General features: G+C 44.1%; 3 protein-coding genes, 1 non-coding gene and 1 pseudogene across 5 annotated transcripts; 4 read left to right on the top strand and 1 right to left on the bottom strand.

The window, feature by feature from the left end:
• Positions 1-7,294: 7,294 nt before the first annotated feature.
• LOC148138334 (putative G protein-coupled receptor 139) lies at positions 7,295-51,176 on the top strand. 2 transcript variants are annotated; one of them, XM_087981569.1, is made up of 3 exons: positions 7,295-7,392; positions 42,343-42,455; positions 50,272-51,176. In XM_087981569.1, the coding sequence occupies exons 2-3, from the start codon at positions 42,386-42,388 to the stop codon at positions 51,174-51,176; spliced, it is 975 nt and encodes a 324-aa protein (XP_087837695.1). In that variant the 5' UTR covers positions 7,295-7,392; positions 42,343-42,385. The 2 variants fall into 2 exon arrangements, 1 of the variants encoding a protein (XP_087837695.1); XR_015753925.1 differs by lacking the exon at positions 50,272-51,176 and adding an exon at positions 46,109-46,294 and having other exon boundaries at positions 7,371-7,392.
• LOC122545582 (U1 spliceosomal RNA) lies at positions 7,480-7,643 on the top strand. The gene has a single exon (XR_006310563.2). It is a non-coding gene; the product is annotated as a U1 spliceosomal RNA (small nuclear RNA).
• A 15,501-nt stretch (positions 51,177-66,677) lies between the features above and the next one.
• LOC148138335 (putative G protein-coupled receptor 139) lies at positions 66,678-70,576 on the top strand. The gene is made up of 2 exons (XM_087981634.1): positions 66,678-66,747; positions 69,621-70,576. The coding sequence occupies exons 1-2, from the start codon at positions 66,678-66,680 to the stop codon at positions 70,574-70,576; spliced, it is 1,026 nt and encodes a 341-aa protein (XP_087837760.1).
• Positions 70,577-92,028: 21,452 nt separating this feature from the next.
• Positions 92,029-94,540, bottom strand: LOC148138336 (putative G protein-coupled receptor 139). Its single transcript, XM_087981636.1, has 2 exons — positions 94,474-94,540; positions 92,029-92,930 (listed from the first exon to the last, which is right to left on the bottom strand). Exons 1-2 carry the CDS (start codon positions 94,538-94,540, stop codon positions 92,029-92,031), a joined length of 969 nt encoding a protein of 322 aa, XP_087837762.1.
• A 26,918-nt stretch (positions 94,541-121,458) lies between these two features.
• On the top strand, positions 121,459-124,850 carry LOC148138337 (putative G protein-coupled receptor 139; annotated as a pseudogene).
• The last annotated feature ends 19,329 nt before the right edge of the window (positions 124,851-144,179 follow it).

Here is a 144,179-nt window from a genome sequence, read left to right on the forward strand (position 1 = left end):
GGGTGGGAGAGAGGAAGGGAGGGAAAGGAGGAGGGAGAGGGGAGGGGAGGGAGAGGGGGAGGGGAAGGGAGGGGGAGGGGAAGGGAGGGGTAGAGGGAGGGAGCGGGAAGGGAGAGGGATGGAGAGGGAGAGGGAGGGGGTGGGAGAGGGAGTGGAGGGAGAGGGGGAGGGAGATGGGGAGGGGGAGGGAGAGGAGAGAAGAGGGGAGAGGGGGAGGGAGAGGGGAGAGGGGAGGGGAGGGAGAGGGTAGGGAGAGGGGAGGGGAGTATGAGGGGAGGGAGAGAGGAGGGAGAGGGAAGGGGAGGGAGAGGAGTGGTGAGGGAGAGGGAGAGGGGAGGGGAGGAGGGGGAGTGCGAGGGAGTGGTGCGGGGAGGGAGAGGGAGAGGGGGGAGAGGGAGAGGAGAGGGAGGAGAGGGGGAGGGGAGGGAGAGGGGGAGGGAGGGAGGGGGAGAGGGAGGAGAGGGGAGGAGAGGGGAAGGGATGGAGAGGGAGAGGGGAGGAGAGGGGAGGGTGGGGAGAGGAGAGGGAGAGGGGGGAGAGGGAGAGAGGAGGAGATGGAATGGGAAGAGGGGAATGGGAGGGATAGGGAGAGAGGGGGAGAGGGAGAGGGGGAGGGTAGCGAGGGGGAGAGTGGGAGAGAGGGAGAGGGAGGAGGAGGGAGACGAAGAGGAGGGAGTGGGGGAGGAGATAGGTCGAGGAGGGAGTGGGAGTGGGGGAGGAGAGGGGAGAGAGAGAGAGGGGGAGAGGGAGTGGGGAGAGGGGATGGAGAGGGAGAGGAGGGGAGAGGGAGCGGGCAGGGAAGGGAGAGGGTGGGGGGAAGGAGAGGGAGAGAGGGAGGGGAGGGAGAGAAGAGGGAGAGGGGAGGGGAGGGGGAGTGAGAGGGAGGGACAGGGGAGGGTGAGGGGAGTGAGAGGGGAAGGGAGGAGTGGGGAGGGGAGGGAGAGGGAGTGGGAGAGGGGATGGAGGGGAGAGGGAGAGGGAGGGTGGGGGAGGTGAGGGAGAGGGAAGGGGAGGGAGAGGGAGAGAGGGAGTTGGAGGGAGAGGGGAGGGAGAGGAGCGGGGAGGGAGAGGGGAGGGGTGGGAGTTGAGGGGAGGGTGGGAGAGAGAGGAGAGTGAGAGAGGGGAAGGGAGCGAGAGGGAGAGGGGAGGGGAGAGGGGGAGTGAGAGGGAGAGGAGTGGAGAGGGAGAGGGGTGGAGAGGGATCTCGAGAGGGGAGGGAGAGGGAGACGGGAGATGGGAGGGGGAGGTAGAGGGATGGGAGAGGGGAGGGAGAGGGGGAGAGGGAGAGGGAGAGGGGAGTTGGAGGGGGAGGGATGGGAAGGAGAGGGAAGAGGAGGGGAGGGGAGGGAGAGAGGGCGAGGAGAGGGACAGGGGAGGGGTGGGTGTGGGAGGTAGAGGGAGAGGGAGAGGGGAGGGAGAGGGAGAGGGAGAGGGAGAGGGAGAGGGAAGATGGGGGAGGTGAGGGAGAGGGGAGGGGTGGGAGAGAGGAAGGGAGGAAAGGAGGAGGGAGAGGGGAGGGGAGGGAGAGGGGGAGGAGAAGGGAGGGGGTAGAGGGAGGAGCGGGAAGGAGAGGGATGGAGAGGGAGAGGGAGTGGGTGAGAGGGGAGTGAGGGAGAGGGGGAGGGAGATGGGGAGGAGGGAGGGGAGGGAGAGGGAGAGAAGAGGGAAAGGGGGAGGGAGAGGGAGAGGGAGGGGAGGGAGAGGGAGGAGAGGGGAGGGGAGTATGAGGGGAGGGAGAGAGGAGGGAGAGGGGAGGGAGAGGGAGTGGTGGAGGAGAGGGAGAGAGGGGAGAGGGGAGGGAGGGGGAGTGCGAGGGAGTGTGGAGGGAGGGAGAGGGAGAGGGGTAGAGGGAGAGGGAGAGGGGAGGAGAGGGGGAGGGGAGGGAGAGGGGGAGGGGAGGGAGGGGGAGAGGGGAGGAGAGGGGAGGAGAGGGGAAGGGGATGGAGAGGGAGAGGGGGAGGAGAGGGGGAGGGGAGGGAGAGGGGGAGGGGAGGGGAGGGAGAGGGGGAGGGGAGGGAGGGGAAGAGGGGAGGAGAGGGGAGGAGAGGGGAAGGGGATGAGAGGGAGAGGGGAGCGGAGGGAGAGGGGGAGGAAGAGGGGAGGGGAGGGAGAGGGGAGGGGAAGAGGGGAGGAGAGGGAGAAGGGGAGGGGAGGGAGAGGGGGAGGAAGAGGGGAGGGGAGGGAGAGGGGAGGAGAGGGAGAAGGGGAGGGAGAGTGGAGGGAGAGGGAAGGGCGGGTGTGGGGAGGGGAGGAGAGGAAGAGGGGAGGGAGTGGGGAGGGGAGGGAGAGGGGAAGGAGGGAGTGGGGAGAGGAGGGAGAGGAGTGGGAGAGGGGATGGAGGGGAGAGGGAGAGGGAGGGTGGGGGAGGTGAGGAAGAGGGAAGGGGAGGAGAGGGAGAGGGAGTTGGATGGGGAGGGGATGGAGAGGAGAGGGGAGGGAGAGGGGAGGGGAGGGAGAGGGGTGGGGAGGGGGAGGGAGAGGGCGGAGAGGGAGAGAGAGAGAGGGAGAGGGAGGGAGAGTGAGAGAGGGGAAGGGAGCTGAGAGGGAGAGGGGAGGGGAGAGGGGGAGTGAGAGGGAGAGGGATCTCAAGAGGGGAGGGAGAGGAGACGGAGATGGGAGGGGGGGGAGAGGGAGAGGGGATGGGGGAGGGAGAGGGACGGAGGGGAGAGGGAGAGGGAGGGGAGAGGGAGAGGGAGAGAGGGAGAGGGAGGGGGGAGGGGAGGGAAGGGAGAGGGGAGGGGAGTGAGAGGGAGAGGGATAGGGGAGAGGGGGGGGAGAGGGATAGGGGAGGGGAGGGGAGGGGAGGGAGAGAGGTGGGAGAGGGGAGGAGAGGGAGAGAGGGGGAGGGAGAGGGAGAAGGGGAGGGAGAGGGGAGTTGGAGGGAGAGGGGGAGAGGGAAGGGAGGGAGAGCGGAGCTGGAGGGAGAGGGAGGGGGAGGGAGAGGAAGGGGAGGGAGATGGGAGGGGAGGGCGAGGGGAGGAGAGGGAGGAAGAGGGAGAGGGGAGAGGGAGGGTGAGGGGAGGGAGAGGGAGGGGAGGGGAAGGGTAGGGAGAGAGGGAGGGAGAGGTGGAGGGGAGGGGGAGAGTGAGAGGGAAGGGAGATGGGAAGGGAGGGAGAGGGGAAGGGAGGGAGAGGGGTGTGAGAGGGGAGGGGAGGGAGAGGGAGAGGGGAGGGGGAGGGAGAGGGGGAGGGGAGGGGAGGGAGAGGGAGAGGGAGGGAGACCAGAGGGAGAGGGGAGGGGCGGGAGTGGGAGGTAGAGTGGGAGGGAGAGGGAGAGGGGAGGGAGAGGGAGAGGGGACAGGATGAGGGGGAGGGTAGAGGGGGAGGGGACGGGGAGGGGGAAGGGTGGGGTGGGGGGAAGGGTTGGGGGGTGCGGGGAGGGAGAGGGCAGGAGAGGGAGAGGGAGGGAAAGGGAGAGGGGAGTGGAGGGAGAGGGGAGGGGGAGGGAGAGGGGAGAGGGAAAGGAGAGGGAGAGGGGAAGAGGGAGAGGGGTAGGGGAGGGAGAGGGGAGGGATGGGAGAGAGAGGGAGAAGGGAAGGAATGGAGAGGGAGAACAGGAAGGAGGTGGGAGGGAGGGGGCAGGGAGAGGGGAGGGGATGGAGTGGAGAGGGAGAGGGGAGGGAGAGGGAGAGGAAAAGGGAAGGGAGAGGGAGAGGGAGAGGGGAGGGACAGGGGAGGGGAGGGAGAGGGGAGGGAGAGGGGGAGGCGAGGGGGAGGTGAGGGGGAGGGAGAGGGGAGGGGGAGGGAGAGGGGACGGGAGGGAGAGGGGGGGGAGAGGGGGAGAGAAAGGGGAGGGGGAGGGGGAGGGAGATGGAAAGGGGAAGAGGGAGAGGGGAGGCGAGGGAGAGAGGGGGAGAGGGAGATAGAGGGTGAGGGGAGGGAGAGAGGGAGGGAGAAAGGGGGAGGGCGAAGGGGAAGCAGGGGGGAGGAGGGGGGAGGAGGGGGGGAGGAGGGGGAGGAGGAGAGGGGGAGGAGGAGGAAGGGGGAGGGGAGGAGGGGGGAGGAGAAGAGGGGGAGGAGGGAGGAGGAGGGAGCGAGAGTAGGAGGCGTTGGGACGATCTGGGAGGGACGTGTCATCGTCTGCCACCGTGTCCCTTTTTAAAGAGATTTTGGGATTCTGAAAGCAACATTGGCCAATCGTACGGCCTGCTGGGAAAAAAACTGGATAACTGAAGCTGGACCAGGGCCAGACCAACAGGGACGCAGACACCTGTTACCCTGACGCAGACCTGTTACCCTGACGCAGACCTGTTACCCTGATCGATGATATGGGACAGGTTTTAATAGGACAGTGGGAACTGCGGTACAAAGGCAGGAAGTTTGCAGGAAGTTTGCAGACAGATATACAGGCCATTCAACGTGATGGATAGGATTGGATAGGTGTTGACAGGACAATGCTGCAAGGTTTCGGGTGGGACAGTGGATCTGAGTTTCAGTCGAACTGCTATCGAGACGGTTCAGCTCCCAGGGTCCGCTCAGTCAACAGGCAAGTTACAATATCAGACACTGTCCTTTGTAACAGTCTTCCCGAGATAGAATGTCAATTAACATCAAGTTATTAACTTATGCTAATTGCATTCTCACACCAAACCGTTGCTGCTCAACAGTATTCGGAGGTAGAGAAAGTGAGGGCTGCAGATGCTGGAGATCGGAGCTGAAAATGCGTTGCTGGAAAAGCGCAGCAGGTCAGGCAGCATCCAAGGAGCAGGAGAAGGGCTCCTGAAGAAGGGCTCATGCCCGAAGCGTCGATTCTCCTGCTCCCTGGATGCTGCCCGACCTGCTGCGCTTTTCCAGCAACGCATCTTCAGCTCTCGGAGGCGACCCAGATAGCCAGTTAAAAGCCCAGCGCTTCAGGGAACATCTCCGGGACACCCGCACCAATCAGCCACACCGCCTCCGTGGCCCCAACATTTCAACTCCCACCTCCCACTCTGCCGAGGACATGGAGGTCCTGGGCCTCCTTCACCGCCGCTCCCTCACCACCAGACGCCCGGAGGAAGAACACCTCATCTTCCGCCTCGGAACACTTCAACCCCAGGGCATCAATGTGGACTTCAACAGCTTCCTCATTTCCCCTTCCCCCAGCTCACCCTAGTTCCAAACTTCCAGCTCAGCACTGTCCCCATGACCTGTCCTACCTGCCTATCTCCTTTTCCACCTATCCACTCCACCCTCTCCTCCCTGACCTATCACCTTCATCCCCTCCCCCACTCACCTATTGTACTCTATGCTACTCTCTCCCCACCCCCACCCTCCTCTAGCTTATCTCTCCACCCTTCAGGCTCACTGCCTTTATTCCTGATGATGGGCGTTTTGCCCGAAACGTCGATTTCGCTGCTCCTCGAATGCTGCCTGAACTGCTGTGCTCTTCCAGCACCACTAATCCAATATCCGACACTGTCTATTGTAACAGTCATCCCGAGGGTAGAAAGTCAATTAACATCAAGTTCATAATTTATGCAAAGTACATTCTTACATCAAACAGTTGCTGCCCAACAGCACTCGGAGGTGACCCAGATAACCAGTTAAAAGCTCAGTCCTGATGAAGGGTCAGACCCGAAACATTGACTTCTCCACCCCCTGATACTGCCTGGCTTGCTGTATTCTTCCAGAGTTAAGTAAAGCAACTCAGATCAGAGGGGTCCCTCACGCACTCCAGAGAGAACATCAGCACCAAGGGTCAGAAACTTTGGGAGCAGACAGGACAGCCTGATCTTCAGTTTGTCCCGCTATAATCGGGGTCGTATTAACCTCTTTATCTGAAAATGCAATCTTGCACAAAGAAGAGATGCCTTTTCTTGATTAGAGTAAAACTCTGATGTTTATTAGTCTCTTTGATATGCTGCTGTACCCTGTGTTTGTGATAAAACATATATATGTAAAGACATTTTAATGATTAAAGTATAAATTGTAAAATTAAAAATCATCTAGTGGGCGGCACGGTGGCACAGTGGTTAGCGCTGCTGCCTCACAGCGCCAGAGACCGGGGTTCACTTCCCGCCTCAGGCGACTGACTGTGTGGAGTTTGCACATTCTCCCCGTGTCTGCGTGGGTTTCCTCCGGGTGCTCCAGTTTCCTCCTACAGTCCAAAAATGTGCAGGTCAGGTGAATTGGCCACGCTAAATTGCCTGTAGTGTTAGGTGTAGGGGTAAATGTAGGGGAATGGGTCTGGGTGGGTGCGCTTCGGCGGGTCAGTGTGGACTTGTTGGGCCGAAGGGCCTGTTTCCACACTGTAAGTAATCTAATCTAATCTAATCTTGCGCTCTCAAAGCCAGAGGGCACAGGCATTACCGAACTGTAAAGTTGCTCTGGAAATTAGAAGGACACGCAGGGTTTATAGAGGTGCTATATGGGAGTAGCACGCTGGCTCAGTGGTTAGCACTGCTGCCTCACAGCGCCAGGAACCCAGGTTCGATTCCAGCCTCAGGGGACTGTGTGAAGTTTGCACATTCCCCCCCCCCCCCGTGTCTGCGTGGGTTTCCTCCGGGTGCTCCGGTTTCCTCCCAGTCCAAAGATGTGTAGGTCAGGTGAATTGGCCAATGCTAAAATTGCCTGTAGCGTTAGGTGCATTAGTCAGAGGGGAAATGGTTCTGGGTGGATGACTCTTCCAAGGGTCTGTGTGGACTTGTTGGGCTGAAGGGCCTGTTTCCACACTTAGGGGATCTAATCTTGTACGTCAACCATCAGAACCAGGTGTCATGGTTAAACACGTTTCATTATTAGTATAAATAAGCAAGTAAATCGAAGACAGATGCAAATAATATTGACATTTGAATCACAGGCGAGTGTTTTTCGAAATAACAGAGGGTGTTGAAAACGTGGATTGTGCATCCAGAGAAGGTGGTGCCCTCAGTTTAACGTGACAGCCAAACAATGTTGAGAAATATTTCCTTGAGCCTGGGATCCTTAACCTTAACCGTGAGATCTCCCTGAAGGAATTGATCTGCATCTGGTGCAACACAGAGGGTGGGAGATTGCAATGCTGCTGTTTCACACGAAGGAGATTTGTCCAATTTGTAGGGATTAGGGGAAAGAAAGTGATTTCAAAATATCGTTCAAGTTTGACCAGCAAAGTTTAAAAATAGCTTTTACTGGCGTTGCCCTCCCCACTGTGGACAGTGTCTGGGAGCAGAGAGCTACAAGTGTCTGGGACATCACTGGGGCTTTATTCCTGGTGCAGCCTGAAGGGGGCGGGGCGGGGAAGGGGGCGGGGCGGGGAAGGGGGCGGGGCGGCTGGGGGGCGGAGCGTCTCCCTTTTCTGGAAGAAATGCAAATTAGCGCTGCCTCGCCCCGGCGAGGGCAGTATTCAGTGGAAAACATGGGCCTTTCGGGATGTTCTTTGATCCGGGTGAGGAATGGCGCTGTTTCTGCAGAACAGGGAACCTGAGGCAGGTGAGCGTTCGATTTTCGAAAACGCAGTCAGTCCGAGCGTAAGGGGTAGGGGCGGTTGTTGGGTTTGAGCGAGTGAGAGTATTGAGCATACTTACCTGGCAGGGGAGATACCATGATCACCAAGGTGGTTCTCCCAGGACGAGGCTATCCCATTGCACTTCGGGTGTGCTGACGCCTGCGATGTCCCCAAATGCGGGATACTCGACTGCAAAATTTGTGGTAGTGGGGGACTGCGTTCGCGCTCTCCCCTGGTCTACAAACAAAAGTCAGATGATCCTATAGGGGGCGCTCGCTTGCGGTTCCTTGTCCTTCTCTGTTATGCTGCACGTCGTATTTTATCCTCCCATTAGCTGCAGTCACCCGGGCCATCTATAGAGGTCAAAGTACTGGGCAACGGGGGGAAAAAGAACACACGCCAATGCCCACCCGCACCCTGATGGCCACCTTTGTGTGTGGCTGCATCAAGCTGTGCGTGGATCCCCGGGTACGCAAACACCCAAGATTACATTACAGCGTGGAAACAGGCCCTTCGGCCCAACAAGTCCACACCGCCCCGCCGAAGCGCAACCCACCCATACCCCTACATTTACCCCTACTACGGGAAATTTAGCATGGCCAATTCACCTGATCTGCACATCTTTGGACTGTGGGAGGAAACCGGAGCACCCGGAGTAAACCCACGCAGACACGGGGAGAACGTGCAAACTCCACACAGTCAGTCGCCTGAGGCGGGAATTGAACCCGGGTCTCTGGCGCTGTGAGGCAGCAGTGCTAACCACCGTGCCACCGTGCCGTCCACGAAGGTGTTGCGAAGGATGGGCCTGGCCTCGCTGCCGCGGAACGCTCCGAGCGGTCGGACCGTTCCGTACCACCTGTCCTTCGCGGAGAAGTTGATGAAGAAAAACACCTTTGACCACAAGTCCATCAGGAAGTGGTCAGCACCGTGAGACCCTTCGGGAAATGGAGAGGGCGGGTCCTATCGAGCGGTTCCCTGAGCAGACTGTCAAAGCCATTTGGCAGAATGCCTCATCGCCAGAACTTTCCAACAAGCACCAAGACATGGCTTGGCTGGTGGTGAGAAGGGCTCTGTCTATGAGATCCTTTATGCACGCCCGGACTCTCAGCCGCACAACACGCTGCCCTCGAAGCGGCTGCGGGGGGGACGAGACTGTCACACACCTCCTTCTGGAATGTGCCTACGCAGAGGAAGTCTGGAGAGGAATGCAGTGGTGTTTGTCGAGGTTCGTCCCGAGCAGCGCCGTGACGCGGGACTCCGTGCTCTACGGCCTGTTCCCCGGGACACACACCGAGACGAATATCAACTGTGCCTGGAGGATTATCAACTCGGTGAAGGACGCTCTCTGGGTGGTCCGAAACCTGTTGATCTTCCAGCTGAAGGAGTTGACCCCGACTGAGTGCTGCAGACTGGCACATTCCAAGGTCCAGGACTACGTGTTGAGGGACGCGCTGAAGCCAAGGCGCAGTGGGGAAAGACCACCGTGTAAAGTCTGCCTGCCTAAAGAAGAACAGGGGGCCCATGCAGTCATTTGGGCCCTGCTGACGCCTCAGCTAAATATATGGGCATATGATTGAAAAAAGTACAGACCTGTACATACAAATGATAAATTCTGATCACTGTATGTGAATGTTTGCATATGTATAGCATGAGCTGAAAATGCGTTGCTGGAAAAGCGCAGCAGGTCAGGCAGCATCCAAGGAACAGGAGAATCGACGTTTCGGGCATAAGCCCTTCTTCAGGAATGAGGAAAGTGTGTCCAGCAGGCTAAGATAAAAGGTAGGGAGGAGGGACTTGGGGGAGGGACGTTGGAAATGCGATAGGTGGAAGGAGGTCAAGGTAAGGGTGGGGGTGGGGGCGGAGAGGTTAGGAAGGCGGTGCTGAGTTTGAGGGATTTGACTGAGACAAGGTGGGGGGAGGGGAAATGAGGAAACTGGAGAAATCCGAGTTCATCCCTTGTGGTTGGAGGGTTCCCAGGCAGAAGATGAGGCGCTCTTCCTCCAACCGTCGTGTTGCCATGGTCTGGCGATGGAGGAGTCCAAGGACCTGCATGTCCTTGGTGGAGTGGGAGGGGGAGTTAAACTGTTGGGCTACAGGGTGGTTAGGTTGGTTGGTCTGGGTATCCCAGAGGTGCTCTCTGAAAGTAGGCAACCCGACTCCCCAATATAGATGAGGCCACATCGGGTGCAGCGGATGCAGTAAATGATGTGTGTGGAGGTGTAGATGAATTTGTGGCGGATATGGAAGTGTCCCTTGTGGCCTTGGAGGGAAGTAAGGGGGGAGGTGTGGGCGCAAGTTTTGCATTTCTTGCAGTTGCAGGAGAAGGTGCTGGGAGTGGAGGTTGGGTTGGTGGGGAGTGTGGACCTGACGAGGGAGTCACGGAGGGAGTGGTCTTTTCGGAATGCTGATAGGGGAGGAGAGGGAAATATATCCCTGGTGGTGGGGTCCGTTTGGAGGTGGCGGAAATGACGGCGGATGATACGTTGTACATGGAGGTTGGTGGGGTGGTAGGTGAGGACCAGCGGGGTTCTGTCCTGGTGGCAGTTGGAGGGGCGGGGCTCAAGGGCGGAGGAGTCCGAAGTGGAAGAGATGTGGTGGAGGCCATAGTCTGGCGGGAAATTGTGGTCCTTGAAGAAGGAGGCCATCTGGGTTGTACGGTTTTGGAACTGGTCCTCCTGGGAGCAGATGCGGCGGAGACGAAGGAATTGGGAATATGGGATGGCGTTTTTACAGGGGGCAGGGTGGGAGGAGGTGTCGTCTAGGTCGCTGTGGGAGTCGGTCGGTTTATAGTAAATGTCCGTGTCGATTCGGTCACCCGAGATAGAAATGGAAAGGTCTAGGAAGGGGAGGGAGGAGTCTGAGACGGTCCAGGTGAATTTGAGGTCGGGGTGGAAGGTGTTGGTAAAGTGGATGAACTGTTCAACCTCCTCATGGGAGCACGAGGCAGCACCATCAAATTATTTTATGAATAAAGTATATTTTTGAAGTATGTCATCTTCAAAGAGCTGTCTCCATTTCCTATCTCTGCGAGCATCAATAAATGGAAATGGCTTTTGACACATTGCCCCCTCTCCCTTGCTGAAAGTATTCCTGACACAAATCAGTCAGGCAGACATCTTAGATTTGTCCACAGCCACCATTTTATATCAGCACAGCGATGACGTTGAGTTTCTAAATAAGGAAAAGTACGAGAGACTGGCAACATCAATACAGTTTGAAAATATTTAACATTGAACATGCACACAGAATCACACACACAGAATCACACACGAACAGACCTACACCGACACACAGAATCACACACACAGAGATACAGACACCTTCCAGGAGCTGTCTCCATTTCCTATCTTGCAAAGGAATTCATGTTATGATGATGCATTCATGCAGGACAGTAAACAGCTTTTGAGACTTTCCCCATTGTGACAGAAATTCAGCCCCAATCTGAAACTTGGAGATATGTAACAGGCCAGAAATGTACCAGCAGCTGTCTGTGTTCCTGCTCCCAATGTAACATCTGACCATTTAGTTTATCTTGTCTTCGTTCTAATATCCAACAAGGATCACTTCACAGATCCAATAACACATCCCCAGGAGTGAGGGACAGATTGGAATCTAATCAAGGGGTTCAGGGTTTATATACAGCATATTAGATACCTAGGAATGAGGGACAGACTGGAATCTAATTAAGGGGTTCGGGGTGGTTTACAGACAGAATAACAGATATCCGGGAGTGAGTCACAAAATCGTGGAGTCATGCAGTCATAGAGATGTACAGCACAGAAACAGACCCTTTGTTCCACCCCGTCCAGATATCCTAACCTATTCTAGTCTCTTTGGCCCATATCCCTCCAAACCTTCCCATTCATAAAGCCATCTACCTGCATTTTAAATGTTGCAATTGTACCAGCCTCCACCACTTCCTGTGACAGCTCATTCCATTCATGTGCCACCCTCTGTGTGAACAAGTTGCCCCTTAGGTCTCTTTCATATCTTCCCCCTCTCACCCTAAACCTATGCCCTCTAGTTCTGGACTCCCCCACCCCAGGGAAAAGACTTTGTCTATTTATCCTATCCATGCCCGTCATGATTTTATAAACCTCGATAAGGTCACCCCTCAGACTCTGATGCTCCAGGGAAAACAGCCCCAGCCTATTCAGCCTCTCCCTGTCGCTCAAATTCTCTAATCCGGACAAACTCCTTATAAATCTTTTCTGATCCCTTTCAAGTTTCACAGCATCATTCCGATAGGAAGGAGACCAGAATTGCACGCCATATTCCAACAGTGGCCTAACCAATGTCCTGTCCAGCCGCAACATGACCTCTCAATGCCTATACTCAAAACATTGACCAATAAATGAAAGCATACCAAACGCTGCCTTCATTATCTTATCCACCTGCCCCTCTACTCTCACGGTTCTACAAACCTGCTCTTCAAAGTCTCTTTGGTCAGCAATTCTCCCTCGGACCTGACCATTAAGTGCATAAGTCCTGCTAAAAGTTGCTTTCCCAATATGCAGCCCCTCGCCTTTATCTAAATTAAACTCCACCAAGTGGAATAGAATTGAAGGTTTTGGGGTGTTTTTGAAACATGCAAGTCACACATACATGGAAGTGAGTTACATATTGGAAACTAATGAAGAGGGTTTTAGGTGATTCATATAAATCCGACAGTGGGGAAACAAGCCCTTCGGCCTAACCAGACCACACTGACCCTCAAAGGAATAACCCATTCAGACCCATTTCCCCACATTTACCCCTGACTAATGCACCTCACCTACACATCCCTGGAACACTTTGGGCAATTTTAACAGGGTTTGGATTGGATGGTTAATATATAGAATAACAGCTACCCAGGAGTGTGATACAGACTGGAATCTAATCAAAGGATTGAGGTGGCAAATGTACAGAGTGCCTTAAAAATGGAAGTCAGTTACAGATTGTAATTTTATCAAGGGGATTCGGGATGATTATGTGTAGAATAACAGATACCCAGGAGTGAGCTGCAGACTGCATTCAAGTTGAGGGGATTGGGTGATGTATAGACAGAGCAACGGGATACAAGAGGAGAGAAAGCAGATGAGAAAGTACCCACCATGGACCAACTCAACAATGAGATGAGCCAGACAGGATTCAACTGCTGTATGTGGAGGTTTCCATGTGTTCTGAAAGACGGGAGAGAAACAGGCAGATACCCACACTTTCTATGATGTTGCAGTCAATTATCTGAAGGACAGGGAATCCCTAAGCAGAGACGCAGAGTTATACTCAGTTTAAACTCTCTCCATCTCACACACACCCACACATAGAAACTGAATATAATGTGGAGAGATTTCCATGTGCAGCACAGATTTCCAAACTAACTCAGTGACAGACAAAAATGACCGTTCTCTGCCCAGTCCCCACTTCCAGACCCAGGGAGGTTTTGTCCCTGACCCAGGGCAGGTTTCTGACTGGATATTATTCCATTGCAACATGAAGGTACTGAGTGTAACAGTTTGCTATATCCCGTCATGTCATCTACTTTGCTGACAGTGTTTTGTGAATTATATTGAAAACATTGGCAGGTGCAAGAGAATATTCTGGAAGGTGATTTGCAATAAGAATAGAAAAAGCTGAAAGTTTCTGTGTAAAATGATGAGAAATTCTGAAACAGTATTGTTCAGAGGCTACAGCTGATCATGTACGTAAACATCTGAAAGTTAACCTGATGGTAGTGCCAGCAGATAGGAGGACCCGTGATACATTGATCATTATTGAGATTAGATTGTGTTGGGAACATGAGCTTAACATGACAGGAAGTGGAATCTAATCGAGGGGTTCAGGGTGGTTTATATACAGATTAACAGATACCCCGGAGTGAGTTACAGACTGGAATCTAATCGAGGTGTTCAGGGTGGGTTATATACAGAATAACATAACCTGGAGTGTGTTACAGCCTGGAGTCTAATCGCGGGGTTCAGGGTGGCTTATATACAGAATATCATATAGCCAGGAATGAGTTAAGGCCTGGAATCTAATGGAAGGATTCAAAATGGTTTATACCCCGGAGTGAGTTACACACTAGAATCTAATCGAGGGGTTCAGGGTGGTTTATATACAGAATAACAGATGCCCCGGAGTGAGTTATAGCCTGGAATCTAATCGAGGGTTTCTGGGTGGTTTATATACAGAATAACAGACAGCCCAGAGTGAGTTACAGACTGGAATCTAATCGAGGTTTTCAGGGTGGTTAATATTCAGAATAACAGATAGCCCGGGGTGTGTTACATCCTGGAATCTAACCAACAGGTTCAGGGTGGTTTCAAATCTTGTCACACCTTAAACGTAATGCAGTCACAAACTACACGACTTTACTGACTCCCCACGGTCCCAGTTTGAGGACTATCCTCATCTGTTTTTCCTCTTTCACTGAAGATATTAATATCCCTTTTATAATGCACGGTCATTCTGGTTACAGTGCTGCCTATCTCTCACTGTCTCATTTATCTTCAATCCTGTTTGAAGACACTGAAACCAACAGACACACATCGTTCTAGAAAGAGCTTTGTTTCATTGCAGGTGAATTATTTTCTTTTATTTGTAGACAACACACATATTGAACCCACAGAAGGTCAGTGTGGGATTTGAGAAACCCTTGAATTTGGGATGAGGCCTAGCCAGGCAGGATTCTGATCCAACGCTGCAACTATACAATTCAGTGGCTGAGCTATTTCAGGTTTTGTATATTATGTTTCTCTCATATATTAGGAGCTTGGAAAGTAAGACAGACCGTACTGGGATGTCACATTGTCTCTCCACATTCACTGTAAACAGGTTCTGGGATATGCATTTTAATCACCTTCAAAGACCTGTCTCCATTCCCTATCTCTGCGAGCATCAATGAATGGAAATGGCTTTTGACACATTGCCCCCTCTCTCTTGCTGAAAGTATTCCTGACACAAATCAGTCAGGCAGACATCTTAGATTTGTCCACAGCCACCATTTTATATCAGCACAGCGATGATGTTGAGTTTATAAATAAGGAAAAGTAAGAGAGACTGACAACATCAATACAGTTTGAAAATATTTAACATTGAACACGCACTCAGAATCACATACGAACAGACATGCACAGTGTTAGAAACGAAAATCGCTTCTCAATAATCGCTCTAGACAAATTCAGGAAAACAAAGTTTTATTAACAAGTCAAGTCTGCAGAGTCGGGCACCCTTAAAGAAAAGGCGCGCTGAGGCTTACAAAGTCTCCATTATATACAGCACAAGTCCCTCCTTTCCTTGGCTCCAACAAGCCATGAGGTTCACATTCTTAAAAACATCATTATTTTTATCACAAAGTCTGCAACAAAAGGCTCCAGAGTCTCCAAAGTTTGTTGTTTTTCTCACCCTGTAGTCTTATCAGTCAAAGGCTTTAATCTGAAACAGATGTCTCAAGTCGTCCTCCCATCCTGGAGTCTTAGAAGCCAAGGACTCATCCTTCTCTGCTGTGTGAATGGCTTCATTAATCAAGAGCCTGCTTGTTTTTACTATCGCTCACAAATTGTCAGCATTCTGCACAATTTAAACTACTCTACTTTTGAGTATATAAAATGGTTGTTAGAAAAGAAACAAAGGTTTTGTCTTTTATTATAGATCAGTCTGTGGTCCAGGCACATCTTAAAGTTTAAACCGAAATTACCTCTCACAATTCCACCCTTTTCTTTCTTTAAGATGTGCCTGACCAAGATAAGCCCCCCCCCCCCTTCCCTCAAGGGCCCGGGAAATCCTTGGTCTTTCGCAGCAACATCACTTTAAGTTCCCGTGTCCCATGTTGTGGAACCACCACTGCCTGGAGTCGGGAAATATTTTTCTGAATTAAAAACTGAATACAGGGAGTTAGGCAGGGTAATACGAGAAGAAGAATCATGCCGCCCCCAACCACCAGCAACGCCGTGCGCCACCAGCTACCACCTAGGAGACCATCCCACCATCCGATGCCACTAAGAGGACGCCAAGATTGTACTGGCACATGGGCCAATCTCCGAATTTCATCGGAAATTTTCAAAACCGCTTTACCATTATCGTCAATTTCTAGACAGCAGTTTGTCAGGTTAAATTTCCCGCACACACCCCCCTCCGAGGCCAACAGATAATCCAAGGCAAGTCGGTTTTGATATATAGCAGCCCTCATCTGATCCTGCTGCTGAGCCAACAGCTCTAGGGCCAGGGAAGTCCGGTTAGTAATGACCTCTACGACTGCTTGGAGCCTGATAATTCGATTTAGCATATAGATAGGAGTGCGATATCCCCATGATCCGTCCTGTGCCCAAGTAGCCGGCCCATAGTATTCAATAATCCGGGCCGGTGGCCACTCATCCCCCCAATCACCGACTTGGATATCCCTTGGTGACCTACGCAGGGAGTCAAAGAGTTTAACTCCCAAATCATCGCCTTCCTCCCGGGGTAATAGGAAGAACGCAGGTCGTATTAGACCCAGGAAGCATACCCCAGCCCATCCCATGGGCAGTTTGGAGTATGCCTGATTACCGCATATCCAAAATAGGCCATCTGGAGCAGGCTCTCCCTGCCTCACAACGTCATCCCACAACTCCTTTACCCCAGGGACGCCCTCATAAGGACCAGGACCACTGCAATTCCAGTATTCGGATTGTTGGCCCCGTGGCAGAGTCTGGACAGGATTATTCCAGCATTGATTCCCCTGACAACCACCACTCCACACTCTTTTCATGCCATCGGAAGGGTCAGCACTGAGCTCGTAAGAGGAGGAATCAGAACGTAACCGAATGCAATTTTGATGATCTCGGTTTGCAATGTACCAAGCAATATTCTCAGGCCACCATACTCGCGTGGTTGCATCCAATATATTCTGACAGGGGCTAATCCCTACCTTCACGGTCCCCTTGCCTTCAATACAGAACTGGCCCTCAGGGCTGTTTGTCAGTCTCCACCCCTGGCTTTTTCTGTCGTTGTCATGAGTCCAAGTGGTTTGCAGCAATTCCCCTATGTCTAAGCTTTGACCAGTCCACGGCCATTGTTCCGAAATATGCGGCCCCCCACAGACCCAGCAATTGCTAACATTTAAAACAGTGGCTATTCTAGAGGTGAGATCAATAAACAGGTTTTGTGTAACATCAGGGAGTTCAATCTGTCCTTCTACCTCTTCGTATACAGATGGCACTTTAGGGAGCACGACCGTTCCCTGACGGTCTTGCTCTTTCCCCAACCCCCGATCAGGGATCTGTATCTTGGTCTCCTTGACTCTGTCAACCTGCTCCCTGAGCAACACGGAGGATAGGTCCCACCTCCCAGTTTTGCTAATACACACCCAGCGGTCATTTATAGGGCATCCATGGATTTTTCCACCGTATCCTTTATTATATACCTGATAATAGGGTCTCCCATCCTCCCAACATTCATGGCGTGCAGTCACATCGTAACACCTATCGTCCACATAGGAATGGGACACAAATGATCCCGAATAGATTCGAATCCCAAGTCTGACTGTAGTTCGACATTTGTCACATCTCCCCTCACCCTCCCCCACATACAGGAGTAAACTGATCAATATCCCCACCAATACAGTCCAAGTAGAGTTCATTATTGCTGTCTTTTCAGTTTTACCAACAACGGCTTGTCCCCTTGCTCGCATGTCCAGGTGCTTTCTTCTTCAGGCGGAACGGGCCCCTTTATCCTTGATGCGTGGACCCACCCTTTTTCTTTCGTTCGAACAGCTGCCTCAGTTGTTAACAGAACCAGGAACGGTCCTTCCCACCGCGGCTGGAGCTTTTCGGCCTTCCAGGTCTTAACAAGTATCCAATCTCCGGGCTCCACCTTATGCAGGAGGAAGTCGAGCGTCGGAGTCTGAGCCAGGAGACCTTTCCTTCGGAGTTCTGCAAAAGAACGGGATAAGGCTAGTAAATAGGTTCGGATAAATACATCCCCCCCTTGTAGAGTGGGACATCCATCAACCTTACTCCAATACGGTAATCCGAAGAGCATTTCATAGGGGGAAACCCCGACATCTCGGCGAGGTGCCGTACATATCCTCATTAGGGCAATGGGCAGGCACTTTGGCCAGGGTAACTTAGTTTCTAACATCAGCTTAGTCAATTGGGTCTTGAGCATGCCATTCATTCTCTCAACTCGACCCGAACTCTGAGGATGCCAGGGTGTGTGGAATTTCCATTGGATACCCAGGGCATTACAGATCAAATGGTGTAGCTTAGAAATAAAATGTGTCCCGCAGTCTGAGTCGATAGATTCCATTATGCCATATCTCGGGATTATGTTCTCTAACAACAGTCGGGCCACGGTTGGTGCATCGTCTTTGGCGGTTGGGAAAGCCTCTACCCAGTGAGTGAAATGGTCTACTATTACTAGCAGGTATTTCCATCCCTGTACTGGGGGTAATTCTGTTAAGTCGACTTGGATCCTCTGAAATGGCCTAATCGCGAGGGGCTGACCACCGGCTGGCATAGAACGCATGGCCTTCTGATTAATACGCCGGCAAGTGGGGCATCTGACTACCTCTTGTTGGGCTAATGTGTATATCCCCCTGCATACATAGTCTCTCAGGATTGTATCACACATGGCTTGCACCCCCCAGTGGGTCTGATGGTGTAATCGGTGCAGAATACCCCGGGTGATCTGTTTGTTCAGTACTTGTCTCCCATCAGGAACCGTCCACTTCCCGTTAGTATCTAGCCGGGCACCCAATTGATCCATTTTATCCATCTCCCCCTGGTTGAAGACGGGTTGTTTAGCGAGGCCCTCCCTCAACGGTATTAACGTTAACAATTGGATGGATTTTTCGACCGCTGCCCGCTTGGCTTCCTCGTCTGCCAGCCGGTTTCCCACCGCTTCCGGTGTCGACCCCTTCTGGTGACCGGGTACATGGACTACTGCAAGTTCCGTAGGTAACGCCAGGGCTTCCAACGTTAGGCTGATCATTTGTTCGTGAGCTAATTCCTTTCCCCGGGAAGTTATCAATCCTCGCTCTTTCCAGATTTTCCCGAAAGTATGAACGACTCCGTATGCATACTTTGAGTCAGTATCTTTGGTTCCCACTTTCCCTTCCAACAACTTCAGGGCCCTCTGGAGGGCGTACAACTCACAGGATTGGGCTGACCACTTCCCGGGCAGTCGTCCGCACTCAATCGCCCGTTTCGTTGCACCATCTATGACAGCATAGCCACTGTATCATACTCCACTGATGCACCGGGAGGACCCGTCGATATACAGTTCCTGTCCCTCACCCAGCGGGGCTTCTTGCAGGTCCTCTCGGCTCTTGGTCTGCAAGTCCACAAATTCCACACAATCATGCTCCTGTTCCCCGTCTGCAGGACGTCCGTACAGAAACTGGGCTGGGTTGCAACTGAGATCTTTTGCAAAATTGAGATCGTTCCCGGTCATCAAAATCGTCTCATACTTCAGGATGCGAGAGTCTGTTAACCAGCGGTGAGCCTTTTGAGCCAGTATGGTACTAACCGAATGTGGGGAGTATACTGTGATCTTCCTCCAAAGGTAAGTTTTCGGGCCTCTTCTACTAACATTGCCGTAGCTGCCACTGCCTGGATACAGGTCGGCCATCCACGTGACACAGGGTCTAACATTTTTGACAAAAATGCAACCGGCTGACGTTTCCCTGCCCGCAGCTGAGTAAGCACACCCTGGGCAATTCCGCCGGCGCTATTGACATATAACTGGAACGGTTCCTTCAGGGTGGGTAAAGCCAATACCGGAGCTCGAATCAGTTTATTTTTAATAATATTAAATCGCTGCTCCTCCTCATCTGACCAGTCCACCTTTTGTCCTTCTTGTCCCAGTTTGTCGTACAAAAATTTTACTAAAGTGGTGTAACTTTCAATCCATATCCGGCAATACCCTACTAGTCCCAGGAATTGTCTGACTTCGTTCTTCGTCCTGGGTATTGGCATACCCGTAATTCCTGATATTCGTTCTGGCGTGATACGGCGGTGCCCCTTACTGACTTGATGGCCCAGATATCTTACTTCTCGCTCCACAAACTGGAGTTTTGTCCTGGAGACGCGTAGACCCTGTTTCCCCAGGAAGTTCAGCAGGGCAACGGTGTCTGCTCGTACCTCCTCTTCTCTTGGTCCTGAGAATAAGAGATCATCGACAAATTGGAGCAATTGATTCTCCGCGTTACACCGAAATCCTCCCAAGAACTGCTCCAGTATTTGTCCAAACAAATTGGGTGACTCCGTGAATCCCTGCGGCAAGACCGTCCATCTTAACTGTCGCTTTCGTCCTGTGAAGGGATTCTCCCATTCAAAGGCAAAAAGGTTCCGACTTTCTTCGTCAAGGGGGCAACTCCAGAAAGCATCCTTCAGATCTATTACGCTGAACCATTCATGTTCGGGGGGAATTTTACTCATTAACGTGTAGGGATTGGGTACCACCGGGTATCTAGCCTGGACTACTTCATTCAACCCCCGCAGGTCTTGCACCAGCCTATATGTCCCGTCCGGCTTCCTCACAGGGAGTATTGGAGTATTGAAAGGGGACATGCATTCCTCCAGTAGTCCATCTGTGATTAATCTTTCTAGCACAGGTTGTAACCCCTCCCGTCCTTCCATAGCAATCGGGTATTGTTTCCTTCTTACCGGGCCTCTTCCTGGTAACATGGTGATTTGGAGAGGTTTGATGTTTAGACCCCCTCTGTTCCCCTCTCGGTACCAAACTTCCGGGTCTATTTGTTGATCATCTTCTTCGGTGAGGGCGAACAACCTTACCACCATTTCCCCGTTATTTGGTACCGTTCCGATCCCTAGTTTGACCTGCAAGTCTCTTCCTAACAAATTAAACCCCGCCGATGGCAGTAGAAGGAGGTCTCGTTTAGTAGTTCTGTTTTCATACCCAATTTCCACGTCCTCCACCACTGGGACTTGTAATGTCTGTCCTCCAATTCCAGATACCCCCATAACTTTTCCTCCTGCTCGGGTGCCGGGGGGTATTTGGATTATACTTGATCTTTCGGCTCCCGAGTCCACCATAAATGTGTTCTCCGATCCTTGGGGCCCTACTTTCAAGTTTAACAGGGCTTCCTGTCGATAGTCCTTTTGCCCCAAGGGTAGGAACCCCCGACCTCCCTAATCTTCCTCCATCAGGGCGTACGACCTCACCTCCCGCTTGTAGCAGGAGCACTCCCGTTTAAAATGTCCCTCTTCATTACAATAGTAACATCTGAGTGTCCTCTTCGTTTCCCTGTCGCGGTCCCGCGTTCCTCCACTCTTCCTTTGTTCCGGCCATGGTTCTCTTTTCCTCTGCTCTTGCCACGACTCTCCCCTTTCCTGTTTCTGCCACGGCTCTCCCTTTTCCTTTCTTCCAGCTGTCATTTGTTGCACCGTTTGCATCATTATCTTTGTCGCCTTCCTTTGCTTCTCATCGTCCCTTCTCACAAACACCTTTTGCGCCTCCCGTAGTAGTTCACTTAAAGATTCACTATCCCAATCATCCATTTTCTCTAACTTCTTTCGTATGTCCGGCCAGGCTTTTGATACAAACTCTACCCGTATGAGTTGTTGCCCCACGTCTGTCTCAGGGTCCACCCCAGCAAACTGCTGCAAATTCTTCCTAATCCTGTCTAGGAAGTCCGTAGGGGTTTCCTCCGGGTTTTGATGATTACCAAAGGCCTTGGTAAAACTGTGCCCCTTCGGGGCTGCGTGTCTTATTCCTTTTATCCAATATTCCCGCATGTCTCTCATGTTGCGCCGTCCTCCCTCCGTGTTCTTATCCCACTCGGGGTCGGTGAGGGGAAACTTCTGCTCCCCTCCTTCTCCCCCCTCTCTCTCCCAGACCAAGAGCGCAGCTTGTCGTATCATCTGACGCTCCTGGCTAGAGAACAATGTTTTCATGATGGAACACATCTCTTCCCACGTGTAAGTATTCGGACCCAGGAACTGATCCAATTGTTCAGCAAGTCCCATGGGGTCCTCTAGTAGACCCTTCACCTCCCTCCTGAAATTCCGTACTTCAGTACTCGTCAAGGGAACGTTCACATATCCCGTCCTTCCCTCCTCGCCCCCCATGGGCACTTCCCGGAGTGGATTCATTCTTGCAATCGAGACAGGGTTTTGACTGTGACCCTTTCCAGCTTGAGATCTGGTCTGTACCCCTGAGGTAGTTTGTGATTCCTCCCCATTTTCTTCCCCTTCCCCTGAATCGTCGTCACCCGAAGGAACATTTTGTGGGGCAGACGGGGTCACGTAGGGCGGCGGTAAGTTATCTAAAGGGTCCCATTCTTTCTGCCCTTTCGAGTCTTTATTAGTTACCTGCATTTGGCAAGATATCGTAACCGGCAGCCAACAAAGGGCATAATCACTTTCTTCCAGATTAACATCAGGTTTTGAATTGACATATAAAATGAGGGCTTGCCGGACCCAGTCTTCGTCAGTACCGAATCTAGGCCACCACACTGAGTCGCCCTGAATAGGTTTCTGGGACCACTTTTGACAGTATTTTACCATCTTCCTTTTAGATTTTCCCTTTCTTCCAGCCTGATCCCAATTAGTTAGCATTCTCCCTAACGGACTATCGTCAGGTACCCCGGGGTATGTGTCATTGTCCCTGTTTAAGCCTACCTTTCCCTTAATCGCCTTAGATCCCTTATTTCCCATTTCCGAGGACTTCGTATTTTTCCCGTGATAATCTATCACAATGTAGCCAATTCCCGGACCTTCAGTCCCGTGATCGCCCAGGTTCCTTTGCAGGCACCCCCGGTCTTTGGATTCCTGTGTCCTACGTCTCTGTGACACAAATCACAGGCACCCCGTAGGTACACGTTCCTCCTCAAACACGGTCTCTGCAAAATCCCTCACAGACGAGCCCCGGTCTCTAGATTCCTGAGTCCCACGTCTCTGTAGAAAAAAATCCACAGGCACCCCGTAGGTCCCCAGTCCTCCGGAAACACGGTCCCCGCAAGTTTTTTCTTACCTGGGTTCGGTGCACCGAAATTACTCGATCGTTAACCGTCCCCACTGCCTCGGGTACACCCCTCCTTTGTTTTCCTGAGCCTCCCGGATATCACTCGCTCAAGCCGCGCGGGGCGACAAGCAAGGAATCAGGGACTGCCGAACTCGGCAGGGTGCACCTTCTCCGATATCCTTCCTCAACTCCCCTTGCGGCCGGAGTGTTGATCCCGGATGACGAGCCCCCAAGTTGTTAGAAACGAAAATCGCTTCTCAATAATCGCTCTAGACAAATTCAGGAAAACAAAGTTTTATTAACAAGTCAAGTCTGCAGAGTTGGACACCCTTGAAGAAAAGGCGCGCTGAGGCTTACAAAGTCTCCCATTATATACAGTACAAGTCCCTCCTCTCCTTGGCTCTAACAAGCCATGAGGTTCACATTCTTAAAAACATCATTATTCTTATCACAAAGTCTGCAACAAATGGCTCCAGAGTCTCTAAAGTTGTTGTTTTTCTCACCCTGTAGTCTTATCAGTCAAATACTTTAATCTGTAACAGATGTCTCTCGAGTCGTTCCCCTATCCTGGAGTCTTGTCAGTCAAGGACTCATCCTTCCCGCCTGTGTTATTGGTTTCATCAATCAAGGGCCTGTATGTTTTTACTCTGCTCACAAATTGTCAGCATTCTGCACAATTTAAACTATTCTACTTTTGAGTATATAAAATGTTCTAGAAAAGAAACAAAAGTTTTGTCTTTTATTATAGACCAGTCCGTGGTCCAGGCACATCTTAAAGTTTAAACCGAAATTACCTCTCATAGTGGCTTATATACAGAATATCATATAGCCAGGAATGAGTTAAGGCCTGGAATCTAATGGAAGGATTCAGGATGGTTTATACCCCAAAGTGAGTTACACACTAGAATCTAATCGAGGGGTTCAGGGTGGTTTATATACAGAATAACAGATGCCCCGGCATGAGTTACAGCCTGGAATCTCATCGAGGGTGTTTTGGGTGGTTTATATACAGAATAACAGATACCCCAAAGTGAGTTACAGCCTGGAATCGAATCGAGGGGTTCAGGGTTGTTACTGTACAGAATGACAGATAACCCGGAGTGAGTTATAGCCTGGAATCTAATGGAGGGACATGTGAAGCTTTTTATATGGAATAACCTGTAACTGGGAGGGAGTCACAAAGTGGACTATAGATCAGGGTGGTTTCAAATCTTGTCACACCTTAAATGTAATGCAGTCACAAACTACACGACTTTACTGACTCCCCATGGTCCCAGTTTGAGGACTATCCTCATCTGTTTTCCCCTTTCACTGAAGATATTAATATACCTTTTATAATGCACTGCCATTCTGGTTACAGCGCTGCCTATCTCTCACTGTCTCATTTATCTTCAATCCTGTTTGAAGACACTGAAACCAACAGACACACAAAGTTCTAGAAAGAGTTTTGTTTCATTGCAGGTGCATTATATTCTTTTATTTGTAGACAACACACATATTGAACCCACAGAAGGTCAGTGTGGGATTTGAGAAACCCTTCAATTTGGGATGAGGCCTAGCCAGGCAGGATTCTGATCCAACGCTGCTAATCTACAATTAGCTATTTCAGGTTTTGTATATTATGTTTCTCTCATATATTAGGAGCTTGGAAAGTACGTCAGACCTTACTGGGATGTCACATTGTCTCTCCACATTCACTGCAAACAGATTCTGGGATTTGCATTTTAATCACCTTCAAAGAGCTGTCTCCATTCCCTATCTCTGCGAGCATCAATGAATGGAAATGGCTTTTGACACATTGCCCCCTCTCCCTTGCTGAAAGTGTTCCTGACACAAATCAGTCAGGCAGACATCTTAGATTTGTCCTCAGCCACCATTTTATATCAGCACAGCGATGACGTTGAGTTTATAAATAAGGAAAAGTAAGAGAGACTGACAACATCAATACAGTTTGAAAATATTTAACATTGACCACGCACTCAGAATCACATACGAACAGACATGCACAGACACACAGAATCACACACACAGAGATACAGACACCTTCCAGAAGCTGTCTCCATTTCCTATCTTGCAAGGGAATTCATGTTATGATGATGCATTCATGCAGGACAGTAAACAGCTTTTGAGATTTTCCCCATTGTGACAGTAATTCAGCCCCAATCTGAAACTTGGAGATATGTAACAGAACAGAAATGAAACAGCAGCTTTCTGTGTTCCTGCTCCCAATGTAACACTTGACCGTTTAGTTTATCTTGTCTTCAGTCTAACATCCAGGAGAAAGTGAGGACTGCAGATGCTGGAGATCAGAGCTGAAAATATGTTGCTGGAAAAGCACAGCAGGTCAGGCAGCATCCAAGGAGCAGGACAATCGACTTTTCAGGCATGAGCCCTTCTTCAGTCTAACATCCAACAAGGATCACTTCACAGATCCAAAAACAGATCCCCAGGAATGAGGGACAGACTGAATCTAATTAAGGGGTTCGGGGTGGTTTACATACAGAATAACAGATATCCGGGAGTGAGTCACAAAATCGCGGACTCATACAGTCATAGAGATGTACAGCACGGAAACAGACCCTTTGTTCCACCCCGTCCATGCTGACCAGATATCCTAACCTATTCTAGTCTCTTTGGCCCATATCCCTCCGAACCTTCCCATTCATAAACCCATCTACCTACATTTAAAAGTTGCATTTGTACCAGCCTCCACCACTTCCTTTGACAGCTCATTCCATTCATGTACCACCCTCTGTGTGAACAAGTTGCCCCTTAGGTCTCTTTCATATCTTTCCCCTCTCACCCTAAACCTATGCCCTCTAGTTCTGGACTCCCCCACCCCAAGGAAAAGACTTTGTTTATTTATCCTATCCATGCCCCTCATGATTTTATAAACCTCGATAAGGTCACCCCTCAGCCTCTGATGCTCCAGGGAAAACAGCCCCAACCTATTCAGCCTCTCCCTGTAGCTCAAATTCTCAAATCCGGACAAACTCCTTATAAATCTTTTCTGATCCCATTCAAGTTTCACAGCATCATTCCGATAGGAAGGAGACCAGAATTGCACGCCATATTCCAACAGTGGCCTAACCAATGTCATGTCCAGCCGCAACATGACCTCTCAATGCCTATACTCAAAACTCTGACCAATAAAGGAAAGCATACCAAACGCTGCCTTCATTCTCTTATCCACCTGCCACTCTACTTTCAAGGAGCTACGAACCTGCACTTCAAAGTCCCTTTGGTCAGCAACTTTCCCTCGGACCTGACCATTAAGTGCATAAGTCCTGCTAACAGTTGCTTCCCCAAAATGCAGCCCCTCGCTTTTATCTAAATTAAACTCCACCAAGTGGAATAGAATTGAAGGTTTTGGGGTGTTTTTGAAACATGCTAGTCACACATACATGGAAGTGAGTTACATATTGGAATCTAATCAAGAGGGTTCCGGGTGATTCATATAAATCCGACAGTGGGGAAACAAGCCCTTCGGCCTAACCAGACCACACTGACCCTCAAAGGAATAACCCATTCAGACCCATGTCCCCACATTTACCCTTGACCAATGCACCTCACCTACACATCCCTGGAACACTTTGGGCAATTTTAACAGGGTTTGGATTGGAAGTTTAATATATAGAATAACAGCTACCCAGGAGTGTGATACAGACTGGAATCTAATCAAAGGATTGAGGTGGCAAATGTACAGAGTGCCTTAAAAATGGAAGTCAGTTACAGATTGGAATTTTATCAAGGGGATTCGGAATGATTATGTGTAGAATAACAGATACCCAGGAGTGAGCTGCAGACTGCAGTCAAATTGAGGGGATTGGACGATTTGAGTCAGAGAGTCATAGAGATGTACAGCACAGAAACAGACCCTTCGGTCCAAACCGTCCATGCGTACCAGCGATCCCAACCCAATCTAGTGCCACCTGCCAGCACCCAGCCCATATCCCTCCAAACCCTTCCTATTCATATACCCATCCAAATGCCTTTTAAATGTTGCAGTTGTACCAGCCTCCACCACATCCTCTGGCCGCTCATTCCATTCATGTACCACCCTCCTTGAAAAACTTGACCCATAGGTCTCTTTTATCTCTTTCCCCTCTCACCCTAAGCCGATGCCGTATAGTTCTGGACTCCTCGACCCCAGGGAAAAGACTTTGTCTATTTACCCTATCCATGCCCCTCATAATTTTGTAAACCTGTATAAGGTCACCCCGAGCCTATGACGCTACAGGGAAAACAGTCCCAGCCTGTTCAGCCTCTCCCTGTAGCTCAAATCCTCTAACACTGCCAACATCCTTCTAAATCTTTTCTGAACCCTTTCAAGTTTCACAACATCTTTCCGATAGGAAGGAGACCAGAATTGCACACAATATTCCAACAGTGGCCTAACCAATGTCCTGTCCAGCCGCAAAATGACCTCCCAACTCAATGCTCTGACCAGTAAAGGAAAGCATATCAAACACCTTCTTCACTATCCTATCTACCTGCGACTCCACTTTCAAGGAGCTATGAACCTGCACTCCAAGGTCTCTTTGTTCAGCAACACTCCCTAGGACCTTACCATTAAGTGTATAAGTCCCGCTAAAATTTGCTTTCCCAAAATGCAGCAACTCGCATTTATCTGAATTAAACTCCATCTGCCGCTTCTCAGCCCATTGGCCCATCTGGTCCAGATCCTGTTGTAATCTGAGGTAATCCTCTTGTCTGTCCACTACACCTCTAATTTTCATGTCATCTGCAAACTTACTAACTGTACCTCTTATGCTCGCATCCAAATCATTTATGTAAATGACAAAATGTAGTGGGCCCAGCACCGATCCTTGTGGCACTCCACTGGTCACTGGCCTCCAGGCTGAAAAACAACCCTCCACCACCACCCGCTGTTTTCTAGCCAGTTTGAGCCAGTTCTGTATCCAAATGGCTAGTTCTCCCTGTATTCCATGAGATCTAACCTTGGTAATCAGTCTTCCATGGGGAACCCTGTCGAACGCCTTACTGAAGTCCATATAGATCACATCTACTGCTCTGCCCTCATCAATCTTCTTTGTTACTTCTTCAAAAAACTCAATTAATCAAGTATGTGAGACATGATTTCCCACGCACAAAGCCTTGTTGGCTATCCCGAATCAGAGCTCAAAATGTGTTGCTGGAAAAGCGCAGCAGGTCAGGCAGCATCCAAGGAGCAGGAGAATTGATGTTTCAGGCATGAGCCCTTCTTCAGGAATGTGAGAAGGGCTCATGCCTGAAACGTCGATTCTCCTGATCCTTGGATGCTGCCTGACCTGCTGCGCTTTTCCAGCAATGAATTTTCAGCTCTGATCTCCAGCATCTGCAGTCCTCACTTTCTCCTATCCCGAATCAATCCTTGCCTTTCCAAATACATGTACATCCTGTCCCTCAGGATTCCCTCCAACAACTTGCCCACCACTGAGGTCAGGCTCACCGGTCTATAGTTCCCTGGCTTGTCTTTATCGCCCTTAAACAATAGCACCACGTTTGCCAACCTCCAGTCTTCCGGCACCACACCTGTGACTATCGATGATACAAATATCTCAGCAAGAGGCCCAGCAATCACTTCTCTAGCTTCCCACAGAGTTCTTGGGTACACCTGATCAGGTCCTGGGGATTTATCCACCTTCAACCGTTTCAAGACATCCAGCACTTCCTCCTCTGTAATCTGGACATTTTGCAAGATGTCACCATCTATTTCCCTACAGTATATGTCTTCCATATCCTTTTCCACGGTAAATACTGATGCAAAATATTCATTTAGTATCTCCCCCATTTTCTGTAGCTCCACACGAAGGCTGCCTTGCTGCTCTTTGAGGGGCCCTATTCTCTCCCTAGTTACCCTTTTATCCTTAATATATTTGTAAAAGCCCTTTGGATTCTCCTAAATTCCATTTGCCAAAGCTATCTCATGTCCCCGTTTTGCCCTCCTGATTTCCCTCTTAAGCATACTCCTACTTTCTTTATACGCTTCTAAGGATTCACTCGATCTACCCTGTCTATACCTGACATATGCTTCCTTCTTTTTCTTAACCAAACCCTCAGTTTCTTCACTCAGCCAGCATTCTCTAAACCCAACAGCCTTCCCTTCCACCCTGACAGTAATATGCTTTCTTTGGATTCTTGTTATCGCATTCCTGAAGGCTTCCAATTTTCCAGCCGTCCCTTTACCTGCGAAAATCTGCCTCCAATCAGCTTTTGAAAGATGTGTTGACTAGTCAAGGTACTTCTCCCAGTTGTGAAAAATTCAAAATGAGAGGGCCAATGCTAACGGAGAGAGAGAGGAAAGATTTAAAGTGGTACTAAGGAGCAAACCTCTTCATGCAGAGAGCAGTGAGCGTATGGAATGAACTAGCAGAGGATGTGCTGTTGGTAGCTATAATTAGGATTGTTAAAAAGACAGCTGACTGTTTGCATCAATAGGAAGTGTGTAGAGAGCTATAACTAAGAAGGAAACAGAGGATTACTAAGAAGGAAATACGCAGAGAACAAATGAGGTACGAAGGTAAACTGGCCATTAATATAAAGGAGGATAGTAAAGGCTTTTTTAGGTATGTGAAAGGAAAAGGTTAAGACTAAAATTGGGCCCTTGAAGACAGAAACAGGGGAATATATTACAGGGGAAGAAATGGCAGAAGAATTGAATCGGTACTTCAGATCTGTGCTCACTGGGGAAGACACAAGCAATCTCCCTGAGGTAACAGTGGCTGAAGGACCTGAACTGAAGGGAATTTATATTTGCCAGGATTTGGTGTTGGAGAGACTGTTCGGTCTGAAGGCTGATAAGTCCCCGGGGCCTGATGGTCTACATCCCAGGGTACTGAAGGAGGTGGCTCGAGAAATCGTGGATGCGTTGGTGATAATTTTCCAGAGTTCGATAGATTCAGGATCATTTCCTGCAGATTGGAGGGTGGCTAATGTTGTCCCACATTTTAAGGAAGGAGGGAGAGAGAAAGCAGGGAATTATAGACCAGTTAGTCTGACCTCAGTGGTGGGAAAGATGCTGGAGTCAATTATAAAGGGTGAAATTACGACACATCTGGATAGCAGTAACAGGATAGGTCAGAGTCAGCATGGATTTATGAAGGGGAAATCATGCTTGACTAATCTTCTGGAATTTTTTGAGGATGTAACTCTGAAGATGGACAAGAGAGATGCAGTGGATGGAGTGTACCTGGACTTTCAGAAAGCCTTTGATAAAGTCCCACGTAGGAGGTTAGTGAGCAAAATTAGGGCGCACGTTATTGGGGGCAAAATACTGACTTGGATTGAAAATTGGTTGGCTGACAGGAAACAAAGAGTAGTGATAAATGGCTCCCTTTCGGAATGGCAGGTGGAGACCATTGCGGTACTGCAGGGATCAGTGCTAGGACCGCAGCTTTTTACATTATACATTAATGATATAGATGATGGTATTAAAAGTAATATTAGCAAATTTGCTGATGATACAAAGCTGGGTGGCAGGGTGAAATGTGAGGAGGACGTTAGGAGATTACAGGGTGACCTGGATAGGTTAGGTGAGTGGACAGATGCATGGCAAATGCAGTTTAATGTGGATAAATGTATGGTTATCCAATTTGGTGGCAAGAACAGGAAGGCAGATTACTACCTAAATGGGGTCAAGTTAGGTAAAGGGGCAGTACAGAGATATCTGGGTGTTCTTGTACACCAGTCAATGAAGGTAAGCATGCAGGTACAGCAGGTAGTGAAGAAGGCTAATAGCATGCTGGCCTTCATAACAAGAGGGATTGAGTATAAGAGCAAAGAGGTTCTTCTGCAGCTGTACAGGGCCTTGGTGAGTCCGCACCTGGAATATTGTATACAATTTTGGTCTCCAAATTTGAGGACAGACATTCTGGCTATTGAGGGAGTGCAGCATAGGTTCATGAGGTCAATTCCCGGAATGGCTGGAGTATCTTACGTTGAAAGATTGGAGTGACTGGGCTTGTATACGCTTGAGTTTAGAAGACTGAGAGGGGATCTGTTTGAGACATATAAGATTATTAAAGGATTGGACACTCTGGAGGCAGGAAGCATGATTCCGCTGAAGGGTGAGTCCCGAACCAGAGGACACAGCTTAAAAATACGGGGTCGACCATTTAGGACAGAGATGAGGAGAAACTGCTTCACCCAGAGAGTGGTGGCTGTGTGGAATTCTCTGCCCCAGAGGGCAGTGGAGGCCCAGTCTCTAGATTCATTTAAGAAAGTGTTGGATAGAGCTCTCAAGGATAGTGGAATCAAGGGTTATGGGGATAAGGCAGGAACAGGATACTGATTGAGGATGATTATCCATGATCATAATGAATGGTGGTGCTGGCTTGAAGGGCAGAATGGCCTACTCCTGCATCTATTGTCTATTGTCCATTGTCTATTGTCTCTGAACCAAATGCTGTCAAGTGAGACTATAACAGTTGATGTTTGGTCTGCACGGACGGGTTGAGGCGAAGTGTCTGTTTCTGTTCTGCGTGACTCAAGGTCAGTTCAAGAATATGATAGCAGCAGCAAAGAAGCTGTTCTTGAATCTGATGGCACGTATGCACAAGCTTTTGCATCTTCTACCCAACAGAAAAAGTTGGAAAAGGGGAGGGAGGAGACTTTGTTATGTGGCTTTTGGAAATATATTGCCATTCCTTCACTGTCATTAGGTCAAAACTGTAGAAATACCACCTCATTGCATTTTTAACACATCTACTGCACATGAGATGCTGTGGTTCAAGAAGGAAACATCACATTCTCAAGCACAACTATGGATCGGCAATAAATGTTGGTCCAGTCAGCGATGCCCACGTTCCACGAAATAATATATAAAAAAAAAGACTCTTGCAACTAATGAATGAATCATTTGATGAGTTACAAACACACATTTCCCGGAAAGAAAGATAAGTTGGTCGAAAGGATATTGGCAATCAGATAAATATCTTGTATGCGTCACGTGGTGGGAAATAGTTCCAATTGGTACCTGGAGAAGGAAATGTCAGTGTTAGTCTGAAGACCACTTGCAGATGAAAAGACAAGAGATTGGAAACCAGAAAGTGAGGAGTGGAGATGCTGGAAAGTCAGAGTCAAATGTGGCACTGGAAAAACTCAGCAGGTCAGCCAGCATGCGAGGAGCAGAAGAGTCGACGTTTTGGGGATAAACACTTCCTCAGTCCTTCATTCCTTTTATTGGTATCAGTAATTTAATTGGAGGTTGGTTCCGAATTTTACAGATGATGTGGTTCCCTTGACAGACTTGTTGTTAAAAAAAATGAAACAGCATTTGAATGACAAATTTCCAAGTGCCTCTGACAACTGGACCTCTGACAACATTATATAGCTGTCGTTCACAGGTTGATTTCTATTAACTCACTTAAATTTATAACTGGTGGCTATCATGTTGGCTTTGGTGAATTATTATGACAGTAGGACAAGAGGGGGAATGAATAGCTGGATGTCAAGTGAGACTATATCAGTTTATGTTTGGTCTGCACGGACGAGTTGAGGCGAAGTGTCTGTTTCTGTTCTGCGTGTCTCAAGGTCACTTCAAGAATATGATAGCAGCAGCTCTGGGGCAGAGCATTCAGGAAAACTGAAGGGGTGCCATCCGAAGTTGAACGTTGGGAGAAAGGATGCTTTGGGTTTCATAATCGCTGCTCAACGTTGTGTTACCATCTCAGCACCTCGGCAAGCAGCACCACTTGTATGGATCTTAACCTTTCTAGCTTCTTAGAGAGGTTTCACATTACAAATCAGGGATTCTTCCATTATTTTACAAATCCAACCGTGCAATTTGAATTTCATTCAGAAACAAGAAATGAAAATATCACAGTGAATCTTTATCAACAACAAACATAGAAGAAATGGAATATCAATCTCAGAAAGGGCCTCTTGGTAACACGATTGCAATAATGATCACCTAAAGGTGATAAGAACCGTGATAACCTATTGTAGTTACATACACAAGTGAGTTTTGCATTGGTCACATGGTCACAGGCGGGTTAAAGTGGACTTGTTCTTGACTGATGCTCAAAGTTGATCAAATCAGCTGATGGGAGGTGGGCACGTGTCCAAGCAAGCTAATAAAATGCGAAGGCCAGTCGGCCAAGTTCGTTATCTTGATCAAACGATGCCAAGCAGATTTCTGCCAGATGGATGCTGTCAAACAGGAGGGGAGATGGTCATGGGTACTGTAAGCAAGACCCTCTGTGCAACTTGTACAATGGAGCAGCATGTTGTGCAGCAAAAGCATCATACGGAAATGTAGGAGCTCAAGAACTGCTGGGTGTGAGATAATGAGGATTTAAATCTGGATTTATGGTGTTGGAAGGAGCAACTATTTAATGCATGCTGCTACAAACTAAAAAATGGCTTCCTAATGCAACTAACATAAAATAGCATAACAAAGTGATTTCTAGGAGCAATGGCATCTAACTTTGCTGAAAAGTGCATTCTTGAACTAATTGAAATAGATTAGCAAACAATGCCCTGTTCATAGTATGAATTAACTAAGGAAGATATGACATTATTAAAGTATCCTAACTGACCTTGGAAACCAGGTGTCCCGGAGTTAAACAAGTGCAAAACAAGTCAATTCCCAGGAAATGCCATTGGCTTAATTTTATGCCTATTTGCCATACCATTTCATTTTATAGGACGGATTTTGCAATTAGGGCTGTTCGGTTTGTTAAGAGACCTATAAAAGTTGTCTGTGTTTTAAGATTGTATGCAGCCTTTCCAGAGAGCACAGAGGTGCTTAACCCATGCATTGCTGGATAGCCTATGTCGGGCGTCATAACAAATTGCTAAAACTTGTTAAAACAGACTAAGCTGCTTCTGCTTATTTGACCAATCGCGGAACCGAAAGGCCCCTCTTGGGCGTCCAGATTTACAACCGTGGACGTATTATGATAACCTCCGTCATTTCAAACTTGGGATTCCCGGAAATAAGTGTCTGTGGGTGTTAAAACTCTCAAGGGCTTTCAAATGAAAGGAAAAAAATTACAGAGGCAGAGAACAATGTCACAGCAGTTTATTTTTACATTATTACTAAATAGTACCATGACCATGATTTCTACTGTTACACTTACTTTGTTTTGCCCTTTAATGACACGTTGATAAGGAACTAATCTGACAAGGTGATAATCGGAATGTTGCAGGAGCCAATATTCCTCACGTTCACCATCCTGACCTGCACGTCGTGCCCCCACATTCATTCCAACAAAATCTCAACTCCATTACAACTTAAGTGTTGTTGAACTGCTCCTCACTTGGGGTCACGTAGAAATTTGAAACCCAGGGTGGAAACGCTGTGACACAGTCGGCTCACTTTCAGACGTGCAGTGTTTTCATTCATTGTGTAAATTATGCCATTGGAGATTTCAGCGAATGCTTGATTTGGTGCCTGAACGTGGACTGGGTTGCTGTGTAAATTCATGAGTTTGTTCAGAAACTCAACCCCCTCAAGCCATGTTTCTAAATTCTTCAAATATTATTTCGGAATTCGTGTAGTCTAGTCCTCGAATGATATACTTGAAGACAACCAAAAGAATGATCCATCACAGAAGTGTCAATCTGGGTTATATTTCAGTGGGTCACTGACTGAATACAAGTCTAAACAATACGTACTTTCAATCTAACCATCAGAGAAGGAGACAGACTGACGTTAGGTCTGATAGAAGGCAGGGTGAAGACTGGCGGTAGGTATGACAATGTGAGAGAGAGAGAGAGCACCGTTGCTAACAAAAATGTTGGGGGATCACTTTCAACTCAAGACAACAGCGAGGGAAACAAAGAAAGAGACTGGGATTTTTATTCCTCACGTTTTAATTCATTCATTCAAATTTCTGTCTCGGAGAAAGTGCAGGTAGACCTCATCAAACACACACACACACATAAAAACACACAAAGATACAGGGGCCCACCACGCACACAGAAACGTAAACACAGATGAACAGCGAGACAGAGAGAGAGAAACGCACACAGACACATATATGGTATATGTTCCTATTCTAATATCAGTGAATATGAGAAAAAGAATCACATTAATTGAATAAGGATTTCGTTAGTGTAATCTATGTTCTTTCTGAGACTTGAATCCTGGACTCTCAGGTTAAAAATAATGAGACTGAAGACTGAATTAGCAAAAACTAAGACACTATTTGCTATTGAGATTGAATTACATCCGAAAGATGAAATTCAGGTGTTGAACCGAGAAAAGAACACTAAATCAAATTGGAAATGTCTCGCTAAACATTTTGAAGAATTAATCAAAAGGAGGTGATGGAAGAAGAATGACAAGAGAGCAAATAAAGTGACAAAATGTGCAATGTGCAAACTTTAGACATTTTTAATTTGCTGTGACTTGAAAAACATATTGTCCTTCTTCGACCATCAACCTGCACATGTCCACCCCAAACTCAAGCTGCTGCCATCACCATGTGAGCATTTTCTCGCCAGTCAGATGCTGCCGTTTGAAAGACACAACTGGAGACCACACTTCTGAGTAATTCAGAAAGGAAAGCAAAGTTAGATCATGGTGAAGTGTGGCGCTGGAAAAGCACAGCATGTCAGGGAGCATTCGAGGAGCAGGAAAGTCAACGTTTTGGGCATAAGCCCTTCACCCTGAGGAATGGTTTACGCTTACAGCATCAGAACTCCTGATTTTCGTTCGTGCTATTGGTGGTTAGGTGCTGGGCGGGCCTATTGGGATCATGGACTTGCTTCTTTGTCAACGTGCATTGTGCATGCATGTTGGACTTACCTCCTTTGATAATCTCCAAGACCTTCCTGAAAATCCTCTGGGTAATTAGTTGCGATTGTATCCTGCCAGCTATATTCTAACAGCAAAATTCTGAGCCAATCAAGGTGAATTTTTATCAATTGCGCCCCATCCAACTTGGGCCCGAGCCTTTTGCTAAAATCAGTGGTAACTGAAACAGCTGCTTAATCATATGAAACCATCACTGAAGTTGGACCCTTAGTCTGAAAAGGTTACCCAGTGTTGGTTGTCAGTCGAATCGAGGTCTTAAACAAACTTAATTTGGAGTTCAGAGGGCAGTTTCTTAAAGACAAACACTTCAATCAATGATATGGCTGCACCAGCACTATACTGCATTAGAGATGGAAATGTGTTGCTGGAAAAGCGCAGCAGGTCAGGCAGCATCTAGGGAACAGGAGAATCGACGTTTCGGGCATTAGCACTTCTTCAGGAAGGGCTAATGCCTATACTGCATTAGAGCTGGGTGACCATTTCAACAGGTACTTACTTTGGTCAGTTCTGGATTGTGAGCTGCAAAGCAATTGAATTGTTGCAAGCCAGGTGTAGGTGGGCTTCCCGGAGTGTGCACCCTCCTGGATACCGCCCTATGAGTTCTCTTACTCAATTCAGGCCCAGTGGGACACTTCTTTTCTGACACTTCTAATTCCAGCAGCAGCTACGTTGTCTTTCCCACCCAGGCCCTGAAGGAAACGTGAACCGCTTGGCAAAGACTTGATTTTGCTTTCGAGTTTTGCTGTGGGCTGATTTGGAGATCCTCTGTCCACGATATGTCCTGAGTGAAGCTGTGTAATTGCCTCCACTCAAATGGTATTCCCCAGCGCAGTTGTTCTTGCGAGGGTGTCTATGTGCATCGACATATCCTGAAAATCCTATGCTCCACTTGCTGCATTTCCAGATGACATAGCCAATTGAAGTGCCTGTTTGAAGTTCGGTGTGGCTTCAGTGAGTAAATGTTTTTGCAAGGTTATTTAATTAATCCCAGTGCCATAGATGCCACTATCCCATCTCCAAATGATCCTTCATTTACACCTGAAAAGCATTTGATATTGTTCCAGCTTCTTCAGACTAAGCTTTCAATGAAGAGAACTCTGACACTCCCATTTATTTTTTTTCTTTTTTCTTTTTTGCTTCTCTTTTTTTTCTTTTTTTTAATTTTATTAACCCCCACACTACCACCTAAGAGCGGTAGTGCTTATTTTTTTCCCCAGCACCCATGGTGTGTGTGTGTGCAGGTGTGAGACACAGTGAAAGACACAAAGTGAACACATTTTTATTCAATTTCCACCACCAGGAAGATAGGAAAACACCCGAGTGGCCAGTGACAAACACTGCCCTTCACATCAAAGGGCAGTGCTGTGTGATCAAAAACAGCGAAGGGGAAGGTAGGGACTAAATCAAAATAGAGTTGGAGGGAGAAATGATGCACTCCACTCCCTGCGGCGCCCACCTCTCCCTGAACAACTCCAGGGTGTTGGTCGACACCGCGTGCTCCTTCTCCAAGGACACCCGGGCCCTAACGTAACCGCGGAAGAGGGGCAGGCAACACTCCCATTTATATTAGTCGGCCGGGACACCCTGATTGGATCAGGTTAACAGCTCCAAACACAGAAGTCATTTTATGAAATTGACCTCGTTCACCTTATTATAAGCACAACACCAACTACATTCTAGTTGGCGTCTAACCCCTCCTCACTTGGCTCTCTACATGCCTGCCACATTAGCATCCAAGCCACCTTGCACCCCTACTAACCTGGTGTCTCACTTCATTCCCCCTTGGTCAAATTACTCATCCAGCCCTAACAAATTGTCCTTTCTGCATGTCACAAAGATGGTTCTGTTTTTCCAAAATCTGGTCCTTTTTCCGAGGATACTGTGTCCTGTTTTTTTTTCCAGAGGGGTCGTAAATGCTACCAGTGCCGATTAAGTTGATTTGGTACAGAGATTAAAGCGTATTGAGAGGCTTTTTTTATACGTAACCAGATAAGAATTCAGGACAAGGTGGTCATGTTCTAGAAGTTACCTGTATAAGGAAAGAGTAGTGGTCAGCTCTCTAGCAGAGCAGTTCCGTTCAGTCCAGAACTAGTTAGGAGTTCAACAGTGAGCTGTGTGGAAGATCTCTCTCTCTTTCTGCCCTTCTAAATTCAACCTGTAAGCATCTGCTCCATTTTCCTTCCTGAGATTTAACGGGCTTTGCCTATTGGGACTGTTGTGTATACTCAGAACAGCATAATTAAGTCTAGTTTGGATAGATGGAGTTCAGTGTGGGTTCTATATTCTGTTCTTTTATTTTATTGTATAATTTTGTGAATAGATTATTTTGTCTGTTTGAAAACCTGGTAGTCAACTTAGCTCGCTTACTCTGTGTAAATCCCACTGTACACATACTGAAACAAATTGCAAAGTTATGATCTGGGTTGCCTGCCGAAGATATTTTTGAGTGGTCTGGCCTAGTCCATAACAGATTGGGGCTCTTTGTGGGATTTTAAACAGCAAGTGGTAGGTGCTGGTGTCTTTACTTCGGGTGTTGGGTTGGTTGGGTAGACAAAACTTGGAATAGTAATGGCTCTTTCTGTCGCCAAAAGCTTTCTGGAAGAGGATGTGGTGATTTGGAAGTTTCATAAAAGGTAAACAAGACCAAGCTGCAGGAATTAGCAGACGAGCTAGAATTGGACCTGCCTGCTTCCGTGAGGAAAGGAGAGGTCATTACAGCAGGAGCTCTGTAGTTAAACTTGCTGGAGAAACCATCAGAATCAATAGAGATGGCAAGAATTCAATTGCAAATGAAGCAGCCTGAGTTAGAGGCGAGAATAAAAGGAAAGGATAGCAGAAATTGAATAGTTTGAGTTGCAATTAACTGAAGAGGAGAGGGAAAACGAGAGAGCAGAGAAAGAAAAAGGAAAGAGCTTTTGAACTTCAAAAACTGACGATTAAAAAGGAAAGAAATTTTAAAAGGCAGGAGATAAAGGCTGAAGGTCATGTGGAAAAGCAGACATTTAAAATGGCAAGGGTCGCAGCTGAAGTGGCTGACCCATAAAACTCGGTTTGGCTTCCAGAATCAATGTCAGTCCCTGAGGGAGATAAATTTGGGCAAAGAGACATCCTCATGTGGAAAGGGAAAAGTAGATCTCAGCGAAGATCATAAGGATAACTTGCCCCAGGGTAAAAAAGAAACCATTGAGGGGGACAAAGAAGTTCATTTTGTAGTAAAGTGAGCCACATGAAATCACAGTGTTGTTGGGCTAGGTGTGGAGAAATCAGACAAGCCTGGAAGTTTTGCTGGACTCGTAACAAAAAGCACAAGGGAAATTATACAACTTCCTCGGAGTGTACAAGATGATCAGAGGTTAATTAAGGAGGAAGTGCTAGATTTGCTTCAAAAATATACATGCAAGGGTCACATAGGCCAGAAGTAGTATGTAAAGAGGTTACAATATTAAGGGACACAGGATCCTATCAGTCTGTAATGCTGAAGGATGAGAAGATATGCACTCCTGAGGGACTATTGCCAGTACAGGCACTTGTAACAGGAATTCATGGGGAGACAAACAAGTGCTCAACTATGTAAAGTGAGGCAAGAGAGTCCAGAGGAGAGTGGAAATTTTGTACCGAACAAACTCTCAGCTGCAGGAATACAATTTGTCCTTGCAAATGATATAGCTGAGAGAGCGTAAGCGTGCTGCCTCATCTACTTGAAAAGCCAGTGGAGACACAGGCAACTGAAGAAATTAAGAATGTTTTTTCCAGAAATATTCCCGGATTGTGTGATCACAAGATCACAGGAGCACAAGTTGAAGCAGCAGAGATCACAAGGCATAGAAAAGGAAGCTGACATAGCTTTATCCAATACGTTTTTTTTAATCAGGTAAGTGGCACAGAGCAGGAGCAAATAGATAAACATGCAAGTATCTTTAGCTCTGCTAAACTGATTGAATTACAGCAGAAAGATGAGAACTTAAAACACTTGTATCAAAAGGCATTTAGAGAGAAGGAGAGTGAATGCATGCCTGTGTGTCTTTACTAAACAAATGATGTCTTTCTAAGGAAATAATAACCAATACACTTACAAGCCGATGAGAAATGAGCAGGGATTCATCAAATTGTTTTGCCCATAGGGTATAGAAAGGCAATGATGCGAGTGGCATATGAGTGACCACTTGGAGGTCATTTGGAGGTGAGGAAAACTCAGGTAAAAATACAAAGGCATTTTTTTATGGCCTGGACGATACTAGGATGTCGTTGAATTTGCCAGACGTGTCTTACATGTTGGCTAATCAGAAAATCGCAGGCAGTAATAAAGCCTGCACCTTTAATACATATTCCAGCATTTGAGGAACCTTTCACAAGAGACTTGAATGATTGCGTAGGTCCCCTACCTCAAACAAAAAGTGGGAATATGTATTTATCACAATAATGGATGAGTAGTCTAGAGTTCCAGAGGCAACACCACAGCTAAAATGTTTGGAGAAGAATTTCTTTATTTTGTTTATTGGATACGGACTATCAATTGAGATCCAGTCAGATATAGGATTAAACTGCACATCCAAACTATTGAAGGATGTTATGGAAAACTTGGGAATAAAGTAATTCAAATCTATTGCGTACCATCTGGAATCGCAGGGAGTGCTTGTGAGATGGCATCAAAGATTAAAGACCATGTTGCCGGCTTACCGTCAGGGTCATACAGATGATTGGGATAAGGGGGCTCCGTTTGTGTTTTATGCAGTTAGGGATACTTCGAATGAATCGACCAAATTGAGTCCATTTGAATTAAATTTTGGGCATGAACTAAGAAGACCGTTAAAATTGATTAAGGAGAAATGAAGAAGTCAGAATTCAGAGACCACCCATTTGGACTATGTGTCAAACTTTAGAGAACGATTAAATAGAGCTGGAAAGCTGGCGAGACAGCATTTAAAGTATCACAGCGTACAATGAAACAGGAAGTGCATAAGAAATCACGATATGGCAATTGGGGACAAGGTATTTGTGTTATTTACATTTATAGGTGACCCTTTAAAAGCAAGGTTTAATGGACCTTATCGAATTGAAAGGAAACTGAGTGAGGTGACCTACTTGATAAGGACTCCAAACAGGAAGAAATCTCACGAGAGCGTATCATGAGAATATGCTCAAAAGGCATTTTCATAGGGAAGGAAGGCAAGAGGAGAAGGTGTTAATGATTACAGCAAAGAAGGAAGAAGCAAGTTCAGAGGATTCTGAACTGGACATTCCTCAAATCAGATTAGACAATGAAGAAGTCGTCAAAAGTTGCGGTAAATTATTGAGTTACCTTCCACAAGAAAATCGAAATGACCTGAAAAAGTTATTACTATCACATGGGGAGATCTGTGGAAATAAACTGGGACGTACTAACTTAATTGTGAATGATGTAGATATAGGAGATGCAATTACAATGAACAATATTCTTGTGGGCATAACCGTCCAAAGTTGGCACAGGTTCAGAAGGGGATTGCATGCTCCAAGATGGCATATTCAAAATAGGATACAGTGACTAGAACTCACCCTTAGTCATGGTGACAACGATGTTACCAACGATTAGGTGTGGACTATTGCAAACTCAACACCATGACAAAGAATGAAGCACATCCAATTCCACAGTCGGAAGACTGTGTCGAAAAAGTGGGACAAGCAACTTATAATTCTAAGTTTGACTTGCTCAGAGGCTACTGGCAAGTATCTCTGTCAGAAAGAGCAAATGAGATTTTGGCTTCCGTAACGCCAAATGGACAATATCAAATCATTCGGTGCGTAAAACGTTCCGGCCACATTTAAGAGACTGACTAATAAGGTAATTGCTTCATTTGGTACAGAGATTAAAGGGTATTGCGAGGTCATTTTGTTTATACGTAAACAGATGGGACTTCAGGCCAACGTTGTCATATTATGGAAGTTACCTGTACAATGAAAGGGGAGAGGTCAGCTCTCGACCTGAGCAGTTCAGTTCAGGCAAGAACTAGTTAGGAGTTCAACAATGAGCTGTGTAGAAATTCTGTCTCGCTTTCTGCCCTTCAAACTTCAACCTGGAAGCATCTGCTCCATTTTTTGTTTAACTGGGTTTGCTTATTGGGAATGTTGTGTGTTTTTGGAACAGCATAATTAAGTCTGGTTGAGATAGATTAAGTTCTGGAGGGGCTCTATATTCTGGTCCTTGTGTTTCATTGTGTATTTTGGTGATTTTTTTTTTGTCTGTTTTAAAACCTGTAAGTCAACCTAGCTAGCTTACTCCGTGTAATTCTCACTGTACACGTACTGAAGCAAATTGAAAAGTTATGGTCTGGATTGCCTGCTGAATAACGCTTTGAGTGTTCTGCCTTCGTCCATAACAATTATAAGACAGTTCGAGCCAGGAAGCAGCTGTCAGGATGGAAATATCGTGCCGCATTTCTGAGGGTGCTCTGAATGGAATCTCCTTCCAGAAATACAGAGCTCCCTTCTTTGATCAGAGACAACGGGGCTCAAGTGGCTATCTGTGTGAGATGCCTGCTCACGGAAAATCTCTCCATTATTTTGTTGATGTAAGAAGCAACAATGAACCTACACCTCAGTATGTTATACAATAGCTTTATTACAAACAGTAGCCCATTGTTCAACTATTTGAAAATATTTGAAAAGTCGTCTTTTACCTTTTAACGTTACTTCTTTATTTTTTGACTTCATACTAAGAAGGATTGTAATGTTTAACTCTTAACTTTGTTTCTTTACTTTTCTATTATTGGCCCAATGTTTTGCTGAAGAAGGGCCTGAAGAAGGGCCTGTGCCCGAAACGTCGAATCTCCTGTTCCCTGGATGCTGCCTGACCTGCTGTGCTGTTCCAGCAATAAAGTTTCAACTTTGATCTCCAGCATCTGCAGACCTCACTTTCTCCTCAATGTTTTGCACCAAGGTTCCTTAATACCTAAGATGGTGCTGGAAATGGCGAGATTGCACAATTTTCACTGCACTCATGCACTTCTTTCCTTGAGTACACGTGACAATACAACTTAGTCCTACTTCTCGGGAAATTAATGGCATTTCTGTCATCAACACAGATCCTGTTGCGCTGTAACCCTCAGAGGAAAGTGCTTTATTTGATGCTTGTTTAGATTACTATGACTAATGTAATTAGTGATTCAAACAGATTTCGGGCCTCACAGGAAGTTTGGCTGCCAAATAAAATGAGGTTATCTTGACAATGTTATTGTATTTCGGCGGACAGAATCATTGTCTCTACAGCAACAAATGGACCAGCGTGGAACAGAATGAAATATTCAGCAATCTTACAAATAGCAAGAATCTACTACCCGATACTTGCAACTATTGGAATTATTGGTAAGTGATCAAATCCACTAATATTTGTGTTCAACGTGTTTAACTCTCCTCCCCATTCTTTTATGAAATTTGACACACTTTCCCCACTTTTGCTGACTTCCAAGTTACGCATTCCTCATGATTTCACCAATAGTGTTGATCTCCATGTGCTGAAGCTGTTTTATTTAAGAACGTTTCACAGAATAATTCGTGCAATACTGAGGAGGCTGAGTCACCATTTAATCCCCATTACCGAATTACACTTGAGAAGATGGTGGTGAGGGGCCTCCTCAAACAAGTGAAGACCAGTTGTTGGAAGAGCACCCACATTGAGTCATGCAGCACAGAAACTGATCCTGACGTCCACACTTGCCCGCCTGTGGCCCACGTCCTGCTAAAGTGTTCCTCTTCAAGGAACTGTTCAGATATCTTTCAATTTATCCATAAAACTGAAGGAAGGGCCATGTCTTTCCGTGATAGGAAAGGGTGAGTGGCTTGAAACGAAGTTGCTAGTGTTGCCATTCCCATACATCTGCTGCTTCGAGACAGTTGTGGTTGTGAGGTTCAGAGGGGGCTGCCCGAGGAGCCTTGGTCAGCTTCTGCAATTCATCTTGCAGATGGCACCCACTGCTTTCTCTGAACGATAGTGGAGGGTCAGACTGAAGCTTTCTGGATATGGATGACAATCAAGCCGGCTGATATTTCCTGGAAAAAAAAGGCAAACTACTGCAGAGTATCTTCAGTAAACAAAGGAAATGTTAGATAAACCCGAAAGAGTTGGCGGTTTCTGTGTAGAGTTAGGAGGTGAGTCTTTGGCTGCGGAATTCCTAGCCTCGGATATACTGTTATGGAAACAATCCTGATGTGGCTAATCCAGCGCAATGTTGGATCAATGGCAATCCTCAGGATGTTGATAATGGTGGTTCACGTGATGGTAGTGTCTCTGAATATCAAAGGGGGATGGTTAGAACCTTTTTTGTTGGAGATAGTAATTGCCTGACACTTGGGTGGATCAAATGTTAATTGTTACTTTTACAGAGATCATGAGACTATGAAGTAGAGGAGCAAAGCTAACCCATTTGGCCCAACGAATCCTCTAGGCCAATCGATCATGGCTGAAGGGTTTCTGAACCCCATTCGTATGCCTCCTCTCTGCCACCTTTGATTCCCTTACTCATCAAGAAACGATCGCTGTCTTAAATGCACACAGTGACGGGCCCCGCAGCCTTTCTATGACAATGAGTTCCACACTTTCTGGCTGAAGACATTCTCACATCTCAGCTCTTCAAAGTTTCCCTTCCCCCTAACACTGTGTCCTCGGATTCGAGTCTCCCCTCCGAGAAACATCTTCTCCACGTCCTCTCTATCCGTGTCTCGGTGTTCTGCGGGTTTCGGACTTCCCCCGACTCCACCGAGTACAGATACATTGTCCTCAACTCCTCCTGATATAACAAATTATTCTTCTCCAGGATCATTTTTGTGAAATTCCTCTGAAACCCCTTTAAGACCAAGACATCCTTCCTTAGACGACATGTTCCAAAATTACTCATTATGCCTTGAGTGAGTTGTAAATGTCGCCTAATGAGAATATGAAAATAATGAGTACATGGAACTTTCACTTTTATTGTGTATATGAGCTCGTTACCTTTTCACATAGTTCACTATGATTTCACTGTTTTGTGATTATTGCAATAATTTTCCAGTGATTGTTACTTATGAAATATATTCCCCAATTGCTGGTGATTACATGGTCCTGAATTCAAGCTTATGTTTGACTGATTGTTTTCAAAGGCCAGTTATTGGAGGAAGATGTAATATTACATCCAACATTATCAAACGCATCAATGCAAAATAACCTCAATTTAGAACCATCAGGTTAGTCCCACCATGTTCGCCTCATATAATTATTGATGCCACTGTATTTGTCCGTTATGAGCTTGAATAAATATTTCCTCAGTATGATGCCTGTGACTAATTAATATGTACTACGATAATCTGACTGTTACAATTTAATCTGGTTGAGTTGCATTGCCTCCACAGTAAATTGCTAGCAACATTCAGCTCTCCTGTCTCGATGCTCTGAGTCCCAACCTGTGGACCACTACAAGTCCCACCTGCTTCACAGATGTGTCATGACATCTCTTAAGAGGTTGATTCGAAAAACATATGGTTGCGTTTAATTACCTGGTGTTGTCATTAAAGCCAAGTCAGATCATGTGTGGTTTTGCAGGACATGTTCAGATTTTTCTTCCAAACAAAATGTTGAGTTAAATCTGGTATTTTTTCCCGGAAGTGCACATCACGTTTATTTGTGTAATTTAATGTTGTAAAATTGTGAAACAAAGAGGATTGATGAGGGCAAAGCGGTAGATATGATCTGTATAGACTTCATTAAGACGTTCGACAAGGTTCCTCACGGGAGACTGGTTAGAACGTTATATCTCATAGAATACAGGGAGAACTAGCCATTTGGACACAGAACTGGCTCAAAGGTAGAAGCCAGAGGGTGGTGATGGAGGGTTGCTTTTCAGACTGGAGGTCTGTGACCAGTGGAGTGCCGCAAGAATCGGTGCTGGGCCCTCTACTTTTCCTAATTTGGACAAATGATTTGGATGTGACCAGAAGAGGTACAGTTAGTAAGTTTGCAGAAGACACCAACATTTGAGTTGTGTGGACAGCGAAGAAGGTTATCTCACATTACAACGTATCTTGCTCAGATGGGTCAAAGGGATGAGAAGTGGCAGATGGCGTTTAATTTAGATAAATGCGAGGTGCTGCATTTTGGGAAATCAAATCTTAGCAGGACTTTTGCACTTAATGGTAAGGTCCTGGGGAGTGTTGTTGAACAAAGAGATCTTAGAGTGCAGGTTCATAGCTCCTTGAAAGTGGAGTCGCAGGTGGATAGGATGGTGAAGAAGGATTTTGCCATGCTTTCCTTTATCGGTCAGTGTATTGATTACAGGAGTTGGAAGGTCATGCTGCAGCATTGGTTAGGCCACTGTTGGAATATTGCATGCATTCTGTTCTCCTTCCTATCGGTAAAATGTTGTGAAACTTGAAAGGGTTCAGTCAAGATTTGCAAAGATGCTGCCAGGGTTGGATGATTTGAGCTTTCGGGAGAGGTTGAATAGGCTGGGGGCTGTTTTCCCTGGAGCGTTGGAGGCAGAGGGGTGATCTTATGAGGTTTATAAAATCATGAGGGGCATGGATGGGATAAATAGACAAAGCCTTTTCCCTGGGGTGGGGGAGTCCAGAACTAGAGGACACAGCTTGTGGGTGAGAAAGGAAAGATATAAAAGAGACCTAAGGGGAAACATCTTCACGCAGAGAGTAGCACGTGTATGGAATGAGCTGCCAGAGGATGTGGTAGAGTCCCCCACATTTTTAACGTTTAAATGTCATCTGGATGTGTATATGAATAGGAAGTGTTTGGATGGATGTGAGCCGAGTGCTGACAAGAGAGGCTAGATTGGCTTGGGATATCTGGTCAGCATGGACAGGTTGGACCGAAGGCTCTGTTTCCATGCTGTACAACTCTCTGACTCGATGACTCTGAATGGATATTTTGCTCTACAGGTGGACCAACAAGATAACATATTTTGTGAGAATGATATTTGTTTTCCATTAATTCTGCCATTTCAGCACTTTCATACTCTCTGAATTTTCTTCCACAGAACAGTTCATATAATCATAGAATGACAACAGTGTGGAAGCAAGCCATCGAGTCCATCGAGTTCATATAAACATCCAGCACAGACCCATCCGTCTCCACGATCCGTATAACTTTGCACTTTCTATGCCTCATCGATATGGGCTGCACATCCCTGAACATGTGGACAATTTGGCATGGCCAATGCACACTAACCTACAAATCATTTGACCGTGGGAGGAAAATGCTCTCTGCTCAGTCATGTATCTGCCGAGATAAATCTTAAATGTTGCTATAGTTCCCTCTCCAAAATCCCCACTGGCAATGCATTCTCGGCACCTACCACTGTCTGCGTGAAGAACGTTCCATATATATCTCTGCTGCTTTTTCTCTCTCACTTTAAACTTGTGACCCCTAGTAATTGAATCCTCCACTCTGGGAAAACGTTTCATACTATCCACCCTGCCGAAACCTCTCATGATTTCGCAGAACTCAATCAGGTCCCCCCCCCCCCAACTTCTTTCTTTCCAATGAACATCCTTCTAATCTACTCATCATCTCCTCAAATCTAGCACCATCCATGACAGACAACATTCCATTGAACCTTCGCTGCACCCTCTCCAAAGCATCCGCATCCTTTTGGTAACGAGGTGACCAGAACTGTGGCCAGTATTCCAAATGTGGCCGAACAAAAGTCTTATAAAACTGAAACATGGCCTGCAAAGTCAATATCCCGTCCAAAGAAGAATACCACGCCGTTCACCAGAAAGTCCTCCCTACATCAACGCTTCTATTTCTGAATATGGTTCTGAATACTTTCTTCTTGGGGTTCTGCACTCAGCTGTTTGCAAGCAGATTTGTTTTTACAATTCAAAGTTCAAACATGGCTGTATGTTAATTTTGATGATTGAAGTATTCAACAAACTTTTTTTTCTGATTCCCTGGAAGTCTTTCCTCCCATACGTTGATCTACTCTCAAGCTTGAATTCTCACACTGTCATTATCGTTACAAACCCATGGTAACTGAAGGATCTTGATTTGGAATAACAGCATGCTACATCGAAGCAGAAATAGGCTATCCTCAAGCCAGCTGGCTGTTCTATGAAATCAGGGCTAACCTGTTATTTTGTGCTGGTTCCACATATCACTTAACTACATGAAATTTCAAAAATCTAACTACCTCTTCTTCAAGTAATTTCAGCGAGCTAACTTCCAGAATTTTCAGTGTTTAGAATTCCAGGCAGTCACTAATCTCAGAGAAGCAATTCAGTTTTAGCATGCCCAGTAAGTTTGAGAGTGACATCAACTTCCGTGGTGAAGTAGACAGTAAAAACGTTTTCTAAAATTACAAGGGGACCTTGAACAATTGGGCCAACAGGCCGAGGAGTGGCAGATGGAATTTAATTGAGATAAACATGAAGCATTGCACTTTTTTTTTTACAAGGGCAGGACTTATATAGTAATGGAGGTTTCCCGGGACTGAATGTCAAACAGAGAGGCCTCATGGTTCAGGTGCACAGTTAATTCAAAGATTTGTCGCAGGTAGACAGTTGGAAAATAAGGCATTTGGCTTCCTTGCCTTGTAGCTCACATCAATGCATGTCAGAGTTGGATTGTCATGTTGCATTTGTACTGGCCGTTTGTGAGGCTAGTTTTGGAATATTGTTTAAAATCATGCGGGGCATAGATAAGAAGAATAGCCAAGCTATTTTCCTTATGGTCGGGGAGTCCAGGATTAGAGATCATAATTTGAAAGGAAAAGGAGAAATCTTTCGGAGGGGCCTGAGGAGCAACGTCCACAGACAGAATGCCCTTCGTATATGTAGTGAACTGCAACAGGAAGTGCTGGATGCAGGTGCAGTTAAACTTAGAATGTATTTGCACAGGTGAAGGAACAGGACAGCTTTAGAGGGGTATGGGTCATGCACAGGCAAGTGGGACCAAATTAGTTTTGGGAAACTGGTTGGCAGGGACAAGTTGGACTGAAGTGTATGTTTCCGTGATGCATGATTTTATGATTGATTGAAAACACGCATCAAATTTAAGATGAGTCGCATCAGAGAAACGTTTAATAAACACTATCTATTGCTTCATGGAGTTGTGTTTCATTAAAGGAAACAGACCTCTATAAATAAGAGCCAACGTACATTCCCAGTATTCAACTTATTTATCGCTGAAGCTTACTTTTTAGATGAAATCTTAGAGTAACTTAAACCGATCTACACTTTAATTGGAAACCACCACTTTGGCCCCTGGAGGTGGCAGCCTTAAATAGTAATGAGGAACCCATGTGCTAGCGGGATTATTGAATTGCATTTGCAGAAGTAGAATATTGGAATGTGGTTTAATAAAGCACGCATTATAAAGCTGCAACGTAGCGATAAGGGTGACTGGGAAATATCACAAGATCATGGAATACTAGCAGTCATCTATAAAGACTATCCATCACTGACCATCTAGTCACATTGTGAATTGGATTGGGAGCGTATGTAAGTAATTAATAACATGATTGTTCTGTAATTGCTAAAGGTGGGACAAAATGGCGGCACGGTGGCCCAGTGGTTAGCACTGCTGCCTCACAGCGCCTGAGATCCGGGTTCAATTCCCGCCTCAGGCGACTGACTGTGTGGAGTTTGCACATTCTCCCCCGTGTCTGCGTGGGTTTCCTCCGGGTGGTTCGGTTTCCTCCCACAGTCCAAAGATGTGCAGGTCAGGTGAATTGGCCATGCTAAATTGCCCGTAGTATTAGGTAAGGGGGTAAATGTAGGGGCATGGGTGGGTTGCACTTCGGCGGATCGGTGTGGACTTGTTGGGCCGAAGGGTCTGTTTCCACGCTGTAATGTAATCTAAAAATCTAATCTAAAAATAAATGCGCAAAGGTTTATATCTTTCCTTTGTTCAGTGAAGAAGCTTCTGAACCTTCAGATGTTTCTACGCATTTGTTTGACATCAATTATCTCTTTGAAGGTAGAAGTGGAATCCGGGGATCAAGTGACTTCTTTTGTCATTCCACCCAAAAGCATTTGTTTCACACCAAAAAAATCTTTTCAATGCAAGTTATCTTAAAATGAACTTACATATTCAAACTGAAATCTGGATTCATATTACGTCATTTCTTTCATTCATACGTGGGACATGAGCATGATTGGCTGGGCCGGCATTTTTTGCCTGTCTCTCATTGCAATTGAGAGGGTGGTGTTGAGATTCCTTCTTGAAACGCCGCAGTCCACCTGCTGTGAGTTGACCAGAATGCTTCAAGAGAAGGAATTCCTGGATATTCACCCAGCGACTGTGAAGTAACAGCGATATATTCCTAAGTCAGGATGGTGAGTGGCTTGGAGGGAAATTTGCAGGGGATGTTGTTTCCTTGTTTGGCTACTGTCCTTCTGGGTGGGAGTCTTTGTAGATACGGAAGATGCTGTTAGTGACATTTTGCAGTGAATCCTATCGATAGCACACAATGCACCGAATATGTGTTATTGGGTGGAGGAAGTGGATGATTTTGTGGATGTAGTGTCAGTCAGGCAGGCTGCAAACACACCTTCCAAATACTGGATTATTTTTCTGACAAAGGACCACATCTACTAAATTCAATAATGATTCTCACATGCTCCTATACATCCTCATCCCCCTGGCTCTTTCGCACTCCATTTGCAGCTCCTGCAGATTTGTGATAAGCATAAGGGAGAAAGCATGGACGCTAGTAAGTGACAGGGCCAGTCCAGTAACCTAAACCTCATATTGGACCATTTGATTTCCCCTTCCAAACAAAAATTATCCTAGCAGTTCACGTGCTCAGTTTCTGCCTGGGTGAATTGATGTAAAATACCTTGTCCTTATTCCCACTTTAATTTGTTTTGCTTTTCTCCATGTTACCAGTTTGATAAGCGTGGAAAAGGTTATTAAACGTTTGTTGAAACTGTCAGCATCACATACTTGCATTAAAATATTGCATTCATTATAATTTTCATTCCTCGCTGATTGATTTAGTCTTTGTCCATTGGTTAAAAGCTCATCTTTCTTCCCTCCTGGAGTTTGCTTGAATCCATAATTCCATTGTATTTTTTCACCATGAATGGTATAATATGAACCTGAGTCAACTGGTTTGATTTAGATGACCAGTTAACCTATTGTTTTTGCTATGACTATAATCATGCGGAGGTGCATCTCTCTTTATTTTTCTTACAGTTAACGTAGTGGCAATTGTGATTCTGAATCGAGGCAGGTGTGGACTCTCTCGGTGCATCACTCGCTATTTGTTAGCAATGTCAACAGCAGATCTACTTCTCGTCATCCTTAATGTCTTACTGAACCGAATTAACAATCTTTATTTCCCAGTTACTTTCTTATCCATTACTCCAGTGTGCGCTGTGAGAGTTGTTCTATTCCTCGCAGCACTGGACTGTTCAGTTTGGTTCACAGTTGCTTTCACATGTGATCGGTTTGTAGCAATTTGTTGCCAGAAACTCAGATCAAGATACTGCAATAAGAGAACTGCATTTGTGGTCATAATAACTGTGAGCGTGGTGAGCTGTTTGCGCTCAATTACTTGGTACTTTGTATTTATTCCTTCGTTTGTTATTGACAATATACCATGGTTTTGTATCGCAATACCAAGCTATTACACATCATTATTTTGGAAAGTGTATGAATGGGTTGACAGTATAATTACGCCGTTGCTTCCAATCGTACTGATTTTGATATTCAATGCTCTGACTGTCAGACATATTATAATATCCAACCGCATCCGCTGTCGCCTTCAGATCCAGGGAAATGGACAGAATAATACTGACTCAGAGGTGGTAAACCGGAGAAAATCCATCATCTTGCTCTTTGCATTGTCTGCTAATTTTATAGCGTTGTGGATGACCTATGTCATACGTGCTCTAATATGGCAAGAAACAAACTATAATTATGAAGACAAGACTTCAAATGACCCAATATTTACCTTTCAAGAAATTGGATTCATGCTCCGGCTTCTGAATTCGTGCACCAACACCTGTATTTACGCTCTAACACAAACAAAATTCAGGAAGGAGTTAGTCAATGGCATAAAATACCCGTTTATTCGAAATGTTAAGCTATGCAAATAAGCATACTGGTCTGACCTCTATTTGAAGACATACTTCTAGTCAAAAATCAGGATCTCCTTTTTGAAAGAGCTTTTGGAAAATCTCTGGTTTCACTAGCTGAAAAGAAATTCATGTCCTAAGAATTTGAAAGAACATTTCCAGTTCCTTAACTTGTAAATAATTCACCCGATGGAAAAGATATGAATTGAAATTAGCATAATTTCTCAAGTAAATTGTGCCTTTCTAAAGCATGTTGCTGCTCAAACGGCCGTGTCATTGCTTTTGTGCTTTATGTTAACACCCTTCCTAATTTCTATAATTTTGAATTTTCTGATTAATAAGTTTCTGTTCTTCTGCTGAAAGGGCAGTGGCAGCCTCATGTGAATATGTTTACTGACCAAATACAAAGATTAAATGTAAAATCTTCCCAACTGCTGTCGCTGAGGAATCTGACATGACAACAGCTGTGACCAAAATACACAACGTTCAGAAGTATTTTCCACAATACACAGTCTCTGGCATTGCTTCATAAAAAAAAACCACTTGAGTGGTCGTTCATGTTGTTGTACACCATATCCCACAATCCATTCTTGAATCTGCCTCATTGTCAACACATCTGAAACTTCTTCCTTGGGTGTGCCTTGCATGCTCCTTTTCAGCTGTTATAGAATACCATTTGAGTTTTCAGCTCCTATATGTAGTTGTGAGTCGTGCGCATTAAATGCGAGGCACATTGGATAATGACCTACTTCACCATGTCAGAACAGTTTCCCGAACATTGAAACTGGACACCAAAAATCACCGTGAAAGAAATTCTGTGGACTGACACTAATGATGAAGAACATTCTTGACCACTGTGAACGAAATATTTAACCAGCCAGGATTTGCAGAGGTCAATGGAGACAAAATGCGCGATCTGCTTTGATCAAACGATGAGCCCATGGTAAACACGGCGACTTACACCCTACGTCTTTGAAATAAACCCTTTGTTGACCGAAATGGAAATGAGCGTCAAGTGGTTGCGTTAGCATTGTGAGCAACGTTGGGCCCCATACCTCGGGAAATATGTATTGGCCCTGGAGCGGGTCCAGAGGAGGTTCACGAGAATGATCCCAGGAGTGAAAAGGCTGAACAAATGAGGAACGTTTGATGACTCTGGAACCATACTCGGTGGACTCGAGAAAGATGGTGGAGGTGGTGGGAGTGGGTGGGGGGGTCTGACTGAAGCATTCAGAATACCGAACAGTCAGTATGGAGTGGATGTTGGGGAGATGTTTCCATTGTCAGAGAGATGACAACCTGAGGGCACAGCCTGAGCTGAATGGGAAGACATTTTAGAACGGATATAAGGATAAACTACATCAGACAAACAGTGGTAATTGTGTGGAATTTATCACCACAGAAGGCGGTGGAGACCACGTTATCGAGTATATTTAAAACAGAAGTGAATAATTTTGTGATTGCCAAGGGGATCAAAAGATGGGAAATAGTGGGAAAATGGGTTAGAAAAACCTGTCAATGATGAGTGAATGATGGAGCGGACTCGATGGACGAATGACCAAATTTCTGCTCCTATCACTCAGGGTATTCTGGTTTTAAGTAATTCCTCTCAAATAAGGAATGCATGACGCTTCATGGGAACATTGCATAGATGGTCTATAACACAATAAGGCAATAATAACTGAGGCTGTCCGTGTCCTCGAACCGATCCCACAATTCAATAGGATCATGTCGGGTCTGACAGCTCATGCATCCACTTTCCTACAGATTCCCAAAAGACTAAATTCCTCGACTGATCAAAAATGTGTTTCTCTCAGCCTTAAACATCCAAGAGGACCCCATGCAGCTTTGTTCCCCTGCAATAGGGAGTTATAGAGTTATAGAGTCATACAGATGTACAGCACAGAAACAGACCCTTCGGCCCAACCCATCCATGCCGACCAGATATCCCAACCCAATCTAGTCTCACCTGCCAGCACCCGGCCCATATCCCTCCAAACCCTTCCCATTCATATACCCATCCAAATGCCTCTTAAATGTTGCAATTATACCAGCCTCCACCAATTCCTCTGACAGCTCATTCCATACACGTACCACCCTCTGTGTGAAAAAGTTGCCCCTTAGGTCCTTTTTATATCTTTCCCCTCTCAACCTAAACCTATGCCCTCTTGCTCTGTACTCCCCGACCCCAGGGAAAAGATTTTGCCTATTTACCCTATCCTTGCCCCTCATAATTTTGTAAACCTCTATAAGGTCACCCCTCAGCCTCCGACCCTCCAGGGAAAACCACCCCAGCCTGTTCAGCCTCTCCCTGTAGCTCAGATCCTCCAACCCTGGCAACATCCTTGTAAATCTTTTCTGAACCATTTCAAGTTTAACAACATCTTTGCAATAGGTTGCATCCTTTCATATATTTTGAAACCTTTTATATCCTTTCACAACATTGATAGGGAAGAAATCCCTCCTCTTCCCAATCTTCTATTCATTTTCCTTAACCAGCTTGGCTGCTGGGGTACAACTCCAATAGCACCCAAGAAGATTAACACATTCCAAGACAAAGCAGCTCCCGCTTGATTGGCACCACACCCAGAAACATCTATTCCCTCCACCACTGAAGCTCAGGAGCAGCGGTGTGTTCCATTTTCAAGATGCACTACAGAAATTCGCTAAAGCTCCTCAGACAGCATTCCCAAACGCACGACCACTTCCATCTAAAAGGATAATCGCAGCAGGCACTTGGGAGCACGACCCCTTGCGAGTTCCCCTCCAAGTCACTCACCACCCTGAATTGGAAATCTGTCGTTGTCCCTTCAGTGCCGCTGAGTCAAAACCCTGGAAGTCCTTCCCTAAGCACATTGCTGGTCAGTCTGCAAGCATGTGGACAAGAAGACAGCTCACCACCACCTTCTCAAGCGGCAACTAGGAACGGTGCAACGACTGCTGGACCAACCTGCATTGTTGCACAAAGGAAATAAACTGATCTGTTAAGTTGTACTCACGAAATCGATTAAGAAGAATTTGTCGATTCAGTTACCTGCCTTGGGGCATCTGGCAGGCTCAATTTGCCAACACGTAAGTGATTGTTTTCTTTCATTCCATCTCAGGTTCCTAATCAACTCTAATCCATAACAACATCATGGATTCATTTTACACTGAAATCACTGCACAGAACCCGGTATCCCACCACAAAGTTACCCTTTATTTAAATGTACATCATTACATGGGCTCTGACCAACCAGGTCAAAGCCTGTCCCCAGAGTGATGAGACTGGTTATTTATGTATTTTCATTTTCTTTTCTGTAATTATTTTATTAATACTGCGCACTACCACTACACAGCAATAGTGCTTACAGTTCGCCCACGTCACCTGGCTGTGTGTCTGTCTGCACTGACTGTGTACAAAAGACGACATTTTTCGTGATATTTCTTGTATATTTCCACTGCCACGAAAAACGCCCATATGGTCAGTGAACTCTTAACAAGCAAAGCTTGGTCATGGCAACGCTTACGCGAGAAAAGTAGGTGAAGGTGAAGGGTGGGGATTAAATCAAAATGGGGTCGGAGGAGGAAATGAAACATTTCACCTTCCGTGGTGCCCACCTCCCGCCAAAGGCATTGAGTGTATTTTGTGGAAACTGCGTACTACATCTGCAAGGACACCCGGGATCAAGCAGAAATGCAGAAGAGAGGCAGGCAGTCAGCACAGAGTCTATGCCACAGACGATCTCCTATTTATATTTGTCAGCTTGGGCTCATTGATTGGCTCAAGTGACAATGCCTATCAAGGATCTCATACTCCATGAGATCCAAATGTCCTTCATTCTGATCAGTACTTGACAAATTAATTCCAACATTGGAATAATCTAGGGTGTAGGTTTGCTCGCTGAGCTGTAGGTTTGATATCCAGACGTTTCATTACCTGGCTAGGTAACATCATCAGTGGCCACCTCCAAGTGTTGTCTCCTGCTTTCTATATATATCTTTATCCTGGATGGGGTTCCTGGGGTTTGTGGTGATATCACTTCCTGTTCGTTTTCTGAGAGGTTGATAGATGGCATCTAGATCTATGTTTTTGTTTATGGCGATGTGGTTGGAGTGCCAGGCCTCTAGGAATTCTCTGGCATGCCTTTGCTTAGCCCGTACCAGGATAGATGTGTTGTCCCAGTCGAAATGGTGGCTTTTTAAATCCGGGTGTAGGGCTACGAGGGAGAGAGGGTCGTGTCGTTTTGTGGCTAGCTGGTGTTCGTGTATCTAACCACCTTACCATACATCAAATAAGTTTCAGAAATGACAGCCAGACTACTAAAACCCCTCGGAATCCTAGTAGCACACAAACCCACCAACACTCGCAAACAAAAACTAACAAACTTAAATGACCCAGTACATCCCATGGACAAAACCAACGTCATCTACAAAATTCTATGCAAGGACTGCCACAAACCCTACTTAGGGCAAACAGGAAGAAAGTTAGCCACCAGGATACACGAACACCAGCTAGCCACAAAAAGACATGACCCTCTCTCCCTCGTAGCCCTACACAAGGATACAAAAGCCACCATTTCGACTGGGACAACACATCTATCCTGGGACAGGCTAAGCAAAGACATGCCAGAGAATTCCTAGAGGCCTGGCACTCCAACCACAACGCCATAAACAAACACATGGATCTAGATACCATCTATCAACCCCTCAGAAAACGAACAGGAAATTACATCACCACAAACCCCAGGAACCCCATCCAAGAGAAAGATACAAACAGAAAGCAGGAGACAACAGCTTCGCTTCACTTGGAGGTAGCCACTGATGATGTTACCGAGCCAGGTAATGAAACATCTGGGTATCAAACCTACAGCTCAGCGAGCAAACCTACATCCTAAACCTCAACTTGAGCTACAAACCTTCACAAACCTTGCATTTGAATAATCTGCAATACGCATGAACATTGAGCCCCTGAAAGGCCCGGCATCATCAATGTGTAAACGAGACCAGTGTTTAACTTTGGTTGAGTCAATCGCTCTTGCTCCCAATAATGAAATGCCGTTCTCTTCAGTGTGGGATTAGATTAGGTTAGATTAGATTACTGATTGGGTATTTATCAACTGTGAGAAGCCATTTTTTGTATGTTTAAAATCCACATGAAGGCAAAACGTCGAACCAGACTTTACAAACAGTAGGACCGGAGCAGTTCATTCTGTAAACTGGATTTGTTTGATGATTTCTTTACTTTACAACCTCCTGATGTTGACCTCTGCTTTGTCTGTAAGGGAAATAGCATTAGGCTGGTGTTACAGAACCGTGGAATTGCCTCCTGGGCAACGTGCAAGGTGACCTTTGTTCCCTTGATAATCCCTCGACCTTGTTCAAAGATTTCCGGGTATTTCATTAGGACTTCACTCAGGCAACCATTTACAAATCAAAAAAAATGTGGAGCCAATCAAAGTGATTCGTTCTCAAGCAATTCCGTCCCCATCAGCCTTGGGCCTGAGTCTTTCACCACAGTCACTGGTAACTGAACGAGTTGATTCTCATGCAAGTTTGAATCCGAAATTTGCCCTTAATCTGTAAAAGTACCCTGGCATAGATTCTCAGTGTAGCCAAGGTCTCACACACAACTAAGGGTTGGAGGTCAGTGCGCATTTTGTTAAAGACTGTCTCTGTGTCACTGACAAAGCCGATCTGGTATAAACCTCAATTAAAACGGAGTGACCATTTAACCAGATGCTTATTTTGTGTGATTTTGATTTGGATGTTCCAAAGCACATTATTTGTTCCAAGTCAAATGTAGCTGGGCTTTCCAGCGCGGCAATCTCCTGGGTACCGCCCTATGAATTTTCTAACTTAATACAGGCCCGGGTGGGAGTATTTTGCTGTCTCAAGTCAGCAGACTGGATGCAATTACTGTGGCTTGCCTGCCCTTGATACTGAAGAAAATGTGACCTGTTTGGCCGAGGTTTGATTTTGCATTGGGATTTTTCTCTGGTCTGACCTGGACTCCCACTGTTCAGGATCTCTCCTCAGTGATGCTATGCAATTGCCTTCACTAAACTGGTGTTCCCCAAATGAAATTGGCCAGCCGTAAGTGTCCAATTCCATCGATATACCCTGCAAACCATGCACTCCACTTGACACATTTCGGAAGGCAAAGCTAAGTAAAGTGTTTGTTTGAAGTGCAAATGGACTTCAGCTGGTAGGCGATTTTGCATGGTTAGATCATTATTCCCATTATTGGCTCGATTGACATAACTCCACAGAGGCCGGTATCCCATCACCAAATAACCCTTTATTTACACCTGCATAGTAAGTGACACTGATCCAGCACCCCGAGAGCCATCTTTCAGAGAGAACAGATCCCCTGACTCTCCTGTTTAGATACGTCTGGCAGGCCTTCCTGATTGGACTAGCTTAACAGCCCCAGTTGAGGAACTCATATTCTTTAAAGTCCACCTTACAATCGCTACACCACCCCTATCCCAGTTGGTATTCTAACCATTCCCAGGTTGGTGCCCTACAAGCCTGGCACCATGACCGCTTTGCCCTCTGCTAATCTGGGGTCCCATGTCATTTTACATCGTGAACTTAACTATTACAATATTGTCAAATCGCACTTTCTTCATGTGTTACAAGACAGCTCTCGCCAGGAATCACCAGTCAGCGTGGAAGTCAGGTTCCACGTTCCTGAGGGTAGCCTGAACGGAATCTCCATACAGAAATGCAGAGCTCCGTTCTTTCATCAGAAAGAAAAGGTCCAGAGTGGCAATCTGTGTGAGAATCCCACTCACTGGAAAACTTGACCCAGTATTTTATTGATTTTAAAGGCATTAATGAAGGGAAAATCTGCATCTCAGTATGGCACAGAATACCTTTATTGCAAACGGGAACGCATTCTCCTGTCGATCATAAATTTAAAAAAAAACTCGTCTTTTAATTTTACTTCGTTTCCACTTTATACTAAGAAGGATTGTAATGTTTCTTTACTTTTCTATTCTGTACCTAAGGCTTTGTACCGACGTGACTTTATGCATAACGTGACGCTGGGAGTGCTGATATTTTGAACTTTCACTGTAGCCATATACTCACGTACAGAAGGATATGAGAACACGTGACAGCAAAAACAAATATTAATTCGCCAGAAATTAGTGTCATTTCCTTCTTCAAAATACATTCTGTGGCGCCATAACACTCAGAGAAAAGGAGTCAATTTGCTGCTTGTTCAGATTACTGCAATCTGCGCAATTCGTGAATACACCGATCCTGACTGGGTCGGCTGGGGTTAAATAAGTTGCCCTTCTTAGCATTTAAATTTAAGTTTTTCTCCTTTAACAATTTAATCCGCATGAAAAATCTCTAAAACATTTTGGTCAATCTGTCAGAATGACATACTTGCATTAACATATTTCATTCATTATAGCTTTTGTTCCTTATTTCTCTATTAACTCATTTACTCTGTCTATGGGTTCAAAGCATGTCGTTATTTGATTCTTTTTTGTTTGAGGCAATAATACAGTTGCAATTTTTCACGTGTACAGTGTAATTGAGTTGATATATTTATGTGAAGAAATTGATTTGATTTAACAGACTTATGAACATTTTCTTTTTGTTTGTGTTCTGGTCATGAAGAAACAAAAAAAAATATTTTTCTTACAGTTAACTTCGTGGGAATTGGGGACTCTCTACATGCACCACTCGCTAGTTGTTGACAAAGACTACAGCAGATCTATTTACCGTCACTTAATTTCGTACTGGACCGAATTAAGAATCTTTATTTCCCAGGTAATTTCTTATTCATCACTCCTGCGTGTGCCTTGAGCGTTGCTCTCCACCTTGCAACAGTTTGGTTCACAGTTGCTTTTACATTTGATCGGTTTTCAGCAATGTGTTGCCAAAAGCTAAGAGCAAGATATTGCAATAAGAACATTGCATTTGTGGTCATAGTAATGTGAGTGTGGTGAGCTGTTTGCACTCAATTGCTTGGTATTTTGTGTTTACTCCTTCATTTGTTATTGACAATGTGCCATTCTTTTGTGTCACAATATCAGACCATTGCACACCAGTATTTTGGAAAGTCTATGTGTGGATTGACTCCATAATTACGTCGTTACTTCCAATCATATTGATTTTATATTGAATGCTCTGACTGTCAGGCATATTAAAAAAAGCCAACCCGCATCCACTGCCGTCTTCAGATCAATGGAAATAGGCAGAATAATACTGATCCAAAGGTGGGAAATCGGAGAAAATCAACCATTTTGCTCTTTGCATTATAGAACATAGAACATTACAGCTTCGGCCCTCTATGTTGCGTCGCCCTGTCATACTAATCTGAAGCCCATTCCCCTACACTATTCCATGTACATCCATACGGCGGTCCAATGATGACTTAAATGCACTTAAAGTTGGGGAATCCAATACCCATGCAGGCAAAGCATTCCATACCCTTACTACTCTCTGAGTAAAGAAACTACCTCTGGCATCTGTCTTATACCTATCACCCCTCAATTTAAAGTTGTGTCCCCTCGTGCTCGCCGTCACCAGACTTGGAAAAAGGCTCTCCCTGTCCACCCTATCTAACCCTCTGATTATCTTATATGTCTCGATGAAGTCACTTCTCAATCTTCTTCTCTCTAACGAGAACAGCCTCAAGGCCCTCAGCCTTTCCTCGTAAGACATTCCTTCCATATCAGGCAACATCCTAGTAAATCTCCTCTGCATCCTTTCCAAAGCTTCCACATCTTTCTTATAATGCGGTGACAAGAACTGTACACAATACTCCAAGTGTGGCCATACCAGAGCTTTGTACAGCTGCAGCATAACCTCCTGGTTCCGGAACTCAATCCCTCTATTAATAAAGGCCAAAACACTGTATGCCTTCTTAACAACCCTGTCAATCAGGGTGGCAACTTTCAGGGATCTGTGTACATGGACACCGAGATCTCTCTGCTCATATGCACTCCCAAGAATCTTACCATTAGCCCAGTACTTTGATTCCAATGACTCCATCCAAAGTGTATCACCTCACACTTGTCCACATTGAACTCCATTTGCCACCTCTCAGCCCAGCTCTGCATCCTATCTATGTCTCTCTGCAACCTACTACATCCTTCGTCACTATCCACAACTCCACCGACCTTAGTGTCATCCGCAAAATAACTAACCCACCCTTCTAAGCCCTCATCCAGGTCATTTATAAAAATGACGAACAGCAGTGGACCCAAAAGCCAACCCTTGCGGTACGCCGCTAGTAACTGGACACCAAGATGAACATGTTCCATCAACTACAACCCTCTGTTGTCTTTCAGCAAGCCAATTACTGTTCCAAACTGCTATGTTTCCCACAATCCCATTCCTCCGCATTTTGTATAATAGCCTACTGTGGGGACATTGTCTGATAATTTTAGACTATTTTGGATTACATGTGGCATACACGCCTTAAAATGCAAAGAAATAAACTACAATTATGAGGACAAGACTTTTAATCATCCAATATTTGTCTTTCACAGAAGTTGGATTCGTGCTACGCCTTCTGATTTCCTACACCACCACAAACAAAATTCAGAAAATACACAATATTCCAAGTGCGGCCGCAGCGGAGTTTTGGACAGGTGCAGCATGACCTCGTGGCTCCGAAACACAATCCCTCTACCAATAAAAGCTAATGTGCCATATGCCTTCCTGACAACACTATCAACCTTGGTGGCAACTTTTAGGGATCTATGTACATGGGCACCAAGATGAGTCTGCTCATTTATGCTGACAAGAATCTTAACATTAACCCAGTACTCTTTTTTTGCTGATGCTCCACCTAGAGTTAATAAACTCACACATTTCTGATTAAACACCTTTTTCCACCTCTCAGCTCAGCTCTGCAGCTTATCGATGTCCCTCTGTAACCTACCAACATCCTTCAGCACTATCCACAACTCCATCGACCTTAATGTCCTCCGCAAATTTACTAAATCATTCTTCTATGTCATCATCCAGTTCATTTATGAAAATAGCACACAGCAGTGACGCCAAAACAGATCCTTGCGGTAAACCACGTGCAACTGAACTCCAGGATGAACGTTTCCCATCAACCATCACTGTCCGCCTTCTTTCAGCTAGCCAATTATTGATCCAAACCGTGAAATCACCCTCAATCCCGTCCCTCTGTATTTTCTGCAAAAGCCTGCCATGTGGAACCTTTAGAAATGCCTTACTGAAATCCATTTACACCACATCAACCTCTTTACCCTCATCCACCTGATTGGTCACCTTCTCAAAGAACTCAATAAAGTCTGTGAGGCACGACATACCCTTCACAATACTGTGTTGACGATCCCAAATTAATTTATTCCCATCTAGATAATTATAAATCCTATTTCTTATACACTTCTCCAACACTTTGCACACAATCGAAGTAAGGCTCACTGACCTATAATGACCAGGGTTGTCTCTCCTCCCCTTCTTGAACGAGGAAACAGCATTTGCTTACCTCCAGTCTTCTGGCACTATTTCAGTCGACAATGAGGACATAAAGATGAAAGCCAAAGGCTCTGCAGTCCCCTCCCTGTCTTACCAGAGAATACTCGGATAAATCCCATCCGGCCCAGGGGGCCTATCTATTTTCACACTTTGCAGAATTGCTAACGCCTCCTCCTTGTGAACCTCAATCCCATCGAGTCTAGTAGACGAGATCTCACTATTCTCCTCACAACAGTCTGTTTTTCCAGTATGAATACTGAAGAAAAATATTCATTTAGCGCTTCCGCTATCTCCTTGGACTCCACACAACTTTCAACCACTGTCCTTGATTGGCCCTAATCTAACTCGACTCATTCTTTTATTCCTGATTTTTGCCTACAGAAAGCTTTAAGCTCCTATAAGCCAAAGTCTTCTCCTGTCCAATTCTGGCCTTTCTTTGCTCCCACTTTCAGTCTTTAATGGCTAACTTGTAACTGTTTTCTTAAATTTCAGTTCAGATTTTTGCATTCATTTGACACTGCAAAAACTGCACATAGGCCGGTATTCATTCACACAGACACACTTTATTAACATGTGCACAGCACATGTTCTCTGACCAACCAGCTCAAAGCCAGTCCCAAGAGTGAGGAGATTCTCGTGTTCATTTATTTTTAGAAATGATCTCGTTCGACGTAACAGCACTGTTCACCTCCATCAACATCGACCTGGCAAAGGAAACACTTACCACACTTTTAGAACAGACCAACACACACACACCAACCACCATCAATCACATTACCAATGAAAACATCATGAAGCTCGTGGACCTGTGCCTCACCACCCACTTCACTTTCAACAACATAGTCTACAAACAAACCAACGGCACACCCATAGGATCTCCGCTATAAGGATTCATAGCAGAAGCGGTAATGCAAAGACTAGAACAAACAGCCCTACCAACCATCAAAGCAAAAACCTGGGTGCGCCACGTAAATGACACCTTTGTCATCACAAAACGAAACAAGATAGAAGGGACATTAAACATCATCAACAACACCCTCACAGGCATAAAGTTCACCAAGGAGGAAGAAACCGACAACAAACTCGCATTCCTGGACGTCACAGTCGAAAGAAAGGACAATGGAGAATTACAAACCGACAAACACTGACCAAATACTTAACTACACCAGCAACCATCCCAACACACACAAACAAAGCTGTATCAGAACACTATTCCAACGAGCCTTCCTCACACTGCAGCACAGACGAAGTTCGGAAAACAGAGCAGAACCACCTATAGGAGAAAGTGAGGACTGCAGATGCTGGAGATCAGAGCTGAAAGAATGTGTTGCTGGAAAAGCGCAGCAGGTCAGGCAACATCAAAGGAGCAGGAGATTCGACGTTTCGGGCATAAGCCCTTCTTCAGGAATCCTATAGCACGTATTCAAGAAGAACGGATACTCAAAATATACAGTGCGCAGATTCCTCAAGAACAAACCACGACAAGCAGACCAAACACAATCAGAAACCCTAACCACCTTACCATACATCAAAGAAGTTCCAGAAATGACAGCCTGACTACTAAGACCCCTCAGAATCCTAGTAGCACACAAACCCACCAACACTCTCAAACAAAAACTAACAAACTTAAAAGACCCAGTACAGCCCATGGACAAAACCAACGTCATCAACAAAAACAATTCCATGCAAGGACTGCCAGAAACACTACGTAGGACAAACAGGAAGAAAGTTAGCCACCAGGATATACGAACACCAGCTAGTAACAAAAAGACATGATCCTCTTTCCCTCGTAGCCCTACGATGAAAAAAAAAACACCATTTCGACTGGGACAACACAGCTATCCTGGGACAGGCTAAGCAAAGACATGCCAGAGAATTCCTAGAGGCCTGGCACTCCAACCGCAACACCATAAACAAACACACAGATCTAGATGCCATCTATCAATCCCTCAGAAAACGAAGAGGAAATGACATCACCACAAACCCCAGGAACCCCATCTAGGAGAAAGGTACAAATAGAAAGCAGGAGACAACGGCTTCGCTTCACTTGGAGGTCGCCACTGATGATGTTCCCTAGCCAGGTATTGATACGTCTGGATATCAAACCTACAGCTCAGCGAGCAAACCTACACCCATAAAAATGTCCATTTTCTATTAATTTTGTTTGTACCATACACTTCCAATGCAAAGCAGTAACGCTTATCACTCACTCACATCACCAGTGCTCTCTTGGGTCTGTGTGTGTGTGTATGTGTATGCACACGTGCATGTTTGAGGACTCAGTAAAGAAAGACACAATTATGAAAGATATTTCTTACACATTTTCACCGGCATGGAAATCACCCACGTGGCCAATGAAACATTAACAAGCAAAAAGTGATAAGGTCAATATCTATGTGAGAAAAAAATACGTAGGAGGGGAGGGATAAAACACAAATAGGGTTGGAGGAGGAGGAAACAATGCACTCCATTGTCCGTGGTGTCCACCTCTCCCTCGAGGCATTCGTGGACAACGCGTACTCCCTCTGCAAGGACATCTGAGCTCAAACATAACTGCAGTGGGGTGCAGGCAGTCAGCACAGAGGGCGACCTGTTTATATCTGTCAGCCAGCACGCCCAGATTTGTGCAGGTGGACAACCCCAATCAAGGACAGCATAGTCAATGAGATCCATCTGCCCTTCATTCCAATCACTGTATCACACAAACTACCCTCCACCTCCCAACCATCGATATCTGCCTCTGCTGTTGCCCAAAACGTAAATGGCATTGGGCGGGTCTTACAGAATTGCATCCTGGCCAACCTGCGAGATGAGATTGGTTCCTTTGATAATCATCCGACCTTGCTGAAAAACTCCCAGGTATTTAATTGTGACTTCACTCAGACAGCCGTTTACTAAAATTAAAATGCAGAGCCAATCAAAGTGAATCTTTCTCAACAAATTTTATCCCATCGGACTTGTCCAGAGTCTTTTACCACAATGAGTGGCAGCTGAAGGAGATGTGTCTCATGCAAGATCGAAGCCAATGTGGTACCCTTAACCTGTAACTGTTCCTCGGTTTAGATTCTCAGTGTAGCCAATCGCTATTGCAAACATGAGGTTTGAAATCCAGAATGAATTTTGTTAACAACGTGCTCTAAGTCAGTTACACAGCCCTACCATATAAACCTCCATTAGAAACAAATGACCATTTAGCCAGTTGGTTATTTTGCAAGCAAACAACAAATTGACCGTTCCAAGCGAGATGTAGGTGAGCTTGCCAGCGTGGCCAGTCTCCTGAATATCAGCTTATAAGTTCTCTCATTTCATTCGGGCCAAGTGGAACTCTTGCAGTCTCTCGTGTGCAAACTGGAACTGATTACTCTTGCTTGCCGGCCGGGGACTGCAGGAAATGTGACCTGCTTGGCTAACGCTGGCTATGTCTTGGGTTTATTGCTGTGGGATGACCTGGACTCCCACTGTTCAGGATATGCCCTGAGTGAAGCGATGCAATTGCCTTCACTGAACCGGTGCCCCTGAAGCTCAACTGGCCTGGCGAGAGCGCCCACTTCCCATCAGCATACCCTGCAGACCACATGCTCCACTTGACACATTTCCTGAAGGCAAAGCCTTTTCAAGTGTCCGTTTGAAGTACAGAAGGGCTTCAGCAAAAATGAGTTTTTTTCACGGTTAAAACAATAATCCCAGTCTCATCTCCTCTGAAATAACTCCACAGAGGCCGGTACCCCATCGCAAAATGACACAACTTGCACGCGCATAGTGCTTCAAACTGATCCAGCTCAATCAGAGCCAGTTCTCCGAGTGAACAAAACCCCTGACAGTGTGGAGGCACAGTGGCGCAGTAGTTCGATTCCAGCCTCGGGCGAGGCCCTGTGTGGAGTTTGCACATTCTCACCGTGTTTCAATGGGTTTCCTCTGGGTGCTCCGGCTTCCTCCCAGAGTACAAAGATGTGCAGGTGAGGGTGGATTGGCCATGCTAAATTGCCCATTGTGTTCCGGGATGTGCAAATCAGGTGCCTTAGTTGGGGTAAATGCAGAATAATAGGGTAGGGAAATGGGTCTGTGCAGGTTACTGTTCGGAGAGTCGTTGTGGACTGGTTGGACTGAGTGGCCTGTCCCCTCACTTAAGGGATTCTATGGATTCCACGATCCTGTTTAGATATGTGAGGCAGCGTTCTCTCATTGGACAAGATTAACAGCCCCAGTCGCGGAACTCATAATGAGATCCATCTCGCTGGCCACGTTTGAATTATTACATAAACCATGCCCCAGTTCGCATTATAACGCCTCCCTATTTGGCAGCCTACATATGTGGCACTATAAGCACCTTGCTTCCTATTCACCTGTTACACGACATCATGAAACAACTGGAATCTGACTCTTGCAGCACTGCCAAATCATTGTTCCTGTCTGAATTATAAAGCAGTTCTAGCCAGAAAAGTTATTTTAGTGTGGAAGAACGAGTCCTCATTCTGCAGGACACCCGAAATGAAATCTGCTCTCAGAACGGCAACGCTCTAGACACTCATGAGAAAGAAAAGGGCCCGAGATAATCGGTGCTAGTTTGCCATGAACTGGGAAATCTGCCCCAGTGTTATGTTGATTTCAAAGGCAATAAAGCTTTATCTCAGTATGACATGAACTTAATATGAATAAAGCCTGTACTGTTTAATTTTAACTCGCTTTCTTCACTTTTCTACTTTGGATCTGGGCGTCCTTGTATGTAAGATGGCCCCGGGAATGGAGACATTGTGCACTTTTCGCTGTACTCCTTTACGTCTGTACTTGAGTACATTGACAATATAATCAAATACTAACTCTCAGGAAATTAGTGACATTTTATTCTTCAAAACGTATTACTGTGAAGTAGCCCTCAGAGGAAAGTTGTTACTTTGCTGCTGTTCAGCTTACTGCAATTAACTCAGTCAGTGATCCAAACGTCTTTATTGTCTCACGGGACATTTAGCTTCTCAATAAAATGAGGTTATGTTGACGTTATTATTATTTTTCAGCAGACAGAATCATTGTCTCTCTTCTAACAGACGACCTGACTGGGACATAATGAAATACTCAGTAATCTTACAGGTAGCACGAATTTACTACCCAATACTTGCAGCTGTTGGCATTGTTGGTAAGTCCGTACATATGTCTATGTTCGTGTAAACCTATTTAACTCTACTCCCCCATTCTTTATTGAAATTTGACGCAGGCTGCTCGGCTTTGGTTAATTGTAACCTTTTGCATTTCCCGTGGTTTCACCAGGAGTTGTTTTTTTTTACTGTTGTTTCCTTCCATCCGTGTAATCAGGTTTCGCAATAAATATTTTACAGACTGTTTAATTGTATCATAGAGCAGACTGAGACAGCAGGATTGGCCATCCAAAGTTACACTTGAGAAAGTGGTGCTGAGCTACTTTCTCAAAACACTGCAGACAATTAGCGTAAGACCATCCGTGTATAGTTATAGAGACATCCAACATGGAAACATACTTTTCAATTTAACTTGTCCTTCCCGACCAGGTTTCCTGAACCTAACTATTCACATTTGCCAGCACTTGACTCATGTCCCGCTACACCTTTCCTAAACGTGTAGACATCCAATTGTGTTTAAACTGTTTTAAGTCCAGCAAAAATGAAGGAACAATGATGTGTTTCCAGCCAGGAAGGTGAGTGGTTTAAAGGAAACTTACAAGTGCTGTCATTCTTGTACACCTGCTGCTTCTAGACAGTAGTAGCTGTGAGGGTGACAGGGAACTGTCTGAAGAAACTTGGTGAACAGAAGTCGGCTGTTCTGTCCATCAATTCTGCTCCGCCATTCAATGATGACTGGTATATTTCCAAACCACATTGGAGGTGTTGTAGTTCAACTTCCATTAATTTAAATCATTCACCGAGGACTGCTGTTATTCCTACCCGATTAACGTAAAACTCAATAAATTATGGGTCATACTCCCGAAATTGTCCCCTCTAAAACTCCACTCATCTATCCGGGCTCATTTCCAAAAAGCAGGGCTAGTATAATTCCTTGCTTGGTTAGACTGTTTACATTTTGTGTAAAATAAACTCTCCTAAATGGTCGTTACAACTTCTGCCCATCCAAGGCCCCAGCACGAAGTGAGTAGCAGTCAATACCATATCAGTCACCGTATCACTCACCATATCTGTCCTGCTGTTTCCAAAGTTTTGAGCATCTTTCGAAAATCTGTATGTGTATTCTCTCTTCAATCTCCCGTGGCTGTTGTGAGGTCTATGGTATACCCCAGCATTGAGAATTCACTTTCCCTATTCCTGAGTTCTAACCAATTTGCTTCATTCCACGGGCCGTCAGTATTACCGTGAGATACTCATTTAAAAGTATTCGATCTCGTCCACCGCTTTTGCATCCCTTTCTATCACACCTGAAACATCTAAAACCTGGGACATTCAGCTGCCAACCCTGTCCTGCTTTCAGCCAAGTCTTCGTAATTGCAATGATGTCATATTTCAAACCACTTACCAAAGCTCTGAGTTCATCTAACTTGCCAAAAAGAGATATTGAGCTTGCTGTTGGTGTTGCACCATGTCAACTTATACATTGGCAGTGACTTGAGATAGTTGAATATAATGATCATGACCCTTTAAAGTTTATGGAAAAAAAGTATCAAAATTTCAGACTGCTTAGGTGGAGCTCATGACTGTAGAACTTGAGAAATGTGCACAGGGCACGAGAGGACATAATTGCTGATGCATTTACGTGATTTTGGGGAAGAAAGTTGTAAGTGTTTAGTGGCAGAAAAGGAATACGGACTGAAATGGATAATAGTACTGAATGCTTGTATGCTCAAAGTGAATATCAGATATATTTATTGCTGTGTACAAGTAGTGTAAGACTAAAGGTTATTTAAGATCAATGTATATTGATGTGTTACTTCGTGGGGAGAGTTGTGACGAGACTGTGGCTTCAAGATGTGAAATTTGTCCTGTGTTTGTTTGAAAAGAGATTTGAAGACAGAGGTAACAAGATATCTATTGAAAGCCATTGAAGTAAATCGCTTCAATTCTTGGAGTCTTTTTTATTAAAATGTTGGAACAATAGAAGAGCTTGGGTGGGGCAAGCTCCTATCCAAATATGACTTCTAACTTTAGCTTTTCAGGGGCATCAATTATTTTTTAAAGCTGTAGAAGCCATTTTATTTATCTTTTGGTTGAATCTAAAATCTGGGGGTTCTCTGCCTGCTGCCAGAATTGAATTGAGGCAAACTGTTTTACCGAATTTTCCCCTCTCAAGGGTGTGTTTATTGCATGTTACTGAACTGGAACAGTTACTGATTAGTAATTTAATAATCTATCATTCTCTTAAGATTTCCAATAGAGTTAATTCATTCTAATTTCTTCTTTCTCCCGTTGCATTTTAAGTAGGAGGCATGAATAAAATGCTGTACTTCAGCTCTGGTAAGTTATTCAATTGAATTGCATTTGGAATGCAAGACCTGGAATTTGGTTTTAAAAGAAGAAAAGGAGAGGGCAGGGCTTTCTTTTGGATATATTTTGACGATAGTTTGATCTGGGCCATAACATTTTTCGAACAAATTGCCGCCTTCACTGAGTTTCATAACAATTCTCACGAGCTACTATGCTTCGCATGCCATGCCTCAGTACTGATCTTCGCCTTATTACCACGTTAATTTGATTTATTTTATTCATTAACAATACAATAACCATCAAAAATCTACTGAACCCTTTGGTGAATTCGCCAGGATGCCATATTTGCATTAACATATTTCAATCATGATAGATTTCATTCCTTGTTTATTTATTTATTCTGTTCATCTATTCGTTCAAAGAATACCTTTATTTAATTCCGGTTTGCTTAAGTCAATAATACACTTGTCACTTTTCACCATGTATAGTCTAATTGATTTCATAAGTTGATCTGAGGCAGCTGGTGTCATTTAGCAGACATATTAAGACAACGTTGCTGTCAATAAAGTCATGAAGAGGAGTATCTTTCTTTATTTTCTTACAGTTAACTCCATGGGAATTGTGATCCTGAATCGAGGCAATTGTGGGCTCTCCCCATGCATCACTCGCTATTTGCTGGCAATGTCTACAGCAGATCTACTTCTCGTCATCCTTAATGTCTTACTCGATCGAATTAACATTCTTTATTTCCCGGTTAATTTCTTGTTCATCACTCCTCTCTGTGCCTCAAGAGTCGTTCTGTACCTTGCAGCCCTGGACTGCTCAGTTTGGTTCACAGTTGCTTTCACCTTTGATCGGTTTGTTGCAATTTGTTGCCAGAAGCTGAGAGCAAGATATTGTAATAAGAGATCTGCATTTGTGGTCATAATTACTGTGAGTGTGGTCAGCTGTTTGCGGTCAATTACTTGGTATTTTGTGTTTACTCCTTTAATTGTTATTGACAATGTGCCGTGGTTTTGCATTGCAATATCAGACTATTTTACAGCATTATTTTGGAAAGTGTATGTATGGATTGACAATATAATGATACCATTGCTTCCAATCGTATTGATTTTGGCATTCAATGCTCTGACTGTCAGACATATTATAATATCCAACCACACCCGCTGTCGCCTACAGCTCCAGGGAAATGGACAGACGAATACTGACCCAGAGATGGTAAACCGGAGAAAATCAATCATCTTGCTCATTGCATTGTCCGCAAATTTTATACTGTTGTGGATGACCCATGTCGTGCGCTCCTTTAACTGGCAAGAAATAAACTATAATTATGAAGACACGACTTTTGATCATCCAGTATTTGTCTTTCAAGAAATTGGATTCATGCTCCGGCTTCTGAGTTCCTGCACCAACACTTGCATTTACGCTTTAACGCAAATAAAATTCAGAGAGGAGCTAATCAATGGAGTAAAATATCCATTTAATCGAATGGTTAAAATATGCAAATTGGTCAAAAGTTCTGACCTTCGTTTGAGACAGATTTTTCATTCAGAAACATAATCTGCTGGTTGAAACAGACAGTGGCATTCCCCTGGCTGTATTAAATGCAACGACGTCCATGTATTCAGAATTGGAAATGTGCCTTATGGCCACACAATTTGGAAATAATCAGTTCTGGTGAAAATTAACGAGTTGATTTTAGTGTGATTTTTTTCAATGAAAACTGAATATCTGCAAAGGATGTTGCTGGTGAAAAAGCTGTATTTTTCTTTCGTGTTGCGTGTTGAGACATTCTCCAATTCTGATGTTTTTATGATATTGTTTTTTTCTCATTAATAACTTGATGTTCTTTGCACTGTAAGGCCAGCGGCAGCGCCATGTGAATAGTTTCACTGATTAACTACCACGGCAATCAAATGCAAAAATTAAACTTTAAATATTCCAAACTTCTGTCATTCTGGGATCTGATTTGACTTGTATTTTTAGCAACTGTGGCCATAACATACAATATTCTGAAGCGTTTTCCACAATTCACTTTGGTTGTACTTTAGGAAAAAAAAGGTGCCTTGTTGCCCCAACTATTTTGTCCTATCACCCACAATCCATCTTTAATCGACTGCACAGTCAACATTTCTGAAAATTCTTCATTCGGTGTGCCTTTCATTTTGTATTGCTTTTTATAAAAAGAAAACTCATTACAGTTGAGGTTTCCATTCATTTCTGCAATTCTGGCTCGTTTTTGATACTTTCCGCAGTTTATTTCCGGTCACCGAAAGTACAATGCACAGTGGATGGTCATTTTCCTCACCATAACTGAGCAGCTCCCTGAGCATTGAGGCTGAGCGCCAAGTTTCACTGTGGAAGAAATACTGAGCACTGACACTATTTATGGAGAAACTTACTGACTACTGATAAACGTTGCGAAGGAGATTATGGACCGGTCAGGGTGTGCTGAAGTAAAAGTACAAACAGCCCCATGATGCATTTTGTCCGTCATATGAGCGCATGGTAAAACCACCAACTTTCTTGTAAAAGAAACCAATTGATGTTTGCAATGGAACTGAGTTTCAAATGACTTTACAAAGCCACTTTCTCTAACAAGGGATATGTGGAATTTGGTGACTCAGTGGAACATTACAGAAGTTGTCTTTCAGACTGTATAATGAACTGAAAAGAGGACAAAGTCACTTGAACGTACAGTGGTGTGATGCCATTTGTCACAAAGCTGGTCCTTCATTTGAAAAACAATCAAGCGATCCTTTTGTCAAAGATACTGTGCCCTTGTTTCTTTTATTAAGAGTGGTTGTTCAACAGCTCCGGCTCTGAATCGCCCGAAGTGGTACAGAGATGTAAAAGGTATTGGGACGCCGTTTTGTTTACATGTGAACAATTGGGTCTTCAGGCCAAAGTTTATATGATTTAGATGTTACCTGTATGAAGAAAGGGGGTGGGGATGTCAGTCCTGAAACCTGAATTCTTGTTTTTAGTCACTTCAGTAGTGGTGTGTGTGGAGAAAGGCTGTTGAAGTCAGTTAACTGAGACTGGAACATCTCTCTCTCCTTCTGCCCTTCTCACTTCAACCTGAAAGCCTCTGTGTTCAAGTTTATTGGGACTGTTGTGTATTGTTGGAACAGCACAGTTAAGTCTAGTTAAGACAGACTAAGTACTATAGGTATTCAGTATTTGGTTCTTTGCGATTCATTAAGTAATTTTGTGAATAAAGTTTCATCTGTTTTAAAACCTGGCAGTCAACCTAGTTGACGTACTCCGAGTAAATTTCACTGTACAATTAACGAAACAAATAGCAATGTTAAAGTCTGGGCTGCCTGCATGGGAATGTTGTGAGTGGTCTGGCCTCATCCATAACAGATTGGGGGGTCTTCGAGGGAATTAAACAGCAAAAGGTAGTTGCTCCTGTCCTTATTTCGGGTGTTGGTTTGGTTGGCCAGACAAGGGTTGGGAGAGTGATGGCTCTTTCAGTCGCCAAGAGGTTTCTGGAGGTGGACGACGTGAGCGTGGTAGTTTTACAAAAGGTGATTCAGGCCAAGCTACTGGAATGAGCAGACAAGCTGGGGTCGGCGCTGCCTCCGTCTTTGAGGAAAGGAGAGATCGTTAAAGGAATAGCTCAGCATTTAAACTCGCTGGACGTCCATTAGAAACTGTAGAGATGGCAAATATTCAATTGCAATTGGATCAGCTTGAGTTAGAGGCGAGGGATAAGGAAAGGGCAGCACAAATTAAACAGCTTAAGTTACGGTTCAAAGCAGAAGGGAAATAAAAAGTACGAAGGGCTTTAGCAGAAGAGAAAGAACAGGAGACAGCTTTCGAACTTCAGAAATTGACAGTTAAAAAGAGAAGTCAGCTTAAAAAGCTGGAGATGAATGCTGAAATTAAAATGAGTGAGGAATCCCCTGGTAGTGAGGATGAGCAAGCCCCTGGTAGTTAAATGCCTCTTGAGAAAACGTTTCAGTATGTTCAAACATTGCCTAATTATGATAAGAAGGACGTGAATACCTTTTTTCATCTCATTTGAGAAAGTGGCGAAACAAATGCAGTGGCGAGTGACCATATGGGCTTTGTTGATCCATACAAGGTTAGCAGCTGAAGTGGCTGATGATTATGAGCTGGTCCATAAAACACAGCTTGGCTTTCAGGATCAATTTCAATCCATGAGGGATAGAAATTGGGGCAAAGGAATATCCTCATGTGGAAAGGGAAAGATAGATCCCCGTGAAGATCATAAGGATAACTTACCACAGGGTAAAAGGGAAACACTTGAAGGGGAAAAAGAAGGCATAAAGCCCCGTTGTTTTCATTGCAAATACAGTGGAAATACACGTGAAATGAGAGTGTTGCTGGGCTAGGAGAAAGTTAGATGGAGGAAATCAGGACACTTTAATTGGACTGGTTACAGAAACCACAAGGGAAAGCTGCATCAGAGTGCATAAGTTGTTTAAAGTTTGATTAAGGAGAAATTTCCATATTTGCTTAAAAATATGCGTATTCACATCGGCTAGGAGTAACAGGTAAAGAGGTAATAATATTACAGGAGAGTCTGTGATACTGAAAGATGAGGAGATATGTACTCCTGAAGGACTATTGCCAGAAAAGGTACTGGTAACGGGAATTCACAGCGGGACGAAAAACACTCAGTTATATTCAAGTGAAGCTAGAATGACAAGAAAAGGGTGGAAAATTTGTGGTAGGAATGCAAGACAAACTCTCAGCTCCAGGAATACAATTTGTCCTTCCAAATGATATAGCTGGTTCACCAGTAGGAGCGCTGCTTACTTTCTAGTTGAAAAGCGAGTGGAGGTGCAGGCAAATGAAGCAATGCAGGATGTTTATCCAGGAATCTTCCCAGACTGTGTCTTCGCGAGATCGGAGAGTCACAAGCTGAATCAGGAGAGATCAAACGGCACAGATAATGAAGGCTGAAGAAGCATTATCAAAGAATTTTTTTGATCCAGTAAGTGGGACAGAGCAGGAGACAAATGTTAAAAATGCTAGTACCATTTGCTCAGCTAAGCCTGCTGACTTACAGCAGAAAGATGAGAACTTGACGCAGTTATGTCAAAAGCCATATGCAAGGATGCAGAGTGAATGCATTCCTGTGTGTTGTTACTATACAAATGGTATTAATGATGAAAGAGACAATCACACTTGTAAACAGATGAGAAACAGGCAGAAGCTAATCAGCTCGTTTGCCAGAAGGGTATGGAAAGGAAGTGCTGCAAGTGGCGCATGAGCTATCACTTGGAGGTCATTTCGGAGTGAGGGAAACACCGGCGAAAATACAAAGACTTCCTTGGACTACACAAGGATGTAGTTAAATATTGCCAAACATGTCATACATGTGAGCTAATCGGTTAACCACAGGCAATTAAAAAAATTGTCTGCACCTTTAATAAGTATTCCACTATTTTGCGCACCTTTCACAAGAGCACTTTGATTGGTTGTTTAGGTTCCCTACCTCAAACAAAAAGTGTGATTAAGCATTTATTGACAATAATATGTTTATTGACAAATTTCCAAGGCAGCTTGAAGGGTTGGAGGAGAACTGCTCTTTCTTTTTCACGAAATATGGACTACCACTAGAGGTACAGTCAGATAAAGGGTCAAAAGACATATCCAAACTATTCAACGAGTTTATGGATGTTTGTGAAGAAAACAGTTCATATCTACTGTGTTCATTCCAGAATCAAAGGCGGAATCAAATGTTAAAGACCATGCTGAGGGCTTATGCTCAGGATTATCAAGATGATTGGGATAAGGGAGTTCCGTTTGTGCTTTTTGTGAGAAACAATGCTCCAAATGAATCGCCCAAATTCAGTCCCTTCGAATTAATTTTTGGGCATGAAGTAAGAAAACAGTTAAAATCAATAAAGGAGAAATTAATAAGCTAGAACTAATTCGCCACAAATTTGGATGATATGTCAAATCTTAGAGAGCGAATAAATAGTGCTGGAGAGTTGGCTAGACAGTGCTTAAAGGTATCCCAGCATACAATGAAACAGGAAGTGTTCAAGAAGTCTAAAATTCGTCATTTTGTCGTTGGGGACAAGGTATTGGAGTTACTTCCAGGAATAGGTAAACCTTTAAAAGCAAGGTTTAGTGGACCTTTATCAAATTGAGAGGAAAATGAGTGAACATAGAACATTACAGCGCAGTACAGGCCCTTCGGCCCTCGATGTTGCGCCTACCTGTCATATCAATCTGAAGCCCATCTAACCTACACTATTCCATGTACTCCATATGCTTGTCCAATGACGAAAAAAATGTACTTAAACTTGGCGAATCTACTACCGTTGCAGGCAAAGCATTCCATACCCTTACTACTCTCTGAGTAAAGGAACTACCTCTGACATCTGTCCTATATCTATCACCCCTCAATTTAAAGCTATGCCCCCTTGTGCTCGCCATCACCATTCTTTGAAAAAAGCTCTCCCTATCTACTTTATCTAACCCTCTGATTATCTTATATGTCTCAATTAAGTCACCTCTCAACCCTCTTCTCTCTAACAAAAACAACCTCAAGTCCCTCAGCCTTTCCTCGTAAGACCTCCCCTCCATATCAGTCAATATCCCAGTAAATCTCCTCTGCACCCTTTCCAAAGCTTCCACATCTTTCTTATAATGCGGTGACGAGAAGTGTACACAATACTCCAAGTGCGGCCCCACCAGAGTTTTGTACAGCTGTAGCATAACCTCATGGTTCCGGAACTCGATCCCTCTATTAATAAAAGCTAAAACACTGCAAGCCATCTTAACAACCCTATCAACCTGGGTGGCAAGTTTCAAACATCTGTGTACCTGGACACCGAGATCTCTCTGCTCATCTATACTACCAAGAATCTTACCATTAGCCCAGTACTTTGCATTCCGGTTACTCCGACCAAAGTGAATCACCTCACACTTGTTCGCATTAAACACCATTTGCCACCTCTCAGCCCAGCTCTGCAGCTTACCTATGTCTCTCTGCAACCTACAACATCCTTCATCACTATCCACAACTCCACCGACCTTAGTGTTGTCTGCAAATTTACTAACCCACCCTTCTACGCCCTCATCCAGGTCTTTTATAAAAATGACGAAAAGCAGTGGACCCAACACCGACCCTTGCGGTACACCACTGGTAACTGGACTCCAGGATGAACATTTCCCATCAACCACAACCCTCTGTCTTCTTTCAGGAAGCCAATTACTGATACAAACTGCTATATCTCCCATAATTCCATTCTTCCACATTTTGTACAATCGCCTACTGTGGGGAACTTATTCAACGCTTTGCTGAAATCCATATACACCACATCAACCGGTTTACTCATCTACCTGTTTGGTCACCTTCTCAAAGAACTCAATAAGGTTTGTGAGGCATGATCTACCCTTCACAAAACCATGCTGACTATCCCTAATCAAATTATTCTTTTCTGGATGATTATAAATCCTCTCTCTTCTAAACTTTTCCAACACTTTACCAACAACTGAAGTAAGACTCACTGGTTCATAATTACCAGGATATGTCTCTACTCCCCTTCTTGAACAGGGGAACCACATTTGCTATCCTCCAGTCTTCTGGCACTATTCCTGTAGACAATGACGATTTAAAGATCAATGTCAAAGGCTCGGCAATCTCCTCCCTGGCTTCCCAGAGGATCCTAGGATAAATCCAATCCGGCCCAGAGGACATATCTATTTTCACACTCTGCGGGATTTCTAATACCTCTTCCTTGTGAACCTCAATCACACGTAGTCTAGTAGCCTGTGTCTCAGTAATCTCCTCGACAACATTGTAGTTTTCTAGAGTGAATACTGTCGAAAAATATTCATTTAGTGCTTCTCCTATCTCCTCTGACTCTACACACAACTTCCCACTACTATCCTTGATTGGCCCTAATCTTACTCTCGTCATTCTTTAATTCCTTAAATACCTATAGAAAGCCTTAGGGCTTACCCTGATCCTATCCGCCAACAACTTCTCATGTCTCCTCCTGGCTCTTCTGAGCTCTCTCTTTAGGTCTTTCCTGGCTAACTTGTAACGCTCAAATGCCCTGACACCTCATGCTAATATAAGCCTTCTTCTTCCACTTGACCAGAGATTCCACTTCCTTCATAAACCACGGCTACCACGCTCTACAGCTTCCTCCCTGCCTGACAGGTACATACTTAGTTAGGACACACAGTAGCTTTTCCTTGAATAAGCTCCACATTTCTAATGTGACTACCTCCCGCAGTTTCCTTCCCCATCCTATGCTTCCTAAATCTTGTTGTGGTTCTGTTCGCCGAGCTAGGAATTTGTGTTGCAGACATTTCGTTTCCTGTCTAAGTGACATCGTCAGTGCTTGGGAGCCTCCTGTGAAGCGCTTCTGGGATGATTCCATCCCTATAAATGCCGGAGGAAACAGCACAGAAGCGCTTCACAGGAGGCTCCCAAGCACTGAGGATGTCACCTAGACAGGGGATGAAACGTCTGCAACACAAATTCCTTGCTCGGCGAACAGAACCACAACAATGAGCACCCGAGCTACAAATCTTCTCCCAAACTTTGAACTTCCTAAATCTTGCCTAATCGCATCATAATTGCCTTTCCCCCAGCTGTAACTCTTGCCCAGTGGTATGCACCTATCCCTTTCTATCACTAAAGTGAACATAACAGAATTGTGATCGCTATCTTCAAAGTGCTCACCTACTTTCAAGTCAACCCAGTACCAAATATAATGTGGATTCGCCCCTTGTTGGTCTGTCTACATACTGTGCCAGGAATCCCTCCTGCGCACATTCGACAAAAACTGACCCATCTTTAGTACTCGTCGTATAGTGTTCCCAGTCAATATTTGGAAAGTTGAAGTCCCCCATGACAACTACCCTGTCTCTCTCACTCCTATGGAGAATCATCTTTGCTATCGTTTCCTCTACATCTCTGAAACTATTCGGAGACCTATAGAAAACTCCCAACAGGGTCACCTCTCCTTTCCTGTTTCTAACTTCATGCCATACTAGCTCAGTGGATGAGTCCCCAAACATCCTTTCTGCAACTGTAATACTGTCCTTGACCAACAATGCCACACCTTCCCATCGTTTACCATCTTCTCTGTTCTTATTGAAACATCTAAATCCTGGAACTTGCAACATCCATTCCTGTCCCTGCTCTAACCATGTCTCCGAAATGGCCACAACATCGAAGTCCCAGGTGCCAATTCATGCTGCAAGTTCACCTACCTAATTCCGGATGCTCCTGGCATTGAAGTAGACGCACTTCAAAACAACTTTTTGCTTAATGGTGCCATCTTGCATCCCTGAGACTTGATTTTGGACCTCCCTACTCTCAACCTTTTCTCTCCTCGAACTACAATTTTGGTTCCCATCCCCCTGTTGGATTAGTTTAAACCCACCCCAATAGCCTTAGCGAATTTCCGCCCCAGGATATTGGTACCTCTCTGGTTCAGGTGAAGACCATCCTTCTTGTAGAGGTCCTACCTACCCCAGAAAGAGCCCCAATTATCCAAGAATCCAAAACCCTCCCTCCTGCATGATCCCTGTAGCCACGTGTTCAAGTCCTCTCTCCCCGTATTCCTTGCCTCACTAGCACGTGGCACGGGCAACAAACCAGAGACAACAACTTTGTTCGTCATAGCTCTAAGCTTCCATCTTAGCTCCCTGAATTTCTGCCTTACATCCCCATCTCTTTTCCTACCTATGTCGTTGGTGCCTATGTGGACCACGACCTGGGGCTACTCCCCCTCCCCCTTAAGGATCCCCAAAACACGATCAGAGACATAACGAACCCTGGCACCTGGGAGGCAACACACCAATCCTGAGTCTCTCTCATCCCCACAGAACCTCCTATCTGTCCCCCTAACTATGGAGACCCCAGTGACTACTGCTCTGCTCCTCTTCTGTAACTCCTCTCAATAACCCCCTCTGCCTCCCGAATGATCCGAAGTTCATCCAGCTCCAGCTCCAGTTCCCTAACGCGGTTTTCGAGGAGATGGAGTTGGGTGCATTTCCCGCAAATGTAGTCAGCAGGGACACTAGTGGTGACCCTTACCTTCCATATTCTGCAGGAGGAACGTTCAACTGTCCTAACCTCCATTCCCACTATTCTAAATTCCCAAAGAGACTGTTAAAAAAAAGGAATAAAAATTAACTCGTTACCTTACCAATTTGGTGCAGAGGTACTTTTCTTTTGGTTAGAGGAGGATGATGGGTGGGAGACATTACCCGAGTAGTGTTTCGGGTAACGCAACCAAACAAATATATGACTTCCCAGAAGTCCTTCGCTCCTCCCTCGTACCTCTCGGCAAATGGAGGCCCGACTCGCGAGGTAAGTCCCTTTTAATGCGGGTATACTCGCCCTTCCCGGCAGCCCTCGCTTCACCTCTCCTTCTCTCCTCGCCGCTCTGGCAATAGTGAGATGAACTACTTGATATGGACTCCAGAAATGAAAAGCCTCACAGAGTGTGTTCATGTGAATATGTTCAAAAAGTACTTTGACAGAGAAGGCAAACAAGAAAAGGTATTAAAGATGAAGTTGAACATTACACAATACCAGGTTATACTCCTGATTTAGAGATGCTGGTGTTGGACTGGGGTGTACAAAGTTAAAAATCACTAGCTTTCGGAGTGACGCTCCTTCATCAGGTGATTGTCACAATCACCTGATGAAGGAGCGTCGCTTGAAAGCTAGTGCTTCCAATTAAACCTGTTGGACTATAACCTGGTGTTGTGTGATTTTTAAGGTTATACTTCGACAGGTTTGTTTGGAAGCATTAGTTTTCAGAGCGCTGCTCCTTCATCAGGTGGAAGAACAATCACACTATAACCTGGGTTGTGTGATGTTTAATTTTGTCCACCTTTGTCCAACACGGCCTCCTTCACATCTTGTCCTGGATGGTGTGACGCTTCTTGTATGGGGTAGAGCTCTCCCCATGTGAGTGAGTGGATTAAGGGGCATCCACTTAGGACGGAGATGAGAAGGGATTTCTTCTTTGTAGGTGATCAAACCGGCATTCACAACGTGCTTGACTTTTAACTGCTCAATCAAACAGCTAAATCAAGCAGTACAAGCGTTCTGAGGAGATAAATCTTCACTTTGCCTGGAAGTCTCTGTTACAATCCAATGTTGCTTAATTATCTATGCTTGCCACATTTGGTATTGAATAATTAGAATCGGAGGAAGAAATGGATTCATTGAGCACAATGTGCACAAATTGGTCAAGAGGATTTAAAGCTGGATGATTTCCGGTCTGAGGAAGGGTCACGAGAACTGGCGCTTTAACTCTGATTTCTCACGAAAAATGCAATCAAACCTGGTTTGAGCAATTGCTTTATATATTTCATATGCAATAGTTTCAGGTGATCTTTGATGGAATTGGGTCATCACTGTCGGCTGGTGGAAAGGCAGGACTGGAAAATAGAGACAGCTTTCACCACAAACCAGTGGATCCCATCAGTGTGTGTAATGTCACTGTCTGAGATGCGTATCATTCTCCTGTATCTCATCACTCTCCTCAACAACATTGCCCTTTAATTTAGTGTTTCTCTTACCTTCTCTGATTCTACGTACGACATCCCACTACTCTCCTTGGTGGGACCCAAATCTTTCCGTAGTCATTATTTTATTCCTGATATAACCTGTCGAAAGTTTTAGGGTTTTTCTTGATCCAATCTGCCAACGCCTTCTCATTTCTCCTCCTGTCTCTTAGCTCTCTTTTTCAGTATTTACTGGCTAAATTTAAACTCTCTAGCACTCTAACTGAGCTTTCACGTCTCATCCTAACTTATGCCTTCTTCTTCATCTTGACCACTTCATCCCTGCCTGACAGGTATATAATTATCAAAGGACACGAAGTTGCTGTTCCTTGACTAAGCTCCACATTTCAACTGTGCCCATCTGGTGCATTTACTTCCCCATCCCCTGCATCACAAATCTTGCCTAGTCCCAACATAATTTCCTTCCTCCAGCAATAACCCAGAAATACCTCGTCCTTTCCATCACTAATGTAAACATAACCGAATTGTGATCATAATAACCAAAGTGCTCACCTCACACCAAATCGAACCAGATTCTTCACTGGGTATCAAATTTGACCTCACTCTTGTTAGCTTGTCTAAACCATCCTGCACAGTTTGGACAAAAACTGACTCAACCAAAGTACTTGAACTGTAGCATTTCCAGTCAATATTTGGAAAGTACAAGTCCCCTATCGCGACCACCCTGTTACTTTCGTTCCCATCCAGAATTATCATTGCTACCCTTTCCAACACATCTCTGGTGAATAGAAAACTCCCAAAAATGTGAACTCATCTTTCCTGTCTCTTAACTCAGCACATACTAGCTCAGTAGACGAGTCCTCAAACATCTTTTCTGCCATTGCAATACTGTCCTTGACTGACAATGCCGCACCTCTGCCTCTTTTACCATCTTCTCTGCTCTTACTGAAATGTCTAAATCTCGGAACCTGCAAAACCATTCCTGTCCCTTCTCTAACCATGTCTCTGAAATGTCCACAACATCAAAGTCCCAGGTATTAACCCATGCTACAAGTTCACCCAGCTCATTCGGGATGGTTCAGGTGCTGAAATAGACACCCTCCAGCCATCTTCCTGCTTGCCAGCGAACTTTTGCGACATTAAAATCTCATTTCTAACCTCATTACTCTCAACGTCCTGGGGACTGGAACTACAGTCTAGGTTCCCACCCCCCTGACTCTTTCAAGGTGATCATCCACCTTCTACTCTAAACTGTCAGAAGTCACTCTGTTTTGATCTTCTTTTCACCAGTAGTCCAAAACGATGCAACTGCATCTAAAGCAGTGATTACTGCTCCTGGAATTCAAGAAAATCACCCCACAAGAAATCAACTACTTCAAAAAAGGAGCAGTTTTTTCAGACACAATTTTTTTCGTTATCCATCTTGGGTTACCAAGAATCCTTTCAGCCTAGGGCCTGAGCTGACTTATCACAACCAATGTATTGAAAACGTGCAAAAATAAAGGGGTACTTGGTGATGGCTTTCTGGCCTCTGTGCAAAAACAAAACCCTGGAGATTGTATCCGCAGACAGCCTGCCCTTTTTCCACATTTATGCTCAACCACCGGTGTCCTTGAAGATTGCACATGCCACGTTCTCTTGATGCCTGCAGGGAAAAATGACCACCACCGGGGTGGGGGTGTGTTTGTGGTGGAATGCTCGATTGTCCTCTCCAACTTGATTTGGATTTCATCCTGACCTTCCGTTTTCACAATTTTTTTTTCTCAATTTGGCTTTGCACTTCCAGGACTTTGCTTTTTAATGTTTCACCCCCCCCCCCCCCAACCCAAATAGATTTTTATTTTCTGTGTTGGAAATACACAATAATAGTCTTGATCAATGCTGACTGATGTACTGAGTTAATGGAAAAACAGAAACGCGGTTGCACGGGCGAAGCGGGGTAATGTAAATGCTACAGCTTTAAGGTAGCAGTTTAGGTTGTAAATTTAAAAAAAAAAAGAAAAGAGAAAGTAAAAAAAAAGACAGGAGATTCTCCTTCCTCGAGGTTCTGACATTGAACCAGCTAGTCAGAGCCCATGTAGTATTCACGTGTAAATGAAAGGAAACAAGGCACCAGAATACTGTTCTCTGTGCAGCTATTTCAGGGTTAAAAATGTATTGCATTTTAGAATTGATTAGAAATCTGATCTGGAATGAAAGAGAACGGTCACTTGTGTATTGACAGACTGAGTGTGTCAGTTGCCACAAGGGAGGAACCTAAATCCACAACTATTTTAATTGGTTTGATGAGGACAAATTACCAGGTCATCTTATTTCCTTTGTGCAATGATGCAGGCTTTGCAGCTTCTTCAGAATTTATTGCCCGTCCCCAGTTGCCTCTTGAGAAATTGATAGTGAGCTGCCTTCTTGGGTGACCCACAATGCCATTTGGGATGGAATTCTATGATTTTCCCCCATCAACACTGAAGGGACAGCGATAGGTTTCAACTCTGGATACTGGGTGACTTGCAGGAGAAGTCGCACGGATTGATCTTCCCATTTATCTGCTGGTCTTGCCCTTTGAGACGGAAGTGGTCATGGACTTGGAAGGTAGCATGCAACGGTCTTTGGTGAATTTCTGCAGTGCATCTTGTAGATTGTTCACACTGCTCCTATTTCATGTTGGTGACAAATGGAGGGGATGTTTGTGGGTGTGAAGCCATTCAAGCGGGAGCTACTTCGACCTACAGGGCATCAAGCTTCTTGAGTGCTGTTGGAGCTGTGCCCATGTAGGCAATTTGATTAAGTGGCGTCAATTTCAGAGTGAGAAAAGGGGGAATTCCTTCCCTCAGAGAGTTACCACTCTTCGGATCTCCTTGTCGCATCTCGTTTTAGGGAGCAGAACCCCTATGTAAATTTAAGGCGAAAAGAGACAGATTTTTCATCAGTCATAGAGTCAAGCGCTGTGCGGAAAGTGCAGGAAAATGGATGTGAGGAATGCGGACTAAGCATCATCGTATTGAATGGTGGAGTTGGCTTGAGGACGAACAGCCTCCTCCTGTTATTATTGATGAACAGCTTATGGTTTTATAGACCGTTTACACAATGTTCCACTCAGCCAGCAAATGTCACGCATCCTTTGTTAGAGAGGAACGATTTAACACAGTCACTTGATATTCAGTTTCATTTCAATCATTAAATGGTATTTTTCATAGCTGGTGGGGAGTCTGTCGCCATGTGTACCATGTGCGTACCCACTGTGTAATGGAGATCTTCCACTTGTGCACTTTTATTTTAACACATTTTGGCTGGGTCAGGATTCCCTTCACAGTGCGTTTCAGTGGTCAATAATTTTATTTATAATTAGTGTCAGTGCTCAATCTTTCTTTCAGTGTTGGTGCTCAGTCTCAATGTTCAGGGAGCCTTTCATGTATGATGAGGACCGTTGTGTGTAGTACTTCATGTGCCTGGAAATAAATTGGACAAAGTATTAATACAGTGTCACCATTGGAGATGGGTGATGATTTGGTTTATTTTATTGTAGTCACATGCACCTAAATACAATGAAAAGATTTGTTTGCGACCAGTAGAGGTACAGCAAAGTAAAGAAGGACAGGCTGCTCATAGGGTGCTGAGAGGAAATAAGGCCTGCAAGATTGGGTCTGCATAGGAGATGCGCAAAGCTAGATCAAACTTAGTAAGATCAACATTATATGAAGTTGGAGAGATCTATTCAGCAATTTAATAATGCAAGGGAAGAAATTTTCTTTGAAATTGTTGCCGCTTATATTTAAGCTTCTGTATCTTCCGCCTGATGGAAGAGATAGAAAGAGATCATTACGGAGTGTGAGGAACTTTTGATGATGTTGGCAGCCTTTCCTTAGCAACGAGAAGTGCAAATAGAGTCTCTGGCTTCCATAATTGTCTGGGCTGTACAAACAACTTTCTGTAGTTTCTTATGGTCCTGGGCAGAGAGGTGGCTATTCCAAGCATTTATGCATCTGGATAAACTGCGGCCAATGGTGCATCTGCAAAGGTTGGAGATGGTCTTTATGGCCAAGCCGAATTTCTGAAGATGCCTGCGGATGATCAGCCGTTGTTTTGCCGTCTTGACCGTAGCATCTATGTGGGAGGTAGTTGGTTATGGTCAGTCATTGGAAAGTGATGCCTTCGACCCTCTCCACCTCAGCTCCATGGATGTAGATAGGGGCTCCTTCTCCTCATATCTTCCTGAGGTAAATGACCAGTTGGTTTGTTTTACAATACTGAAAGAGATCGTTATCATTGCACCACAAACCTCAACTAGCATTGTAAAACAGCTTAAAAATGCCAGGCACACCCAACGAAGAAGGTTCTGGAGAACTGACGGTCGGGTAGATTAAAAGACTGATATTAGGGTAAAGGTTTGCAACAAACGGACGAGTTGGTTATAGAAAGCACAGCTCGAGATTGAACGTGAATCACGGCAATCTGTTTTGAATATTAGGTATTATGGTTCTAGCTGCGATTAATATCGGTTAAATCAAATCCATGTTGAAAGCATTTTTGGAAGGTTTTCAGTTTAATCTTTGCATTTAGTTGCCTTGGTAGTTCGTCATGGAACATATTCACATGAGGCTTCCGCTGTCCGTTCAACACAAGATCATAAATCTATTCACAATGAAGTGCACAGGTAAAAATACATTCGAAATAGGAAAAGTTCTCAAAAGGAGCACAAAAACAAATTCTCAGCCTTTTCAACCGCATCGTCTTTGACAGATACTCAATCCCGTTGAAATATTATTCTAATTTCAACTCGTTAATTATAATGCAGAGCAGAGTATTTCCCACTTGAGTGGCTGAGAGGCTCCTTTTCAATTCCTAGAACATGGAAATCTTTTCATTTGATGCAGCAAGGGAAATTCCACGAGTTGTTTCAAATTGGAAATTCTGTTTTATGATTGAGTATGCATTTTCAAAGAATCGTCAGACCTGTTGAATGATTTGCATATTTTAATAATTATGGTAAATGGATATTTAATCCATTGATATACGCTAGAGCGTAAATGCAGGTGTTGGTGCAGGAATTCAAAAGCCAGAGCATGAATCCAATTTCTTGAAATACAAATATTCGATCATTAAACGTTTCATCTTCATAATTATATGTTGCTTCCTGACAGTTGAAAGAGGGTATGACATGCATCATCCACAACAATATAAAATAAGCAGACAATGTGAAGAGCAAGATGATGGATTTGCTCTGGATTACCAACTCTGGATCAGTATTGTTCTGTCTATTTCCCTGGTTCTGAAGGCAACAGCGGATGCGGTTGGCTGTTATAACATTCCTGACAGAGAGAGCATTGAGTGCCAAAATTAATACAATTGGAAGCAATGGTGTAATTATCGTATTAATCCATACAATCACTTTCCAAAATAATGATGTATAATAGTCTGGTACTGCAATACAAAACCATGGCACATTGTCAATAACAAATAAAGGAATAAATGCAAAATACCATGTAATTGACTGCAAACAGCTGACCGCACTCACAGTTATTATAACCGCTGCATTTTCCTCTTAGAGTCGGCAACAAATTGCTGCAGACTGATCAAATGTGAAGGCAATCGTGAACCAAACTAAACAGTCCAGGGCTGCAAATTGCAAAACAACTCTCAAAGGGCACACAGGAGTGATGAATAAGAAATTAACTGGGAAATAAAGAATGTTAATTCGTTCAAGTAAGACATTAAGAATGACAAGAAGTATGTCTGCTGTAGACATTGCCAACAAATAGCGAGTAGTGCATTTGGAGAGTCCACAATTGCCTCAATTCAGGATCACAATTCCTACGGAGTTAACTGGATGAAAAATAAAGATACACCTTTTTATGACTAGAGTCAGAACAAAAACATCAACTGAACATGTACTAAATCACAACAAATGCCTCAGATTATACTCCTCACTCAGTTGCACCACAGATGGTGTTAACTTGCAATGGAACAATTGATGCAAGCATAGAATGAAATAATGACTTGTGTTGGAAAAAATAGACAAACAGAATAAGTAAATAAATAATCGAGGAAAAAATACCACATGGCGTGATATTTTCTATGGCAAGCATGTCAAGTTGTTAGATTCAACGAAATGTTTAAAAGATTTTACACTCTTCCCAAACTGGTAATGGATAAAAAATCAAAATGCTAAGAGGAACAAGTTATTTTACATTAATAAACTCAATTAGCAACACAGTACATGAGCAGTCACAACAATATAAATTTTGTGAAGGGCAATTGGCATAGTTGATTATGAGGTTTAGGTAGTTTGAATGTGGTCACATGGTTTCTTACTTATGCTGGTCACAAAACTGAAGTGGCAGTTGGTCAGGGACGCTGCAATCAGATTGGGAAACGCAGGAGCAGATGAAAATCATTATGCAACTCGGTAAATGCAGGACATTGTCAGAACACTAACACTATAATTGCAAGTTGTGATTGCCGTATGCTTCATTGGCAACACATCCAACCACTCCACCATCAACACTCAGTCGTAGCAGTGTGTCCTGCAGAAATTTACCAAAGCTTCAGAGACAGCACTTTACACGCCTATAAATAAATGCACCTAAAATGGCAAGATTTAGATTTCACCACCGGAAATGACATCACCACTGGACGTAACATCACCAACCCAAAGAAACCCTAACATATAAACAGAAAGAAGGAATCTTGTACACTGCTTCGCCTGAAGTGCACTGAAGATGTTACCTAGTAGAGTGATAAAACGTCTGAAACTGAACCTCCCAGCTCAGCGATCAAAGCTACTTCCAGAACCTCAGCCTGAGCTATAAAATCTTCTCAAAACTCGCTATGTCAATTACATTGATGCCAACTGTAAGTTACAAGTGGGCTTGATCAATTACAGATGACAATTTCTTTTCCCCCAAAATGGCATTCGTATTCCAGAAGCGTTTTATGGCAATGGTTAAACGGTCACTATGAGACCAGTTGACAGTGACTTCACTCCAACAGTTCTTTATCTCCAGTCCTAGCATGTTCACTTCTTAAACTTGTGACTGCATTTCTTTTCTCATGTGTCCACTTCCCTCTATATCCAGAATAGTGGCTTGCCATTAAAGAGAGAGAGAGATGGGGGGAGGGAGGCTATGGTATTCTATCCTAAATTCCTTGGGCATAAGCACTTCTCAGTCCAATTCGATACAAAGAAGATGTCTAAATTTCACGTGTTCATAAAATGTGGAACTTGTCTCTGGCTTGGCTTAGTACTCCTTTTTATTTACGAAAAAATATCAATAATGTGAGTGAGTATTTCAACATGCTTTTGAACTGGTCTCTGAACTTGGACTGTGTCACAATATAATTAATTGTGTTTGTGCAACAATTTAATTCAGTCAGCATAAGCGCAATTTGCAGGAAGATATTTCCAGAACCAGTATAATAGTTGAGATTTTTTCCTGCAACGTTCTCGTAGTTGACGAATGGAATAATTACTAACGACAAAAGCATAAACTGCAGGATACAGAGAAAAGTATACTCATGAACCTCCTTCTCGCCATTTCTGGGTTATTTTGATGCTCACCTATGCTCTGATCCTTCAGTCCCTTGTGGACATGACTAGCCACTAAAATATGTCTGATTATTAGCGTGTTGAACAACAGAATGAAAATAAAAAAACTTAGTGTTTCAGGCCAACTCTCAGAGTTAAAGTCGGAGGCAGCATAGTTGCAGAGCTTTGGATTTATACCCCGTGGAATTGCGAAGGGCCCAGAATGGTTACAACATCGCAAATTCCAACTTCATGTTCAAAATTAACAACTAGATTACAATGTCCAATTAAACCCAGTATATGGCAGAAAATATTGTATTCTGTGCTTGCAACGGATGCTGAAAATAATAGACTTATAGATTCACAGAGTGAGATCATGTATGTCATAGTCAATTATTTTCTGATTAACTGTTCTAGTTAATGTCCATAAACTCCTGCGAAGGATTTATTTTGATGGAGACGTATAGAGGGTTGCAAGCTGATAGCAATTACCGAGTAATTCTTTTTCTTGGTCAATTCCTTGGGATTATGCTACAGTGGGGAATCCACAGGTTACAGCATAAATAAATATATTTCTGCAAAAACATAACATCTGCTGCATAAAACCAATAACAGTGAAGTGGTTCAGGATTGATTACATGAATAACGTAACAGAAGAAATGTATTACAGTGATTAACCAGAGGAGGATGACCCTCCCAAGTATAGTGAAGAGCAAAAATCACATACCTCCTTCTGCTCTCCATGTCTGTGTCTCTGGGATTATCTTCTTTATTTTCATCCTTCAGCTTCGTCCGAACTCGATTTGTCACTAAAACGTGTCTGACTGTCAGAGCATTGACCAACAGAATTAAAGCGAACGCTGGTGAAGAGGTTAAAACCGGATCAGGCCAACCTATTGCCACACACCAAGTCGTAGTAAATCAGCTTGATTTTACTTCACAGTGGAATGGCACATTGTTCATGATCACCCGAGTTTCCTATTCAAAGTAGAAGGGGATGTTTTTCAGGAAGAGTGCAGTGCAGGTTGCTGATAGAACCACAGTCGTAGTTTTGTCAGTGTAACAATTTGTTCTCAGCTTCTGACAAATGGTCACAAATCGGTCAAAGGAGGAGAAAGTGAGGACAGCAGATGCTGGAGAGTCAGAGTGGAAAAGGGTGGCGCTGGAAAAGCACAGCAGGTCAGGCAGTGTCCCAGGACCAGGACAGTGGAATTTCGACTACAACCACTGCATCAGGAATGTGGAGGGAAAAGTGGAATGAGAGATTAGATTAGATTCCCTACAGTGTGGAAACAGGCCCTTCGACCCAACAAGTCCACACCGACCCTCCGAAGAGCAACCCACCCAGACCCATTACCCTATATTTACCCCTGACTAATGCACCTAATACTATGAGCAATTTAGCATGGCCAATTCACCTGACCTGCACATCTTTGGATTGTAGGAGGAAACCGGAGCTCCCGGAGGAAACCCACGCAGACATGGAGAGAATGTGCAAACTCCACACAGGCAGTCGCCCGAGGCTGGAATTGAACCTGGGACCCTTGTGCTGTGAGGCAGCAATGCTAACCACTGAGCCGCCGTGCCGCCCAAATGGAAGTAAATGGAGGAGGCGGGGCTAGGGATAGGGTCGGTGGCAAGATTGGTGGATGCAGGTGCGGGGCAATTGTGAGAGATTGCTGGGGAGACTGGAGCAGATAGAACAGGTCAAGAGAGCAGTGCTGACTCAAAGACAGTTGAGCTGGGCGTTGCCATCAGCGTTAGTTCCTAAACTAGATGGATCAACTTGGCATTGCATATATTATAGAAAGAGCAATCTGTCTCGGTTTACGTAGTCAGAAGTCTTCATTTATCAGGCTGCTGTTGTCTTATTCCTTTTGATTGAATATGGATGAGAGGCTGGGGCGTCCTTAAAATTAAACACGAAAGGAATATCTGCGTTTGTTACTGCAAATAAACGGCGCCAATGTTGGGTTTAAACTATCTCCACTGATTATCAAACACTCATGATTCAAGGTGTAGCTGAGATATGGACCAATGCAATGCATTTAGATTAGTTCATATAACGCATTAGTTATTTGATTTTTTACTGGGTATTCAACTACAGTAAACATCACTCCCACCTGTCATCCAGCGATATCATTACCGAGTATAAACTGTATTTACTGGAAAGTCTCAATAGGTTGTGTCTGTTTTTCCTGGAGCATTGGAGGAGAGGGGTGACCTTATAGAAGTTTATAAAAATCAAGAGATGCATGTTTAGGATGAACAGATAACGTCTTTGCTTTAGGTTTTGGCAGTCCAGAATTAGAGGTCTTCGGGTTAAGGTGAGAGTGGAAAGATTTAAAAGGGATTTAAACTTTTTCACCCAATGGGTGATATGTGTGTGGAATAAGTTGCCAGAGGAAGTGGTGGAGTCTGGTACAATTGCAACATTTATATCTGGATGGGTATATGAATAGGAAGGGTTTAGAGGGATATTTGCCATATTCTGGCAAATGGGACTAGATTAAATTAAGATATCTGCTCAGCATGGATAAGTTGGTGCGAAGGGTCTGCTTTCGTGGTGTAAAACTCTACCACTCTGTGCAATGCTGATGGAAGATGTCGTAAATCCAGTGAAGACAAAACTTCCAGACTTGTGACAATTTCTGACTGGATAGTACAACATTTCAACATGAAGGTATTGACGGGAACAGAGTTTGCTATGAATATCTAAGAGTTTGTGAGTAACGTTTCAGTCCACATCAGAGGGAGACCTATTTGTGCTTGTGTGTGTGTGTGTGTGTGCGTGTGTGTGTATATACACGTGTTTGTGGATGATGCTGTCAGTTTGGATGGTGCAGTGAGAGTATGAACTCCCTCTCCGCGTCACTAACTGAATCCATGAGGATTTTCACCTTGCGTCACTCCCAACTGCACTAGTGAGGGGAGGCCATCAGAGGGTAGTCTTGTATCATTTTCAAAACATGAGAGGTTGGTTGCATCATTAGGACTCTGCACACATTGACAGGAAATGCCTGATGAGAATGCATTAGAGTAGCAGCCCATTGGATTGGGAAGATTGATGCTGACAAATAGCAAGCCCAGCCATTTGTTAAGATTGGTCTTGTAATCACATGATCCAATTTTTCACGTCGAAGATGCTCATAGTAGCTGTTTGTGACATAAGTCTACACTCTGTTGAATTGTTACTGAGCAGTGAGACCAGATATTTAATCGTCAAACATTTTCTGATGAACGTTTCTATTTAATTTCATCAAAACCCACCAAAGCATCTGATTTGTTGGAGACTTACAGAGGGTTCCAGGCTGACAGCCTTTATCCAGGAGTAAATTCCACTTCCCCAGACAATTCCTTTGGAATGTGCTACAATGAGGAATTCGCAGGTCCCCAGTTCAACACTGACCCTGCACTGGTCCTGAGTACTCTATGTGAGGAGTGTGATAGAATATCCCCCATTTTCCCTTGTTGGGTCAAATCCAATAACACTCAAGAAGCTCTGCACCATCCAGGACAAAGCAGACCCCTCTTGATTGATACCACAGCCACTAACATCCCGTCCCTCTTCCAAGGATGCTCTGTAACAGCAGAATATACCATCTTCGTGGAATACTGTAAAACGTCACCAAAGACCCTGAGACATTACCTTGCGAGCCCACACCAATTCGATCTAGAAGGACAAGGGCAACAGATACAAGGGAACATCACTGCCTGCAACTTCCCCTGCAAATCTCTCACCATGCTGCCGTTTCTTCACTGTCGTTGGGTCAAGATTCAAAAATTCCCTCCCGCAGGGCGAGGAGAATCTATTTACAGCACATGGATTGCAGCAGTTCAAGATGACAGCTGACAACTCCTTCATAGTGGCGTTATGTAGGCATGGGTATTGAATTTTGAGCGAAGCGGTGACGCACACATCCCGCAAGTGAGAATTAAAAATGATATGTATCGTGTGGAAACCATAGATATCTACTGTGATCTTCACAAATGACTTTTATTTATTGAAAGCGCAAGAAAGTTTTTCAAACAGGTACTTTACTGCATTACATATCTCCGCTCTAAATCTAGACAACGTTGCTGCATAAATGAATGTGTTTGTGCAACAACTTAGGTTCTGCAGCATAAAACCAACAATACTGAAGTGGTACAGAAAAGGTGCGTAATCATCAGGGTGGATTTTTTGGATGGCATAATATAAGAAATCTATGACAACGATTAACCACAGGAGGATGAAGCTTCCAGAAATGGTGAAGAGCAAAATTACAGACTTCTTTCTACTCTCCATCTCTGGGTCTCTGTGATTCTCACCTATACTCTCACCCTTCAGCCTCTTCCGGACTCGACTGGTCACTAAAATATGCCTGACTGTCAGAGCATTGAACAAAAGAATCAAAGCAAATGGCAGTAAAGGGGTTAAAACCATATCAAGCCAATCTAATGCCACCCACCAAGTCTCAGTGAAGTAGCTTGATTTTGTATAACAGTAGAATGGCACATTGTTGATTATCATCATAGGTTCATATTCAAAGTAGAAAGGGATGTTTTTCAGACAGAGCAGGATGCAGGTTGTTGCTAAGACAACAGTAGCCGTTTTCTCAGTGCAATATTTTGTTCTCAGCTTCTGACAACAAATCGTCACAAATCGGTCAAACGAGAAAGTGACCGTGAACCAGACAGAACAGTCTCTTGCTGCACGTATCAGGGCCCCAATAACACTGCAAACAGGAGTGATGGACAGGAAAGACTGAGGATAATAATAAAAGCGAAAACTCGTCAGCAGAATATCAGTGATAATGACCATCAGATCGGCAGCTGCCATGACCACCAGATAGCGAGTTGTGCAAGGGGAAACATCACACTTTCCCCGGGAAAAGATGACAATTGCCAGCAAATTAACTGTGGAAGACAAATACCAAATGACGTGGTGAATTACTGATCAGAAACCCCCTGCCTTTTCCAGACAGTAACAATAAGATTTTACCACAAAAATCAGCGCACCCTGTGAGTGGAAGTTGGAGGGATTGAGTGAAATTCATTGAGTGAGGGGCCATGAGTTCAGTCTTCGTCCAAACTCCACAATCTCTAGACTGAGTGTGCAATTTTAAGAATCTGAGACACACCTGAGTGCCCAATGACTCTAAAGATTGTGGTGTGTGGACAAAGACTGAACTCACCAGCCCTCCGTAGAAAGCAGAAGGAAGGTTTTGATTATGTTCACTTGTAAAATAACTGCGTGAATATCTGTAATAGATTCTTAAAGGTCTCAGCTCCAATTTTGGCCAAAACAGAACCTGATGAAAAAACCCGGTTCCCAAATAAATCATAGCACTGGCGATTAGACTGTCAATAAACCATACTCTCCTTTTCCCCTTGGATCAGGTCATCCCCGGTTCGTAGCATTGGACCAAATCCTGATCAGAGCCTCAACAGAAGGGGAAACCAATGATCAGTCAAGATTGCTCCAAGTGTCTTGTGCAAGTGCAGCATATCAGAGCATACAGAGCTCCTTTAGTGACAACGTAAAAGTGTCAGACTGTGATGTTTAGACTGGAATTCCACACATCTGCACATGAAAAATGTCTCGAGGAACAGAGATTAGGAGGACATTCTGTCAAGATTTGAATCTCCTGACCAGACGGGCTGAGGAGAAGAGAATTTCCAGAAGGGAGGGTAATTATATGAGGCTTTACGAATCAAAACAGACTGCATATTCACAATACTCAGACGCTTCAAACCGAAGTTGATCAAAATTAACATTTCAGGTTCATTCTGAGGAAGAGTCCCCAGCCCTGAAACGTTAACTTTAATTTCTCTTCACAGATGCTGCCAGACCTGCTGAGCTTTTCCAGCAACTTCTGTTTATTTTTTCATGCGGCATATACTTCAACTCCTTTGTTATAACAAAAAACTAATCTGTCTTTGATTTAAAATTCAGGATCTCCATTGCGGTTTCTGGAACAGAGTTTCAAACTTTCCCGACCTTTGTGCGTCATAGTGCTGACAAACATCTCTCCTGAACACTCTGGCCCTAATTCTCAGACTGTGCTTCCTCACTCTAGATTCCCCAAAGTCCTCATCTGAATAACAAAAGCAGAAATTACTCAGCATGCCAGGAACATCGGTGGAGAGAAAGCAGAGTTTAATGTAACATTTCCAGAGACCCTTCTGCAGAAGTAATTTGCATGATCACTCCTCATACCTTCAAACCGCATGAAACCAGAACAGATGGCAGAACACTGAGATCAGAACATGCAGCAGCAGCAGCAGTGAAGTTGGGAGTCTCTATCAGCAGAGAATTGTACCTAGAATGCTGCTCAGTGAATTGCTGGTGAATTATCCAGGTTCTGAATAATGCTGACCAGCTAGTGAGCTTGTGACATGACAGCAAAGAGCGTATCAGCAGCAGATTAATACAAGTTCACTTATCATAATGCCATACCAGGGATCCCGATAAATGCAAGGATGGTGTAAAACACTATTTCCAAAAGTTCAATCGTTAGATTCATTTCTCTGCGAGGTGATTTGTCCCTTCAGGCAGCTGACAAGCTCCGTGTTTAAAATCCTGAGCTGATACAGTCCCAGGGACGCTGCCTTATATTGAGTCGAAGCTCCTTGGGGAGATCGAGGTGAGAGCATTGCTCAGTTTTGATGCTGTTTTTCACATTTCAGTCAGTGAACAAACTAATTGCAATGATGAGTTTAATCCCAATTATGAAGACGTGATGCTGCTTCGAACATTGTCATGAAATAACTAAAATAGAATCTGGAATCTGCCAGCAATAACGCTGCCCACTCAAATATCAAGAGCTCCATCCCAAGATTATGAATTATTTCAATCGATTCTGCAGCGAAACAGCTTATTCCAAGTGTGAATATATGTCTCAGAGCTGTTCTTCTGCACTCTATGGTAGGGGCTGCTCCCTATAAACGAGAACATTTCACTGGTTGATTAAAATATGATTCATTTCACACACTGAATGTGGTTAACAATCATGCAACATCTAATAGTCCAACAGGTTTATTCGGAAGCATTACCTTTCAGAGTGCTGCTCTTTCATCAACTACTTGATAACGGAGCAGTGCTCTGAAAGCTAGTGCTTCCAAGTAAACCCATTGAATATCACCTGGTGTTGTATGATTTTGAACTTTGCCCACTCCAGTCGAAAACCACCTCGTCCACCTTAGTGAATGAATGCATTGCTGCTGAGGTCAACAATTCTTCCTCATCCCCCATTGCTAGGATCTGGAATCACATGAAAAAACAAGTGAGGCGAATATACTGCCTTTTCTGAGAGCACGGGACTCAGTGAACAAGATGGACTTCCAGCATTGTAGACATGACTGACTTCACTGTACATCCAAATACATTCCAGACTTCTCTTTCCCTGTCACTCTTTGTTCAGATACAACACTGAAATCACTCTGATTTTCACTGCCCACCCAGATTCATCACTGATCTCAGTCTTGCTATCATTCTCCATCCAAGTAAATCACTCACCTCACTCTTATTGTCACACTCCAACTAGATGCTTCACTGGACAAAAGTGAGTACTGCAGATGCTGGAAATCAGTGTCTAGGTTAGAGTGGTGCTGGAAAAGCGCAGCAGGTCGGGCAGCATCCGAGGAGCAAGATGAAGGACGTTTGCCCAAAGCGTCGATTTTCCTACTCCTCGGATGCTGCCTGACCTACTGTGCTTTTCCAGCACCGCTCTAATCTAGATGCTTCACTGACCTCACTCTTATTGCCATTGGCCATCCGGATCCATTACTGATTTTAGAATAAATCCTTCAGGAAATGATGAGATATTAACTTTCACCTTTAATTATATATTAAGACATTAATCATTATCAAAAGGGAAGAATAAAGTGAGGCCCATAAGGAGAGAGCACTTTAACATGCTCACAGAACACAAGGATATGGCAGAGATACTAAATGGATATATTTCATTTGTCTTTACTAAAGTTATGTTGAATATTTGACCATGTTTGTGTGTGTCACAGTGTGACCACGTACATTCAGGAGACAATGTGTACATGCATATGTGTGTCCATGTGTTTGAGATCATATATGTGTTTGTATGAGTGGCTGTGTGTGTATACATGTGTGACTATGAGTGTGTGAACCTGCATGCACATGTGTAAGCGCAAAAGTGTGAGACTGCATGTGTTTATGAGACCACACGTGTGAGTGAGCGCATATGTGACCATATGTGTGTGTGTGTGTGTGTGTGCGCATATGTGCACATATGTGTGTCTGTGTGTATGCGTGTGTGAGAAAAGAGCGCACGCAGTTGTGAGTGTCCATTTGTGTGACTGTGCAATCTCAATTATGTGTGACTGCTCTGTCTGTGCATCTGAATGCTCGTGCGTGTGTCTGACAATGACTGCGTGTGAGTGACTGTGTGTATGCCTGATCGCATGTGTGTGACTGTATGTGAGTGACCATATATATGCGAGTGACCACATGTATGTGTGACTGTGTGACCGTGTGCATGTGTGAGTGGTATGGATGTGACAACGTGTCTGTATCTGTGACTGCGTATTGCTGTAAGACTGTGTGCTCGTGTGCATGTGTGTGTGAATGTGTATGTGTGTTTGTGTGAGCGTGTCTGTGTGTGAGAGAGTAACTATGTGGATGACTATGTGATCATGTGTTGTGTGAGAGGTCACATGCATGCAACTACTTGTGTGTGATTGTGATTGCGAATGATTGTTGGAGCGGATATGACCACGTGCATGTCACTGTATGTTTGTATGAGATTTCCTGTGTGTGTGTGTGCGCGTGTGTGTGTGTGTGAGATTGTGCTTGTGTAAGTTACTGTATGTGATCACAGATGTGTGAGTGACTGCGTGTGGGACCACACGTGTGTGAGTTCTCAAGTGTGTGAGAGAACACGTGTGTGAGAGATCAATTGTGTGTGTTAGACCATGTATAAGCGATCGTGTGTGTGTGAGAGAGACCATGCATTTGTGTGACTGTGCATGTGCAGGCCACTGTGTGACCACGTGTATGTGTGTGAACGTGCGTGTGTGTGTGTTTGTGAGAAACCATGAGCGTTTGAGTGACTGCGTTTGTGGATAACCATGTGTTTGCATGTGATAGCGTGTGTGTGTCACTGCATTTGTGTGTGTGAGACCACAGTTGTGTGTGAGTCTGTGTATGTCTGTGTGTGTATGTGTGTGTGAGAGAGAGACCATGTGTGTTGGGGTGAGTGACTGAATTTGTGTGTGATTGTGTGTGTGATTGACCACGTGTGTGACATACCATATGCACGCGAGACTGCATGTATGTGTGTGTGTGACCATGCGTATGTTGATGCATGTGTGTGACTGCGTGTGTGGATGTGAGATTGCATGTGTGGGTGACCACCAGTGTTTGTGTGATCATATCTGTGTGTGATGATGTCACCGTGTGTGTGAATTGCTGTGTGTGTGTGTGAATTGCTGTGTGTGTGTGTGAATTGCTGTGTGTGTGTGTGTATGTGCGTGTGAGACCATGCCAGTGCGTGTGACTGCTTATATGTGTGCGTGTGTGTGTGTTTGTGTGCATGTGTGACTGACTGTGCGCATGGGACCGTGTGTCTGTGAGTGACTGTGCTTTTCTGTGTGTATGATACTGCATGTTAGAGATCGTGTATGCGTGTATGGGGCCATACATGTGTGTGAGACCACAAGTGTTAGTGACCACATGTCTGTGTGATTCTGACCATGTGTGTGACAGTGTGACTGCATGGATGTGAGTGTGAATGTGTGGATGTGAGTGACTATGTGTGTGCGCATGTCTGTGTGTGTATGTGACTGCTTGTGTGTGAAGGTGTCTGTGTGTGAACGTGTGTGTGTGTGACTGCGTGTGTGCGTATGACTTGATGTGGGTCTGTGAGACTGTTTGAGTTTGTGTGACCTTGTCTGTTTGTGAGAGGCCGTGTGCAAGAGTAAATTCGTATGTGTGACCTTGCATGTGGCAGTGTGAATGTGTGTATGTTTGATTCTGTGTGTGTTTCTTTCTGAGTGTGTGTACATATATGTATCTGTGTGCATGTATTTTCTCTTACTGTGTGTCTGTATGCGCGTGTGTGTATGTCTCTGTGTATTTCTGTTTGTGTCTGTGTGTTCCTGTGTGCATGTGTGTATGGGTATGTGTGACCGTGTGCATGCATGACCATGTATGTATGACTGTGTGCATCTATGTGCGTCTCCGTGTGTGTGTGTGTGGTGTGTGTGTGTGCAGATACACACACGCTCTCCGATCTAAATTGCCAAAAAGATTTTTTAAAATCCTTACCTGATTAACGCTCCATATTGAGTCTTTTATTAGATAGGAAGAGGAAGACGGATACATAACGTTACACGTGTAGTGTTTCAGGTTTAATCACTGCCCGAATATATTAGTTCATGTACCTAGCAGTTGCCATGTACGCTTCCACTCCTGTTCAGCCTTCGCTCAGTTGATTCATGAGGTAAGCATTTAATGTTTAAATTTCACTTCCCAGCTGCCCCCTGGCTTCCGCTCTCTCAACTCCCATGGCTGAAATGGAGAAATAAATGCTTCCTGTTAACTTTAGTTTAAGAGGACAGTAAATGACAAATTCTATGTGGATTTTCAAATCATTGACTTCTGTTACAACTGAAAGCATGACATGTCTTGCTTTCCAGTACAGGGCCAAGAACACTGTGCAAACTCTAACTCTCTTTTGAAAAGTTGATAGTAGCTACGATTAAATGCAACAACGCAAAGTGGCTGCGCAGAGGCTGATAGCTAAGTTTGTGACCCATCAGGATGGCTTCAACTGGTACCTTGGGTTCATGTCACACTAGAGGTGACCGCACTACATTATACACTCTCTCTCTCATGGACGCACACACACCATCTTACATTTTCATGCACTCACGCACATTCTCTGTCTCGTACACACACAGACATACAGTCCCCACACTCAAACCCACGTATACACCCGCTCACAAGCTTATACACAATCACACTCCCACAGTTTACCAATCTTGTACACACGATAATACACACCGTCTCACGTGTACTCACACTAACATACATATACTCACATGCACATGCACTCTCTCTCTCAGCCCCACGACACATATATAAGTCAATCAGGCTGCATTTGGATTTGCAGAATTATGTTTGCAGGAACATTCTATTTTGCTCAAAAATACACAATCTGCAGGCAGTCAATGCAGGAAATCATTCCATGTATTTTTTTTAAATTCCACTTTGGAAATAGAATCAGTCTGACTCACGATTGGGATACAGACAGACTCTAGCCTCACAACTTCAATGCATTGTTTGCGCTCTGATGTCACTTTTTTTTGAAAACCTTAAGTTGTCTAGAGAATGTGACTTAAAACAAGTACTGGCATAGAAAGAACAAGGAAGAACAAAGAAGATTTAGAGCCTAGGACCAGGTTCTTTGGCCCTACAAGCCTGAGCCGATCCAAATCCATTGTCTAAACCTGTCGCCCAATTCCTAAGCATCTGTATCCCTTTTCTCCCCACCTACTCATGTTTTTATCCAGAAATATCTTAAATGAATCTACAGTGCCTGTTTCTCCGAGCTCTGCTGGCAACGTGTTCCAGGCACCTACCATCCTTTGTGTAAAGTACTTGCCACGTGTATTCCCCTTAAACTTTTCACTTTTCACCTTGAAAGTGCGACCTGTCGTTATTGAATCCTTCACTGTGTGAAAAAAGCTTATCTCTATCTACCCTGTCGATACCCTTCATGATTTTGTAGACCTCAAGCATGTCCCCCCTCAATCTCCTTTTTTTTTCTAATGAAAACAATCCAAACCTTCTCAACCTCTCTTCATAGCTCGCACCTTTCATACCAAGCAACGTCCTCGTAAACCTTCTCTGCACCCTCTCCAAAATGTCCGCATCCAATTGGTAATATGGTGACCAGCACTGTGCACAGTATTCTAAATGCGGCCAAACCAATGCTTTGTACAATTTTAACATGACGTGCCAGTTCTTACACTCAATACCCTGTCCTATGAAGACAAGCATATAATATGCCCTCTCGACCATTTTATCCACCTGTGCGGCAACCTTCAAGGTACAAAGGACCTGAACTCCCAGATCTCTCTGGTCATCAACTTTTCCCAATGCTCTTCCGTTCACTGTATAATTCACTCGAGAATTACTTCCCAAAATGCATCACCTCACATTTTCCTGGATTGAATTCAATCTGCCACTTCTCCGCCCAACTCTCCAGAATATCTAAATTCTCCTGTATTCGTTGACAGTTGATTGAGGTTTTTTGAAGAAGTAACAAAGAGGATTGATGAGGGCAGAGCAGTAGGTGTGATCTATGTGGACTGGAGTAAGGCGTTCGACAAGGTTCCCCATGGGAGACTGATTAGCAAGGTTAGATCTCATGGAATACAGGGAGAACTAGACATTTGGGTACAGAACTGGCTTAAAGGTAGAAGACAGAGGGTGGTGTAGGAGGGTTGCTTTTCAGACTGGAGGCCTGTGACCAGTGGAGTGCCAAAAGGATCGGTGCTGGATCCTCTACTTTTTGTCATTTACATAAATGATTTGGATGTGAGCATAAGAGGTACAGTTAGTAAGTTTGCGGATGACACCAAAATTGCAGGTGTAGTGGACAGCGAAGTGGGTTACCTCAGATTACAACAGGATCTGGACCAGATGGGCCAATGGACTGAAAAGTGGCAGATGGAGTTTAATTCAGATAAATGCGAGGTACTGCATTTTGGGAAAGCAAATCTTAGCAGGACTTATACACTTAATGGTAAGGTCCTCGGGAGTGTTGCTGAACAGAGACCTGGGAGTGTTGGTTCAAATCTCCTTGAAAGTGGAGTCGTAGGTGGATAGGATAGTGAAGAAGGCATTTGGTATGCTTTCCTTTATTGGTCAGAGTATTGAGTACAGGAGTTGGGAGGTCATGCTGCGGCTGGACAGGATATTGGTTAGGCCACTGTTGAAATATTGCGTGCAATTCTGGTCTCCTTCCTATCAAAAAGATATTGTGAAACTTGAAAGGGTTCAGAAAAGATTGACAAGGATGTTGCCAGGGTTGGAGGATTTGAGCTACAGGGAGAGGCTGAACAGGCTGGGGGTGTTTTCCCTGGAGTGTCGGAGACTGAGGGGTGACCTTATAGGGGTTTATAAAATTATGAGGGGCATGGATAGGATAAATAGACAAAGTCTTTTCCCTGGGGTCGGGGAGTGCAGAACTAGAGCACATAGGTTTAGGGTGAGAGGGGAAAGATATAAGGAGACCTAAGGGGCAACTTTTTCATGCAGAGGGGTGTGCATGTATGGAATGAGCTGCCAGAGGACGTGGTGGAGGCTGGTACAATTGCAACATTTAAGAGGATTTGGATGGGTATGTGAACAGGAAGGGTTTGGAGGGATATGGGCCGGGTGCTGGCAGGTGGGACTAGGTTCGGTTGGGGTATCTGGTCGGCATGGATGGGTTGGACTGAAGGGTCTGTTTCCATGCTGTACGTCTCTATGACTCTATGACAGTCTTCTGTGATTCCTGCTACTCCACCAATCATCCTGTCATCTGCAAACTTGCTGATCATACCAACAGTGCCCTCTTCCAGGTCGTTTATGTATGTTACAAACAACAGTGGCCCCAGCACTGACTACTGTGGAACACAACCGTTCACCTTTCTCCATTTTGAGCAACTCCCTTCAGCGACTACTCTCTGTCTCCTGTTGCACAACCAGTTCTTAACCACCTAACTAGAACACCCTGCGGAATATGTGACAGCACGTTCTCCATTTGTTTACCATGGGAAACCTTATCAAACGCCGGACTAAAGTCCATGGCTATGACATCTACTGTCCTTCCTCCATCTATCAGCTTGGTCGCTTCCTCAAAGAACTCTATTAAGTTGGTAAGGCGTGGTCTCTCCCGCACAAAATCATGTTGCCTGATAAGCCCATTCTTTTCCAAATATAAATCGATGTCATCCCTCAGTACCTTCCACAGCAACTTTCCCACCATTGCCATCAGGCTCACTGGTCCGTAGTTACACAGAATTTCCATACTACCTTTCTTGTACAGGGGACAAGATAATTAACCCTCCAGTCCTCTGGAACCTCACCTGTGTTTCAGGATGCTACAAAGATATCTGTCATGGTCCCAATTATTTCCTCTATAGCCTGCCTAGGCAACCTGGCAGAGATCCCATCAGGTCGTGGGGATTTGTCCTCCTTAACATATATTCGCTACTTATGTCAACGTGATCCGGAGTAACCAAACTTCGATCTCTAATTTCAAAATTCATCATGTCCCTCTCCTCAGTGAACACTGATACAAAAGTAATCATTCAAAGTCTCACCCATTTTCTCAGGTTCGACATATAGCCTTCTTTCCTTATCCTTTAGTGGACCAGTCCTTTCTCTAGTTACCTGCTTGCTTCTTATATAAGAATTAAAGTCTTTGGGATTCACCTGAATTCTGCTTGCTAAAGTTATTTCATGTCCCGTTTTTGCCTTCACGATTCCTCGTTTAAGACTGATCCTATTATCCTAATATTCCTCCATGGCCTGTTTTGTTCTTAGCTGCTTGGACCTTATGTATGCTTCCCTTTTCTTCTTGACTAGTCGTATTATTTCTCCTGTCATCCACGGTTCATGAATCTTGTTTTTCCTATCCTTTGGTTTCAAGGTGACATGCCTAATCTGCACTATCTTTAGCTTATCTTTGAAAGTCTCCCACATATCAAATGTGGACTTCCTTTCAAATAGCTGCCCCCAATCCACATTTCCTAGCTTCTGCCTAATTTTGATTCATTGGCTTTGGCTCAGTTTAGTACTCTTCCCTTTAGACCACAATCACCTTTGTCTATGCGTATTGTAAGAGTTATGGAATTGTGGTCACTGTACCCAAGGAAATCCCCCACCACGACTTCTACCACCTGGCCTGGCTCATTCCCCAACACCAGGTCCAATATGGCGCCTTTCCTCGTCGGACTATTGAAATACTGCTCTGGAAAATTCTCCAGACCTCTGACACGAAGTGTATCACAGTCAACGTTGGGAAAATTAACATCTCCTATCACCATCACCCTGTTGCATCTACATCTTTCCATAATCTTTTGACTTATTTTTTCTTCTACCTCATGCTCATTTTAGGGATGCCTGTAATCTCGCCCCAACAATATAACTGCACCCTTCCTATTTCTCAATTCCACCCATAATGTCTCACGACTCAAGCGCTCCATAGTGTCCTCCATTAGCGTAGCCGTGATACCTTCCCTTGCCAGCAATACAACTCCGCCACCCGCCCCTTTTACTTCTCTCCCTTTCCTATCTGAAGCGTCTATATCTTGGAGCATTTATTTGCCAATCATGCCCTTCCTTCAACAAAGTATCTGTGATTGCAATAATGTAATACTCCAAAATACCAATACAAGCCCTACGTACATCTGCCTTTCCCACTATACTCCTTGCATTAAAGTATATGCACTTCAGGCCACCAGTCATTTTGCATTCATTTCCTCTCTGCCTACTCTTCCCCTTAATAATGCTAACTCTATGATTCTTATAGTCTCCAGTTTCCACCTCGCTGTCTACCTGTCTTCTTTTCTCGTTCCCAGCCCTCTGCCACATTAGTTTAAAACCTCCCCAACAGCAGCAGCAAAAACTCCCCCAAGGACATTGGTTCGAGTCTGGTTCAAGTGGAGACCATCCAATTTGTAATAGTACCACCTGCCCCAGAACTGGTCCCAATGTTCAAACAATCTGAACCCTTCCCTCTTCCACTACCCCTGAAGCCACGTGTTCATCCTGCCTATTTTTTCATTTCTACGCTGGCTCGCACGTGGCGCTGGTAGTAATCCCGAGATCAGTACCTTTGAGTCCTCCTTTTTTGACTTCTCTCCCAGTTCCCTGAGTTCTGTTTTCAGGACCTCATCTTGTTCTTTACTTATATCGTTGGTGCCGATATGCACCAAGGCCAAGGCTGTTCACCCTCCCATTTAATGAACCGAAACCTGCAATCTATTCTAAAAGGTGAAAGACTTAACAACAATCTAGGTTTGTTCAATGTATCATTTCAGTTGCATGACCTTGAAAGGTTTTGCTATAAATTCTGTGTCTTATGGTCCTGCTTGATAGCCACCTAATGAAGGAACAGGGCTCTGAAAGCTAGTGCTCTCAAACAAACCTGTTGGACCATAACCTGTTGTTGTATGAGTTTTAACTTTGAAAGGTTGAGACAGAGGCATTCTGAAGAAATTAGGTGGGATTGCGAGGAAAATTTCCTTTCTATCTTATTGTATTGAATACATCGCCTATAAATATAGCTTTAAATCACGCGTCGAATATGAACTGGCGTAGTCATTTTTCAATTATCAATATTCTATTATACCACATTCATGCATTTCTTTTTACTTCAAAAATATATTTCATCCATTTGAAAGACCTTCATATAGAAATAGTCACAAATGTAGGATGGTTCTGTACAACAGCATGACAAGGGACAAAGAAAGGAGTTTGTCTCGCTCCAAAAAGCCAAAGACATCTCTTACACATAAAGGCAATACTTAAGTGCATTTGAGGCACTGGAAGGATCCCATAATTGAACGGAGCTTCATCGTGCATTGGCTGAAAGACCTTTAAATGGTGTTCTTTCGCCACTGCACCATGGAGGCATCTGCCTCAAGCTATCGCGTGGCCCTCACAAAATAGTTCTGGACCTTGGAATGTGCCCATCTGCAACACTTGGTCAGGATCAACTCCTTGTTCTGGAAGACCAACAAGTTTTGGACACATCGATGAGCGTCTTTTTATCAACCTCTTGGTCCTCCAGGCGCAGTCGATGTCTGTTGCAGACTTGGCAAAGGCAAATTCCAGAAGGAGATGTGTGATAGTCTGTAGTCTCCACACTCCCACACCCCCAACAGCTTCGAGGGCAGCGTGTGGTGGTACAGATCCACCGGGCATATATGTGGATTCTGACAGGCAGTATTCTTCTCGACACTAACCATGGCATGTCTTGGTAATTGTTTGAAAAATGCTGCTGTTGAGGCATTCTACCAAGTGAATCTGACAGCCTGCCCAGGGAACCGCGCGACAGAACCCACACTCAGATTTTTCCGAAGGGTCTCATGAAAGCTACCTACTCTCCACTTCCTGAGAGACTGTGGTCAAAGGTGTTTCTCTTTGCATGAGGGGCAGGTGATAAGGAGCGATCCATCTACCTGGAGCATTCGGTGGCGATGAGACCAAGTCCATCTTTCGCAACACTCTGTCCTCATTTTTTTTTAAATTTCAGAAACATACTTTATTCATAAAAGTATCTTCATGGACGCAAATAGTCACTAAAGTAGTTCGTTTCTGTACACTAGCGTATGGATTTTCTTGCAAAAATATACGTTCTTCATAAAAATATATCCTTATGTACATGTACAATTAACGAAGGTGTTCACATCTATACACTCTTTACATACAGAGAAGAAATGAAGCCTTGATGTTCACCATTCTCTGTGTTTGCAATCAACCTCTTGGCATTTTAGCTGAAGCAACAGCAGGGCGCAATACACAGAGTTATATACAAAATTACATTTTCTTCATACAAATAAATCCTTGTGTACAGTTGATGAAGCCGTTCAGATCTATACTGTCTTTACTAACAGAGAACGAACTTAAGCTATAATATTCACTATCCCCTATCTTTGCAAAGTAAATGAAGTAACAAAAACAATCATTTGCATTCTGACTCCTGGTTCTGGAACGTGCTTCCTGCACGTTCCCTGTTTGATGATGTTCGATATTTATGTGGTCTCAGATAAGTAGCTGAAATCTCTTTATGGATGTCTGAGGTGAGGTGAAGTTTAAGCATAGCTTTAAAAAAAAATCCAAAACTGCATTAGTTCCGATTTCGATTTCAGGCCAACTCATCTTTCTTTTGCTGTTTTCTCACATTTAATAATAGAATTACGGGGCAGCACGGAGGCTCAGTTGTTAGCACTGCTGCCTCACAGCGCCAGGGACCCGGGTTCAATTCCCGCCTCGGGCGACTGTCGGTGTGGAGTTTTCACGTTCTCCCCGTGTCGGCGCAGGTTTCCTCCGGGTGCTCAGCTTTCCTCCCACAGTCCAAAGATGTGCAGGGTAGGAGAACTGGCCATGCTAAATTGCCCGTAGTGTTAGGTGGATTAGTCAGGAGTAAATATAGGGGGGGGGGGGGGTTCTCTTCGGAGAGTCAGCATGGACTTGTTAGGTCGAAGGGCCTGTTTACACACTGCGGGTAATCTAATCTAATCTAACCTACATTAGTGACCCTTCAGTCCGCAGCAACTGTCCTGTGAAGAGAGATTGAGCAGATTATGCCTATTCGCCCTGGGGTTTTGATGAATGAGAAGAGATCTAATTGAGTAGCGGGGATTGGCAAAGTAAACGGGGAGAGGATGTTCTCTCATAGTCAAGAAGTCGAGGTCATATTTTTAGGGGAAGGGGGAGCAGAAATGTGGAAGATTTACATCTCTCAAAGGTCGTAAATTCACTCTCCCACAGTGCAGTGGATGAGGGACATTGAGTAAATTTAAGGAGCAGATGGACAAGTGTTTAATCAGTAATGATTGAGGGGCGATGCAGAGGGGACAGGAAAGTAGAATTGCGGCCAACCTGAGATCACCAATGAATGGTGCAGCTAGCTTGAAGGTTTGAATTGCCTCAATTTATCCCTGGCTCTTATGTTTTGTGCTCGTTTGTTCCAGAGTTAATAGAACCTTGGAAGGTCATCATCAATGCATCCAATATTCTAGTGGCCACGTCCTTAAGTACGCTGGAATGCAGGTTATTTGAGCCGAGTGATTTATCAGCCTTTAATGTGATCCGTTTACCCAACACCATTTTTCTGACGAATGATGGTGTCCTTCATTTTCTGTTTAGAGCAGAGAAAGTTGATTGGGGATCTGAGCAAGGTGTTGAAGATTATGGGAGGCATGGCAATGTGGATAACAAGCGGCTGTTTGCTTAGGATCAATAATAAGGAAGGCCGAGCCGGGGGATGATATTAAAGTGACAAGCAGGAGGTTAAAAGGGGAATGAGGGAAACCAGAGGCCGGCGGGTATCAGGAATGCATGACCTATGAGGATAGTGGAGGCAGAAACCTAAAAATCTTTTTATAAAGTATTGGGGTATGTACTCGAAATGTGAGATCATTCAAGGCTGTGGGCCGAATGCTGGAACATAGGTCTAGCACAGACGTTGGATAATTTGTTTTGAGGTGCAAACTCGATGGCTGAAGAGCCTCTATGGCTCCTTCATCGCACTAGACTCTGTCCCCAGTATTACTAGTGCTTTACTTACGCCCTCCGTTGTTAAGACAGAACTAAAATATGTATTTCCAGGATTTTCAACCATTTTCCACAGTTTTAATTCCCTTATTTTGAGTTATTCCTCCTTATTAATCATTTTCTCCTGACATTCCCATAATATGTTTGAGAATTTTAAAAAAATTTCTGTGCATGTTCACACTCATTCTCTCTCTCTTCCCCTCTTAATCAACACTTTGTTCTACTTTGCTGAAATCAAAACCACCCCCAATCCTCAAGTCTGCTGTCTTTATTTTTGACAAATGGGTATTCTTGTTTCTTGGATCTCAAGCAAAGAGGTATGACAACTGTAAATTCCCTATAGTCTTCCCACAGGTATAAATCACAGATTGCAACAACGTCATGTTTTAATTTTAAATTATTCGGATTCAAAATCACAGACCAATTAACGGAGAACAAAATGCTTGAAGTATTCCACAGTATTACTAAAATAGTGTACGCAAACATTGCCATCATTGGAGTGCCTGGTAAGTGACAATAACTAATTCAGGTTTCTGAATCTGTTGGGGAACTGTTATTGTTTTTGCTAAAACAGAAATTGCTGTGAGATCTCTACAGGTTTGGCAGCATCTGTGACAGAAATCAAACTTAACATATTCCCTGCTTTCTCTCCACAGATGCTGCCTGACCTGCTGAGCTTTTCCAGCCATTTCTGTTTTAGTTTCCAGCGTCCGCAGTTATTTCAGTTTTTACTTGGTTACTGTCTTTGTTGTCGGATTGATAGGCAGTCGCATGTTGTTCCGTTATCTTGTTCAGTGCTAATCAGCATGTTCTCACCCAAAAAGAGAGCCATTATTTCACTTGAGAGAGAGAGAGAGAGTTGACTGGTGGTGTTTGAACTCAAGGATCATTACGTCTGAGGTAAGGGGAGAGATTGAGGAGGGAAGTACTTCGTAGTAACCTCAGGCAGGGTAGGGAATTGAGTTCATTTTTCTGGTCTGCCTCTACAGCATAAATCAGAATTTCCATACAATCCCTGCAGTTTGGAAACCGGCCATTTGGCCTAATCCGTCCACAGAGATTCTCCAAATTACATGCCGGCCAGAGTAAACGCCCTAATCTATCCCTATAACGCTGCATTTCCCACAGGCAATCCACCTGGACACTGTGGGCTATTTAGCAGGCCAAGCCACCCAAACTGCATATCTTTAGACTGTGGGAGGATAAGGGAGCAGGCGGAAGAAACCCATGCAGTCACGGGGGGAATGTGGAAACTCCTCACAGACAGTCGCCCGAGGATGATATTCAGCCTGGGTCCCTGGCGCTATGAGGCAGCCGTGCTTACTACTAAGCCATCGTGCAGCCCCATTTAACTGAGCCAACCTGAAACCTTTGCTTAGCCATAACAAATAACTTAAACAAACATGTAACAAAAACAGAAAGTGTGGGAAACTCAGCAGGTTTATCTGTGTCTGTGGAGAGAGAGAAAGCAGAGTTAACGTTTCGAGTCCAGACTTCATTGAGTTCTGAACAAGTCGCACTGCACTCGAAACGTTAATTCTGCTTTCTCTCTCTACATCGATTCTGCCATACATGCTGAGTTTCTCCCACAGCTTCTGATTTTGATTCAGATCTCCAGCATTCCCATTTATTTGCTATATCCAGAAAGATGATCTTCCTCGTTTAACTCTGCTGGTTTGCTCGATTTCATTTCCTGAACACCTGATCTTATGTCTCACACACATTGCTAATTCTGCCCATCTTTGACATTTAGCAGCACTGCGGACTTTTGATTTCCACTTGAGGGGAAATAATTGTCCGGGCGAAGGAGGAACACAATGTAATGTTAAATTACACTGTGTCTGGTTCATTATATGGAGAGGATTCCATGTTTTATTGAGATCGTGTGCCACCATCCAAGTTTGCAAAGTTAATTCACCTACTGGATCATTTGGTCAAATGGCCACTCGTTGGAGGGATTCATTATTCGAATATCAATATATTCCGTAACCATGATGTGAAGAAACCGGTGTTGGACTGGGATGGACAAAGTCAAAAATCACACAACGACAGGTTATAGTCCAACTGGCTTATCTGTAATCACTAGCTTTCGGGGAAGGAGCAGTGCTCCGAACGTTGGTGCTTCCAAATAAGCCTGTTAAACTATAAACTGATGTTGTGATAGTTTTAACATGTATTCAGTCTCGGTGGCTTCCTCAGACGATCCCAGCACTTGTGTAACTCAATGTTGCACAAATTAGAGATGTGATCATGGTAAAGGCACACAAAATTTGCGTTCATAACAGCAGGAAATACCACACCTTGAAGATCTAACTGTACTGTGAGCGATAGTAATCACTGATTTACCAGTAATCATAGAACCCTGTCAGTCCTGCCCTGCTTTGAGCCATGCTTCTGAAATATCTGTGATGTCCCAGTCCCATGTCACCAACCACACTGAGTGCATCTGCCTTACCTGTCAGGCGTCTTACATTGTGACAAAGGAAGTGTGATTTATCAGTCTTAAAGCATTTCCTGTCTTTTCCCTCCTGCCTTAACTATTTGACTTGCTCCACTTCTCAACGGTACCAGCCTCAAACTTAGCACCTTTCTCACTATCATTTCCCTACCCCCTGACCCCTCACCAATTATTGAGTTTAAGCCCGCTCGAGAGCTCCTGCAAATCTCCCCGCTAGTATATTGTTTCCCTTCTGATTCAGCACCAATCGTCCTTCCACTCCAGTCACATCTACCCCAGAAGAAATTCCAATGATCCAAAAATGTGAAACCTTCCCGCCTGCAACAGCTCCTCAGCTATGCATTAATCTGGTCTATCCCCATATTCCCACTTTTATTAGCATATGGCAGCAGCAGTATTCCAGCTTTATGACTGTGGAGGACCGACATTTGTACCTCCTGCCAAATTGCTTAAATGATCCATTCAGAGCCTCCTCATTCTCTTCCTGTATTCCATTGTATCCTGACAAGACAGCGAAAGGCTAATGCAGGGTCAGGTAGCACTGTTCGCCCGACATTGGATCACTCTCCACTTGACACTTATTGGCTTTGATCATACACTTGACTTCATTGAATCAACCCTGCCTTCCACTTAAGAATAGAATCAGATCGTTTTGTATTTGCTGGAGTTCAGATGAATGAGAGGCGAACTCGCATAGGACATTGTAAAATCCTAGCAGAACTGTTCGCGGTAAACACAGGAAGGATGTTCCAAATGTCCAGCAACTGGAGATACAGGGGTCACAGTTTAAGGATACACGGTGAGACATGCAGAATTGAGATGTTAAGAATTTTTTCCCCCCACAGCCTGTGGCATGTATTACTAGAAAATGCATTCAAGACCTAAGGATTGTATGGTTCAAGAAAGAGTTGCATTATAGCCCTTGCGTTGTAGAAACAAATGGATATGGATAGATAAGAAGGAACAGGGGACTGAGTTGGATAACAATCCACGTTCATATTGAATGCCTGCACAGGCTCAAAGGGCAAAATCGTGTATACCGGATCCTAATTTATTTTTGTGTATTTCTGAGTTGATGTACATTGTTGCATTCTCCTACAATCACTACGAAATACACTTATTTTAACTTGCACCGTTTCCTTAAATCTCTGCATCCTTGGAATTCCCATCACTATCTGAGATGAACATGAAGCTCTCTCCTACTCACTCTCTTCACTCACCTGAGGCGTGGTGGCCCTCAGGTTAAATCATCACCAGTCATTTCTCTCTAAAGAGAGAGCAGCTAAATGGTCTGGTAAGAATATGATGACTTGAGCATTATTAATAAAGTAATTGTTTTAATCAGGGCAGTCTACATACAAATTATATGTGTTCCCCCTCCTATGATGACACACCACTCTCTCTCTAACCTAATTCAGTTAATAATCCAAACAGTTCATATTGAGAAGATGTGAACCATTGACTGACATTCATAAACATCTGATCATATTCAATGTATTGTTATGGGTGCTAACTTCAACACCAAAATGTCTTGGCTCATGAAAGAAAATGTGTTTGTGACTAATTCCCTTTATTTTCCCGTCTGCTCTTGCAGTCAATATCATGGCCATTATAATCCTGTCTTGGAGAAAGTGTGGACTTAGCAACTGCATCACGTGTTACCTCGTCACTATGGCAGTGACGGATCTATTGCTCATTATCATTGAGGTTATATTGAGACACATGAATAGCTATTATTTCCCACTGTGTTTCTTGGACATTACCCCTGTATGTAGCATTGTCAGTGTCCTCAGTTGTGCAGCCACAGATTGTTCGGTCTGGTTCACTGTCACTTTCTGCTTTGATCGATTTATGTTCATCTGCTGCCAGAAGAAGAAAATCAAATATTGCACAGAGAAAACCGCAGGTTTTGTTCTAGCAATGACATTCATTTTATTATTATTGAAAAATATTCCTTTCTACTTCGTATATGAACCTGGAGAATTAATTGACAATGTACCATGGTTCTGTTCTGTGAAGTCAAGTTTTCATACTGAGCCTGGGTGGTTAGCATTTTCTCAATTTGATACAATTTTAACACCAATACCCCCATTTGTTTTAATGATATTGTTCAACGCACTGACAGTCAGACACATTTTATTGACAAGTCGAGTCCGACAAGGACTGAGGAGTGTCAACAAGGGCAAGAATCCCTGTGACCCAGAAATGCAGAACAGAAGGAAATCTGTGATTTTACTCTTCGCCATTTCGGGAAGCTTCATACTTTTGTGGCTTGTATATGTCCTATATTGCTTTAACGTTTCATCTTACTTTGATGATACTTCATTTTATATTTTTGAACAAGTTGGGTATATTCTGCAGAACATCAATTGCTGCACAAACACTTTTACTTACACGGCGACTCAGTCCAGGTTCAGAGAGCAGTTGCAGAGTACTGTTAAGTATCTATTCACACCAATTATTCTGTTAATTAATAAGTAGAAAATATGTTTGTGGGCTCTTCTGGTGTCCCTAACTCTGAGAAAGGAGGACCGACATCATTCCAACCTGCTCCATATGTCTTGAGTAACATCTCTGAAGCAAATATCGAAACAAATGAAACTCAACGGCAGACTAGCAATGAGTCCAGGTGGTTCTAGTCCATGAGTGTTATAATTACCATAAGCCTTCATCAAAGGATCAATATCAGCATTGGTGCCCTGAGGAGCCAAATGAGATTTGTAAAGACAGCATGTTCTCATCAATTTCTTCTTCATATGACTTCAATTGGGGCACTTGGGGATAGGGAATAATTGCTGACCTTGGCAGCAATACGCACATTCAGTGTGTGAGAGGAATCACATTTCAATCAACTAAATGCTCTTGTGTAATGGGGAAGCTCCTACACCAGAGCACAGAAAGACAGCGCTGAGACATATTTTTGCACTTGGAATAAACTGTCTCTATGCAGCTTTGTTTGAAATAATTTGTGATCTCCGGACGGAGCTCATGGTGTTTGAGTGGACAATGTTATTGCTGGCAGATCCCAGATTCTGTTTTTGTTACTTCATCATGGTGTATGAACAGCAAAGCGCCTTCATAATTTGACATTAAACGTGTTATTGTAATGAACTTGTTCATTTACAGAAATTTGAAAAAGAGTAACTAAGCTGGGTAATGCTGTAACATTGATCTCCCCAAGGAGCTTTCACACAGTATAAGGCAATATCTCTGGGATTGTATCAGCTCAGAGTTTCAAACAAGAAGCCTGTCAGCTGCCTGAAGGGACAGAACATCTCGTGCAGAAAAATGCTCAGTCCAACTAATCAAGTTTAGAAAGTTTTCGACACCAACCTTACTTTCATGGCCTCCTCTGGTGTGACATTATGATTGTTGAACTTGCTTTAATCTGGTGCTGATCTGAAAAAATCATGTCTCCAGCTCACTGACTCATCTGCCAGATACCAGAACAGTGATAACAATTCACCGAGCAGCATTCTCATTACAATTCTCCACAGAAAGAGACTCCCAACTTCACCGCTGCTGTAGTAATTTCAGATTTCTGTGTTCTGTCATCTTTTCCGGATTCATTCAGTTGTATAAGGAAAGGTCATGCAAGTTATTTCTGAAGACGGGTCACTGGACCTGAAATGTTAACTGCGCTTTCTCTCCGCGTGTGCTGCCTGACCTTTTGAGCAACTTCTGTTTTTTCTTATACAAATGAGGCCTATTTTCACAAGCATTTAGAAGGCTAAGGTGCAATCTGCACTATGCCCCACAAGGTATCAACACGAAAAGACTAGGTTTGCAATTGTTGAGGGACTGTTGAATGAGTGAACATAGTCTGAGAATTAAGGTCAGACCGTTCAGCAAAGATAGTACGCTGCACATCAGAAATAAACGATGAGAGAGGTTTGCAAATCGCTCTCACAAACCGATCAGTTGTTCGTTTTCAATCTGATATCGTATTTTTTTCTTTTGGCAAGCAAAGGAGTTGAGGGATATGCACCCTGCGTTGATTTATAAAGCTTAATGTAACTACCTTCCCTTCTGGAAATTCTCTCCTCGTCAACCTCTCTCGTTAGGGAACTCAACGCCTGACAGTTCGCCCTCCTGGTCCCTGCACATTGAGGCTTCTGTCATGTCGAGGTGTGCAGATTTCCGGTGTAAGTATCACAGCTCTCCTCACGCTAACACATTGTAAGGCCCCCTGCATACTTTGTTATGCTGTAATTGGGAATGACACGTGGAGTAGTCTTCTTTGAAACCCTATGCAGGCTCTGATGATCTCTTTCCTGATTATTCTGCAAACACTTACAAAGTTTGGTCGAATGCTAAGAACAGGAGATAATTTGATCCGAAGAGAATGGGAAAGTTTTGTTTATTGACAGTCCAATCGCCAGTCCTATGACTGAAACAAGAACAGAAATTGTTGGAAATGTTGGGCAAGTCCAGCAGCATCTCTGGAGAGAAATCAGAGTTAACTTATCAGGTTGAGTGACTGTACCTCAGAACTGGTGGTAGTAGAATAATTTCGGTTTATATGCAGAAGATAGCTTTGTGGGAAATGTGTAATAAATGACTGATAGGTCGGTACAGTATTTAGTTCACTGCCACGTCACTTCCAGGCATGCCAACCTTGGAGAAATTCTGTTCCTGTCGCCGACGGGACTACTGTTCCATTCCTTCCTTCGTGTCCTCTGTCATTAATTTCACCTTTCTCTGATCAACCGGTTATCTCTCTAAATGGGCTTTAACCCGGCTACTTATTTACTCCATTCCCCTCCACATGTAATCTTCTGCATATAAACTGACATTTCTAAATTGCCATAATTTCCTGCGAATGGGTGCAGAGCAGAAAAATGCACACACACACACACATGCAGAAACAGGCACACATAGAAACACACACACAGAGAAAGAGAAACACACACGTACACTCACACAAAGAAACACACACACACAAAGAAGCACAGGTTTGAAACTGGACTGACCTTCCTCAGAGTGCAACACAATCCGTGGAGAAAAGTTATGCTCCCTGTGCAACATAGAAAACATTTTTCCTTCACAATTATTCCTCACATTATACACATTAAATAGTGTGTTATGCTCTCCCGGCAATGCAGAAATAATCTGTCTTTCAGAACTATTCCTCACATTATACAAATTAAATTGAGTGTTTCTGCTGCATTTGTACACAGGCACCTCTGAGTGGCCCATTTCATGAGGACACTGAGTGAATTTTATTTCATTTTCTGCATCTTTCACTGTTGTCTGGGGGTGAATTTGCATTTGCCGATTTGTATTTGCTACTTTGTTCTAAAAGTACACAACCAGAAGGCAATCAGTTCATGTGACACTTAATAAATTCCTACTTTGGAAATAAAACCAACCTGACTGTAGTTTGAGAGACAGACAGACTCAGAACTTACACCTTTAATGCATTTTCTCAGCTGAGATGTCACCTTTTCAGATGAAACCTTAAGTTATCTCGAGACTGTGACTTGAAGGAAGTTCTTAGATATAAATATTAAAATAGAGAAATCTACATCCACATTCTAAGTACTTAAAGAAGAGCATTCTATTTTTAGGCAAAAGTGAGCACTGCAGATGCTGGAAATTAGAGTCTCGATTAGCGTGGTGCTGGAAAAGCACAGCAGGTCAGGCAGCATTCGAGGAGCAGGAAAATCGAGGTTTCGGGCAAAAAAACATCATCAGCAATAGACCTGCTGTGCTTTTTCAGCACCTCTAGACAGCAATCTATTTTTGATCAATACTTCACATCTGTTGAAAGGCGATTTGATCTTTTACTTTAAAATCTGTGTCCTATGATCCTGTCCTACGAGCGACATGGTGAAGGAGCAGCGCTCTGAACGATAGTATTTCCAAATAAACCTGTTGGACTATAACCTGGTGTTGTGCGATTTTTAACTTTATTCACCCCAGTCCAACACCGACATTACCACTTCTATGGACACATCAATTTCTGTCCATACGGCCAAGTCACCATGGATCCCATGCACCTAATACTCTGGATTAGCCTGCCATGAGGGATGTAATTGAAGGTGTTACTAAAATCCATATAGACAACATCCACTGCATTACCCTCATCGATCAGTTTCGTATTTTTCACGTCATACCTCAGGGAGTTCATTGCAATGGTTTCTTTGAAGTATGAAATAAACGTGCAATGTTAGAGATTCTCAGACTGATGTTTTCTCAAAAAAAACAATGCTGCTTGTGCAGTGGCATGGGTTGTCCAGCAGAGGGTGGCATTGTATTACTTTAAAGAGGGACACAGAGACAGAGAGCGAGAGATTCTCTGAGTCTTAGATTCACCACATTTTAATTCATTCATTCATTCAAACGTCCATCAGAGCAAAGTGATTCCCATTGCAAACACAGATGGACACTTACACAGACGCAAAATATGACCCTAAAACTACAAAATGTCGGAGTACAAATTGAGCTATTCAGCCCAACAAGTCTGCTTCACCTTTCAACCATGGCAGATAATTTCTCAATACCATTGTCTCACTTTCTCCCTATAACCGTCAATCACCTTGACAATCAAGAACTTATCTATTTCTGTCTTAAATATATTCGATGATCTATCCTGCACAGCCCTCTGTAGCAGTCAATTCCACAGATTTGCCACTCTCTGATTGAATACGTTTCTCCTTATCTCCGTTCTAAAAGGTTTTCCCTTTCCTGTAAGCCTGCTCCATCGGGTCCTACACTCTCCACGAATGGAAACGTCTTCCTAAAATGCACGGTGTCCAGACCATTCAGTGTTCAGCATGTTTAAATTATTATCACACATATGCACACATATGCATATGCACACACGTACAAACATACACCGATATAAACACAGATGCACAGACATATACTTAGAAAAACACACACGCATGGTTACATATGCGGGCACACACACAGACAGGCTTCCAGAAACACACACAGATACAGGCACGCGTGCTCCACACACACAAATACACACACAGACACAGGCACGCGTGCGCACATACACACATGCACACACACAGACATGCACAAACACATAGATACACGCATCGACATGACAATCAATTGTATTGCCTTCAAAACAAGGGGAATTACGTAGAGAGGAAGTTTGACCCCATTTCAACGTTTTCAGTGCCAAAGCAATAGAGACCCCATGACATTGAGATGCACACACCCCTGGATGGTGTCAGCTTCCGGAGTTTCTTTGGAGCTGGACCCATCCAGACAAGTGGGGAATAATCTCTCACACTTCAGACTTGTACCTCGTAGGTGATGGATAGATATTAGCGAGTCAGGAGGTGAATTACTTGCCGCAGTATCCTTCTTCTCTGATCTACTCTTGCAACTACTGTTTATGTGGTGAGTTCAATTGAGTTTCTGCTCAGTGTTAATTCCAAGAATGTTGACAATGAAGGATTCAGTGATGGTAGTGCAGTTGAATGTCAAGGGGCAGTGGTTAGACTGTAAGAGGGCATGCCAGGAGCATATTAGGCATACCTAATAATGAGGTGTCACTCTGCTAAAGCTACCAAGTAGGACTACTTGCGTGCCAAACGGCATGAACAGCAAGTGATAGACAGAGCTAAGCGATCCTACAACCCACAGATCAGATCTAAGCTCTGCAGTCGTTCCACATCCAATGTGAATGGTGGTGGACAATTAAGCAACTCCCTGGAGAATGATGTTTCACAAATATCCACATCCTCAATGATGGGGGAGCTCAGCACATCAGAGCAAAAGATAAGGCTGATGCATTTGCAACAATCTTCAGTCCGAAGCGCCAAGTGGGTGATCCATGTCGAGTTCCGCCAGTGGTCATCAGCATCGCAGATACCTGCCTCCAGCCAAGTCGATACACGCCACTGGATACTGCAAAGGCAATGGGGTCTCATAACATTCCAGCAATAGTACTGAAAACATGTGCTTCAGAACTTGCTGACCACTGGTCAACACCGGTGTTTACCCAACAATGTAGAAACGTGCAACACAACATAGGATAAATCCAAACTGGCTAATTATGACCAGTCTACTCTCGATCATCAATAAAGTGATAGGAGGAGTCATTAACAGTGTTGTCAAGCAGCAACTACTCACTAATAACCTGCTCAGTGACGCCCAGTTTGGGTTTCGCCAGGGTCACTCAGCGCCTGACCTCTTTATAGTCTTGGTTTAAACATGGACAACATAACTTTCCAACTTCTCTACTCAGTACCCTGACTGATGAAGGCCAGTGTGGCAAAAGCCTTCTTCAATGCCCTGTCTACCTGCGACTCCACTTTCAGAGAACCATACACCTAAACTCCAAGTTCCCCATGTCTCACTGTATGGATTAAGATCTTACCACTCACCATGAAACTCTACCTTGATTCGATTTTCCAAAATGCAAGACCTCACAATTATCTACACAAAGCTTAATTTCCCATTTCTCGAACACTTGCCCAGATGATCAAGGTCCTGTTACAATTTCTGATAACCTTCCTCACTGTCCATGATACCACCTATTTTAGTGTCATCTGCAAAATTACCATTCATGCTTGTAACCTTTGATCCAAATCATTGATATAGATAATAGCAGGAATGGGATCTGCATCGATCTCTGAGGCACTCCACTAGTCAGAGACCTCCAGGACAAAAAGCATCCTTGCACTGATACTCTTTGCTTCCTACCATCAAGCCAGTTGCATATGCAGTTTTCCAGCGATCCCTGGATTCCAAGCGTTCTAACCTTCCAGAGCAGCGTACCATGAGCAACCTTATCCAAGGTCTTACTGAAATCGACTAGACTAATTCTACCACCTTGCCCTCGTCATACTTCCTGAACATTTCATCAAAGAACTCTAACAAATTTGTGAGGCATGATCTCCCACGCACAACATTATTCCTAATAAAACCCTCTCGTTCCAAATGCAGGCATATCTTACCTCGCTGAATTTTCTCAGCTTAATTGCCCACCAAATGTTTATGTTTACTCATCTATAGTTCCCAGGTATTTCTTTCCAGCTCTTTTTGAATAATGACACAATACTCACTCCCCTCCAGTCTTCCAGGAACTCAACCATACCAACAAATGATGCAAAAATAGTAGCCAGGACCCCGGCAATTTCCTCTCACGCCTCTTGCGGTGTTCCTGGATATATGTGGTCAGCACTAGGAGATTTATCCACCTTCATGCATTCTAATATGTCCAACACCACCTTTGCTATGATATGAACGGTCCTCATGATATCACGACTAACGTTCCCACGTTTCCAAGTCTTCACGTATTTCTCCACAGTAAACATAGAGTAGAAGTATTCATTGAGGACATCACCCATACATGTCTACTTTGGTCCTTGAGGTGCACTATTCTCTCTCTAGTTATTGTTTTACCTTTAATATGCTGAAATGACCTCTTTGGATTCACACTAATCTTCTCAGACAAGCCTACCTCATGCCCCCTTTTTGCCCTTCTGATTTCCTTCTTCAGTAAACTCCTGCGTTCCCGATATACCTCCAGGGATTCCCTTGGTACCAGATGCTTGTAGCTGAGCCATACCTCCACTTCTTCTGGTCAAACCCTCAATATCTCTGGTCACCCAGGGTTCCCTATCCCTGGCAGTCTTGCCTTTCCACCTCACAGGAGCATGTAGACCTTAAACTGAAGCTATTTCACTTTTAAAGCCCTCCAAATTTTCGGAGATCACTATGCCTGCAAACAAAGTACTCCAGACCACACCTGCAATCTACTGTCTAATTCAATCAAAATACGCCTTGCCCCACTTTAGAACTTGAACTTGTTGACCATCTATGTCCGTTTCCATAAATATTTTAGAATTAATAATCTATAGTCATTGGTTCCAAAGTGCTCCCAACTGTCCCCTGTGACACTTGTCCAGCCCTATTTCTCAAACATTGGTCAGGTTTTGCTCTTTGCCAAGTCGGATTCTTTACATACTGCTTAACGAAACATTCCTGAGCGCACTTAACAAATTCATATCTGGACCCTTAACGCTCTGATAATCCCAGTCCCTCCAATCACTCTGCATACTTGTTCCTCTAATTCCCGTTGACTACTTGGGGACCTGTAGAACAAGCTCAATAACGTCAACAAACTCTTCTTATTTCTTAGGAAGATTTACTCTGTATCAAACCCGTACTGTCACTGTACTGGGAATATTTGATCGGGGACAGCGTAGTGAGAGATTTACTCTGGCACAGACTCACAATCTCCCTTAGGGAGGGAATTCCTGGATTCTGACCCATTAGCACTGAGGAAACGCTGATATATTTCCAAGTGACGATGGGACAGCGAGACAGAGCGATAAGGTGTGCAATATGTCAGGGCTTCAGATCATTGGCCATGGCTATCATGGTCAGATAGCCACATTGGTGCGTGTGAGTCGTCCCACTTTTGGGAAATTTACTCTGTGCCCTCAATGTGCCAGCTTCATGCAGGCAGCTGGTCATGTGTTGTTTGCAGATTCCTCCCAAACACATATTGACACATAGAAAGATTCTTAAGGGCTTTACACTACGTCTAACATTGAAGCACAGGAAATAGAAGCAGAAGTATGTCTTTCGGCCCTGCGAGCCTGATCTGCAATTCAACGCACTCTGCCTGATCACCCAGTTCAATCCCCTGTTCCTGTTCTCTCCGCCATTTCTTTTGAACCCTTTATCCCTAAGAACAACATTGACTTCCATCTCGTAAACATACAATTTTGTGGCTGGAACTGCTTCCTATTGCAGATTGATTCATAGGTTCCCCACTCATTGGGTGAAAACATTTCTCCTCATCTCAGTATGAACTTACCCATCCCGTATCCTGACGCCCTAGTTCTGGGATCCCTGGTCATCGGAAATATTCTTATTGTGTTTACCATAGCAGAACTTTCCAGGGTCCGATGAGGTTCCACCTCATTATTCTCAACTCCAGTGAACAAATCCTAACAGATCCAATCTCTCTCCATGCATCAGTCCTGCCATCCCAGGAATCAGTCTTGGAAACTAGACTAGATTCCCTACAGTGTGGAAACAGGCCCTGCGGCCCAACAAGTCCACACCGACCCTCCAAAGAGTGACCCACCCAGACTCATTTCCCTACCCTTAGCCCTAACTAAGGTACCTGACACGATGGGCAATTTAACTTGGATATTCACCTCACCTGCACATCTTTGGAGAGTGGGAGGAAACTGCAGCACCCGGAGGCAACCCACACAGACACAGGGAGCATGTGCAAACTCCACACAGACAGTCGCCCAGGGTTAGAATCGAACCTGGGTAGCTGGCAATGTGAGGTAGCCGTACTAAGCACTGAGCCATCATGTCACCCACATGCTTTGTCTCCCTCTATTACCAGTACATCCTACCTCAGAGAAGGAGACCCCACACTGCACACATTACTCCAGGTGGAGTCTCATTAAGACCCCTGCACAATCGCAACAAGACATCGCCGCAGCTGTAATCCAATCCTCTCGCGGTCAAGGCCAAAGTACCATTTAACTTCTTCACCACTTGCTGCACATGCATGCATCCCCTGAGCGACTGGTGTGTGGTGAGCTCTCAGATTTTGTTGCACCTCTCCCTTTCCCAATCTCACGCTGTTCAGACAATAACCTGGTTTGTTGTTCACGCCCCCAAAATCGACTGGAACAACCACCTCTCACATCACCCAATCCCAACCTCGTGAAATGTCCGCAGTTATTGGCAAATTCCTACCACGGATAATTCCTCCCTACCCAATCATGTACAATCGAAATAAAGATTTGGAAGTATAGTTTCAGAATGCTTTTATTCAAGGTTTTGTGAAGCTGCAAGTTTGTGGAGATGGGATGAGTAAAAACATTGTCGTGTTCCATCAGTTATAATCATATTGAATGGCGGATCAGCCTTGATGAGCTGAATTTGTAATCCATTGCATATGTCCCTGTCTTAAACTTAAACCATGTACCTCTAATTCTGATACTGTGCTGCCTGGTCCAGGAGTCACCTGCCAAAGGAATCATCTGATTCACATCCACCTACGAAATGTTTCGTAAAGTTCACTGGAACTGCCTCACATTCTTTCAAATCGTAGAAAGCGCACTGTCTGTTTCCTCAAACCACGTGCACCCTCCATATTAAATTGCTTGTCAATTTCTGCTCAACCTTATTTCTGCTGGAGCTGTACCTTCATTATTTTGTGGACCTTCATGTTGTGCTTGATGATATCTTTAACATTTTATTTTTTGTTTCGAACAAATGGGTGACTTGTCTGGGATTTATTAAACAAGGACGAACCAGCAATTAAAAATAAACAAATAAACAGGGATGCTGGACATACGAAACAGACTGGAGAAACTCAGCAGATATAGCCTCAACTGTCGTGAGGAAGCAAAAATAGCCTTTTCGGTTTCAGTGACCATTCTTCAGAATTGATTTTAGAGAGCAAAAGCGGGATTGAATGTGTGTGTGTGTGTGTGTGTGTGTGTGTATGTTTCTATTCTCCCCTCCTTAATTCTGTCTATGTCTGTCTGAACCTGTCTCTATCTGTATATCTCTGTTTTCTCATACTGTCTCCTCTGCCATTCTGTCCCTGCCAATCTCGATCTCCATCTTTTCTCTAATTCTTTCTATCTCTCACACTTGCTGTCTTAATTTCCACGTGTCTATCGCTCTGTCTCCCTCGTTCTTCTCTCTCAATCTCTCCATCCCACTCTCATTCACACTATCTCTGTCTCTGACTCTCTCACCCCACTTCTCTCTATTTTTCTTCTCTCCCCTTTCTGCTTTTGTCTCTCTGCTTGAAATGATGATACCACAATTCTATGGCATTGCTGCTAAACCTCTTCAAGAATTTTTTTTTGTATTCAGTTACTGATCACACAGAAACGTTGTCACGATCTGTTTTTCATTGAGTTGAAAATGTAACGCCATATCCCTAGAGGGGTGATCTTACAGGCTACAATTGAAAGACTTGGGGAATTAAAGTCTTCAGTTTATAATTCAGGCAGAAACTTCTGCATCTCAGAGAAAGTTAGCACCTCACACTGAAAATATCCCGTCCAATTGATGATATGCTGAAATTATATTACATGATATTTGCTGTTATTGGAATTCCTGGTAAGTGACAATAGCCAGCGATATTGTGTGATTATGTTGCTCTCTGCTTTTACTGTGTGTCTCATAATACTTCGTGCTAAATTAATTGTCACACTTATAAGTTGTCGTGAAGAGTAAAATGATTTGGTTAAGTTAATCGTTTTGAATTATACCTGATGCTTTACCCGATATCGATTGGTGTTAATACATCAGTGTCACTGCAGTGGCTATTAGGTCAGACCTATTCAGCTGCATGCATATCATTAATTAATTTAATTTTGTCTGAAAACTGTCTATTTAATTCCAGAGGCAATACGTTTGTCTTTTTATTGTTACTTTTTCTTTTTATTCTTGTTGTTGCTACCCGAGTTTCGTATTTTCTGAGTTTTCCTGCATACATATGTTCTACACAGGGTAGCATAAGTAAACATTTGCCCTTAAATGCTGTTGTATAGTTTTGCTGTATACTCATATGCAGTCACCTTCAGAAACATTCGTCCCCTCTTCTTATTCACCTTCATACATGTTATTTTTTATGTTAATGTTTGTATTGGTGGAAGTTCCAGAACACTGTTTCTTCACACAGTCTATCACTGTCACGAGCCTTCCTTGACTTCTTCACTTCTCGTTCAGAATTTTTTTTATCGAGTTTCCCATTGTCTTATCAGTGAACAGATATTTATCTCATCCTCCAACATGCCTCCTCATCCATCAACGCCATCAGCAATACGTATTGACTTGCCTTCTGTCCCTCTGACCATTCTGTCACAACACAATGAAATTAAGGTCTGGACGTCTTCCTGCAGAGATCGAAAAGGAAATGGATATATGCAATTAGCTCCCTCGATTACACTTAACAGACTCCTTCTCCTTTCAATAGCAGCAACTGTTTACGTGAATATTTTCAGATTTGATCACTGCAATCATTTCTAAAAAAGTTCTTTGTGTATTTGAGGGGGTTCAAACACAGTTTGACTGATAGCTTTTCTGATTTCCTCCCTTCAGTCGGCAAGATAAACTTACAACCTTCATTGTGCATGGAGGATGTATGTTCAGTCATTTTCACATCATTTTCCATTCCTTTCCTTTCAGCTAATTTAATGGCAATTGTCATCCTGTCTCATGGAAAGTGTGACCTATATACCTGTACCACTCGCTACCTGGTGGCCATGGCAATAGCAGATCTTTCAGTCATTTTTTTAATCAACTTGTTGTGGCACATCAGTTATCATTATTTCCCAGGGACATTGCTGGATATTGCTCTTGTGTGCAGCCTCAAAACTGTACTCGCCTCTGCAACGATAGACTGCTCTGTCTGGTTCACATTTGTTTTCTCCTTTGATTGATTTGTGGCCATTTGTTGCCAGAAGCTGAAAATGGAATATTGCACTGAGAAAACTGCAGCCATTGTTCTAACAGTAACCTGCTTCCTACTCTGTTTAAGAAACATCCCATACTACTTTACATTTGAGCCATTGAGTATAATCGACAATGTACCATGGCTCTGCACTGTGAAACCAAGTTATTATACTGATCCTGGATGGGGGGATTTGATTGGTTGGATCTGATTTTAACCCCTATACTTCCGTTCACTTTAATTCCATTGATTAATGCACTGACAGTCTGACACATTTTAGTGTCTACTCGAGTGCACAAGGGACTGAGAGGTCAGAGCAATGGAGAGAATGCCAGAGACTCAGAGATGGAGAGCAGAAGGAAGTCTGTGATTTTGCTCTTCACCATTTCGGGCAACTTCATCGTTCTGTGGTCAGTGTATGTTGTAGAATTCTTGTATTCTAAAATTACAGGAACTGTTCCGATGGATTACATACTGTCTGAGTATATATTTCAACAAATTGGATGGATGTTGCTAGATGCAAATTGTTGCATCAATACCTGCATATATGGGTTGACTCAGTCGAAGTTTCGAGAGCAACTCCTGAACATGTTGCAATATCCCTTTACAGCAATTATTAAATTATTGAAGAAATAAAGCAACTGAGACTTGTCCAAGGGCAGCCAGCAAATCAGAGAGCACCATGCAATAACTGAAAGCAGATCAGCCAAACAGACAATGATCTGCTGCAACTTTTTCCGTCAGGCAGAAAATACAGAAGCCTGGACCGATGCACCAACGGGGTCTGGAACAGCTCCTTTTCAGCCAGTATTAGGCAGATGATTGCACTCTCTAGCCTCAAATAATGCTTATATTGCTAACATTTATATCGCTTAGCGCACACCCTGTGAAGTTTCATCTGAATGCCTCTGTCTAAGTTTATTTTATCTGTACATTCTTCCTTCCCATGATCTGCCTGTACTGCTCGTAAACAAAGCTTTTCACTGAACTTTGGTACTCGTGAAAATAAATAAATCAGCCAATCAGATAACTGAAGCCATGGACTGGTGAAAAAGCTTAACCAATGTCCAACCTTGAACAGAGAGCACTGTTAAAACAAGAAGTTGACTCGTGAAGTCAGTCGCCTGGGACGACTAGTTGGTAATTCCGACAGAGGCTGACCTGTGACCAGTAGTTGGTGTAACGAACAGAGAGTATTAAGGCTGACCTGCTTCTCTCTTGTCCAATTGAATGAACATGGTCTCTGCCTCACATCTGCACCACGTGGTCCAAGATCCTGGTCAATTGGAAAAATCCAGGAAGAACGACTTTGATGGTTCAAGTACCAAACACTGTCAGAATTCCCTCCTCAGCTCAGCATCACCATTGGTCACCGACAATGTCATGGAGAATCGATTCGGTCCATCACTTAGCATCCGTGCAACTTATTAACCAATCGTAATCCAGTCCTTCTGTTTTCCATTGTGTCTTGAAATATGAGTGAATGGGATTGTGAGTCGCTGCTTATTTTCTCTTTATTTGTGGATTGCTGCGCGTTGCTGCCAAAACCAGCATTTGCACCTCAGTTCCAATTGCACAGAGGTCAACCAGACCCTGGAACCTCGTAATGATGGCAGATTTCCTTCCCTAAAGGAGTGATCAAGCTGGACTATTGTGGCAGCAGTTAAAAAGGGAGTTTTGTGTTTTGGCACAGATTTTAATGAAGGCAGAATTAAACATCTGTGACTCGAGGGCATGAACTGAATTATTGGAATATTGCTTCCGCATTACTGATTCCCATGAATTTACTATTGTGGAAGCACTTCCTCCGTATTTGTGTGATAGTGCAAGTGTTTCTGTAGTGTTGAGTTGGATATGAGTTTGTCTTAAGAATTTCAATCTGTGTTTGAGTTTATGCATTCGTGTGTTGTTTCCTCTGTGTGTTTTTGATAAAGTGTGTATGTTATTTTGCCTTTCTGTGTGTATAAGTGTGTCTGTCTCGTACTTTTTGTGCACGCCTGTCTGGTTGTCTGTGTATTGTAGTTGTGCTTGCTTTTGTGTCGGTCTACGTATGATATTGTTTGCGTGAGTGCATACGTTCAAGTACGGCACGTTTGTTACTCACCATTAGGATGGCGCCATCTTTGGCTGGTCAGCATTTATTTCCCATCAGTAACTGCCCTTTACACGATGATTGCATGTGTGTGTGTGTGTGAGAGAGAGAGAGACAGAGAGAGAGAGTGTGTGTCTGGGTGACTTTGTGCAAGCTTCTATCTTCTATGCTTGACTCTGTATGTATTTGTGTGTGGTGGTGGGGTAGGTGTCTGTGTGTCAGAGAATCACTGAGGACTACATCACACAACAAAAACTTCCCGTCAGACTGTTATTGTCCAAAAACAACCACCTCACTATTCTAATCCCATTTTCTAGCACTTGACCCACAGCCTTGAAAGCTTGGCATCACACTTGTATATCCAAATAATTCTTAAACGAGATGATGTTTTCTACCTCTCCCATCCTTACAGGCAATGCGTTCCAGACTCCCACCGACGCTTGGATGAGAAATATATCCTAGCATCTCCTTTTATGCTCTTGCCCTTTGATATAAATTAACGCGGCAAAACCAACATTGTATACAGTTCAAACATGCACATAAATGTAAGCCTCGGTGAATGAAGCCAAGCACATCACATGCATTCTAATCCACTTTATCCATCGTTCCTGATACCTTCAGTTGCTTCTGTCCATCGACACTAACACCCTCTGATATCCGATGCTTCCCATGGTCCTATCATTCATCGTGTATACCCTTGCATTGTTTTCTTGCACAAGTATATCACCTTACACCTATTCGGATTGAATTGCATTTGCCACTGATCAGCCCATTTGATCAGCCAATCTATACCCTGCTGTAAACTGAAACTATTCTCCGTATTACTGATTACTATTTACCAACCCTCCAATGTTTGCATAGTCTTCAAACTCACTAATCATTACCCCTACATTCAAGTATCGTTTAGTTTAATAAACCAGATACAGCAAAGGACCCAAACTGAGCCCTTGGGTCCCATTGGATACCAACTTCAGTCAGAAAATCCCCTTTCAATTTTCACTCTCTGCTTCCTGCCACTCAGACAATTGTGGATCCAGTTTTTCATATTTCCTTGAATTCCATGGGAACCATGATAACCTTTGATAGCAGCTCTCCATGTGAAACTCTTAGAAATGTTGAATCCGTACAGTGTGGAAACAGGTCATTTGGCCCTAAAGTGAATACTGACCCTCTGAAGAGGAAATCATTCAGACCCATTCCTCTACCCTATTACTCTACATCGACCCCTCATTAATGTACCTAACCTATGCAGCCCTGAACACAATGGGCAATTTAGCACGGCCAATCCACTCTGAACTGCACATCTTTGGATTGTGCGAGGAAACCCACACAGAGACAGAGAGAATGTGCAAACTCCACGAATACTGGAATCAAACTCCACAAGACTGGAATCAAACCAGGGTCCTGGCGCTGTGAGGCAGCAGTGCCAACCACTGAGCCACCATGCAGCAATTATCATAAAGCTCACTGAGGTCCAATTTGACACCTTCAGTAGACCTCAACTACATATCTGGTCACATCTTTGAAAACCTCAATCCAGCCTATCAGACATGCCCTCCCTGCATATATCCATATTGCCTGTTCTTGATTAATCACTATCTCTTCTAATGCAGATTCATTTTGTCCCCCACAATTGCTTCCAGCAGTTTTCCCACCAATGAGGGTACAGTGACTGGTGTGTAATTTCAGGTTTATCCATTGCTTCCTCCTTGTATAACAGGAACATATTGACTATGCTTCAGATAGCTAATCCGTGAGACAGCGAGATTTATAGACAGAGACAGGCTCACACAGGGACGAAGGGAAACACTCCACTGGACATTTACCGAGGATACCCTGAGACAGACAAGAGCTGTACAACAACGGATGACAATGAATAATTTTATGTTCCCTTCGTGGTACTGTAAATGCATGAAGGCAGATGGAAATAGATCCTTCTCTGTTCCATCCAGAGTCCTGAGCATGGGAGGCAGAATTGTTAAATCGTTGTTAAACCAGTAGCTAATATACATCAGTGAGCCCATGTAGTGTTGAGGAAATAGGGGTTAGTGTGAAGATTGATAAAAACGGAGAGAGGGAATAAACAGGTTATTTTCAGGATATTAGACTTGCAGCACTGGGTGCCACAAGGGCTATTGCTCAAGACAGAGCAATTTATCACCTCGATCAATGATTGAGCTGATGGGATCACTGCGTTTGCTGACAACACAAAGTTTGATGGTACAATAAACTGTAAGTAGGACATAGAAAGGATTAAAAAGGGGGTTAAACAGGAGCAATGTGTGGGTGAGCAAGATAAATGACCACTTACAGAAGCTGAGAACAAAATATTACACTGAGTAAAATGCGAGTGTGTTTCTAGCAACAACCAACATTCCGGTTCTGTTTGAAGAAAAAAAGCCCCTTCTATTTTCAACATCAGCCTGCTCGGATAATCAACAACATCCCAATATACTGTGGTACTGAGTCAGATTAGTACACTGAGACTTGTTGCATGGCATTGGATTGGCTTGATACGGTTTTAACCCCTTTAGTACCACTCCCTTTATTTCTGTTGCTCAATGCTCAAACAGTCAGCCACATTTTAGATTAGATTAGACTTCCTACAGCGTGGAAGCAGGACCTTCGGCCCAGCAAGTCCACACTGACGCTGCGAAGTGTAACCCACCCAGACCCATTTCAACTCTGAAAAATGCATCTAACACTATGGGCAATTTAGCATGGCTAATTCGTGGCCAATCTTTGTGACCTTTGGGAGGAAACTCACGCAGACATTGGGAGAATGTGCAAACTCCACACAGACAGTCATACAAGGCCGGAATTGAACCTGGAACCCTGGTGCTGTGAGGCAGCAGTGCTAATCACTGAGCTTCTGTGCCACCCCTGTGACAAGTCAAGTCCGGAAGAGGCAAAAGGTTGAGAGGAAAGGAGAGAATCACAGAGAGAACAGAAAGGGGTCTGTGATTTTGCTTTTCACCATATCCGGGAGTTTCAGCCTCCTGTGGTTAATCAGTGTTGTAAATTTCTTATATCACTTCATTCAATGAATCTATTTTGACGATTACTCGCTTTCTCTATGTTACTGCAAACAAACTGGTTATATTCTGCTTAGGATACGTTGCTGCACAAACTCGTACATTTATGCAGCAGCATTATGTAGGTTCACAGCCAATATCAGTAACACAGTAAAATTTCCAGTGGCATGAATTCCTTCCGCTATGCACAACTAAAACTCCTCAGTGAGGCCCGCTGGCAGGTCCTATTGTATCCAAGTCATGAAATCATTAATGTTTATTCACTCATGAGATGTGTGTGGGGCCACTGAGAAAATCATCATTTGTTACCCACCCCTAGTTGCACGTTGAGATGGTGGTGGTGAGCTTCCTTCTTGAACAGTTGCAGTCGGTGTGCTGAAGGTAGACCTACTATGCTGTTCGGAACATAATTCCCGTATTCTGACTCAGTGGTTCTAAGGGAATGATGATATATTTCCAAGTCAAGATGGTGAGTGGCTCAGAGGGGAAATTGCAGGGGGTGGTGACCCCGTTTCCCTGCTGCCATTGACTTTCTAGATGGAAGTCGTCGGTGGTTTGGCAGGTGCTGCCTGAGGATCTTTGGTGAGATGCTGCAGTGCATCTTGTAGATAGCGCATACTGATGCGACTGCTTATGGATGGAGTGGATGCTTAATGATGTGGTGCAGACAAAGCAGGCGCTTCTTTGTCCCTGGATGGTGTCGAGTTTCGCGAGCTTCACTCACCCAGGCAAGTGGGTAGTTTCTTCACGCCCCAAATAGGGATTCCTTATTGTACTGTGGGGAAAGAGTTAAGCAGAAAATTTGTTGCTGGAAAAGCGCAGCAGGTCAGGCAGCATCCAAGGAGCAGGAGAATCGACGTTTCGGGCATGAGACCTTTTTCAGCATCTCCAGCATCTGCAGTCCTCACTTTCTCCTAGAAGATTTTAACCTACTGCTAATCCTCTTGCAAGGATGCCTTCCTTGAAGAAGCTCTCTTCCCTCCAGCATCTGCAGTCCTCACTTTCTCCTAAAAGAGTTGAGCTGGGAAACTGCAGATTCCCCAGTGTAGCACAATACAAAGGAATTGTCCAGGAAAGTGGAATTTCCTACTGAGTAATTCCGCCCTGCTTGGAATCTTCTGTAAGTCTCCAACCAACTCAAATACTTCAGAGGGATATGATTAAATTAAATGGAATAGTGCATCAGGAAATATTTGACAATTAAATACGTGGTCTTTCTCCTCAGCTCAGTAACAATTCAACAGATAAATAACCCCTACAGTGTGGAAACAAGACCTTGGGCACAACAGGCCCACACCGAACCTCCGAAGGGAATCCCACCCAGACCCATTCTCCCATCCGACTTCTCAACATTTATCCCCGACTAATGAGCCTAATGTACACACCCCTGAACACTATGGGCAAGTTAGCATGACCAATCCACCCTAACCTTTGGACTGTGGGAGGAAACCAGAGCACCAGTAGACACGGGGATCCACGCAGACTTGGGGTAAAAATGCACAAACGCCACACTGACAGTGAGGCTGGAATCAAACCAGGGTCACCAGCACTATGAGCCAGCGTTCTGTCCGAATACTGAGGTCACAACAGCCAACCATGAATTGTTTCGATGTAAGAAATTGTGGCAGGAGATTACATGACTTCACCACAACACATCCACCAAACATTTATTTATGCAACAAAGTAGCCAATGTTCAGAGCGAAGTTCAGCAATGAGGAACTGCTAACATGAATGACATGCATTATGAATCAATAAAACTTGTGAATGATAACAAATTGTTGGGTTCCCTAATTTTCAGCATGCAGCTTCCCAATTCAAATGGGCTGCTACGACAATGCAGTCTGAACAGATTTCCTGTCATGAAGATCAGACAGAAAGTAGCTCCCTTGTGTTGAAAGTGATACAATGGCACCCTCTGCTGGCCTGCCTACTCCACTGCACAGAGAGTGGTGAAGTTTGATCACCGTCAGTGATTCAATCAGAGAGGGACAGCGGGAGACAGGGAGGGCAGAAGCTCACAGCACAATTCAAACTGACAGAAGCATCAACAACAACAGGCAGACGGACACACACAAGGACACAGATGCACACATGCATACTCGCACACACACACACACACACACACACACATACACAAGGCTGATTTGGAGAGGCTTGCAACTCGACTGAGGTCCTTCAGTGTGGAACATGCTTATGTGGAGAAATGCTTGTGCTCCCACTGCAATGCGGAAATAATTGTCTTTGAGCAGTCGTCCTGACCTTATGCACATTAAATGGACTGTTTCCACTGCAATTATATCCTGCCCTTGCGAGTGAACTGTTTTGAAAGGAGACAAGATAAATTTCATTGCACTTTCTTCAGTTTAAAAATGTTCTCTGATACATTCACAAATTCTGGGTGATAAATGATTGAGATTTGGAGAGAGTGAGACCAGACTTGGAGGTTGAGGGGTGATCTTATGAAGGTATATAAAATTATGAGGGACATGGACAGAGTGAAGAGTCAAGGTCTGGTACAAAGGTGGAGTCTAAAGCTAGAGGGCATAGTTTTAAAGTGAGAGGGGAAAGATTTAAAAGGGACAAAAGTGGCAACTTTTTCATGCAGAGGGTGGTGTGTGTATGGAATGAACTGCCAGTGGAAATGCTGGAGGCTGGTACAATTACAAAATTTAGTCATAGAGTCAAAGAGATGTACAGCATGGAAACAGACCCTTCGGTCCAACTCGTCCATGCCGACCAAGTAACTCATCTCAATCTAGTCTCACCTGCCAGCACCCAGCCTACATCCCTCTAATTCCTTCCTATTCACATACCAATCCATACACCTTTTAAATTTTGCAATTGTACCAGCCTCCACTTTTTCCTATGGCTGCTCATTTCACACAGACACCACCCTCTGCGTGAAAATGTTGCCCCTTAGGTCTCCTTTACATCTTTCCCCTCTCACTCTAAGCCTATGCCTTATAGTTTTGGACTGACACACACGAGGGGATAGACCTTGTCTATGTACCATATCCATGCTCTCATGATTTTATAAATCTTTATACGTTCACCCCTCAACCTCCCACGGTCCAGGGAAAGCAGCCCCAGCCTATTCAACCTCTCCCTTTAGTCCAAATCCTCCAAACCTGGCAACATCCTTGTAAATCTGTTCTGAACCCTTTCAAGTTTCACAACATCTTTCCGATAGGAAGGAGACCAGAATTGTATACAATATTCCAACAGTGGCCTAACCAATGTCCTGTACACCCGCAACATGACCTCCCAACTCCTGTACTCAGTACTCTGACCAAAAAAGGAAAGCACGGCAAACGCATTCTTCACGATCCTAACTGTGACTCCATTTTCAAGGAGCTATGTACCTACACTCCATGGTCTCCTTGTTCAGCAACACTCCCTATGACCTTACCATTAAGTATATAAGTCCTGCTAAGATTTGCTTTCCCAAAAGTCAGTACATTGCAATTCTCTAAATTAAACTCCATCTTCCAGTCGTCAGCCCATTGGCCCATCTGATCAAGATCCCGTTTTAACCCGAGATAACCTTCTTCGGTGTCCACTACACATCAAACGACGTCTGGATGAGTTAATGAAGTGGACGTGTCTAGAATGATATGGGTCAAATGCTGGCCAATGAAACTAGATTAATTTAGGATATCTGGACGGCATGGACGAGTTGGACAATAAGGTCTGTTTCTGTGCTGTAATTTTCGATGATCTTATGACTCAATGACTCTATATCTCAAGGACATCATAGTATGTAATCAGGAAAAACTGCTCTGTGTCTCAAACGACATTCCTTGCAGAACAAAGTAAATGTGCAATGTGAGAGATTCACAGCGTTTGATTTTTCTCCCAAAACGTTGCTGCTTGTGCAGTGGCATGAGTCCAGCAGATGGTGGCGTTATACCACTTGAAATAAAAGTGGAACAGACAGGCACAGATTGAGGGAGAGAGAGAGACACACACAATTATTTTGATACACCTCATTTTAATTGAATCATACAAACATCCGCCAAGACAAAGTTTCCCATTGCAGGGCAACACAGACACCGCCAAACACATGCATACAAAACAAAGAATCACATGAACACGAGTTTGAACACAAGAGGGACAGAGAAAGAGGAAGAGACAGACAGACAGAAAGGACTCACGTCCAGAACAACAGAGACCCCATGGAACAGATGTACAGACACAGTGATATAACCAAACACAGATAAATACAGATATATGAATACCTAACAGACACAAATACATAGTTACGCACAGCAACATCCACACGGATGCATATCCCGTCTATAAACACAATAGGTAGTCACTCACACATAGAAACACGCATAAATAGACAGACACACACAGATAGAGAGACAGGCACACATCGATAGAGACAGAAAAACACACATACACTTAGAAACAGATATACACACATGCAGACAGGCAGAGACCACATATATTCACAGAAACAGAAACACACACAGATATTCACCACAATACGCACAGCAACAACACAAAGAGACACGGAAACCTACACAAAAATGCTGAAACTGTATGAACACACACAGTCAGCAATACAAATGCACACAGACACAAACACACACACACAATAGACACGTACATACAACGGCAGACATACCGACACACATTGTTATACAAACACACACATACGTGGACACATAGAGGCACATTTACATACGCAAACACACACACCGACATACATGCACACACTGACACACAAACAGACAGACACATACACACACACACACACACAAAGATAGATATTGCAAAGGGCAGCAAAAGTGACTTTACTGGAAATTTTTACGTAATGTTGGCCGGATAGATGCGTGTTTAGCAAATTTGCGAAAGAAACAATCAAAACTGCTGTGGCTAGCAGAACATTCAGCGGCCTTTCAAAGGATCAAGGCAATCTTAATTAATGAACTAGTGCTGGCAATACCTGATTTTCCAGACTATGGGAAGAACATCCACTGATCTTCCTCATCAGTCTTTCCCTCCTGTCATAATACACATTGTGTGTGTGTGAGAGAGAGAAAGAGAGAGATGGAGAGATAGAGATAGAGAGAGAGAGAGAAAGAGAGAGTCTCCAGGAAAGCAGGGTTTAAATTATTTAGATTATGGACAGATGGCTCATAGTATTTTGGCTGTAGCTGGATTCTAATCCTTTGTAATAAATTTTAAATTTGCAACTGTACAGGAGCCTGGACCAAGGTTTCTGCTAATCTTTGTCTAAACCACGGGTAGATTGAGGAACCCTGTTCACATATTGACGTCACTAAATTTAGTGACAACTCCTCAGAAGACCTCCAGATGATTGAAAAGATGAAAGCTGTGCTTTGGAGCTTTCTGGATGGTTTTCTGAAAATCTCTATAGTTCTGGGGAATCAGGATGAAAGGGTAGATAGTTTGAAACACTCTCGATCCTTTGGATGACTCGCTACTGTGTGTCGTTTTATGTTGCAGGACCCACTGACTGTCTGTCTCGGCCTTTTGTTGTTTACTGGGAAATTTGTTGGAGCATGTCTCTCCCGGAAAACTGTTGCATTTTGCTTTATGCTGATGCCATTAGTACCTGGTTGCTGTGTTTGCACTGTGTGTGGTATTTAGAGTATGTGACTTCAGAGTTCTACTTTGCCCGTGTAGATTACCTTGCTGTTTCCTCCTTGGCCATGCCTTGCTTTTGGCCAAGTTGGCCATCCACCTGTTTTAGGAGCCAGGAGACTTTGCTCTCCACCCTTTTTGTCAAAGAATGTGTTGCGAATGAATTTCTAAGCTAACTTGTAACAGTTGGTTCTCTTGTCAGGGAAACCCATCTTTCGTGTGAAAGACATCGTTTGCATTCGTCTAACTTGTCATCCCACATCTGATAACTGATAGAATTAAAAATAAAAAGGATACAATGCCATTTTGTGGTGCAGAGACAACATTCATTAAGAAAAAAGTGCAAGTGATTATTTTAGTGATTGTAATGAGGTCAGCCAAGTGGAAATCATGGATTTTGCGTTCCCTGATTGGGGCTGTTAACCTGGTCCAGTCAGGGGGGACTGATCAGAACAAGAGCCTGAAAGATTCTATTCACTCTTATTGCTGGAGCTGGGAGAGCTGTATCAGTGTTAAGGACTCTCCACGTGGAAATAAAGGGTGACTCGATGGGCCGACTGGCCTTACATCCACTCCTATTTCTTATGGCCTTCTCATAGACTTGGTGATAGGATGCCTGCCTCTGTGGTGTTATTTCAGTGGCAACGAGTAAAAAGCAGACTTCTGAAGAAATTCACTGTCAACAGCTGGGGCTAAGCAATTCTGGCATCATGCCGTTGCTTTGAAACTTGACTCATTCGATTCTGCCATTGAAGATTTGACCCAATATATGGAAAGAATGTGTTTTTTTTCTGGACAAATGACATTGGGATAGATGTAAAGCAATGAGTAATTCTCCTGACAACTTGCAGACGCGCAGTGTTTTCTGTTAGTAGAAACCTATATTTCCCTGAGGAACCAGAGATGAAAACATTTCTCGATTTGATAGATTTAGTTAAAGAATACTATGGCCCAAAGCCTCCTATAATTCTGACAGGCTCCCAGTGTTACTCTGCAATTCGAAAATCAAGAGAACCTGCATCTGGATTTTTGATCAGGTTAAGAAAACTGGCAGACGCATGTGACTTTGATTTAACACTTAACGAGTTGCTAACAGACCGTTTGGCCCTTGGGATTAATGATGCAACCATGCAAAAGTACCTTCTACTTGAAGCACAACTTGAATTCAAACAGGCACAACAATTAGATCCTGGGTCATCTAAGATGGAGGATGGGAAAAAATTGTGGCTGTGGAGCTGCTCCTTTTCTGAGGTATTTTAGGTGTTGGAGGTGATTTCCTCGAATTCGGGGATCAGCAATTTCTGTTTTGTATGCTGTTGCATTGTTTTGGATTTTTGGAAAAAAAGTCAAAACAACAGGACTTTCCAAAGGTTGAAGGACAGACAATAAGAAGCACATGGTCAGTGCGGGAGAGAGAGGAAGAAACCCACACTGCTAACTGACACAGCAGTGGATCTGTGCAGTTACTGCCTTGCTGTTTGAATTCATGTATCTCTGCACATGGGAGTGCATCTAGGAAAACAGAAGAAACAGCGAAATTCACAACTGATCTTGGAGGAACCCGTTTGGGAGAGGCCGCAGCACAGAAACAGATAATTGTATAATTTTCACTGTAGCTTTGCTGTAAATCTAGAATATTGAGTAGAGTTGGTTCTTTCGTGATTACATGTTTTATTGAGATTGTCTCCTGATTAACTCCTAAAAATATAAACCATAAACATTAAAGTAGCCTGGAGCAGTGTTTTTAGAGCAATAAAATGGTGCTATTTCCTGCGTATGTGGATTGTGAAGTAGCTGAAATTGCTTTTAGTTCAGCCATATGCTTTTCCTGTCGGATGTGGGAGTTTCAGAGTTTGTGTGTTACTGAGCATTAAACCTGCAAACCATATGATTTCACTTTCTGCATTAGTCTACCATGGGAAACCTTATCAAACACCTTTCAAAGGTCGATGTATATGTCATCAACAGCCCTTCCTTCATCTGTCAACTTGGCCACTTCCTCGAAGAACTCTATTGAGTTGGTAAGGCATGATCTCCCCCGCACAAAACCATGTTGCCTATCACTAATTAGCCCATTCCTTTCTAAATATAAATAGATCCTATTCCTCAGTACATTCTCCAGCAACTTTTCCCCCACAGACGTCAGGCTCACTGATCTGTAGTTACCTGAATATCCCTACTACTCTTCTTGTACAGGGCGACAACATGAGCAACCCTCCAGTCCTCCGGTACCTCACCTGTATTTAAGGATGTCACAAAGATATCTGTCAGGGTCCCAGCTATTTCCTCTCTCGCCTCCCTCAGCAACCTGGGATAGATCCCATCCGGTCCTGGGGATTTGTCCACCTTAATAACCTCTATCCTGCCCAACACATCTTCCCTACTTGTGTCAACGTTATCCAGATTAATCAAACTTCTATCTCTAATCTCAACATTCATCATGTTCCTCTTCTCAGTGAACTCTGATGCAAAGTAATCATTCAGAATCTCACCCATTCTCTCAGGTTCGTCACACAGCCTTCCTTCATTAACCTTTAGTGGACAAATCTTTTCTCTGGTTTCCCGCTTGCTACTTATGCAAGAATACAATGCTTTGAGATTCCCCTTAATTCTGCTCACCAAAGGTATTTCATGACCCCCTTTTGCCCGCTTGACTCCTCGTTGTTAGCTGCCTAGACCTGATGTACACTTCCCCTTTCCTCTTGGCTAGTCGTACAATTTCTCCTGTCATCCACGATTCACGAATCTTGCCCTTCCTATCCTTTGCCTTCAACGGGACATGCCTATCCTGCACTATCTTTGATCTATCTTTGCAAGCCTCCCACATGTCAAATGTGGATTTCCCTTCAAATAGCTGTGTCTAATCTACATTTCCAAGCTCCTGCCTAATTTTGATATAATTGGCTTTAGTCCAGTTTAGTATTCTTCGCTTAGGACCACTCTCTTCTTTATCTACAAGCATTCTAAAACTTACAGAATTGTGGTCACTGTTCCCAGAGAAATCACCTACTGCAACTTCTACCACCTGTCCTGGCTCGTTCCCCAGTACCAGGTCCAATGTGGCACCTTCCCTCGTCAGACTATTTACACACTGCTCCAAAAACTCTCCTGGACGCTTCTTACAAATTCTACCCCATCCAAACCTCTGACGTTAAGTGTATTCCAGTCAATGTTGGGAAAATTAAAATCTCCACTACCGTTAATGTATTGCCTCTATATTCCAAGTAGGATGTGGAATTGATATACAATTTTCCTTCCCCTCACCCCCACGTACCGCGTGGTATTGGGGTAGCATTATCCCAAAGATAACCCAATGTAGAAGAATGCCCAATAGCGTATGCGTCCAACACTTTGTCTAAAATAGTGAGTACACATTCCCAGTTACATTAGGAAGGATTGCCTCCTAAAGATGAAAATTCATTTATTATTAATTGTTCCTGGTGCAAAACAACATCCACTGTGCGTCACACGCCACTCATACCTGAGGCAAAGTCAGAGGAACCTGACCTGGTACTAAAACACCACAGGAGGAGCTGCAAGAGAAAAGAATCATACTGTGTCCTCGGGCTCAGAACAGGGAGGGCTATAGCTATTCGAACGAGCTCAGTTACGTGGACTGGCAAACAGATACAAATAAAAGTGGAGAGTTTGGTGCTGGAAAAGCTGTTGTAGCTGTTTCCAATTAACCAAGTATATAGTTTTTAATATTAATCTGTTGGTTTTATGAGGTTTGTGGCTGTTTCTCTCATTTTAATTCAATGTTTTTCCTTGTGATGAATTTTGATTGCAAAGCTTTCATGAACTACCTATCTGCCTTTGATGGACTAATTAATGAGTCACATTACGCAAACTCATTTCATGCTTGGTCACCAACTGTGTTATAAAAGGGAAGCCTTTGTGAATCTCGCATCCATTCTCAGCGAAAAGATACAAAGCATAAAGACTGAATTCTTCTAAACAATGGTGCGGCCGATAATTATACAGATAAAGGATATCTTCTATCCTATGTTGGCAGCCTTTGGTGTTCCAGGTATTTTCTGAAAAAGAATTGGAACGTAAACTGTGTTTCTCTCTCCACAGGTGCTGTCGTACATGCTGAGTTTCTCCAGCTACTTTCGTTTGTTTGTTTGATTCAGATCTCCAGCATCTGCAGCTCTTCATTCTATTTAATTAACGTATCTCACTTCCTTATAATTACATTTGAACAGAATGTGGATTGTCATGTAACACCGTCCATGGGAACAGAAATAGGCCATTCAGCCCCTCGATCCTGTTCTGCCAATCAGTGACATAACGTTTGAGCTGTGACCTGACTCTGTCGACTCACCTTTGGCTGGTATCACTCAATAATTTAGTTTAACAAAACAATTGTTGATTTCCGGTTAAAATTGTACAACTGATCAAGTATCAAATGCAGATTTTGGGAACGATTGTGTAAAGGAATGAACCCTAATGTCTGATTTCATTGCTTTAAAGTTGGGGCTCACCATGTGAGAAAACGGATGACAGTTTTTTTCTCTCTCTGTCGCTGCCTGGAGCGTCATACAAATTTAGATTTCACTGCGCCAGGAGGTGATGGAGGCAGAATCCTTGAATATTTTCCAAACCGGAGTTGATAGATTCTTGTTCAGCTGGTCAATCCAGGGCAATCTGGGGTCGATGGGAATGTGGAGTTCAAAGTGCAGGCAGAACAGCACGATCATATTGAAAGGCAAAGCAGGCTCGAAGAGTCTAATACACTACTCCTGTTCCAGTTTCGTACGTTCATACACAACAGTGAGATGTGCATTCCGCTGTCGAACCTGTTTATTGATGTATTGCGGAAAAATGAATGCTCCTGCCAAGGTTACCTTTTTCAGAATGGATTCCATTATCTCTTTGAATCTTTTCCTCCTGCTTTCTTGGAGAGTAAGCCAATCTTTGTCATTCGTCATGCATTGACCTTGAGAAGCTGGTGTTGAGCTTCCTTATTAAACCATTGATTTGATTTGATTTGTTTTGTTTTGATTTGATTTATTAATGTCACACGTACAGTGAAAAACTTTGTTTTGCATATAGTGCAGGCAGATCATACCGTACACATTGCAAAAGGTAATTGAAAAGAGCAAATGATACAGCTGCAGCGAAGGTTCACATGAAGCAAGACCGAAAGTGTTCAGGTTAGATGGTGTGGCAATACGAAATGCAAGGTAAGAGGGATAGGATAGCATGGTGATTCTGGGTGGGGTGCTCTTCATATCGCAAGAGTGGACTTGTTGTGCCTAATGGCCTTAAACCCTACTGTAGGGATTCTAGACTCTGTGAAAAATGTATCATTTATGAGATGTATTTAGAAGTCGGATAACAGCCGGGAAGAAAATTGTCCGGTATCTATTTGCACTTATTACAGATATTTATGACCTCTTCCCGACAGAATGCGTTGGAAGATTGTAGAAGTACAATGGGAGGGGTCTTTGATTATGTTAGTTGTTTTGCTGAGGTAGTGGGAAGTAAATTTAGAGTCAATGGGTGAAAAGCGGGTGTGCATGATGGGCTGGGCTGTCATCATGTCTCCCAATATTTTCTTGTGATTTTGGGAAGAACAGTTGCTATACCACGCTGTGATGCATCTAGATAGACTCGTTTCTATGGGGTGCATCTCTAAAATTTGGGAAGAGTCCTTGCGGTCTGCCAATGAAATTATATACACAAAGAGTTGCTTCAAAACGATTATTGTTAATCATTTTGATTATGACAATAGGAAAGCACACAATTCATGACACACAGCACAACATCTGTACATTGGCATGTGAACCATCATAAGATTTAATATTTTATTCCACAAAGGATGTGTGTGTCACAAGACCGACAAAAAGTTATTGCCTATCCCTCACTGCCCAGAGAGCAAGTTGCGAGTCAATCACATTGTTGTGATTCTGAGTCACAGGTAAGGGCAGCAGTTTCTTTCTTAAAGGGCAGTAATGAACCAAATTGGATTTCATCTGACAGTTGACAATGATTCCATTTTCATTATTAGATTCTTAGCTCTAGATGTTTATTGAATTCAAACTTTACAAATTCAGATTCAAATGTCGAATTCAGGTTTGAACCAAAATCCCCAAAATATTATTTGGATTTCTGCATTACTAACTTGGTGATAATGCTGCTCGGTCCATCATTTATTCTATTGTTCTGTATTCTCTAACTTACTATTTTTCTTCCTTTCCTGCAGCAAACCTCTTGGCAACCGTGATTCTCTTGAGAGGAAATTGCGGCCTTTCTAAATGCATTTCAATCTACATGCTAGCAATGGTGACAGCAGATCTGCTAGTCATGCTCATTAATGTTATTTTGTTCCAAATTTTGAGCAGACGGTTTCCATATTCATTCCTCTCCTACACTGTGGTCATCAAACCGATATTGTACATGAGCTGCACTAATGTATTTCTGTCAGTGTGGTACACAGTCTGCTTCACCTTTGACCGATTTATAGCTATATGCTGTCCGAAGCATAGAACCAAGTATAGCACAGTGAGAACTGCATCTACGGTCATAATAATTGTCACGGTGCTGGTGTACTTAGAGAACATTCCATTTTGGTTTGCATATGAACACCAACGCACAATTGACAATATTCACTGGGGAGTCCGTCCCAGTTTGAATTTTCTCAAATCAACCATAGGTGCGGCCTATGAGAAGTTGCAAAATCTTTTAGTTACATGGATTCCTTACTTTTTGATATTACTATTTAATGCTTTGACTGCCAGACACATTTTAGGAAGCAATATTCGTCGTAGGAGGCTTTGGGCTCAGCAGGCTAAAAACAAAAGCGATCCAGAGATGAAAACCCGAAGAAAATCGATTCTTCTTCTCTTTATGGTGTCGGGCAGTTTTATACTGCTAAATCTGACATCTGCAGTGACTTCTTTGGTGAACACCTTGGCTGTGCATGACCAAATATATTACACCTCCTCCCCATACATCGCCACTGAGACTGGGTATCTGCTCACTCATTTGAGTTCTTGTACAAACACATGCATCTATGCTATGACGCAAACCAAATTCAGGTCAGAGCTATATAAACTGTTTGAATTCCCTTGGACGCTTTTCCTGACAATGGTCAAAGCATTCAATAAACACTAGTTTCCCCCTGAAAGCTCAATTTCTTACCGTGCTCTGTGTGCAATGAGAATCTTCCATGCTTTTTAGAGAATCAGAGCAGGACTTTTGCATTTATTGGTAAGGTCCTGGGAGTGCTGCTGATCAAAGAGACTTTGGAGTTCAGGTTCATAGTTCCTCGAAATTAGAATCACAGGTCGATGAGATAGTGAAGAAGGCGTTTGTATGCTTTCCTTTATTGGTCAGAGCAATGAATATAGGAGGTAATGATGAGGCTGTACAATGCGTTGGTTGGAGCACTTTGTGATGTTGCGCGCAATTTTGGTCTCGTTCTTGTCCGAAGGATATTGTGAAACTTGAAAGGGTTCAAAAAAGATTTCCAAGGATGTTGTCGGCATTGGAGGGTTTGAGCTATTGGGAAATGCTGAATAGGCTGGAGCATCGGAGGTTGAGAGGTGATCTTATAGAGCTTTTAAAAATCATGAGCTGCATGGCTAGGATAAACAGATAAGGTATTTTCCCTGGAGTGTGTGAGTCCATAACTAGAGGCATTGCTTTAGGGTGAGAGGGAAAAGATATAAAAGGGACGTAAGGAGCAACTTGTTTTCAGGAAGAGGGTGGTACATGTAAGGAATGTGATGCCAGATGAAGTGGTGGAGGCTGATACAGTTGCAATAGTTAAAAGGCATCTACTTGAGTATATTAATAGGAAGGGTTAAGAGGGACGTGGGCCAAGTGCTAGCAAATTGGAGGAAATTAAGTTAGGATATCTACTCGGCATGAGAGAGTCGGACCAAAGGGCTAGTTTCTGTGCTGTACATCTTTGCGACTGTATTTACACAAACGTCAAAGCGTTAACTTTGTTACTCTATGTCCACTGACATTGCCAGACCTGCTGAGTTTCTCCAGCGCTCTCTTGTTATCATTTTAGATTTAAACAATCTTCAGTTCTTTGCATGCGTGCTTCACATTCAGACTGAAAGTGGTTCTTCTTGTGAAAATGATCAGTCACCAGGAATCTGTTCGAGTCCACGTATTTTGTGTGTGACATTTTCTGAAACTGAATTTTCTTCTGAATCAAACACAGAGCGTGCTGGAGAAACTCAACAGGGCAGGCAAATCCTGCGGACAGAGAAAGGGAGTTAATGTTTTGAGTCGAGTGACCCTTCCTTAGAACTGCAAAACAATAAATTATGTTTATTCTGGCAGGAGTGTTGAGGGTGGTGGGTATTTCCTTTTGAAAGTGTTCATTGTGCAGTCAGGACTCAAAGAGAAAATGCATGTTTTACCATTCACAGTTCATGATGATCATCTGGGTGTCAGTCTGTTCTCTTGGTCTTCAGTGACTGGAATATGAAAGACTGTCCGAAATATTATGGGGAATGTTTCTTTTCTAAAAGGCACGGAGGATGGAAAGGATAGTGCGGTAGATTCCGTCTGACCTGGAGCAAGTAAGAAAGCAAGAAATGATCTGGACAGGAATGTGCAGAATCATAGAAGTGAAGAATTACCAGGGCAAGAAGACGTTTTTGGGAGTGGCAGTAATTATATCAGGAGATAATGAGGGCAAGTGCAAAAATCAGTGCATTACTGGTGAGGCAGTGCAGTGGCTTCGTGGTCAGCACCGCTCCCCACAGCACCAGGGACCGGGGTCCGGTTCTACCTTTAGGCAACTGTTCCTGTGGGGTTTGCACATTATCCCCGTGTTACGTGCGTTTCCTCAGGGCACTCCAGATTTCTCCACAGTCCAAAGACGTGAAAGTTAGGTGGATTGGCTTTGTTAAATTAGTCCGTAGTGATTAGGAGTACACAGACGAAGCACATTCGCTGTACCAAATGGGGGTTAGTGGAATAGGCTGGGGGTACAAGATCTGGTGAGAATGCTCTTCAGGTGGCCATTGGTTGGGCCAAATGTCCTCTATCACCAGTGTAGGGATTCTATGATCGACTTCGGGATGGATTCCTCAGTGTGTACGTCTCCAAGGCATTAACAGGAAAATAACACAGAGCAGAGAAAGATAAACTGTTTCTATTGTTTAGAAATTTTCGAACGAGGGAGCACAGTCTGAGAATCAGGGCCAGACTATCATGAAGGATTTTTGCACACGAAGGTTGGGAGAGGTCTCTTCCAA

The sequence above is a fragment of the Chiloscyllium plagiosum genome, unplaced genomic scaffold (assembly GCF_037043375.1).
Source record: "Chiloscyllium plagiosum isolate Xiang-an unplaced genomic scaffold, Cpla_swu_hap1 HiC_scaffold_40, whole genome shotgun sequence".
Taxonomy (NCBI): Eukaryota; Metazoa; Chordata; class Chondrichthyes; order Orectolobiformes; family Hemiscylliidae; genus Chiloscyllium; species Chiloscyllium plagiosum.

What these genes read in the sequence shown, in the direction of transcription:
- LOC148138334 (XM_087981569.1), top strand. Translation starts at nt 42,386, where the DNA reads ATGAAATATTCAGCAATCTTACAAATAGCAAGAATCTACTACCCGATA. An exon ending in TGCAACTATTGGAATTATTG is followed by an intron (nt 42,456 to 50,271) that starts GTAAGTGATCAA and finishes TTTTTCTTACAG; the next exon opens with TTAACGTAGTGGCAATTGTG.
- LOC148138335 (XM_087981634.1), top strand. Translation starts at nt 66,678, where the DNA reads ATGAAATACTCAGTAATCTTACAGGTAGCACGAATTTACTACCCAATA. An exon ending in TGCAGCTGTTGGCATTGTTG is followed by an intron (nt 66,748 to 69,620) that starts GTAAGTCCGTAC and finishes ATTTTCTTACAG; the next exon opens with TTAACTCCATGGGAATTGTG.
- LOC148138336 (XM_087981636.1), bottom strand. Translation starts at nt 94,540, where the DNA reads ATGAATCTAACGATTGAACTTTTGGAAATAGTGTTTTACACCATCCTT. An exon ending in TGCATTTATCGGGATCCCTG is followed by an intron (nt 92,931 to 94,473) that starts GTATGGCATTAT and finishes TGTCTTCCACAG; the next exon opens with TTAATTTGCTGGCAATTGTC.